Source organism: Protomyctophum parallelum (genome assembly GCF_964188405.1).
Source record: "Protomyctophum parallelum genome assembly, chromosome: 8".
NCBI classification, from domain to species: Eukaryota; Metazoa; Chordata; class Actinopteri; order Myctophiformes; family Myctophidae; genus Protomyctophum; species Protomyctophum parallelum.
In genome coordinates this window covers 51,142,392-51,250,437 of record NC_139703.1, presented here as the reverse complement: position 1 = coordinate 51,250,437, position 108,046 = coordinate 51,142,392, and the positions used below count along the sequence as shown (strand labels likewise).

The window sequence follows — 108,046 nt, the reverse complement described above, 5'->3', positions numbered from 1 at the left end:
TTTACTGTGATGTGTTAGGCCTACAATGCAATTTGTGCAACACACACACACACACACACACACACACACACACACACACACACACACACACACACACACACACACACACACACACACACACACACACACACACACACACACACACACACACACACACACACACACACACACACACACACACACACACACACACAGAGAACAGTATGAGCTGATAATCAATCAAAGGGATGTTTTTACTTGTAAAACTGTGATGATTCTGCTTCTATGCACCTGCATACTAAACTTGTTTTGTGAGCATTCTCCTACTGATGACATGTTTTGAATGAACCAGAATTTCAGTTAACGTTGCTGTGAGGTGATTTCATATTGTAATATCTCCAGTCACGAGTGTTGCTGAAGGGGTTGACGAAAAGCAGAGCTTCAACGTAGTGGTCATAACATAACCCAAATCACTTCTGAGTCATTCCAGACGAGGTAAAATTAGGAAATGTATGATCCAATGTCTAAATAAAGTTCTGGATAATGAATGAAGTTGCTTCAGTTCGTAGTTAAACTGGCAAGATCAGAAAATACAGAAGGCTTTCCGGTCCGGAGACCAATTGTTTTACATTCCTTTGGAGGACGCATTGTGAGGGCACACGCACAAGCACGCACACACAATGCGTAATTACATTGCATCTTACACAACTTTTATTTTAAAATATATTTTTGTCCATGCATACAATGCATCAACAGGATGGTGACAACAACAATATTTTGGCTTCAAGTTATGCTGAGCAGAATATAGGCTATCATAACACACACAGGTCAAATGTTGGCGTAGCCTACTGTTAACTATAAGCCACTATTACAGCAACCAGCTCAGTGGCCTTGTGGTTAGAGTGTCCGCCCTGAGACTGGGAGGTTGGGGTTCAATCCCTGTAAAAATGGGACCCAATGCCTCCCTGCTTGACTCTCAGCATCAAGGGTTGGATTGGGGGTAAGTCCCTGCGTCATGTCCAGGGGGTGTACTTGTACATCAAGCTGCCTCACGCTACAGAAACAGATGATAGGCTCCTGCCCTGTGGGCCTCATGGCTCGGCAAGGCTACTTACTATTATATATAGCATACAAAATCTAGCCCCGATACGTCCCTCAGTCCCTACGCTCATTCTGTAGCTCCGAGATGAGGCCACAAGGCGAAGCCCTCCCATTGCGTTTCAGAAACGGTGCATGGTTTCCACAACCAACGTTGCTTTAATACCCTTTTCTGCACATTGTATCCAAAAAGTGAAGGTCTGATAATGAGCTAAACTAAATTTCATTTAGGGACGGCCAAGAAAATCCAAGTTGCGGCATGAAACAAGCGTTTAAATCGGTTGTTTAGTCAGGCGCTTCCACCAGCTCAGCTTCCATCAGCTCAGCTTCCATCAGCTCAGCTTCCATCATCCAGCTCATTATCACACCTTCACTTTTTCGATACAATGTGCAGAAAAGGGTAAGCAACGTATAGTTGTGGAAACCATGCGACGTTTCTGAAACGCAATGGGAGGACTTAGCCTCGTGACCTCATCTCGGAGCTACAGAATGAGCGTCGGGACTGAGGTAATGTATTGTGGCTAACAAAATCCTGAAATATTAAGGGCTCAAAGAGTCTAACTTCACTACTATGCTACAGTACGTATATCAGAAGGCTTACCTGATGTCCACCATCTGCAGCTCGTTTCTAGATGCGTCTCTCATGTGTCTCCATACCTTTTCAAATGATACATTAATGTAGCTCTGCTAACCTCTTTTATCTCAATGAGTCAACCAATAATAAAACACATTATGCTTCCAACTTTCTAAACTAATTTTATTGTATGGAACATAGCCTCAAATTGCACCTTTTTAAACTAAAATTATATGGAACATAACCTACTGTGAAGCTGTTCACAAAAAAGTTTACCTAAATTCGCTACTACTATTCTATCCCTTTGTTTGCTGTGTTTGTTGTTGTTTTGAATGTTATGCTATCTATGCCGCTGCATTGTCTGTAAGGAAGCCAAACTACGTTTTACTCGTATGTACCTGTACACAAGATGTAACAATAAAGTACAACCTTGAGCCTTAACTAATACTGTTATAAATTATCCCACCTTCATCTTGATCTGTATCTCCAGTCCTGATTCTGTCCCACAGGTGCCTGTAAGCGGTTCATCACCCTTGAAAGATAGGTCCATTGCACATTTAGCCAACTACACCACTTAAACACAATTTTCTTTGTAAATCAGCCTATATTCTGTTCTATATGAGATTAATTAGTCCTGTCAATGGTGTGTGTTATAGTGCATTTAGTATAGTTTATTTGTTCAAAAAACTTTGAACAGGCATAAATCCAGCCCTGAATGAGCTACAGCCATGACATTTCATTACACATTATGTGTCTCCATGATGAAAATGTATTCTTAACTACATACAGTATACAGTAACTGCAGTAGGTCTATCATATTTTTTCGAAACTTTGCAGTATAGTAGACGGTCACAAAACAATCACACCCATGTGAACTGAGCGGTCATTGCAGAGGTTGTTGTTACGCACCGCACAAAAACTACAGGGAAACAAAACTCACAACCATTGGCGAACGGGTGGCGCTACAGCACTTCATGTATAACTGTTGAGCCGTTTGAGCATGGAACTTCATTACACATTATGCATCTCCCAAGCCCCCAGAACCGAGAGGGAGAACTGAAGCGCAAAAAAGATATAGGCCAATTGTAGGTACTGCATGCAGCATATTACAGCTGGGGCCAGCGCCAGACACATGGACGAGCAAAAACAATTTTATCCAAGCAATGGGCTCGACTCACAAGCTTGTGCTGCATGGAATGGAGGTGACACTACTGCACATGCCAGACGACGCAAAATGCATCACATAGGACCCAAATAGGCCCCACCTGCCATCACACTTTTCCAACCCGGAAGAAGGGGTGATAAATGGTAAATGGTAAATGGTGCATTTATATAGCGCCTTTATCCAAGGCGCTTTACAGAGATTGTGCATTACATTCACCCATTCACACACACATTCATACACCGATGGCAGCAGAAACCATGCAAGGCACCAACTAGCACATCGGGAGCAATTAGGGGTTCAGTGTCTTGCTCAAGGACACTTCGACAGTAACTCTGGGGGAGCCCGGGTTCGAACTGGCAACCTTACGGTTACCATCCAGGCACTCTACGCCTGAGCCACCCCTGAGCCACCACCGCCGCCGGGTGAAAAGAGAGTATGCACTGGGTCCATACAAGTGAATGGGATGGGACTTTCAGTGCCATCCCTATTATTCTTTAACTCTATGGCATCTCCTCATGAGGAAGAACTTTGCCTCTTTGACCTATGACCTCTGACCCTTAGATCTTCCACCATTTTTAATTATATGAAAAAACGTTCTCCTGGGAGAATCTCAATGATCAGTAATGAACTGCACAAAACTTTCTGCACTCAAACTTTGGAACAATATCTAAAAACAATTGGAGAGAGTTTTCTATGTGGAAAAACTTAAGCCTGCATGAGCCAATGAATATTGCAGTTTTATGAAAATTCTTCTGCTGCCCTTAACTACATAAATGCAGTATTATATTTAAACTAGAGGGTCTTGCTGAGCTCTGAAATATAACTTACTCCAATTAGCCAAAGGGGGCGCTATAACAATCGTTTGAAAACACAACATTTGAACAGCCATAAGTCCTGAATCCGTACTTCTCCTGGGATTTTGGAAAGATCATGTAGATTGTGTGAAACACAATCTATGTATGAACCATTATTTAAACGTTTGTATGTGAAAGAATTAAGCCTCCATGCATGAGCCAATGAATATTGTAGAGGGCATGGCAAAAACAGATGTCCATGGGCTCCTTAAATCACTCTGAGACCCCTTTTCCACCGGTTCGTTCCCAATGGGAACTGGTTCTGTTCTCTTTGGTTCTAGAGCTCCAAAGTTGGAACATTAATTATGATTTGAGTGTGCAAAACCATACCTATATTAGATTGTTATCAATATGAAACCATTACTTACACGAAGACAATGATTTATTGTATTACAATTACAAAATGTAAAAATTGTAATATGCAAATGAGGCAAATGAAAGCTACTACTGGAACCAAGCGGTGGAAAAGAACTGAACCGGCTCCCATTGGGAACCAACAGGTGGAAAAGAACTGAACCGGCTCCCATTGGGAACCAACCGGTGGAAAAGAACTGAACCGGCTCCCATTGGGAACCAAGCGGTGGAAAAGGACTGAACCGGCTCCCATTGGGAACCAACCGGTGGAAAAGAACTGACCCGGTTCCCATTGGGAACCAACCGGTGGAAAATAACTGAACCGGCTCCCATTGGGAACCAACCGGTGGAAAAGAACTGAACCGGCTCCCATTGGGAACCAACCGGTGGAAAAGGACTGAACCGGCTCCCATTGGGAACCAAGCGGTGGAAAAGGGGCCTGAGGGACTGGCAGTGCTGTGGTTATAGTAGCTCAGTAAGTAGTGTCAGGTCCCGGGTTCTAATCCTCACGCTTAATTTAAATTACTGCATAGAAATCATGACTTTATCAATTAACGCATGGCCACTGTAATGCCATTTTGACATTATTCAAAACGTTGTGATGTTTTTCGTATTGAAACAGGGGCATGGCGCATCATGACAGAAGGCAAAACCTAATGCTTTTCATCAAATTACAGGGCAGCTGTAGCTGAATAAGAAGATGCCTGCATGGGAAGAAGATCACAGGTTTGATTCCCAGCTAAAGCGACTAGCCAGGAATACAGTGATGAAAAGCTATAGCCTGACTAATGCTACAAATAATTGTTGTGTAGATGAAGCAGAGAAACTGAGAAACTTATTCATGACTGAATATCCCCCCTCAGAAGAACTCTGCACTGCTCAGTTATTTCCAATGTTCATTTGTAATTGCATGGTCTCCTTTCTCTCAAGTTCAGCCTATTGTGTTTCTATGGCTTACTGCGCCTATTGCATATCTTGTATTGCTGCTTGCAGCTATATAACTATAAATGCACCAAGTGAAAAAAGTGTGTGTGTGTGTGTGTGTGTGTGTGTGTGTGTGTGTGTGTGTGTGTGTGTGTGTGTGTGTGTGTGTGTGTGTGTGTGTGTGTGTGTGCGTATGTCTGTACGTCTGTAATCCACGTAACCGTTCGCCCGGGGTGCAGTGCCTACATGGTGTTGAGTCGGTCGGACCCACGGTTGTCCAGAACCGCCCCAAAAAGGCCTCTGCCCGGGCTCTGGACAGGGCCCATGCACAGTGTCCATATATATGGAGCTGGCTTGTTCTGACATCATTCTGTCTGCATAGACTGATTAGACTCCATATTTGGGCATGCCTGACAAATAACTCCATTATGCTGTGTAAAGATTAAAATCTGGCCTGTGCTGCTAGATGGGATATGATATGGGGTCAAATAGGTCAATCAAATGGTAATTGAGGCAGCACTGGACGTTTGCTGGCGATTTTGAGACTTGGCCCAAAAGGTGGCGCTATAGATGAAAGGATGACGCCATGGTGCTTCACCAACTTCGACACCTTAAAAGACTTACCAGAACGGCAACGGCCATCTAGTCTACCATTAACCAGCCTACAACCTATATGTCTAAGACAAGAAGTTCGTATTTAAAACATGGCAGTGTTAATTAACTGAAAAGTTGGAGAAACATACCTGCAGCGGTGCAGCGTGAGTCCTGTTGTATTAAAGATGTTGAAAACAAGAGCTCCAACAACCCAACAGGTGAAAGAGACAGCAAGGACTGCCGAGTCGGCCCAGCGCCATATTAAAAACCACAGTCATCTCCGAGCTTGATTCAAACTCCATCTTTCCTGGCATTCTGCCTGTATGCACTGACAGCGCACACTCAAACTTCCAACTCATTCAGAACGTCGTGGTTATGGTCTTTCTTTATTGGACATTGTGTGAACATTTCCACTGACTTCCTGTTGCTGGCTGCTGCTAACGATGTCGAGTCTATGGTCGTGACGTTACATACAGGTAGACTTAGTGCACTGCTGGGCAACTCAAGTGGTACACTTATCCTACTTGTAGTGCATGCACCAGAATATGCAACAGAGGGCGCCAGAGTCCACAAATAAAACTGCAAACGTGGTAAACCAACCAACCATGTGGGTCCCGACTCCCTAGTCTTCACTGATTGCTGTGCAATGTTAGTATCTCAGTCTTCACCATTTATATCATGAGACCTGCTTATTAATGCAGACACATAACCAGTAACGTACCATTTATATCATGAGACCTGCTTATTAATGCAGACACATAACCAGTAACGTACCATTTACATCATGAGACCTGCTTCTTAATGCAGACACATAACCAGTAACGTACCATTTACATCATGAGACCTGCTTCTTAATGCAGACACATAACCAGTAACGTACCATTTATATCATGAGACCTGCTTCTTAATGCAGACACATAACCAGTAACGTACCATTTACATCATGAGACCTGCTTCTTAATGCAGACACATAACCAGTAACGTACCATTTACATCATGAGACCTGCTTCTTAATGCAGACACATACATAACCATGCCGTAACGCCTGGCCTGAGGTCGCGTGCACGCATCCATCCGCCTGGGTCACGTCAGACTGCAGTGCTGGGCGAGGTTGGCTCTTTGATTGGCATGGGCGGTCAGATCAATTATGGAATTAATTCTGTACTGGCCATATATGGAGTGTGTCTTGAGTGCACAGGGTTTGATGAGGTCAGATCAACATATGGAATGTCAGAACAGGTCAGCTCCATATATGGGTTTGAGGTCAGATGTAGAGTTGCTGGCCCGGCCGGCTCCATATATGCAGATCTAGGTGATGATCCAGTCTTCTCCATGTATGGCTATCCAGGATTTGATGTCTTCAGTGTCGTGATCGTCATATATGGAGACGGACGTGGCGTTACGGACTGACGGCCATATATGGTGGTGTGACGTTTCACAAGTCATGAGGGACTGACAGCCATAGTGGCGTGACGGACAGAACTACATACATACTGAAAGGTTTTTCAGGTTTTCATATAGTAATCTGCGACCTACTACGGTGGCAATAAAAATATAGTTTTACAATTTGTTCTAAGTCAAGTGGATGGCAGAGTTCACGCCAACTATAAAATCACTCGTACTGTACTGCACCTTACGGGTGAGGGAAGACACCTCCTCCCTGGCCTGTGTGTGACCTGAATGCGACCCCAATCTGTGTGTCTGTGTGTGTGACCTGAATGCGACCCAATTTACAATTTAGGCATTTAGCAGACGCTCTTAATCCAGAGCGACTTACATTAAGCAAGAACAAAAAAGCATGGGAATACATCACATAAAAACATTTATCAAGAAACATGCGTAAGCTAAGAAAGTAACAGTGGAATATCTATATAATTAAGCTATACATATAAACTATACATCTATACTACTATGCTATACATATGTACTATGACGTGCTATGACTACATACAATGCAATTATAGTGCTGTCTACATAACATGCTATAAGTCTGTATCAGATGCTATCTAAGTCTACAGAAATGCTATCTAAGGGGGTAGGGTAAGTGCTATGGGCCATGATGGAGTCTGAAAAGGTGGGTTTTCAGACTACGGCGGAAGATTGGGAGTGATGCTGCAGTTCTGACTGCAATGGGAAGTGCATTCCACAGTTTTGGAGCCAGAAGGGAGAAGAGTTTGGGACGTGTGGAGCGTTGTCCCGGCGTTTTTTATCAGCATCAGCTGCAGAGGTCAATAGGTCATACTCAGACATAGGGACATACATACAGACGCTTAAGGGAGTGGTTGGCACCGCTCCAAAAAATATACAATGGTGAAAGATATACAGTAGTTATCTTTATCCCATTCTGACCTGAGATCAGATTCATACGAGGTTTCCGCCGGACACACACTGGTCTGATGAACCCATTCTGACCTGAGATCAGATTCTAAAAATGTCAGTCGCTCTTCAATTTTTCAAAAATAGCAGACCTACAAGCTCGTATCGCGCCACTCGGTGGCGCGATATGAGCTTGTAGATCTGCTATTTTTAAATAGCTAAAGCATAACATGATGCCGACACCAAAATGGGTGCCCGGTCAGAATGGGTTATGGTTATAGTGCTCAGTGCAAATGGAATAAATACAATAAACGTATACTTTAAATTCTTATTTATTGGTAATTTGGTATCACTATATGAAAACACATTTGACAAAATGGTTCAGGGCCCACTTGAACATTTTGAAAGTGTTCAGGCCCTCCTCCCACTTAACTGACCACTTAACCGAATCTTAAAAATGTATAAGTTCTTATTTAGGTATATATGTATTGCTAACATAGTTTTTATATATTAATGTTATAGCCTATATTATCATTACAATCTTAATGTTTTGCCAATTATTTGGGGGCCCACTTCACCACTTGCCATGCCCTTGTGGACCACAGGTTTGGAATAACTGTCACTAGATAAAGTGGCAGACTGAAAGAAAGATAGATACATGTATATACGGAGAGAAAAGGAAATCAAGGGATAGGAAAACTGATGTAGTGTATTATTTAAGATACACATGGAAGAATCATAATAAGGCATACATGAAAATCACATCATCACAAACAATTTTAGGATGTTTTATTCAACAAAGATGATTTAAAATGCTGAATATTTGCAATATTTCTAACAGATAGTGAGACCAGGTCTTCTTGTATTTGCATCTCTGCTGGAGGTATAATGACTATGACCAGATAATCCTGTGGTCACATTTATTCAAATTATATATAAAACATAATACACATCAAAAGCAATACCCTGTCTATGGTATTTCTTCTTACATTATTTTCATGTCACATCATGTAAAATACTCAAAGGCTACAAAATGCAACATAATAGTAGCCTATACTAATCAGAAACATTTTAGTCACACCAAGGGTTAGGCCAACACAAGATATTTTTCTTAATGATACATGAACCTTTGATCAGCCCTAGTACATAAGCAGCAGTCTCGCTCACAAACATCTCTTATTGGTTTATTATTTCAAGGTTTTCATCGGCATGGCTGGCATTCAGCAAATTTCCTGTGGAAAGTTCTCCACTCCTTGATGGAATGTAGCCACACATGCTGACTAACACAGGCCTTCCAGTAAAGCCAATAACTCACGCTCAGCTATAGGTAAGAGTTGAAAGAGCACTGCATGTTTTTGTAGCCTTTACCATCATACTGACATAAAACAAGACATAGGCTGTCTGATGGTGGTATATATACTACCGCTGTGTTCATGATATGTGTAGGCTATTTTGTATTTAAGTAGTGATGTGGATATCTGCCTCTCATCTGTCTTCTTGCAGAAGCTGCAGTCTGTCTTCTCCATAGTGAGGGACAGTATGTCCAGTGTCGATGGCCTCACAGTCATCTGTGAAAAACACAAGGTCCTGTGGGGACAAGCAAACACAGCACAAGGAGTCAAGCTTCATGTTTTTCAATAGTGCCATGTAGGCTAGAGCCGCTAGATGCTGAACAGTGGTAGGCTACCATCCGGTACTTTTTATGATGATCTTACCCGGTAACAAACTTTGTTTATGATGTGATACATGCTCTCCATTTTCCGTTTCAGCAGAAGCATTCTTGGACGCTCTTTGCAGTACTGGCTGGGATGGTTTAGCAGCACATAGAGAAAATCACGGAGCTTGGCAGATATGCAGCCATTCTAGAGAGTGACATAATTATCATATTAGAATATATGAGATCATGCAAACTGGTCCTCCTGAAATATAAGATTTTTCATCCAAGGTTTTTCCCCCACTTGGCAGTTGGATATCACGTAGCATGGCTGCCTATAGTATCTTCTTCACTTTGATTGTGTTAAGGCAGGGTAACATTTTTAGGCTATGTGATATTTTGGGGGTTTAAAAAAAAACTCAGCTTCAATTGTGTTCTAGTTCCAATTTTGTCAGCTCATTTCTTTAATCTGTATCCTGACCAGTCTGTGTGAGTTGTCTCTCCTGATTGGTATCCTGACATGAAAATGTTTTTTTTTGTTTAATAAGGAGCTGGAGAGACAGTGATATTCCTGATGTTACTGAACAAACACCATAGCAATGATTACTACAGACAGACAGCCTGTCTCTATTAGGCTACTCTATCACAATAGAGACTTCCATGGACCAGAGCTAGAGACAGACAGACAATAGGCATATTCAAACATAAATCACGTATATTTCTGGCTTTTATATTGTTTTTACTCATTTGAATACATCAAACGAACTTATATGCTGTAACTTACATGCACATCAATGAAGATCGTGGGCAGTGCCACAGCGCAAGTTTTCTGTAAACCAAAGGCAATTAATTAAGGCATCATTAGGCAAATCACCGTTAGTTGTCCAACAACATGCACGTCATAAATTAGTATTATGAAACGTCTTACCGTGCGATGATACGTATGCAGTTTGTCAAGCAACGTCATGATTTCTTTGCTCAAACCGAGCGCCCTTGAATAGCAGGTCGGTGGCGCGCATTCTGACAACAGCACAAAGCTGAGTAAACACAGAGAAACAGCAAGTCCAGCCTTCATTGTGCAGCTTGCTGCCTGCAGGTCACTAAACTACAGCGACTCACTGGACGGTGCAGTGGACCAGTGGACTGACTCGGGAAACGGCAGCTTGGCTGCCGTTTTAAGGACGGTGTTCTGCGTGGGGGGGGGGGGGGGGGGGGGAAGAACGATGACGTTGACAAGAGAAAAACATTTTATTTTTTCAGTGGAATTGGAACAACACGTTATTTTTCACATACAATGTCACAAATTTGGCACTGCTGGTGATACATCTAACAGAACAATAGGGCAGGCATAGGCCTATCCGTTTTTTGTGATAAGACCATTAAATAACTGGACACAAGTTTAATAATAATAATATAAAAGTTTAGGCCTATAGACCTACTTTTACCCGTTGCAAATGCAGCAAATGTAATGGTGCCTATTTTGTATATAGGTGATGTAGGCCTATTTGTATCTGCATTCAGCCTTCTCTACAGAGTCTATGAGACTATTACATGAGAACTTGTCATATCTGTGTATTGGCAAAAACGTATATGTCAAATGCCCATTTCTGCCCTGACGTCATAGTCTATAATGATTAAAACAATAAAACATATGAAAAAGGTGAATGTAGAAAATAAAATCAGCTGCCTTTACTTTACACAAATGTTATAGGCTATTATTACAACATGTCCTATTTTGTTGCACATATGTTGGTGTTGAATAGGACCTACCCATCATTACTGTCAGGCGTCCAAAACCGTTCTATTCTATACGGTAAGACAACTCACCCTTTTTGCACCTGCAGAGTGAGTTGTCCGGACATCTCACCCCGAAAGTGAAGCCAGCTCACCCCCGAAAGTGAAGACAGCTCACCCCCGAAAGTGAAGACATCTCACCGGGGTGAGTTGTCCGGACTTTCGGGGTGAGAGTTGTCTGAGTTGTCTCGGGGTGAGAGTTGAGTGTTTGGCTGTCTGAGCTCTTATTTGAGTGTCTGAGCTGTGTCTGAGCTCTTGTGTGTCTGAGCTCTTATTTGCGCAAAGAGTGTCTGAGCTCTTTTTTATTTTACATAGTTGACTGAATATGTACCCTTTGAGCTCTTTTATATACTTTACTGAATATTTCACAAGAATACTTTACTGAATATTTACTAATAATAATAATAATTTACTAATTATTTTCTGCGAGGGAAATGTTTTGAAGATTTATCAAAATGTTTCAAAAATAGTCGATCTACAAGCTCAAAATGGGCAGTAATGGGATGCATTGTGAGCTAGTATAGATTGGCTATTTTCAAAGTATAAAACGGGATTAAAGTGGTAAAACATGTTCCATATTTTGCTGTGGACTGCCTGGAACTTCCTCAAAGACCCCTTGAGGTCCCCAGACCACACATTGAGCATCTTGAGCAGCGTTGGGAGTGCAGTCTTAATTAGCAACTTTGTACAGCCGTGAGACTCTGCCTTTCAAGCGCAAACATTATCCCCAAACGATCCCCCCACCACAAAATTAAGGCAGCATTTGTAAATCTCAGTGTAGGCATGTTGGGGCTACTGAGCCCTTCTTCAGATTGAGAAAGTTCCTCTTCCTTTTTCTCCTGGGGACAACCACTCGGTCATGTGACTCTGGCGGGTCTCGAAACACAAACACTCGTTCGCCAGTAGCAGGGATGCCTAATGTTGTCGCCGATGACCTGGGAGCAGTAACGTCTGCTTCCACTCCTCCTTCTGTCACGCTGTATTGGCGCTGCTGTGTAGAAGACGTGTTAACAGGTTGCTGTATGTCAGGAGGATCACCGTCCTTTTGCTTCTCCTCAACCAACACTGGAATGACATCTCTCAGTGCCTCGAGGCGAGGACTGTGGAACAGCTTTTCCATCAGATTTGGCCTCTTCTCCCGGAGTCTGGGGGATTGGGAGTACAAGTGAACCTTTGTTATAGTCAAACTGTGTCATTTGATAATTTAACCACATGAACCCTAGTGTCCCCAATCCCAATATACTGGGCATGTCATAATAGGCTAACAATCAGTCAGAAATAGCAGATATAAAAGCTCACAAAACAGTTGTGAGCTTGTAGGTCGGCTATTTTAGGTAGATATGGTGAAAAGGAGGGGACCAACAAAGTATAGTCTAGGGATTTGGTGAGTTGAACTCATGATATTTAAACAGAAAACAAATGTTTTCCAGTGGTATTGTGCCTAATGAATATAGTAGATTGTAGTATAACAGAGTAATTTGCTATGTAATTGAGCTCACCTGTGTCTGTCCTTGTTATCCATGTTATAGCTCAGCATATTCTTAACCACGATGTCTTTCCTTAGTTTGACCAGCATAGTTCTACTTGATCCTCCAGGACACCTGGTGATAAGAAATAATTGATAGTGAGCCTGTTCGTTATAAACAACTTCGGCAAACAATGGCAGCTTTGATTTAAAAGCATGTCTCTTGGATGTTGTGTTTTTGTGTGCCTAGTACTGCCTACCATTGCTGCTGAGGTAAAAACTTAAATATTGTTCACAGTGCCTTGAATATTGTTTAACATTGCTCATCATAGTACTGTATAGCCTGCTTTGGTTTAGCAGTAGCACCCACAAGTAACCCAAGGACAAATATTACTATTACTACTGCAGTTTCCAAATCCAGCAAATGTAAAAACCATTCCAGATGCAGTGTCCATATTACGCTCTGGTCCCTCCCTGGACTATAAATCAAGGTGCATTGTGGAGCGGTATCCTTCACGGTTAGTCAAGTGATGATCAATGTTAAGAGAATATCGAAAACCTTTGAAAAATAAACTATGTAGAAATAGCGGTGCCCATGTGAATTGTAATTTAAATCATTACTAAAAAGTACAAAAAAAGGTTTAAGATGCAGCTGTTCAAATCACTTCATGGCTTCCATAATAAGACACTTTAATCAGTCCAACATAATGTGGAACACCTACTGTAGCAGACACCAAATACCCAAACAGCAGAGATATTACATCTTGGTCCAATTTAACCAGTTTTATTCCGTAGTCCTTTGGCTAGAGCAGACAGAGCTGTCTAGGAGTCCAAGGGGGACTTCGTTCATAGAGCATTATTCACAAAAACAGCCCAACCACCACAGCGTGGGCCAGACAACGGCAGTAAGTTAGTTCCACAGACGGAGCCAATAGATTACGAGGAGATGGAAATAGAATGATGATGTATGGTTTGATATTTGGGTTAATGGGAGGAAGAGGTCCCACCCATGCAGGGCTGTAGTCAGGTGAGAGTTGTTAAACTCATCCAGTGCCACCAGGTGGATACCAGTTTTGGCCCTCGTTGCCGCCGAAGTCCATTAGAAATAAAACTAGAAAAAGTGCCCTTCTGGGCACAGGTCTCCACCAGGATAGGAATGTAGGACATTGCAGCTTGCCTTCATCTGGTGGTTGGATAGGGCAACAAAAGTAAATCAGGATGGAGTCTGAGAAATCTGAAAGACCGGTTTCGTTGAATGGCTCTAGAGAGACTGTGTACCAATTTGCGTGATGTTTGGACAAAATCTGTAGGTGTACTGTGCAAAAACTTGTTTTGCACAAAGCGGCCTCCTGGTGGCGCTATAACAGGCCGTTCTGGAAAGTTTGGGGCAGAGGTTCATCGTTGGCATCCAGGGAGTGTGTGTGCAAAATATGGCATCGACCGGGTTAACGGTGGCCGAGATTAGCTGCTCACGCACACACACACACACACACGGACGGACACACACACACACGGACGGACGGACGGAGTGCAAAACATACTCTCCCCCCATGCCTTCGGCCTGGTGGAGACAATAAAGAATTTGTAATTCTATTGTGCATGTAATGTGAATATCATCACCTGAACACCAGATTAGAGGAATTTTCTAAATCTGGATAAAGTAAAAAAAAAATATTATTTTTTCCTTTTATTCAAAAAGGCGTCCAAAGGCGCCCATGGCAACGAGGGCGTCACGGGATAGGCGTCCAAAGGCGTCATGTGGCACTGAATGATTTTTAACCCATTCTGACCTGAGATCAGATTCATACGAGGTTTCCCCTGGACACACACTGGTCTGATGAACCCATTCTGACCTGAGATCAGATTCTAAAAATGTCAGTCGTTCTTCGATTTTTCAAAAATAGCAGACCTACAAGCTCGTAGCGCGCCACTTGGTGGCGCGCTATGAGCTTGTAGATCTGCTATTTTTAAATAGCTAAAGCATAACATGATGCTAACACCAAAATGGGTTCCCGTTCAGAATGGGCTAAGAGACACCAGCATTTTGGGTTGGGTGAAATGACAGCAAGCTGTAGTGAATATCATAATTTACTATGCGTACACATTTAATCACTCAAAAGGTATTGAACTTTTAATCATGTTCCTATTTGAAATACAAAAATAAAGCTATTCCAAGACTTTTGTTGTTTATTTTTTGCAGTGGAGAAAAAAAAGAAAACTTGAAAAGGCCCACAATGGAAAATGTGGATACTGTCACATTATGACAATGGCTTTTCAGAGAGTTGCTTAGTGTTCATTCAAGTTCAAACGAAATGTATTATGCAGACAAAAACTTGGCTTGAGAGTTTGAAGAGCTAACCACATCTTGTGTGATGATCAGTGGCTTGATATGAATTCCCCCCTTTCTCTTAAAGAGAGACAGGATCTGTCCACAGTATTTTGGACATGGATACATGAACCCATTCATCATTAGTTGAGGTACAAAATGTGAAAGGTAAATCAGTGTGTTTGTGGGTTTAAATACAAAACAAAGAGCAGTCATCCTTTACAGGTAAATGCCAGTACAGCTCTCACTTACTGACAGATTAAATTCCAAACAGCTGTTGTAGACTGCATATGGCTCAACATTTGCTAGCTGTGGGGGTTTGGACTTGTCATGTGGAGACATTTAAAAAAAATCTAAAAAAGAACTTTTTCAGTAACACATGGTTCTGTGTGGTGGTAAGATCTATTGATTTTCCAGTCTGAAAACAATATATTTATGAGTCTTATGACAAGTCTATTCATGGCCATTCTGATGAGACAGCCAAGTATTCTGTTACAATATTCCTCAGAACTGTGAGATGCTGCTTATGCATATATTCCATCATCATGTTACAGAACCTTCGCATTTTAAGCGCTAAATTAAGTTATAATAGGAAAATAGACTGTTGCTCTAATCTTAGTATTTTGCTAAATTGGGTCCCAATTCAAAATACTGTACCATATAGTTACTAAACGGATAAGACCATATTTCAAAGTTTAGATATTTCTCTACCAAGCCCCCTGATATTTTCCGAGGTTATAGCAATGGTAACGCAGGTAATACAGTAGCTGAAACTAGTGAGTGAGTGTTGATCTCATAATGGGGCATTATATGTAAGACACACGCCCCTATTTTCAGATTCTCACCCTGAGGTTTCCTGCTCTGAGGAGCATGAAACAGGAGGCCGTTTGGGGCAGAGGGCATCGATGATGGAGAGGAGCTCAGATTCAGGCAGGGTGGGGAGAAGAAGACGCAGGGCCTCCAGGAGAACATCGGTAGATAGCTGACTCTGCCTCACCAGCTGCGATGCAAAATCTAAGTCCTGGGATCATGAAAAGAAAACAGGACTCCATCTTAACATGACATACTAGGCAACAGTAGACAGAACAGACACATTTAAACGAATACATGAAGACTCGCCCCGTTTCTGTTTTCCTCCCAGAATCTTCCCCAGTGAGGGGTTGGTGGGAGAGGCTGGACAGCAGACGGCTGGACTTTGAATTTCTCTAACTATAAACTTTCATGACAGCAGACAGCCTAAGTACAAATATAATTTATGAAAAGCTACTACAGTGAAGTCTGTTCACAGAAGTTGTTGTAGGATATGTGGGGATTATCTGACGAGGTACCATTTGAGGGGGCAAAACCTTACATATACTAAATAATACTAAATTGTTTATAGGGTCAATAAATGTAATATTAAATAACCTTTCCACAGGAGTATCTTTTTATATTTTTCCAAAAAGAATACAAACAGCCAATAGCATATTACAAAGTTATCCCCCTCACTGGGGAAAATTCCGGGAGGAAAAACGGGCACGCACCGGGGCGAGTCTTCTTGTTACCATTTAAACTATCCATGAATAAACAGACACAGCATCATCATTAACATGAATACCAGTTTCCTTCACTTGCATGAACAGACGCAATGAGGGACATGATGTTACTAGAATCTTATCATTCTATCAAGATGGAGACAATGGTAAAATATAAAACATCCCAATGTGTGCTGTAGCTAGCTGCTAGCCTGTGTAAAACGGCGCATTTGACACATTTTCCAGCACAGACAGTACAAACTCTCGAGACACTTGGAATAGTTATATTTATAACTATAGCTATAAGCTATAATAGCTACATTTTCATTGGTCAAGTTTCTACAACTGAAATGGAGTACTGCATCATGCCTGGCTTTCAACCTCCCAAAATATTCATATCTCTCCATTTTTGTGCTCCCATCACTTGCTTCCTGTTGCTGGTTGCATCCAATTAAAAACACTGGTGATGACCTAGACGATGATATGATGCACCCCTACATCCTTTCCCACGCAGCAGTCCATCCCTTCCCCTACAACACCCTGGCCAATGCTCAAAGCAAACAAGACTCTGCTCCATCTTGGTTCTCAAGCTGTGGAATGACATTGGCATTGTCTGCATTTACTCAGTCTAACTATTAGGAGCAGTGGTCGTTAATAATACAGAGTCCGGGGAGCAGTTTGGGGTTAAGGGTCTTGCTCAGGGACACATCAACATAGCCTGGGCGAACCGGCGACCTTCCAATTCCCAGGCAGCCTTTCAACCCACCCAGCCACGCAGATAGACGCTTACTGTTTGCTTGTCTACAGATGCCAAGTATGTTATTTAGCTCATTCTGACCTGAGATCAGATTCATAACGAGGTTTCCACTGGACACACACTGGTCTGTTAATTAATAAGGTTTGTTTTCTTGGCATTGTATTTACTTTACCACTTAGCTTGTTGTTTGTATAACTGGATAAGAGCGTCTGCTAAATTCCTACATTGAAAATTAAAATGTTCACATGTCCTCCTCAAATAGAATGACAGGATTCAGGATAAAAATCAAGTTGCCCTTTTTTTTTTTTTTTAAGATATTTTTTTGCGGCTTACGCCTTTATTGATTTTTTAAGGGATAGATAGTAGGCTGACAGGAAACGGGAGAGAGATGGGGGGATGACATGCGGTAAAGGCCGTGTCGGGTCCGGGAGTCGAACCCGCGGCACACCGCGACTGGATCACCAGTCCGGTGCCCAGACCGTTACGCTACGGCCTGGGCCTCAAGTTGCCCTTTTAACACATTATTATATGGAAGGAGCAATTGAGATAAAGTCAAACCTGGTCACAGTTTGCATACAGCCTCTTGAGTTCCAGTTGTTCCTGCAGATCCTCCGTGGCTTGACTCCTGGTCGTCAACCCTTGCAACCTGGTAGTAGTGGCAGAGTCAAAAGAATAGAATTGATGATTGATGGAAATGAATCTGCATGAATAAATAAAAGCTTTTGCAATCAGCCTTTGATTATGTACCACTGACGCCACATTAAGCCCACCTATCGGCCAACAGCAAGAAGACCTGGTCACACTTGTACAAAGCCTCCTGGAGGATGGTGGCCATCCGGTAGTCCTGCTGCACCTGGAACACTCTCTCATCCTCCTCCTCCTCCTCTGCTGATGAGCTGTTACCAGACTGCTTGTCTCTGGGCTGAGCTTTCTCCAGGCCATTCAGTTCAGCCCTTTCCTTTTGAAGCTGCTCGTCTGCTTCTTCAAGACCCTGAGTCAAAGTAAAATGAGAAAGTTAATTGACTCAACACTTACGGTATATTTGTCGGTCAGTAAGACTTTTGATGAGCTGTGTGATATGAAAATGTCACACAGCTTATTTTTCATGGTGGCAGGATAACTGCATTTTAGACAGACTCTGGATATTTAGTTAAATCCAAGCAAATAATCCGCAGTCAAAGGAAAAGTTGTATAAATGGATGGCGTGAATTGAAGAGAAAGCACAGAAGAATTTTTTTTGCCAGAAGCCAAGACGGCAAGTTGGTACTATTCCCTCTGTCCTTTCAGAACACATCGGCCTGGAGAGGATGGTAACCTACCACACAGTGGTTCTGTTAACTTCTGTATACTCTGGGCCAGAGGATGGTAACCTACCACACAGTGGTTCTGTATACTCTGGGCCAGAGGATGGTAACCTACCACACAGTGGTTCTGTATACTCTGGGCCAGAGGATGGTAACCTACCACACAGTGGTTCTGTATGCTCTGGGCCAGAGGATGGTAACCTACCACACAGTGGTTCTGTATACTCTGAGCCAGAGGATGGTAACCTACCACACAGTGGTTCTGTTATACTCTGGGCCAGAGGATGGTAACCTACCACACAGTGGTTCTGTATACTCTGGGCCAGAGGATGGTAACCTACCACACAGTGGTTCTGTATACTCTGAGCCAGAGGATGGTATTAACCTACCACACAGTGGTTCTGTATGCTCTGGGCCAGAGGATGGTAACCTACCACACAGTGGTTCTGTATACTCTGGGCCAGAGGATGGTAACCTACCACACAGTGGTTCTGTATACTCTGGGCCAGAGGATGGTAACCTACCACACAGTGGTTCTGTATACTCTGAGCCAGAGGATGGTAACCTACCACACAGTGGTTCTGTATACTCTGGGCCAGAGGATGGTAACCTACCACACAGTGGTTCTGTTATACTCTGGGCCAGAGGATGGTAACCTACCACACAGTGGTTCTGTATACTCTGGGCCAGAGGATGGTAACCTACCACACAGTGGTTCTGTATACTCTGAGCCAGAGGATGGTATTAACCTACCACACAGTGGTTCTGTATACTCTGGGCCAGAGGATGGTAACCTACCACACAGTGGTTCTGTATACTCTGGGCCAGAGGATGGTAACCTACCACACAGTGGTTCTGTATACTCTGGGCCAGAGGATGGTAACCTACCACACAGTGGTTCTGTATACTCTGGGCCAGAGGATGGTATTAACCTACCACACAGTGGTTCTGTATACTCTGGGCCAGAGGATGGTATTAACCTACCACACAGTGGTTCTGTATACTCTGGGCCCAGAGGATGGTATTAACCTACCACACAGTGGTTCTGTATACCCTGGGCCAGAGGATGGTATTAACCTACCACACAGTGGTTCTGTATGCTCTGGGCCAGAGGATGGTAACCTACCACACAGTGGTTCTGTATGCTCTGGGCCAGAGGATGGTAACCTACCACACAGTGGTTCTGTATACTCTGGGCCAGAGGATGGTATTAACCTACCACACAGTGGTTCTGTATACTCTGGGCCAGAGGATGGTAACCTACCACACAGTGGTTCTGTATGCTCTGGGCCAGAGGATGGTAACCTACCACACAGTGGTTCTGTATACTCTGGGCCCAGAGGATGGTAACCTACCACACAGTGGTTCTGTATACTCTGGGCCCAGAGGATGGTAACCTACCACACAGTGGTTCTGTATACTCTGGGCCCAGAGGATGGTAACCTACCACACAGTGGTTCTGTATACTCTGGGCCAGAGGATGGTAACCTACCACACAGTGGTTCTGTATACTCTGGGCCAGAGGATGGTAACCTACCACACAGTGGTTCTGTATGCTCTGGGCCAGAGGATGGTAACCTACCACACAGTGGTTCTGTTTACTCTGGGCCAGAGGATGGTAACCTACCACACAGTGGTTCTGTATGCTCTGGGCCAGAGGATGGTAACCTACCACACAGTGGTTCTGTATGCTCTGGGCCAGAGGATGGTATTAACCTACCACACAGTGGTTCTGTATGCTCTGGGCCAGAGGATGGTATTAACCTACCACACAGTGGTTCTGTATGCTCTGGGCCAGCTCCTGTGTCTCCAGGGTCTTTCCCTCTCGGAGCTGCTGCGTGAGCATGCTGTGCAGGGTGAGCATGGCTTTGGATGTCTCCAACACCTTGGTCCTCCGCTCTGCCTTCTGATAGTAGATGGCTGCCATCTGCATGGCCAGGCCGTCTGCCTGGGAGTGTAGCTGACTCTCTCTGTCCTTCTGCATCTCCTCCAGGACCTGGAACCACAACCACATAGTTCAATTAGTACAATTAGACATAGTACAATTCAAAGTCCCGTCCCTTTTCATTTAGAAAATTACTTCTGGGCCAGATAAAGGGTTACAATTATTATTATATAAGGGATAATATCTGGCTAGGTGGTCAATGTCGATAATTCACCGACTGGGAGTTTAACCAATGTGGTTAATCACCCTGAAGGTGAATTATATCCCGACAATGACCACCTAGGCAGATATTATCCCGCTTATTACATGGCTACCTATCATAAATTAATAAATTGACCCAAAACACAATATATATATATATATATACCGGTAGTTATGTGTGTGTGTGTGTGTGTGTGTACAACTTTATCAAAAGGAGGATGCTTGTCTTTGATATATATCATAACATGAAAAGTTGTGTTTTTGGCTGTTGGTGAAACATTAAGCATTTTGTGTTATTTATTACCTTAATATTTTATCATAATTGTGTGAGCAGAATTAATGGCATAGATTTACTGAATATTCAAAAACGAATAATCCACAAATAACGTGTTAATGAAAACGACAGTTGCTCCTCTAGTTGACAGAACTTCACACAGAGCTATTTGCTCTTGGTTCTGACATATGAGGGTCTAGCAGTAGTGACATGTGCTTAGCTAACAGCAACATACATCTAAGATCTCCCATCATAGACATCATCACTCAGTCACTGCAGTTAAAAAGGATAATTGACTAGAGACAGACTGTGCTGTTCTCCCCATCCTTTCGTCACCTTGTCCATGACACTGCTCTCCATCTCCTTCTCCTTTTCAAGCAGTTGGATCCTGTCCTCCAGTCGCTTGTGGAAGACGAGCAGCTCAGATGGCTCTGCTTTGTGTCTGGCCTCGCTGGATTTCCCCTTGGAGTGCGTCTTCCTCTGCAAAAGCCACAATGTTTTTGAGGTGGTTAAGAAAAAGAGCCCACAGCGTACTCCCATGATGTGATTAACAATTGCAAATGCTGCAGAGGCCATTATGACCTCCGAGGCAACAATGTGCTGTCATCCCTTAGCCTCACAATTGATGTGGACCACATTGTTGGTTACACTGTTGGCCGCTATTCCCCACACTTGTTATTACATCAAAGAAAACATTAGTATTCACATTACTGCCTGCAGCAGTTGAGTTCAAGTGGCGGTCTGTGAATTTATTTCATTGCAATTATTTGCATAAGTGATCGTAAACAATAGCGAGACAACAGAGAGACAGCTAAATAAATGCAGGCATAGCCACTATCTACACTCTACAGGAGCGATAAAACAAAAATACAATGAGAGGGGAAATACTAGGTCAAAATAAGTTTCTGTTGTGGAGAAAACAATTATGTGTACATATACAGTAGATAAATGGATCTAGATTAGAACTTGGGGGTTCCTATTGTTCCACCCGCAACTCCCAGGTGGGAACATGTGCTAGTGCTACAAACAAAGCAATCTGAGAAGCCATCGTCCAAAAATAAAGGAAAAACAGCGCCCTCTTTTCCTTGAATTGACGTGTAGAGTCAACAGTCTGTCTTGAGAGACTACAAACAAAGTGAATAGGATAGCAAACCTGACATAAACCCTGGATAGTATAACATACTTTTCATTATTGAAGAAAACAACAGATTTCTTAAAAAAATAGGTATATTTTGGCATCAAAGCATCAGCATTTTGGCACAAAGCATTAGGCACAGCTCAGGTAGTTAAAACTGGAAAGATGGATCAAGTAAAAAATATGAATTGTATACTTTGGCCCCTCTTATAACCTCTTTCAACACTTACATAAGAATCCATTTTATAGTACTGAAGTGTCACCCAATCGTAATTTGAATTTAAAGGGATATTTCACTTTCAAACATGTTTGGGGTGATTTTAACATATACTCAGGCTTTTGTGATCACCCCAGTATTATGTCAATCATGAACAGAAACTTGCAAAATATGTGTTTATGAGACAGTGATAAAAAGGGGTGACAAAAGTAGCTGTGACACAATATTACAGAGGTTGACTTAATTCATTTGAATACACTCACTCACCAGTTGATCAAGTTTGTCACTAGAGGGCACCGCTATAGTTTCGCACTGTTGTGTTGTGAGCTTGTAGATCTTGTATAAGAGCTTGTATATATTAGGCTTTAAAATGTAATGAAAGTGATGGGCCCAAAAACGAATAGATACAAATAGAATGTAATAATTCACCTGTGTGTGTGTTTTTTCAGTTTTCTCATGCATGTCTTTCCTCCAGGCACAGAGGGCGCTGTGGAGCTTGGCTCTGGAGACTGCGTGAGGCAGTACCAGGCAGCGGTCCATCACAGACAAACACTTCTGGAACTCCAGCTTCATCCTCAGCATGTCATCCTCTGACAGGGTCAGCTGGGAGGAACACAGACACCTGGGATGGATGGACAGACAGACAGACAGACAGACAGACAGACAGACAGACAGACAGACAGACATACAGACAGACAGACAGACAGACAGACAGACAGACAGACAGACAGACAGACAGAGACCGCCTCTCATCATACTGTATATAATTAACAACCATATAAAGAGGACAGACCAGCGTCACATCAGTAGCAGGTTCACTTTAGAAGTGAATTTAAATTTGAGTGTACAAATGGAACCAAATCAATTTGTTTTCTGTGTGTGTGTGAGTGTGTACGAGTGTGCATGTGTATGTGTATCTCTCCTTTGCATTTCGTAAGAACCGTCCAACCAATTGACAAACTCTGCCTGACGGTAATTAAAGTCCACCAATTGTTGCTGTCAACGCAGTCAGCCCCGACTGAATGGTTGCATAACTAACAGGCGAATGTTGACTAGGTTGCTTGTTTAGCTTAGTGATACTTTACAGAAAAAAGATTTAGCCCTATATCTTGCCACCCCTTACCCCTAAACCTATTTGCCATTTTTTACTATTTTAACACATTTTAAAATAGTACAAATAGCTGAACTACAAGTTAACAACGTGTCGATGTAGATTGGCTAGTTGAACTATTTTTAAATGTTTTAAAATAGTAAGAAATGGCAAATAAGTTTAGGGATAAGGGGTGGCAAGATGGAGCCCCTAATGCTATTGAACTGACAATCAGCACAAATGGAATGCCTCTTCTCCAATTGAATTACTTGGCCAGAACCGTTGAATACATAGTATTATGTATCATACAGAATATTTTGATATGTTATACATACCTGAAGAACGCCCGGCCCTTGGCTCTAATCTCCTTCTGCTCCTGTAGCTCTCTCTCCATGGCCTGCTGCAAGGCCTCCCTGGTGCACCTGAGGGTGCGCACGGCTGTCTTGCCCTCCTGGTGCAGCCTCTCTTGGGCCTGGAGGAGAGCACTGGCCCCTTGCCCCTGGCCCTGGCCCTGGCCCGACCCCGACTCTGGCTCCAGCTGGAGGAGGGAGCGAGGCGTTCCAGGGGGGCAGAGGGTTAGCAGAACCTGGGTTGCAGAAGGCTGGATGGATTTGACCTCTGCCATGGCGGTCTGCAGCACACGCATAGTCACCTATATAGAACAGGGTGGAGTATGGACCATAGACTGTAAAAAATATGGACAAAGCGTTCCCCGGGTCTAACATGGACGTAAAATGAAGCCTGTTATTCCTGCACTGTAAGTCGCCATCTTTCTAGATCCGTTTGGGCCCAGCTGGCCATTGGCTGGCTCCGTTTGGGCCCAGCTGGCCATTGGCTGCCCAGACAACGAGGCGGGACTTCCCCCCTTCTTCTCCGTTGGTTTTTATTTTGACTCAAGTGGGAGGAGAAGACTCTTGAGTGGGAGGGGAATCCCGATCATAGACTGTAACGGTAGCCACGCCCCTCAGAACATACGCGACTTTATGGTCATTTTTTTAATTAATGGGACCATAATTTTCCAAAAAGAATATTATGACATTAGAAATGAGACTTTAAACTAGTGACTGGAAGAAGAAAGTATTCATGACCATGTTTATTAAGGTAATACAGTCTAGGTGAAGTTGGGCCCAAATACATGGACTTCTATGGGGCTATGGGTTTTTTTGGGTCCAGTGACAGCGCCACAACAGGCCATATGAACTTTCAGGAGTTTCAGGCTTCACAAAATATCTGTCTGACTGCCCCCCTGGTATGGAGATAGGACATTTGAAAATGTGCTAGTGTGGTAAATAAATAGCATGTTGTCATCATGGGCGTTCACACGTTAGCAACAACAGAATGTTGAAAGTGTGTCACCTTGCGGATGTCTGCCGCTGCCTCTTCGTCCAAGTTGTTGATGAGCTCGGCGAGCTCCAGGCTCTGAGAGGTCAGCAGGTTCTGCCAGCAGTGCAGGTGCTGGGCGATGTCCACCGTCTCCTCCAGGCTCTTAGACAGGCCAGACAGATCCCTCTGCCTCTGCTTGTGACTCTGCAGCTGCCTCGGGGATGGAGGGGATGGACGGGTGATGGAAAAGAGGATCAGTTAAATGCAGAAATGGCCAACACATCACTTTGTGTATTTGAAATGTGGCATATTCACCATGTCAGAGATGAGTTCCCTCCTCTTCTTCACCAGCCCACAGTGCATGGCTCTCCTCTCCTGGTTCAGAGCGTCCTCCAGCCTCTGTCTCACCAGCACCAGGTCCTTCTGGGACTTGTCCTGGAGCTGCTCAATCTGCTCCGCAGGCACACTGCCCCCTCTGGTGGACAAGAGGAGAACAACCTGGTGGGTTAATCATCCATTGTATATTGTTTTGATAAAGATGAAAGATTTCTACTGTTTAGAACATTTCTTTATGACATTGTTCATCATGCAGACATGTTCACATGTCACCATTGTCTTGTAAGCAAAAAGGTATTAGTCCACATTCTGTCAAACATCCTGGATGGATGGATAGATCAATTATCCCATTCTGATTTTTAAGCCTTCGTTGCTCAACATTAAAATAAATGAGAAGAATATTGACTATGTGAAATATTGTCCGTTATATGGGATGAATGTATACTTCATCTATACTTTTTAAGCCTTCGTTGCTCAACATTAAAATAAATGAGAAGAATATTGATTATGTGAAATATGTAGGGGGAGACATTTGATGATTGTGCTTTATTAACAGAGTTACATTGTAAACATCATATAATAACAATTATATATAATAACAATTTCTTTTCAGGAAGGATCTTTTATATGAAAAGTCAAGAAATGGTCTCAAATGGGATAAACTCAATCTGGGGTAAGCTCAATCAAGCCTAAACTCTTACTGAGATATCTGACCTAACTGTAGGTATCCATAACTTAGCATTGATCTTCAAAGCATACATGTCAACCTAGTATAAACGTAAATATTGCCTGTTATTGTGATTTAAAAAAAAGAAAGAAAGAAAACTCTGACCTTTTGAGGTGGTTAAACCAGTTGTCCAGATTAGTGGAGGTGTTGGAGAAGGTGTCCGAAATCAGGCCTTTGAGACTCTGGAGGCTGTGGACCAAAAACTTTCTCTGGGCATGGCGTTCTGCCAGCATGCAACGCTGATTGGCTAGGACCACATCTAGTACCTCTTCCAGTTGATCCTGGGCAAATGAGAGAAAAATCTTAAAAGGTCACCACCTTGCACTAAAAACTGGTGCATTGACCAAAAAATACTGGATATTAAAAGGACATTCCAAATCTGCTCTCTGTCTTGAGAGCTCACTTTGAAATGATCTGGGAAAACTAGTTTTTCCACAGAGTTTATCACAATCCTTACATCACAAATGACAATAGAGCATTAGGATTCAGGTTAAAATCAGTAAGGTGGTGTAATCAACTTGTGGTACTCACTTGGCAGCTGAAGTATTCGTGCTGAAGGCTCTTGGTGGTGCTCTTGTGGTACTCACTTGGCAGCTGAAGTATTCGTGCTGAAGGCTCTTGGTGGTGCCCTTGTGGTACTCACTTGGCAGCTGAAGTATTCATGCTGAAGGCTCTTGGTGGTGCCCTTGTGGTACTCACTTGGCAGCTGAAGTATTCATGCTGAAGACTCTTGGTGGTGCCCTTGTGGTACTCACTTGGCAGCTGAAGTATTCATGCTGAAGGCTCTTGGTGGTGCTCTTGTGGTACTCACTTGGCAGCTGAAGTATTCATGCTGAAGGCTCTTGGTGGTGCCCTTGTGGTACTCACTTGGCAGCTGAAGTATTCGTGCTGAAGGCTCTTGGTGGTGCCCTTGTGGTACTCACTTGGCAGCTGAAGTATTCGTGCTGAAGGCTCTTGGTGGTGCTCTTGTGGTACTCACTTGGCAGCTGAAGTATTCGTGCTGAAGGCTCTTGGTGGTGCCCTTGTGGTACTCACTTGGCAGCTGAAGTATTCATGCTGAAGGCTCTTGGTGGTGCTCTTGTGGTACTCACTTGGCAGCTGAAGTATTCATGCTGAAGGCTCTTGGTGGTGCTCTTGTGGTACTCACTTGGCAGCTGAAGTATTCATGCTGAAGGCTCTTGGTGGTGCCCTTGTGGTACTCACTTGGCAGCTGAAGTATTCATGCTGAAGGCTCTTGGTGGTGCTCTTGTGGTACTCACTTGGCAGCTGAAGTATTCATGCTGAAGGCTCTTGGTGGTGCCCTTGTGGTACTCACTTGGCAGCTGAAGTATTCATGCTGAAGGCTCTTGGTGGTGCCCTTGTGGTACTCACTTGGCAGCTGAAGTATTCATGCTGAAGGCTCTTGGTGGTGCCCTTGTGGTACTCACTTGGCAGCTGAAGTATTCATGCTGAAGGCTCTTGGTGGTGCCCTTGTGGTACTCACTTGGCAGCTGAAGTATTCATGCTGAAGGCTCTTGGTGGTGCTCTTGTGGTACTCACTTGGCAGCTGAAGTATTCATGCTGAAGGCTCTTGGTGGTGCCCTTGTGGTACTCACTTGGCAGCTGAAGTATTCGTGCTGAAGGCTCTTGGTGGTGCTCTTGTGGTACTCACTTGGCAACTGAAGTATTCGTGCTGAAGGCTCTTGGTGGTGCCCTTGTGGTACTCACTTGGCAGCTGAAGTATTCATGCTGAAGGCTCTTGGTGGTGCCCTTGTGGTACTCACTTGGCAGCTGAAGTATTCGTGCTGAAGGCTCTTGGTGGTGCCCTTGTGGTACTCACTTGGCAGCTGAAGTATTCATGCTGAAGGCTCTTGGTGGTGCCCTTGTGGTACTCACTTGGCAGCTGAAGTATTCGTGCTGAAGGCTCTTGGTGGTGCCCTTGTGGTACTCACTTGGCAGCTGAAGTATTCATGCTGAAGGCTCTTGGTGGTGCTCTTGTGGTACTCACTTGGCAGCTGAAGTATTCGTGCTGAAGGCTCTTGGTGGTGCCCTTGTGGTACTCACTTGGCAGCTGAAGTATTCATGCTGAAGGCTCTTGGTGGTGCCCTTGTGGTACTCACTTGGCAGCTGAAGTATTCGTGCTGAAGGCTCTTGGTGGTGCTCTTGTGGTACTCACTTGGCAGCTGAAGTATTCGTGCTGAAGGCTCTTGGTGGTGCCCTTGTGGTACTCACTTGGCAGCTGAAGTATTCATGCTGAAGGCTCTTGGTGGTGCCCTTGTGGTACTCACTTGGCAGCTGAAGTATTCGTGCTGAAGGCTCTTGGTGGTGCTCTTGTGGTACTCACTTGGCAGCTGAAGTATTCATGCTGAAGGCTCTTGGTGGTGCCCTTGTGGTACTCACTTGGCAGCTGAAGTATTCGTGCTGAAGGCTCTTGGTGGTGCCCTTGTGGTACTCACTTGGCAGCTGAAGTATTCGTGCTGAAGGCTCTTGGTGGTGCCCTTGTGGTACTCACTTGGCAGCTGAAGTATTCGTGCTGAAGGCTCTTGGTGGTGCCCTTGTGGTACTCACTTGGCAGCTGAAGTATTCGTGCTGAAGGCTCTTGGTGGTGCTCTTGTCCAACTCGCCCATCCTGGTGGCCTCCTCCAGCTCTTCAGAGAAGATCTTGTGGAGCTCCACCCGGCGCCACTCTACAATCTGCCTCTGGACCTTGGCGGAGGCCTCTTCATGTCGGACCAGCAGGGCCCGCTGGAGCTGGCTCTGGGTCAGTTTGTGTAGCCTCTCCAACAGGACACTGCACTGGAGAAGCTCCTGTTGACATGACACAATCTATTGTTGTTGTTTGAAGATGTGTGAAAGCCTGTGGAATCCAAGTTCACAGAGGTTTGAATGTTCAGGACAATGTTGTAGTTCTTTGCATACTGAACGTTTATAGATTGGTAGGGACAATGTCCGCATGCTGATTATTATCATTATCCCATTCTGACCTGAGATCAGATTCATACGAGGTTTCCGCCGGACACACACTGGTCTGATGAACCCATTCTGACCCGAGATCAGATTCTAAAAATGTCAGTCGCTCTTCGATTTTTCAAAAATAGCAGACCTACAAGCTCGTATCGCGCCACTCGGTGGCGCGATATGAGCTTGTAGATCTGCTATTTTTAAATAGCTAAAGCATAACATGATGCTGACACCAAAATGGGTGCCCGGTCAGAATGGGTTATTATAATGTTGAACTCAATATTATTCCACTTGAAAGAGAACAAATGTGTAAATGTACAATATGGCAGGGAATTAATGTCTATAATTCCATTAGCCATATACTTGACTGTTCACTTGCAGCTATAAGTTATAAAATTGCAAGAATGAAACAAACACTGAAGTGCCGTTCACATCAAGCACGATAACAATAACGATAACTATAAATACTGTATGCATATGTATACTGTATACCGTACTGATGTGGATAACAGATTTCACACCACAACAATAATGACGATAGTCCTAAACGATATCATTTGGATCACTTTCAGAGCAATTTTATGAAGGATAGAAACAATGACAGCCAATTAGAATCCAGAATTCAGAAGAAAGCCCATGGGATCACCAAAATCAGTAGAGGTGCACAGCATTGTTTGGTGCCCAAAGTGGTGGTCCCCACCCAGCTGTGGACATCGCCATCCCTAAAACATTGCTAAAAAGTAATATAGTAGTAGAGAGAGAGAGAGAGGGAACAAGCATTGAACAATGCTAGTCCCTTGTCCATACCTGTTGGTCTGCATGCTGACACAGCAATTCAGCTCTGGCCTTCTCCGCTGCTTCCCTGTGGTGTTCAACCTCCATTTCTTCCCGCGTCTCCAGGTTACACTGGCCGGCCAGAGCGGCCATGCGGGCCCCCCGCTCCTCTTTCAGACGGCCCTCCATGCCCAGCAGTTGGCCATGAAGCACACTGAGTAGCCTGTGTTGGGCCTGGACACTGGTCTTGCCCTGGGAGCGGAGACTTCCCAGCAGGGCAGCCATCACGTCTTTGTAGATCTGAACCCGGGTAGCCTCCAGGTTGGTGGTCGCTCGCAGCAAGCTTGACATCTCCAGACTAACAGGGACAGAGGGAGAAGCAATAGGTGAAAAGGAGGTGTTTTTTTGGTTCACAATAATATCAAATTGGTCAAGTCACGTCACAAAGATACATTACATTTATTTTGTATGTATAGCAGCATTCAAAATAATGTATAATGATGTTTTATAACTAACTTATCATGCTTTATTGAATTACGCCTATTAGTATTAAGCCATTTATATTTTACACAAAATATTCATTCAGAGAGGGATGAAAAACAAGAGAAGTAACCTAAGAAGTATCCTAAGACCCTGAAGCTAACTGCATTGTGCTCATCTACTAAGTATCCTAAGACCCTGAAGCTAACTGCATTGTGCTCATCTACTAAGTATCCTAAGACCCTGAAGCTAACTGCATTGTGCTCATCTACTAAGTATCCTAAGACCCTGAAGCTAACTGCATTGTGCTCATCTACTAAGTATCCTAAGACCCTGAAGCTAACTGCATTGTGCTCATCTAAGTATCCTAAGACCCTGAAGCTAACTGCATTGTGCTCATCTACTAACTAAGACCCTGAAGCTAACTGCATTGTGCTCATCTACTAACTAAGACCCTGAAGCTAACTGCATTGTGCTCATCTACTAACTAAGACCCTGAAGCTAACTGCATTGTGCTCATCTACTAACTAAGACCCTGAAGCTAACTGCATTGTGCTCATCTACTAACTAAGACCCTGAAGCTAACTGCATTGTGCTCATCTACTAAGTATCCTAAGACCCTGAAGCTAACTGCATTGTGCTCATCTACTAAGTATCCTAAGACCCTGAAGCTAACTGCATTGTGCTCATCTACTAACTAAGACCCTGAAGCTAACTGCATTGTGCTCATCTACTAACTAAGACCCTGAAGCTAACTGCATTGTGCTCATCTACTAACTAAGACCCTGAAGCTAACTGCATTGTGCTCATCTACTAAGTATCCTAAGACCCTGAAGCTAACTGCATTGTGCTCATCTACTAACTAAGACCCTGAAGCTAACTGCATTGTGCTCATCTACTAAGACCCTGAAGCTAACTGCATTGTGCTCATCTACTAACTAAGACCCTGAAGCTAACTGCATTGTGCTCATCTACTAACTAAGACCCTGAAGCTAACTGCATTGTGCTCATCTACTAACTAAGACCCTGAAGCTAACTGCATTGTGCTCATCTACTAACTAAGACCCTGAAGCTAACTGCATTGTGCTCATCTACTAACTGACCCTGAAGCTAACTGCATTGTGCTCATCTACTAACTGACCCTGAAGCTAACTGCATTGTGCTCATCTACTAACTGACCCTGAAGCTAACTGCATTGTGCTCATCTACTAACTAAGACCCTGAAGCTAACTGCATTGTGCTCATCTACTAACTGACCCTGAAGCTAACTGCATTGTGCTCATCTACTAACTAAGACCCTGAAGCTAACTGCATTGTGCTCATCTACTAACTGACCCTGAAGCTAACTGCATTGTGCTCATCTACTAACTGACCCTGAAGCTAACTGCATTGTGCTCATCTACTAACTAAGACCCTGAAGCTAACTGCATTGTACTCATCTACTAACTAAGACCCTGAAGCTAACTGCATTGTGCTCATCTACTAACTTCTCCAGAGCCTGAGACATGTTCTGAGGGTCCTCCAGAACCATGATGTCCACCATCTTGTCTTCAAACGCTGCTTGGTCCTTGGCTGTCTCACTCAGGTTGGAGTCTGCATACTCGGGGTCAGAGTCTCCCCTCCTCTTCTGAGGCAAACCAATAAAAGAAAACTGTAAACTGTAAAAGAGTGTATGCCCATGCAGGGCCACACAAACAATAGAATGACTGCATATTGTACTATATACTCATGTGAAATTATGATATTCAAAAGAATACAAAAACAATGAGTGTCAATTATCTAATGTAATCCTGGGTGCTACACTTCCTCTGCCAACCTGGGGGGGGGGGCAGCGGACTGACCTCATGCTTCCTTCTATGCATGGTCCAAGCTGTTTATTTAATTTTCACCTGAGAGGGGAGAGTTTCCCCAGCCGGACGTAGCGCGTGGAAGGAACACGTTATTCCGACCAGTTCCTTTACCCTCCATCAGGCATCCCCGGCTGGCCAGGGGGAGGTAGTTTAGAGACCAGGATTACTGCATGTTTTTGTGACACAGGAAGAACATGCAAACTCCACACAGAAAAGCCCTTTTGCCAACCCCGCCTCGGGTATGAGAGAGAACATGCCCCCAGCGGGAATCGAACCCAGGACCTTCTAGCTGTGAGGTGACAGCACTACCGACTGTGCCACCGTGCCCCCAAAATTTTTGATTGCTTTATAAATGTATTATCAACAAGTATTTTATATGGTAGTAATGTACAAGAATCATTTTTATGACATTTAATGAAAATGTGTCTCTTACCCTTTGCTGTAGAAGGTTCAGTCTAGTTCTGACACATAAAATGTTCATGGCCAAATATCCCAGAGAGAGCAGTGTCAAGGTCACAAAGAACCCGCTCACAAACCCAGCAAAATGGACCCCGTGGTTAGGATAAATCTAGAAGTGAAAGTGATAAACATCATTCAAACTTTACAACAAAAGCTCCTACCTACTGCTGCATATTCTGTGGATCGTTCCATTAACACATTCTGAACGGGCACCCATTTTGGTATTAGCATCATGTCGTGCTTTAGCTATTGAAAAATAGCAGATCTACAAGCTCATATCGCGCCACCGAGTGGCGCGATACGAGCTTGTAGGTCTGCTATTTTTTTTTAAATCGAAGAAAAATCGAAGAATCGAAGAACATTTTTGAAATCTGATCTCAGGTCAGAATGGGTTCATCAGACCAGTGTGTGTCCAGTGGAAACCTCGTGTGAATCTGATCTCAGGTCAGAATGGGTTAAAGGGACTGTGTAAATGTACTGTATATGCTAAGTGCTCACCACTTACCCTGTCAGTAGAATTCACCCTCAAGGTTAGATTAGCCATTAGAGGACCGAACATGCTGACATCATTCTGAGGGGGGCAAGAAAATACATCTCCACAATTAGTCAGGGTCTTATTAGAAGAGATAATTCCAATAATGTTGAACTATGGCAGCTGACAGTACCTGAGACGCATTAGAGAAGGTGAGAAATGCTGGAAGGTCTAATATTTCATTCTTATTGGTCCTGATATGAGCTGTATAATTCACAACATGTTGGGACCCAGCTAAAAAGACAAAAGGCCAACAGATGGTTACTTATTGAAAACCCAACATGGGCACAGTAACTTGTGCAAATAAAACGTACACATAAAAACATCTTCCTACCGGGCAGAAAATCGATGGCAAAGGTCTGGTACCCTGTCTCCACCACCTTGCCTTCAGTCTTCACAGGTACTATGCCAGAGATAGAGTCACGGATGGCCACCTGTGTGAGGTTAGTGCCCCCCACTGGTCCAATGTTGTGAACCCGCAGGAAGAAAGTTAGTTGAGGGGGATCAGTACCAAACTTCACCTGGTCCCATGGAAATTTAAACATAAAAAGCACTTCAGAACAGAATCAGAAACACTTTATGACAAAGTATGATTTTCATGTCTACAATGGACAATTGGATATATTATTTCAACATATATTACATAGAATATAGACAGACTACTGTTTGTCAAGGTTCCCATTTATACAAGAGAATAGAAAGACAATACACATACTAAGGCAGAAATACAAACAATCATACTTGGTGTACCTGTGCACACTTGTAGAATTTGACTCCAAATGCTGATGGGTTTGTTACACTCTGAACCTACAGAACAATTCAAATGTGAGACATTGTAATACATAAAACATTCCTTACAAACAACAAATCTCAGTCTGCACAATTATGTTATCTAATTTAAAAAAGGCATGTAGCGATTCTGTTAAAGGCAGCAAGCCACATCCTTTATCCCTCTCTCTTTGGCAAAAATACTGTTCTACAAGATGTTCACCCAAGAATAGTCAGAGACAGTTGCAGCCCTAGTATTTTCAGTGCATTTGAGAGCACAAGTTATGACAAGTATCTAAACTAAAGGTACCAGGAAACAGAGAAGCATACCTGAGGCAGAGTACGGCCAGGGTTGTACCTGGTGAGAGTGCTTCTCCGTCTTCGGTGTATGATGTCCGATAACACGTACGTAAAGGAGCTGTAAATGGAGTGGCCCCATGGGCCGTCAGGAGCTGTGGACAAGATGGCTCTCTCCTCATTGGAGAACATCATGGGCCCACGCGTTCCCTCTACTCCTGTGAAGTTACATTATATTATTGTTGGAGCAGTCTGAAGTTATATGATGGAGCTAAGTTATGTGATTTGTTGCCATTCTCACCCTCCATCAGGGTGAGAGAATGCATGGCAACAAAATGACAGTAGCATAGCAGCAGCTCTGCAGTTCTTCTGGCAACTTTAACCCATTCTGAACGGGCATCCATTTTGGTGTTGGCATCGTGTCGTGCTTTAGCTATTTTTGAAAAATCGAAGACACTTTTAGAATCTGATCTCAGGTCAGAATGGGTTAATAATGAAACTGTCAGGATGTAATAAGACATTTTTAGAATCTGATCTCAGGTCAGAATGGGTTAACACACCACACACACACACACACACACACACACACACACACACACACACACACACACACACACACACACACACAGTTAAGAGATATTATTCTCATAATCTGCTTAAATTGTCTACTAGCCTATTGATTAGCAAATCATTGCACATTATATTTACCTCACAATTTTACATTTGATTGTCTAACAGACAAGCTGACCAATAATACACTGTGTTGTTGTATTTTAAGAAAAGGTAAACAAACCATCCATCCTCTGGAAACTCAGCTCAGATGATTTCGTGCAAAGGGCAACAGAAAAACCCTGTGAAAATGGACACATATACTGCATTATTTCAGGATATTATGTTGTGTTGATGTAAAGCAGTAGCCTACTACATGAACGCGACAGAGAGGCTGTAGTCATGCACAGCCCATAGGGCAGAACAGGCACAGGGTCAGGGACACTTGTGACTTCTCCCTGGACAAAAAGTAACCCAGTTATTATACCCTAGCAGCATATTATACACAATGTAGGGCTGTAGGCTCTATTTATAGCAGGTCTGACTTGTCTCTCACTCACCTCGCATCTTTCCCAGATAGCGTTTGAGGCAGACGTGTAGCCGGTGGACACATCCTGAGAACTCGGGTGACAACAAGGGAGATGCTCAGCCTTCTGGTCCTTGTCCTCCAAAATAGCGGAACGCCGTACCATCAACTCCGAGTAGGTTACATTGTCACAACGACGGGGACACAAAGAAGGACGAAATAAATGTCCCAACTCCAGATGAAACAAAAAAGAACATACTGTGATCACCTCCTGAAGCATTCGATTGGAGTTAACGAGAGAGCCGCACGCTAACTTAGTGGCTCCATTGTTCCACGCCGATGACTTGTCCTTGATGTGGTGGCATCGTAACACACAAGGGCTTTTTTCTGGTTTTGTTGTTATTATCACATCTAAAAGTATCTGACCTTTGCTGTTAACGGACTGCAACTACATACTAAACCCACTGGTAATGGAAAAAAAACTTTTGCAGACATTTCATTGCTAAACTTTTAGAGGAACGAGCTCCTCCTCCAAAATGTGCGTAACAGGGATTTGGTAGACTGAACTGAACTGAAGTCCCTATCCGCTTTGGAGGTTGCTGGTCCGGTCCGGGCGGATATGGGAACGGTGCGTGCGTATTTGTATTTTAAATCACCGGATACAGTAGGCGAGTATTACACCGGATTTGAGCTCTGGGCAGCAAATAGAAACCAGGCTGCTGGTGACGCGAGTCTTCCATTGGCTACTGCGATCTCCATGGAATCTGTTGTTGGTTACCGTAGAAAGTTACTTTTAGTTTAACTTTGTTCATCGTTTGATATAGGCTAATGGAAATGCATTGACTTCAGTTCATAATGTGCATGAGAAAACCGATACATCGGCAGCAAACGTATCTTCACCTTTGACTGCTTTTTTCAGATATTCCAGTGTTTTCGTAGACTACAATTTGGATGTTTTTTTGGGAGATTCGCAAAACGATAACAATGCAAATAGGCTATGTTGCATTTATTTCCACGCCGCCCCGCTGCTTGACGGAGTTGTTGTTCGATCATGACAAGAGATCATGACAGAGCAGGAGTGGACCACGGAATGCACCACGGATGTATTGGTCAGTTTCACAGAATCTCTGCGTATATTCACAGGACTTCTTACAGTGGCTACTGTATGTGGAGTGCTATCGGGGATCTTGGCTGCTAGTCTTCTGTATGTGTTCTGCCTGAAGCCTATGCTGTTAACCAGACAAGTGAGTTAAAGCCATAGTTACCATACCCATTCACAAATAACTACTGGTATTTGGTATCCACCCCTTTTACTAGCTATTCAGTAGAAGGCTATGGACCAGAGCTACCCTTTTACATATTTGTGTACTATGAAAAGCACACCGTGGTTAAAATAAATATGGATTTGTATTGTTGCAATAGGGTTACAATGCGAGGAGATTGTTCGAACCAGAGGATGGAGAAGTCGACAACAACCAAAGTGACTGTGTCAGCAACAGCAAAAAGGAGGTTCAGAGTGGCACCATTAATGTTAAAGTAAGTAGACTTATTATTCTTTCCAGTGTCACAAGGAATAGTTTGGCCTACATGCAATCAAAGTGGTAATGTAGATGTAGCCTATCTAATGTAGCGTGAAATAACAGTGTATCCAGCCTATTCCATTGTAACAACTATACATTTTTTAACACACACCAGTTGATATAGTACATTAACATGTACATAATTGCACACATTGATCAGGTCTTAGGGGTCTCGACGAAGCCTATAGTTAATGTGTCACAATCTCTATTCTGTTTATTAATTTTCCAGGACAATAAGAAGCAACTGCCCGTGAGCAGTGATGTGGCTGCTTTTGCATCGAGAGCAAGGGTGGTTTACCCCATCAACCAGAAATACAGAGTAAGAAGACTGAAGCCACTATAGATTCATACAACTGAACCCCCCCATAGAAGACTGAACCCACTATAGATTCATACAACTGAACCCCCCCATAGAAGACTGAACCCACTATAGATTCATACAACTGAACCCCCCCATAGAAGACTGAACCCACTATAGATTCATAGTTACAACTGAACCCCCCCATAGATCCACCTAAAGGAACCCACTATAGATCGATATTAGTTAACCCATTCTGACCTGAGATCAGATTCTAAAAATGTCAGTCGTTCTTCGATTTTTCAAAAAATTGCAGACCTACAAGCTCGTATCGCGCCACTCGGTGGCGCGATATGAGCTTGTAGATCTGCTATTTTTCAATAGCTAAAGCATAGCATGATGCTGACCCCAAAATGGGTGCCCGGTCAGAATGGGTTAAACCACTATACCACAGGCGGCGGTGGCTCAGGGGTAGAGTGGCCGGATGGTAACGGTAAGGTTGCCAGTTCAAACCCGGGCTCCCCCAGAGTTAGTGTCGAAGTGTCCTTGAGCAAGACACTGAACCCCTAATTGCTCCTGATGTTGCTGCTGTTCCTGCTTGCTCCTGCTGGTTGGTGCCTGGCATGGTTTCCACCGCCATCGGTGTATGAATGTGTGCATCTCTGTAAAGCGCCTTGGATGAAGGCGCTATATAAATGCACCATTTACCATACAACAGACACTATCCATACTCTCTCTATGTCGTCCTCAGACGAGCCCTCCATCGGCGTCTCCAGTCATCTGGCCAGCTCATTTGTGCTTTCTGCACCAGCATCTTTCTTTAGTGCGTCCACGTAGGTAGGTGTGGGATGTCCTCTCGATCGATGCCCGTGTGTTGGTTCCCACACAGTACAAGCTTTTTGGCCAGGAGTTCTTGGTGTCGGTGGCAGTGGCCAGCTAGTCTCATCCTCCTTACTGCTATCTTCTCTGTTACACTTGGTAATGCCCCGTACAGACGCTTGTTGGTGATGTGCTCGTCCCTGTTGATGTTAAAAGTACCACACGTAACATTCTGGTGTTGCACCCATCCAGGGATTTCTGTAGGGCTTGTGTTAGTGTCCAGCATTCACAGCCATAGATACACCTGAACCCACTAAATATCACGTTTTTTTTTCAGTGCTCACCGCAATCGGTCCATCGCAACACGAAAAACTGCGAACAGTCACAATGCTGTACAGGCGTAAACAGCACTTCTGCATACTCCGCAGTCTGCATACATTACAGTCTATTACTTGGCCACCCGAACTGCACACAAAGTTGTGCACGCACAAAGTGTGCTCTTCTCAATTGTAATAATAGATGGTGTCTTTTCCACCAACGTTTCCAGTCAAAGTTTACAAATGTGATGACCTGCCTTGTCCCTTGTTCTAGCCTCTAGCAGATGGAGCATCTAACCCCTCCATACATGAGCAAGCCAAGCTGCCGTCTATGCCCAATGATGAGTCCTGCTCTTCTTCAACCGGGGAGTCTCTGAGCCAGGAGCAAGACAATGATGACAGCAGTCAGTTTATCTCCTCCTCGCTGCTCCCCAAGAGCCTACAGAACCAGAGCTTCACCAGGGTCTCCCACTACCCACACACGCTGACACAAATTGGGTATTCTTTATTGTTGTTATTATTATTATTTAGTTAATTATCTGAGAGTATATTGTCACTGGGATATTAGATGAACAGTGGCCATTTTGAAAAATGGCTGCCACGCCCACCAGGATGAGAATTTGGGATGGCCCAATATCCAGTTTTGTTCCCAATATAATGATCTATCAACACTTCTTTCATAAAATGAACGATAGGTTTAGCTATGCCGCCTCACAAAGATAAAGAAACCAAACCTATAATAACTAGTTGAGCTGCCAACTAGTTGAGCTGCCAAAATTATTGTATTGAGTGTGTCTGTTTGTTTGTCTGTCTGTGTATACAGTAAATTATGTAATCAATGAAGCAGCTCAATAATTCACACCTTTAGGTTGCCTTATTGCAAACAACAATTAAATTACAGTTAGACACATTGATATTTAAAATCACAGTCTTAAAAAAGATCAGGCTTCAGAATACAGTAAAATCATTCCAAGAAGGATTTAGCATTTTCTTGTCTTGTTTCTCCAGGTTTGAAGGTAGGATCAGCTTGTACTGTTTGGCCCTTCAGGATATTCAACAGCATTGCTCTCAGCTCCAAGAAGAAAAATGTCAGGTGAGACTATGGAATTTACTTTTTACATAATCATAACAGATATCAAGTCAATTAAATTATGTACAATTAATCTAAATTCATAGAGTTTCATGTTTGGGGTCTCTTTTTGTCTTTCTGTTGCAGATATTCCTCCAAATTATGAAGATAATATTTAGTCATCGTTTTCCCAAAGACAAAAAATATGCTGAATTCTCAAGAAATGTTCTTCAAATGCAGGAAAAGGCAAATAGTTTACTTTATTTGATCTATTATTTGAATTTCATGACCTGTCTAGTCATTGGCTTTGCCTTTATTACACACAACAGTATGGTACAAATACATGTACAATGAATACTACACACCTTTTTCATACACTATCTAATGGCTGAAAATGTATTTAAAAAAACATACACACTGCACTCTGTTACACTTGCTCCCACTATGTTTATTGCTACACCATTGTCATGGATGATTTTATTATTTTTATTATGACTTTATTATTGATGCTGATATTCTATTTGTCCTGCACGGTGCACCTGAATAACAGGGTGGATGTGCATATCAGGACAGTTTGGTAGGTAGATGTTTGGGTTGTGTACTAGTTATGATATATCTAAGTACATGATATATCATGTCATGATATACAGTATATAGTCCAATAGGTCGTGTGTATTTATTGCTCTGTTGCGTCATTGATTCAGATTTCAGATTTTATTGAAGGGACAGCCCCTTGAGATGCAGCATCTCATTTTCAAGAGGGACCCATAAACAACAAAAAACATACAGTACACAGATACAAACCGATTCGATGATTGATCAAATAAAAAAATCCCCAAATATTCTCCTCATGGATGGTAAACAGCCTTTTAGCACAGAAATGAACACAACTTAGATACAACCAAGATATAGCATCACAAAACCCAAACATTGTGCTTTCCGTTTAAGCTATTTAATTTCAATGAATTCTCATTGTGTGTTATGATCATTCCAGGAACTGGATGAATTGAAGAAAAAGGTGTCAACAGCCCAGAATAGTAGTGATGGAAATGAGGACCAGGAGGCAGATGCTCCTTGCACCTTGGAGGAGATTGAGAGAGCCCAGAAAGATCTTCTAGAGCAGAGCCTTCAAATGGTACCAAAAACACTGGTATACTGTATATAGGGCAATAATTCTCTGGAATGCTCTGCCCAAAAACATCTTATCGACAATAAATAACAAAACTACTTTCAAAAGAAATGTCAAGCGATACCTTGCCAATTTGTCAAGTATATAACTGATTTGAGTATTTGAGTTTATTAATAGTTTTTATCATGTGAATTTGTTTTTGTATTTTTAATTTAGTTTTTCCTGTTTTAATGTGAATTTTTACTTGTACATCTGTATTGTATTTGTGTTATTTAGGACCCCAGGAAGACTAGAGGCTCTTTCATGTGTCTCTAATGGGGATCCTTTAATAAACATAAACATAAACATAAACATGAGAAACATTTGGATTAAAGAAATCCAAAATTAAACAATGTCTTGGGACTTTCAGGGTTTTTCCATTTCACACAGACCAAAACATTGTTAGAAACATTGTTTCACAGACAAAACATTGCATAACAAAGTTTGATGTATGTATGTGTTTTCACAGACCAAAGGATTCAGCAGGCAGGTGGAGGCCCTGTGCCAACATCTCCTGGACACTAGGACCAGCGTTGTGCCTACAGATGAGGCCCAGGAGATCATTCATTCCCTCACACATACTCTTCTATTGATGGAAAAACACTTGAGTGACACACAAGAAGCAGACTTAAAAGTGAATGTTTTATATGTGGTTAATACCATTCAGATCACAGCGGCATGTGGTGCAGGCCTCGTTTATTGCATTATTTTAGATTCCATTGTACAACTTGTTTCAATTAAGTCTGTTTTTCCCCTCCTCTCAGAGGACCCAGCAGAGATTGCTGTGGTGGGAGCAGTTGATGGGACTGCTTCAATCCCAGCCTGCTTTACTGAAACAGGAGGTGTCTCTGAGGCAGGCCCTGGTAGCCAGGACCTTGGAGCAGCTGACGAGTGACGATCACCTGACCTTTGTCTTCATGGAGAAGACTCTATCAGACCTGCAGGCTGCTCTGACTGGGGCCGTTCAGCAGTGCAATGAGGGTAACAAAGAGAACAGAGCTTGGATGTAAATGTAACGCCTAGAACAGTGGTTCTCAAATGTTTTCAACTTCAAGGACCCCATAACTCTGAAAGTGTACAGTACAACTGGAACCAAATGTAGCCACAACGGTCCATTTGGTTCCATGTGTACAGTCTCAGAGTTACAGACCTGTAAAGGTCCATTTGGAACCTCCTCCAGGAACCCTGAGGGTCCCTGAACCCCACTTTGAGAACCCCCGGACTAGAGCACTCCCACCTTCTGTGGCAGCGTCTCAAGTGAGAGTAGCCTATATAGCCTAGTTCTCAAACTTAAACGAGCTACTTTCTGAAAATAGACCGTTTTCTGGGAACCCTCTTTTGTTCCCTAAAATAAGGTCAAGTTTGCACTGACTGAACACCATGCCTGTACTGACATTTAACCCATTCTGACCTGAGATCAGATTCATACGAGTTTTCCACTGGACACACACTGGTCTGATTGACCCATTCTGACCTGAGATCAGATTCTAAAAAATGTCAGTCGTTCTTCGATCTTTCAAAAAATAGCAGACCTACAAGCTCGTAGCGCGCCACTCGGTGGCGCGATACGAGCTTGTAGATCTGCTATTTTTCAATAGCTAAAGCATAACATGATGCCAAAATGGGTGCCCGGTCAGAATGGGTTAATATTGTAACCAATAATAACCAAAAGTGGCCGTGTAAAACCCAAACCGCACCAATGATTCGCCATGCAACTCCTTCCAACATGCGACTTCTTGCAACCATTATCCCCAATGGCAGTTGTTAGGAGTTGCATTGGTGTGGTTGACCTTATAACTGTTTTGCTGCAAGGAGTTGCAACTGGTGTGGTATGGGCTTAAGAGAGAGGTACCACAGAGTAGAAATAATAACATGGCGCCGTATTGAATTCATATAATATGTAATAGTCACACAAAACAAAACTATGCGTAAGAGCGGCCTCGTGAACGAGGCCATAATCAGTTAATCACAATGCAGTGTTCAGGCTGCTTGTGTGCATGTCCTAGTGTGGTGACAGTCTGCGCACACCAGGCAAGACAAGGCAGGAAGACTGGGAGTGGGGTCATCAAAATTCAAACTACTGTGTAACTTCTTACTGGCTGGCTTTATGTCTGATTACAAATAAGATGCAGAACTTATATTACTTATCATGGGTCCAAAGCAAGTCATTGAATTTCAGTTTAACCTTTGAGTGATGCAAGACTATGAACTAGATCTAGTGTAGCCTGGTTAATAAACCAGACTAATATCGCACGGACCGCGGGATATTAGTCTGGGGAGGCTCAGCTTGGATTTCATTTCCAGGGAAACATTTTCTCTTTGACGCAATTGGTCAGACCTACTGTCAGTCAAAGGTCTCAAGCATTGAAAGTCACTGTACCAAAGCCCGCCCATATTTCATACCGTGTCCCGATTGGCCGCCCACATTCTCTGGTGTAGGAAATGGGCGTACAATTGAGCCTCTCCAGACCGAAATCCGCCGGCAGGCAATTTATTTTTGCCAACGGCTGATTCGGTCTGGTTTATTAACCAGGCTAGATCTAGTGTAGAAGGAAGCCATACTTAATCTGAATACAGCTGGGGGTGTATATGACTCATGCGTCATGCATGAAATAACCCTAACCTGCTCCAGCAATGTTGTTAATCGGTGTATAAAACCTATACCCACTATAAATTTGTCCTAGAGTGCATAAGAAAGGCAAAGGAGTTGGTGAGTGACAAGTGCAGGAAGACAGAGTCAAAGAGGAGGAAGCTTCAGAGGAGCCAAGTGAAGGAAAAGAGTTGTGTCTTGGGTTCAACAACCGATAATAACCCACAACACTTCCTCAAGGTAAATAACCTCTCCCTCTATCTCACAGCATTGAACAGGGTTTATTTAAGCAATAAGCCACGAGAGGTCTCAGGTTACCGGGTATTTTACACTGCCTGGGAGCGTAGGCAGACCCGACTCCCAGCGCTTGATGTATTTACGGGGCTGCCTGGAGCCACACATTCACAGTCATATGAGCCGGGCGGTGCTTAGACGCCCGCACGGCATGTGTTTGTAAAGCAATCAAGCGCTCCCCTTCCCCAGTTCAGCTACAAGGCTGCAGTTTGATACAAAGTGATTGAAGGAGTGGGTTATCGGTGAAATTTACACCGGTCACGTGACGGTAACCAGCCAATCAGAATGAAGTATTTGGACTACCCGTTTTAGAATAGTGTATTTTTGGTCCTTTTCAGGACTGTGACTTTAGCCCCCTGCCACAAATTCAGTTTAGAAACAGGTTGAAAGTGTGTCAATCACATAATCACCACGCCCTGGGTTCGAAAACAGCTGGAGACCTGCGTTGCCCATTCCCTCATTTTTCTGTCTCTACTATTCTATCTAAAGAGTATCCAATAAATGAATTGCAATGGTGCAATTAACATACGACTGAACTGAACCTGTCCTCCAGGTCTACCAAGAGCTGATGTTGAAACATCAGCAGCAGAGCAACGACCTGGAGCTCCAACAGGACGACAGAGTGGCTGAAGCTCTCTGTGACCTATGGAGGGTATGGTGACCTTTTAACCCATTCTGACCTGGGATCAGATTCATACGAGGTTTCCACTGGACACACACTGGTCTGATTAACCCATTCTGACCTAAGATCAGATTCTAAAAATGTCAGTCGTTCTTCGATTTTTTTCAAAAATAGCAGACCTACAAGCTCGTATCGCGCCACTCGGTGGCGCGATATGAGCTTGTAGATCTGCTATTTTTCAATAGGTAAAGCACAACATGATGCTAACACCAAAATGGGTGCCCGGTCAGAATGGGTTAATGGTGTTTGCATTATGTGTGCTTGTCTGTCTAGCATTGGTCTCATGGTATCACTTATGTGTCCCCAGAAGCTCCACTCGTCCTGGTCAAAGAAACTTGGGGAGCTAGGCAAGGAGGTGTTCCTCAACGCTCTCCCAGCCCAGTCCGAGCTGCCTGTGGAGCACTGTGAGAAGCTGTGGTTGGATCTAGAGGAGGAGCTGATTTCACAGCTCCAGCAGTCAGAGTCCACGACCAGCCGGCAACTGGAAGACATGAGGGTTCACCTGGATCAGGATGGACAGGTAGACTGATTGTATTTTCAAAGTCCAGCTATCTCATTTCTAAAAATTTGAATGAAAATAGTTTGCTTTCATGTTATGTAGTTTATATCATATCAAAATGATTTAGGAAAACTCCCATGTATGTATGATGATGATAGGTATGGTGTGAGGAGACAGCTCTGGTGCTGTCTTGCCTTAGACATCTGGGGGAACAACAAATGAAGATCCTCCAAGCCATGGTAGTCAGGCAGAGCTACGCCCTCAACAGGTGAGTTTGGGAGGCCTCTTTTATCACATAGTGCTAGTTCTAACATCTAGGTCTAACTGATACTTGTTAGATTGATGCATTTGTTGATGGCTAGATTCATCTAGTCTGGAATGACTGGGACTGACTGCCTATTTATTTTTGTAATATAATTTGTACACAAGTTGAATGTGTACCAGTAACAGATATACCACATAGTTTACTCTAATCAGATTTTTACATGGAACTTTGCAAGACTATCCGATTGACAGCCCTAACAAACCCAACCCTAAACCTAACCTCACAGGAAGCCACAGGTTTGTTTTAACCTGCCATGGTTAGTTGTAACCTGCCACGCAAGTCGGGAGCCACGGGTTAGTTTTAACCCGCCATGGGTTAGTTTTCACCTGACGCACATGTCGGGAGCCACGGGTGAGTTTGAACCCATTCTGTACGGGAACCCGTTTTGGTGTCGGCATCATGTTATGCTTTAGCTATTGAAAAATAGCAGATCTACAAGCTCATATCGCGCCACCGAGTGGCGCGATACGAGCTTGTAAGTCTGCTATTTTTGAAAAATCGAAGAGCGACTGACATTTCTAGAATCTGATCTCAGGTCAAAATGGGTTAATCAAACCAGTGTGGGGGTTATGGGTTATCCGGCAGCGCAAGTAGGGAGCGACGGTGTTGTGGGACTAATGCCTGTCTAACCAACGTATGCACCCCTGTTTACCTGGCTGTGGAAGTTTTAAATTATTCCAATTATTTGTTGGCTAGATGTGTTAATAATATTGATTTCAACAATTTTGCTTGATGAAGTCTCGTCGCTGATACGTTTACATTGACTGGATATAAGGTATAGAAATTGTGTTGACGTATGAGCAAATTGTACAAATAAGTGTCCCATGCCATGGTGTGTAAAGCCTCTTACATTTGTCAGAATGATTGTACAGTAATAGCCTACTGTAATGTGTTTTCCAGCCAAGTGGGGATACTGATAGAGAAGAAACATGAACACATGGTCGTGGCAGTGCAAAGACACTTCGTGACCAGGCACTTCTGTCTGCAAGTGCTGAAGGAGATGAGGCTTTCCAAGCTGAAGATGCTCTCACGGGCCGATTTCAGAGCCTTGCTGCTAGAGGATCACAGTAAAAGCCAGACTACCAGTTCAAGTCCAAAAGCTCAGAACAAGGTGGGTAAAAATTTGCACATTTACTAAATAACAGGCCTTTCAACTGAACACTCATTTACTTGGTGATTGTGAGTTATGTACTAGACATAACTGACAATCAGACACGAAAAGAGGATGGATGTTAGCTTTCTAATGAAGTCACTGTTATTTTTGATACGTGGTCAAAAGCGTGGTAGACTATACTGTAACGTTTCCTCGTGCCGATAACAGGACAGCAGTGCTAGTCTAGCAGAGAGACACCTGGACCCAGAGAGACAATTGGTGGACCACAGCTTCCAGCAGGAGTTTCTGTCTGAATTGGAAACCGGGGTAGAGCTATTACAGAGTCATGCCCAGTTGCTGTTGGGCCACACCCTCAGCTATGCCATCTGGCAGTTGATGGCCGCTAAGTCACAGACCGCCCCGCAAAAAGACCAAGGCTGGAAGGTAGGAGTCCAGTTTCCATCATGCCATGATAATCCTGCTTGATAATGATCTTCCTCGCCTCCCTTCAAATAAATGAACATACAATGATTGCTTGTATTTTAGAAAACAAGTTACTCTTTTTTTCTCACTGTAGTGTCACCTGACAGAGGTGGCCTCTGAGAGTGTGTATGTGACCAAAGGTTCCCTCTGTGCAATAGTCCAAAGCTACTACTCCAATATACAGGACGCTACCAGAAAACTACAACAGGATCAATCAAATATAAGCAGAGGTGAGAGGATCACTGAGCTCAAATTAAATTATATGCATGCACATCCATATGCGCAAACTTCTGGTATTTAAGCCCTTGCTTAAGACATTGCTCAACACAAGATAAAAGTAGTTTATGGAATAAATATAGCTTAGAAGCATACCCTTTTTATTTTGCATTTGAATGTAAAATGTAACCACTTTAAATATTGAAATATATCCATCTCTAGCTTTTCTTTATCTGTATGTTATTTGTGTTTAGGTCCTTAATGCCTTTGGAAAACTGAACAATGATTAAAGTACCTTTGAGCATCTATAATAGTATTATATCCAATGCTGTATTCAGTGTATTGTGTTATTTTTGCCAACTGTTGGGCAATAGGCATATATATAAAATTTGGAGCAGACAGAATTCCAAACATTCTTTCAAATGGTACTGTATGTTTGTCCTATAATTATGTGTGACATTATCCAGAGAAATGGTACTGTATGTTTGTCCTATATGTGTGACATTATCCAGAGGAGATTGAGAGACAGGAGAGCAACAATCAGCTCAACAAAGCCCTGCTCAGAGAACTGGCTAACTGGGGCAGAAAGCCCACATCCACTGAGTTTCAGCAGAGGTACAACAAAACTCTATTTCCAGAAATTCCTACACATCATCGCTGTCGGAACCTTGTATGTACAAAAAGACAACTTTTTGTCAAAAGGACAAAAAGTTTATACTTTTCATTGGTTCAATATGTCTAAGACCCACACACAGACTTAACCATTTTACGTTCTTTTTTTATTTATTTTTATTGAAAACTAGCAGATTACCAAGCTCACAACGAGCATTATGAGCTTGTAGATCTTCTATTCTTGCTACTTTTGTGTGACACTGTAGTCTGATGAAGTAGTAGGGCATTACTTTACACGGAAAGAAAAACATAATGGAGATAAAATGTTTCCCTCCATCAGCAACGATATGTTAACTGAGCAGACTTTCTTTTCTGAAGGGTTGAAGTCCACAAACGGAGGGTGTTGGAGCAGTATGAGATGGAACAGGAAGTGATGTGTGAGATGTTGAGGCGAAAAAAGGTCACCCAGGATCAAGCCATGGACAAAGTTAAAGAACAGTTAGTGGTAAGGAAGTACTGTGTGTGTGTGTGTGTGTGTGTGTGTGTGTGTGTGTGTGTGTGTGTGTGTGCGTGTGCGTGTGCGTGTGCGTGTGCGTGTGCGTGCGCAGCCCCAAGAGTCCGCTAGCATCATATTATGTAGATTTCATCACCAGCTCACGTCCATGTCCAGAACAGCCCGGCGATTTGGGCATATCAGAGATCTCCATATACACTGTATATGGAAAGCCCATACTGTATATTATACAGTATGGGAGTAAAAGGGACAAATCTCTAGCCTGGGTTCCAGTCTGAAACGCTGTGTTCCGTGAATCTACACAGTGACAAAACACAGTGATTCAGGCTGGAACCCAGGCTAACAAATGTCCATATATGGGCACAAAAGCAGGGACACAGACAGTTGGGTACATCCTGGTACTCTGACAAAATGGTAAATGGTAAATGGTGCATTTATATAGCACCTTTATCCAAGGCGCTTTACAGAGATTGTGCATTACATTCACCGATTCACACACACATTCATACACCGATGGCAGCGGAAACCATGCAAGGCACCAACTAGCACATCGGGAGCAATTAGGGGTTCAGTGTCTTGCTCAAGGACACTTCGACAGTAACTCTGGGGGAGCCCGGGTTCGAACTGGCAACCTTACGGTTACCATCCAGGCACTCTACCCCTGAGCCACCACCGCCACCTGTCCCCGACACTATGACCCAGACTAGACATGTCAGATTGGCAGTGTGGCGTAGGTGGTGTGTGTTGCTAGACACCAGTTTAATTAAATTAGAGATGATTTTGTATTATATTAAAATAAACAGATCAGTTTGATTAACTGTTGCACCCAATTGTAGTACAATAAGAACCGCGCCGTGTCCTCTTGTCTGCTGACCCTCCCTCGCCGCTACACGGATTGCGGCAAGTAGAATCAGGCCTTAACTCTTACCTGTACCTGACCTCTCCTTACTCTTAACCTGTTGCTACTATATGAAATTCACCCCAGGGATCAATACACATTTATCTCATCAATATAACATGAAGTAGATCCATAGTAATGCCCAGATTTTGCCTCTGTGGTGTTGTGTCCATCAGGAAGCAGAAGGACCCTTTATGGCGGAGTTGGCTGCCTTGGCCAGAGTACCTCTCCACTGTCCAGACCCAGAACCCAGCAGTCAGGAGGACAACACCGGTAAAGGAAGCAGCAGTTACTGTATGTGCTGATGCACAGATTTATATACCGTACAGCTGTCCTGAACTTTCCAACCTTTGTTGAACATCCTGTTTGTAACCATTGCCCTGGGAAATGACAAAATGGTCAAACATCTTCCAGCAACAACAGCAAGTTGAAGCCATCTGTATGCTCACCTCAGTTTCTTTTGTGCGATGATTCCACAGGTGATGATGAGAGTCCTAATGTATTGAACCTGCTGGCGCTGAATCCACTCCTGGACCCAGCCCTGAATCCATCACTGACTCCAACGACTGTAACTCCAGCTGTAAAACCAATGCAGAAGAGAAAAAGAGAGCGGGAATCTCAGCTTAAATGAAGTGTTTAAGCTTCTTTTTGTGTGTGTGTGTGTGTGTGTGTGTGTGTGTGCGCGTGCATACAATGTTGTGTGTGTGTGTGCTAAATTCTTTGTGGAATTTTAAGGAACTCCTGATTTTGATGATTGATAGTCGTTGATCCTTGTTTATTAATGATGGTAGAGTGTAAGAAAGCTGTATCTGTAGTTTTTGTGTTTGTATTATGAATGATTCCATCTCTTTTCTATTATACCATGATGCATGTTTCCAGTTCTCATATTTTGTAAAAAATAAATAAATAAATAAAACACTTTTTTACTTAACAATCTTTTTTTTTGCAGATTAAGAAATATTGTTGGTACAATAGAAATGATCTCAATAACAATTCTGACAAATTGTGCAGCATAAATCTCTGTACTGTACGAGGCTTCACCTATACAAACTGGATTATCTCCCAGGATGCATGCATTAGTCACTTTAAGTCAGTGTCTGTTGACACCATATGGATTGCTAGACAGTAACAAATCATAATTCTTCTCCTACGCCCACTTTGTCCTCCATGCCACGGCTCACTCACTGTATTGATTCCCCAGTAGGCCTACATGTCTGATGGATGTGTTCCTCTCTGACCCGTGGGGTGATTTGTTGATGTCCAGTCTGATTGTGCCAGAGTGCTAGTACTCAGGGATGAAAGCCTTGCCTTTCTCTTCCTCTAATGGGGTTTTAAGTATGTCTTTTATGGATGATAATGCAGGGTAATGGTGACGGCTCTGGGCAGAACAGACTGGCGGACAGTTGACGGCGTGCAGGCGCCAAAGTAACAGGCCTTACGGTTTACTGTCAGCACAGTGAAGATTTATATAGGACCCTCAATTTGAAAGCATTCATTCTTAATCCACCCTTTGTCCATATGCAAACTTAATGCCAGTTGTGCTTTTGGACATAGAGCACTCACCAAAAATGTTGTCTCGTAGCAATGTGTAAAATGTAATTTATAAATTAGATAGACCTTCTAGGTGTTGACTTTGCGAGTGTAGTTGAAGATAGACATTGAGGGAAACCGTTTGGATGTAGTTAGCTGTCCCTTAGGAGACTGCAGGGACTTGTGGGAAGAAGATGACCTCGTTTCTAATTCTCTCCTCTGCCTGGGCTGTAGGATAGTAGCTGCTTCAAACAGAGAAGCCCACCAAGAAACACAAGAAGCTAAGATGCTCCGGACTCGATCTATCTGGCGTAACATGGTCTCGATATTAATATAGAACACAGGATTTAATCTTAAGGGACACGCTCGGCTATATTGGAGTCTAACTCCCAAGAAACAGGTAAGTGGGAAAAAAAGCCATCCCGTTTATTTCCACTATACAGCTACTGATTAGAGACGTCCTGCAATAGGCTACAGTTGATAGCAGACACATCACACACGTATCGGATTTTGTTTTATATCAGCGCAGATCAAGGCGCACATAGGACCTAGGTTAGCCCTGTAAACATGACCCTCGTATTCATACGAGGGTCATGACGTAACTTCACCCTGGTCTTTGCAGACGCTACATTTACAAATAATTAAAATATATAAACATTCGCATTTCAAATATAAAGTACTCACAAAGTTTCCCACGGGTGTTAGTTAGTAGCAGCGCGAGCGATTAGAATTTCTGCATCCCGCGTTGTTTAATAAAAAGCATTTTTATCCGAGGTGTTATTTTGCCATTGGCTTTCAACTACGCGCCCCTATCGGTCGGGAGGATGGTGGCACTCGGTGTGTTCGATATAGGTACGCTGACCGCCCTGCCAATACAGACTAATAGGCGAGTGCGCTCTCGGTGTGCAACTGTGGATTTCCCAAACGAACCCCGTTTGAAAAAAGTAGCCGGAGAGCTCGGACAAAAATGCATTTTATTAAAGAACGCGGGACGCAGCAATTCTAATCGCTCGCGCTGCTACTAACTAACACCCGTGGGAAACTTTGTGAGTACTTTATATTTGAAATCTGAATGTTTAAATATACGGAAATCTTGTAAATGCAGCGGCTGCAAAAAACAGGGCAAAGTTACTGCATGACTGTCATGATAATTATCATGGCAGTCATGTTCCAGGGCTAGACCTAGGTAGGCTATAGGCTAATTGCGTCTTGATCTACATTGCACACAGTTTGTAAGGCACTAAAGGCAGCACTATCTTTGATTTCCATCGTTTATGTTCCACAAATTAACGAATGTGGGGATTTTGTCATTATAAATCAATGTATAAATTTAAAGTTCTGTGTTGTGACTCAGTGAGTGACGCAGCTAGGTGCGCATGGAACGCCGTCATCAGATCAGATGGTCAGTTATTTTAAGGTTCCAAAATAAGGTCGCTCTCTGAATACTGACTCAAAAAGGCCCTTTTCTGTCGGAGATGAACATGTCTACTGTACACTCTCACTCCTGATGGCTGCATGGTTTTCATATGTTTTGACTATAGTTTCAGTCTCAAATTTTAATAACTGATAGCCTAAATGCTGTCTAATTGTCACCCACTCAAACTGGTTATTCAAGTAGACCTATATTTGTCTAAATAGGCTATCTAGAATGAGGTCTTGAAATCAAATCAAAAATAAAATGTCACATAATTTATATTTTATGGCATCATTATTCAGCACCTTACAGAACTTTGATGAAGACAAGAGGAGGATAAATATAGGCAGCCTGGCATATCTTCCTTTTATTTATTTTATTTATTGTATTGTTTGTATTGTAGGCCTATTGTATTTTTTTCTGTATAGTTTGGTATTTTGTATTTACGTTTTGTCTTGGTTTTGTTTCATTGGTTGTCTATTTGTAGGCTATAGGCTATATGTCTGATTCATTTATTTACATTTTAATCTCCTTTTTTCTGTGTACATTTTGAAAAAAGGAATAAACATTTGAGTCATAAAATGAATCCTTATGTGTAGTGACAGTCTTTTTTTCAAATTTTGATAGTTATCAACATTAATTCTTAATTTTTACTATATAACAGACTGAATCCTTCCTGACAACAGTTTGTGTTCCCTTCCAGGAGAGCAGCCATGGCCAGCTTTCAACAGGAATATCCCTTAGTACTTCTAGGGATTCTGGAAGAGCTGTCCAACATGCGGCATTGGCTTACTTTCCAGGACCTCTGCCGTATGGTCAGTACCCGCTTTGATCTGGCCCACCTCATAGAGCTAAGAAGCCTGCTGTTTGCTGCAGCCAGCCAAGACCCTTGTTTCCCTGCTACTCTTTTCCGAGACAGGGTTACAAGCAGAGGACTGGGGTTATCACCCATAGGCGTGGCCGCTGATATTGTAACCATGTTCAATCTCATTCAGATGACAGGCGTGGCGCTCGACGAAAGCCAGCCAATGAGAGCCCAGGTAATCCTCCCCGTCAACCAATCCCCAGGTCCCTCTCTGCACGGAGTCAATCAGCAGAGCTTCGTTGGACAGGAAAAGGCACGTGCCCTCTCAGACTCTGACAGCTGGCCTATTGATCAGCATTTGCTCTACCCCAAGTCAAGTTACTCGAGTCGCAAGCGAGGAAGTCTTCCTCCTGATCCGATCTCTCTCGTATCCTCCCCTCCGGCCAGGACAAGGTCAAGGGCTGTGTCTTTTGATTGGCCTCACAACACACCTCTGTTCCCTGGTGGTCAGATCCCCAGCCAGACTATGAAGAACATCTACCTGCCTTTAGAGACGGACAGTGAGTCTAGTGGAGATTCTGCGCAGATGGAAGTTTTCGAACCTGAGCATGAGGGATCTTCTGCTCAGAAGAGAAACATCTTCAAGAAGGACTTCCACAACCAGCCGCCACTCATACCACAGCTGACTGTTAGTAGTGAGTCTCCTAGTCCTGGCATAGGGCAGAATTCCTTTGACAATCACAGCTTTGAGACGCTCCACAACCCTTATGCTTCACCCACACCAGGCCGCCGTTCACCAGAGCACCGGGCCAAACATGAGAGCCTAGATGATCTGCAGGACTCTACATACTTTGGGCCAGGCTCACAACCAGAGTTGTCTCCCCGCCACCTTCAACCCTCTAAGACCCCAAAGTCGATCTGGAACAGCAAGAGTCACAGTCTGGAAGACCGCATATCCCAGGGAACAATGGGGCTAGGAATGGAGTCACCAGGGAACCAGCCCCCAAGGCGATCAACCCCAGCCATCAGCATTTTGGGGGCTTCCATGGGAGGGGATTATGGGGGTAGTGGAGTGTTTAATGTACTTGATGGATTCAGGGCTCAGGGAACCCAAACAGACCCTCCGGACCCCCGGCTTCTCCGGAGCATAGTCCAGGCTGACCGGCTCTCGTTTATGACCTCATTGGACGACCCCGAGTTTGGCGAGGACGACATCAGTGCTATCTTCCGTTTCTTGGACGATATGAGCATGTGCGGCTCTACCGGTGTCCTGCACCACAACGACGGGGCCGCGTCTATCAACCAGGACACTCCTGAGGCTCGGCGCGGCCGCCTCGGACAGCTCCAGCGGCTCTTCCACTCACTGGAGAGCAGCGACGACGGCATTAAGGCCAGTGTCTGCAAGCTGCTGCTCCGGATGAGCCAGATTGAACGGCAGCTGGAGTCACTGACCGATGTCAAGACAGAGATCGGCCGGGTGCTTTCCACCGTACAGCGACTGGACGACAAGATCCAGCAGCCCATCGTGGGAGGTGCCGGAGGTGGAGGAGGACACACAGGGGGCCGCTGGCTGGAGCCTCTCAGTGCTGGTGCTTCTTCCTTTAGCAGCCACCCTGTGACCCCTGGATCAGAGATATCAGACCCTCAACCTCTGTCTGTGTCTGGGCATCTGTACCCAGCAACCAGCACTAGTAGTCTGGAATGGAGCCGATGGAACACTTCTGGGGTTCAAACAGACGGCAGCAAGGGTCAGATTGATTCTAAAGGCATTAAGGAGGGTAAGAGGGATGCATCGCTGCGTCGGGCGGCCAAATCCCAGTCCAAGAAGGAGAAGAGTAGTCTGGATTCACAACATCCAACAACATCCATGTCAACCTCTGCACGAGACTGGCCAGTATCGTTCTCAATAAGTACAGACAGCAAAATGTCTCAAGGGAAAATAGGACAGGTAGGATCCTTCCATTCTGTGAAATAAATGTTATATTTGACTTTAATAAGAGGGCAAAGCAAATGTGTGTGTGTGTGTGTGTGTGTGTGTGTGTGTGTGTGTGTGTGTGTGTGTGTGTGTGTGTGTGTGTGTGTGTACAAGTATACATCCAAAAACATTGGATAGGTATAAGGATAGATGATAGGGTATCAGAGCAATGTACAATCACTGATTCCACTGACCTTGTGTTCATATGGGAGGCTCAAACCACTAAATATGTTAGATGCGTAATTAGTCCGCTGCAGCAGACATTTGTAATTATGTGGTTAGACCGCCTTGCCATATTTTGTTCAAGATAATTGTTGTTTTGACTGGTTTGAACTGCAGAGAAGTAACCCTATTATGCAGTTTTTTAATATCACTGCTGTGAGGGGCTGGTGTATTTGGTTGCAGCTCATGTTATAGCTATTTTATGTTTCTTTAACAAAAGATTTAGGTTGATTATTTATCCCACTACTTTCTAATCTAGATGGACCATTTAAACAGCACAACTAACCTGCTCTCCCAGAAGCCCAAGAGTTTGATGGACCAAGTATTTAACTCAGGCCTGTTTGGGCAGAAGGAGAGCAGTCTGATTGGAGGGATGGCCTCTGGGAAGATCATGGACCCCAGACTGGCAGAGGGAAGGGGGAGACAAGTCTGGACCGTAGATGAGAGAGAGTCACGGATTTCCCCTATGAACCTTCAGGTATTACTTATCTCAAGTTTCCTTTCCATAATACACAAATACATGCATGCACACATACAGTATGTTTCCTATAGTCTTGTTTCAAAAGCCCCTATCGAGTTTATATTAAATATATACATATTAGACACTACTAGGCATATTGTTCATGTCACCAGTCCATAGTAGGTTGGTTTGTTTGATTGCCTTCATTGGGTGACAGATCTGCAGTGTGTGGAGTATAGTGGAGTACTCTACTTCAGAGAAATCTTTGTTGTTTGTGGAGTTAGGTAGAGGTAGTCTACATGTACATTTTATTTATATAACCTTTTTTCTTGTCTGTCACTGAAATGTGGCGAAGGTAAATGTTTTGTGCCCTTATTCACGTTTTGGAAGTTTATGAAGTTGAATTTCTTTACAGACTATTAAGGTGATTCTCAATTCCAGTAGGTTTGTAAGGCAGACGATGTTTTTTAAACTTTGTTGCACACCAATGTCACACATGGAAAATAGTGGATTTACATTTACAAGCTTACAATACATCATAGATTGGTTATTTTCAGCCAAATCAGGCTTTACTCTATATTTCTTCTTTCTAAAAGAGGCATCAAGGTTAGCCTTAGTCTCTCAACATATATCTCAGTGGAGATCTCTCTTGGACAGAAAATGTAGGCAAGAAGTTAATGTCTCTGAATCAATGTTTTTTCTTTGGCAAGCTTTTAAGAACCTTATGTTCAGGGCACGTGGCCACACGCCCATACCTGACCAGACAGTATGTCTATGTCAATTGTCAACGTGTCTCTGACTGCAGACCGTATTTCTTTCCCTTCTCTGCCATCGCTCAATTGATTCTACACTGCCTTATCTAATAAAAAAAGATTGCTGTGTTCTGTCCCTCAGAATCAGGAGTCCCTAAACCCCAACAACATGGAGTTCTGGATGGAAGACATCTATACTCCAGGATATGATGCTCTACTCAGGCGCAAGGAGGCCAGCCAACGTCGGGTCAAGATCTGCAAGCTGGGTGCGCTTATTGCCACCGCAGTGACCATTATCCTCATCATTGTCGTTCCCATCTGCACCATCGGCACATAAAGGTCCTCTCACTCAGAGCTCTGATTGTAGCACAATTGTCTATATGCTTCCTTTTGAAATGTTTACCTTCCACTCGCATCTGCAAGCATATGAGTGCTGTACCCAGGGACACAATTCTAATGCACTTACTGTATACCCAGAGAGATTAGTGCATAAGACTCTAAGACAAATACAATAAGAAACTGTGACCCCCAAATCAAGGACTCAATATCAAGATTAATTGATGATTTGATGCATTTCCTGCCACTCCACATGCAGCACCATCAGGTATGACTCTTTTGCAAAAACATGAAGAATTTGGGCAGTGTTCACATTTCCATGATGTTTGCCTGCAATGCCTAATGCACACAAATCTCATTAACATCACAGGTTTGTTCACTCCTATATTTCTCTTATTTGACCGTAAACCGTACGTTCTTGCAAAATTTCAACTATCCATAAAGTTACTAATATTCAATAACTGTGACATCGCTGTGAAAGCAAAAACAGATTTACTGAGCCAGTACAGAAATGCCCATTCTGATGCTTGTTTATGAAAACGAACACTGGTACAAATACATTGTGAATAATGTACAGTTATGAGCACTGCCTGACTCCATTGCCTTGCCAACACTAACAAGCTTATTGTTGTCCTCTGTGTATACTTGTTTTATAAGAAATGTAAAGCTAGTTTTAAACAAATGCCGAAGTTTGCCAAACAGAAATGTATTTTTCCTGGTTTTAGTTTGAATGTTTCTGTGACTCATTTAAGCTAACGTGCTACACAGCTAAAACTTACATTAATAAAAAATAATATTTTATAGAGAATTTCCTCCCTCAGTGAGATTGGACACACACTATGCTTCCTTAGGTTTACTCCTATAATTGCATTGGCGGTAAGAGTACTTTCCAACCATCACATTTCATGAAATGGATGGTAAAAAGTTCCATTGATGTTTTTGCTCTGAAGCATTGTGGGAAAGATACCTTTTCCAAGAAGCACTCTGAGTGGCTGATGCTGATTCAATGTGTAATCAAGTTATTTCAATGGCCTGCACACATAATGCCATCACATATCCTTTAGACTCACTCAGTATCAACAGACAGTCAGAGAGGTGCTGAATGTAGTTTGGTCAGACGGTGTAACGTTCCATTTTGGCATCCTGTCAAATTATAGTTAAAATGTTTTTTTAGTTCCATATTTTGACCTGTTCTGGCTATACATTATAATTTTACACTATTTATCAGTCAGCAATTTATATTTACAAGACGTTGACTTTGTCAGTGGATTTGTTTTGTTTCTTTATGGTAGAATAGACAAACATGTTATGAACATGCATGAGGTGTACACCGAAGTGCAGGTAGACAGCGGTATAATGCTTGTTTAAACTTTAGTTTATTTAGACCAGCAAACTTCACCCATACTTTATTTATACAAACATCCACAGGATGTCCAGATAAAGAGGGTCTTGTGATGCATTTTCCTAAGTACAGTAGATAGATGTATGTTTGCCAAGTGGTCCCCATGGGGCTGCTTGTGGATCCATTACCGTTATGATGGAAACCCTAACCTTAAAGTCAGCACAATTCACTGGTGCTTGTTTCTGAAACTTACTTACTCGGGCTTACAAAACATTCTTGTGTCCTGGAAATGAATAATGATGCCCCCCATCCCTAGTTTGAGTATTGTAGTAGGCCAGCCGCCTACGTTGTTTTGTGTGATCAGCATAATGGACAAATCTATAAAAGTTTAGAAAGGTGTGGTAGAAAATAACATGCAAGCCTCTCTTGAGCAAAATGCAAATGTTATAGTGAAGGTGACATTTTTAAATATGGGGCTGTTATATCATTGGTCCTTGCTAATGCTCATTATAACATGGCACAATTTTCATGTACAAACTCTGCATCTCATTATAGGCAGTTTAGACAAGAAGCCGTTTTTCTTGCATTCATTTAAAAAAGGTTTGATATCTTGTTTGAAATGATTAAACCTACCTTCCGATGATGTCACTGGTAGCCAGGCAAGTTTCTGAACTGTCCACAGCCCTCTAAGACAGGCAGAAATTGTGGCACTGGCATCTCATAATGAGCATTAGAGAGGCCCAATTATGTAAAGACAGGTTGAAAATGGGTGACATGGTCCTTTAATAGTCTGAAAAAATAGATTTGTCAGGTGTACATGTTCCAATTATTTGGCCTCATTAATAATGAATTAAAAACTAATTGTATCATGGGGCCATCAGAAACATTTAGGTAAAAACAATTATCTTCTGAGAGGAACTGCTCTATTTCACAACAATAATGATTTCCCGGATTACTTTTGGCAGCACATTCAAACTCTTGATGCCAAGGGAGAGAGGGAGGGAGAGAGAGAGAGAGAGAGAGAGAGAGAGAGAGAGAGAGAGAGAGAGAGAGAGAGAGAGAGAGAGAGAGAGATGAGTTGTCAGTCCAAGAGAAGCAAGGCAAGCAATGGTTGGCGTAAAAATAAGTTTCAGACAGTGAAATAATGTGCATATATAGAGTTGAATAATTGATCAAGACAGAGAGCCCATATTGACTGGCCACTATTATCTCAAATCGACTCTAATGGACTTGCAGCACTGAGATGCAGTGTGAATACAAAACACACTAACCAACACTGCATGACTGCACGCACGTACACACGTACACACACACACACACACACACACACACACACACACACACACACACACACACACACACACACACACACACACACACACACACACACACACACACTTGGAGGTGGACCATGACAGTAGGTGGAGCAGATTTATGGCCAGGCCTCCCTTCTCTGATGCATTCAAAATGACAGGCCTTCAAAGAATAAGGACGTTTTCAATGACAGGTTAGCTGGCAGCAGAGTGACATCCGAGGCCTGCTCAACTGTGCATAATGCATAAGCATGAGGAGGAGAAGTAGTCAGACCAGTTCCTGGAATATTCTTCTTAATGCTCCAAATATTTGTGTCTAATAAGATTAGGACTTCACAATATTGGTTGTCAAATATGTTTATAATTGTTACATAAATGGTAAGTTATTTAATTGAAATATACTCCATTTTGCCTTTGAATGTCTGTGTTCCGATGATAAATTCTTACACAGTTGCACTGATTGATGATTGATTGAACATTGTATTAACAGTTTGCAGAATTTGTACATTTACAGGTCAATACAAAAATCTGCTAAGATGATAAAACCTAAAAAAAAACTTGTTTACATAAGGGTCATCCATTTTCAATTCAGCAAAACATTTAAAGACATACAAATATACACTTTATATGCAAAATAAATAAACCACGGTTAGAAAAAAGGGAGAATGTTTACAGTGTAGAAATAAAGAGGGTGGGGGGGCATATCTAGGTGCACTGCACCTAGATATGCCAACTGGAAATGATTAATGATGCTATGGGACATATTCGTTGTGCCAGGCATTCTAAAGGGGACACACACAGCCGTTGTCTAGTTCACATGATGTAAGGTTTTCACCAGGGGGGCAGTCAGACAGATATTTTGTGAAGCCTGAAACTCCTGAAAGTTCATATAATGGCCTGTTGTGGCGCTGTCACTGGACCCAGAAAAACCCATAGCCCCATAGAAGTCCATGTATTTGGGCCCAACTTCACCTAGACTAATAACCTTAAACGTATATTCAGTGATTTCACTCAAAAAACCTTAGGTTTCGTTTTTGGCTGTGGGACCCAGCCTTTTGTCCAATCAGGATAGAGAGTCAAAAACGAAACCTAAGGTTTTTTGACCCCCAGGGGTTAACTGGGGACAGGGAGGAACTCCTTATATGGCCAGCACACTCTATAGTAGGGAGGATTATCACAACAAAACAAAAAAATAAGTGATATTTGAATTAAGTGAAATCACTGAATATACCTTTAATAAACATGGTCATGAATACTTTCTGCTTCCAGTCACTAGTTTAAAGTCTCATTTCTAATGTCATAATATTCTTTTTGGAAAATTATGGTCCCATTTATAAAATAAATGATCATAAAGTCGCGTATGTTCTGAGGGACGTGGCTACCATTACAGTCTATGATCCCCACCCACCCACTCGAGTCAAAATAAAAACCAACGGAGAAGAAGGGGGGAAGTCCCGCCTCGTGTCTGGGCAGCCAATGGCCAGCTGGGCCCAAACGGAGCCAGCCAATGGCCAGCTGGGCCCAAACGGATCTAGAAAGATGGTGACTTACAGTGCAGGAATAACAGGCTTCATTTTACGTCCATGTTAGACCTGGGGAACGCTTTGTCCATATTTTTTTACAGTCTATGGTTTTTACCCATCTTGATCCCAGGTAGTGACAGCAAACTGCACCTCAACCATCACACACACACACACACACACACACACACGCTTCAATAGTTGCTCTGTTGATGTTGATTTATTTTATTAAACTTCCTGTTGAAAAGTGCCAAAAGTGGCCAAAAGTGAAGACAACTCAACCCGAAAGTGAAGACATCTCACCCCTGGTGAGTCGTCTCCACTTTCGGGGTGAGTTGTCCGGACAACTCACCAAAAAGAGTAAAAGGGGTGAGTTGTCTTGTTACAAACTCAACAGGAAGTCGACATTTGTATTAAAAATACAATAAAATGGTTATGTTGGCAAAATCTGCTTTGTTTGCATACAGTTTCACTGTACAATGCACATGAGAAGAATATATCAATTTCTAATCAATTGAGCAATTATTGAAGATATGGGTAAATTAATGTCTGATAATGATGTACCATGCATGCTAAAATCATGCATTATCATGTAGGCCTATACATTATTTATGACCATTTTCCAAAAGCACCCAATATATATATATATATATATATATGTATATAACGGTTGCGTACCCGTCCCGTCATGTAACACACACAGAGGCACTGGGTTGGATGTTGTGGTTCTCTTTACTGAGGCAGCTCTGCAAATGAGTGGTTCAAGACACAGAACATAGTGTGGTTTAGCTCCTCTGCTGATATTGACGTCACAGCAGAGAGCTAGTCAGACTGTGTATAGTAAAAACATCTTGTAATAATTTACATGAAATGCATTCAGATGTCTTTTCACAATGGTTCTTAACAGTATTCTTTTTAACATTTGATCGTATAGTGGTTTTAACATTAATACTTTACAATGAATTCAAATACAATATATTTTTAACTTGTTTTTAACCTACAACATCCTTTCCCTGACGGAGAAGGAGGACGAAGTCAAGCTGCTGCAGACAGACCTGGGGATGCGTGCATTTATCAGATCCAAAACCTTCACGGGGCGGCGCTCTCGGGTGCCGCCTCGTCAACTTTTGGTGACTTGCCTCCAGGCAAGCATTGCCAGTCTGGAAACGCAGCTTGCCTTCGCCAGCCTTCGCCAGCCGGAGAACAGCAGGCTCCATGGGGGTGAAGGGAGAGTGACGCAGTCTGCCTACTTTGCGGTTCCACTTCCAACAACTGTTCAGTCCCGGCAGACTAGCAGTTCTGACAGTGACGACCTTGATGTCTCTCTCAATTCAACAATTCAACATTCCACAGCCTGGCCCCGGCCCACTCCCATCCCAACCTCACCACCTCATCTGATGATCATGGTGCCTCACGGCCCGTGGCAACAGAGCCATTTGCCACACCCTCCGACGGTGATGACCACCTGCTCGGCCTGCCCGGTTACCGCCGGCGAAGTGCTGCCGTCCCACCCTGGAGTTCTCTGTACGACGGGGTGGAGAACGAGCCTGATGGTGTGTCTGAGGACTGGATGAGGATCGCCAAGCTGCAGGCGAGGAACAAGAGGCAGCTGCCTCACCTGAAGTGCAGCTACCCTCTGGAGCCCCGGCCTAGCCTCTGTCCAGATTTCAGTCTCGGACGAGGAGCTTCGGACGGGAGACCCAATGGAGACGGTAACAAGAAGACTCACCCCGGTGCGTGCCCGTCTTTCCTCTCTGAATTTTCCCCAGTGAGGGGGATAACTTTGTAATATGCTATTGGCTGTTTGTATTCTTTTTAGAAAAATATAAAAAGATACTCCTGTGGAAAGGCTATATTATATTACTGTCCAGCCTCTCCCACCCCTCACTGGGGAAAATTCTGGGAGGAAAACAGAAACGGGGCGAGTCTTCTTGTATTCATGGAGACGATGAGGCGGGCGACCCTCATGCCAGGTCAGCTGCAGGACTCCCTGGCCTCTCACCGCCTCTCCTACATGGGACCTCCTGGTGCCTCTCCTACATGGGACCTCCTGGTGCCTCTCCTACATGGGACCTCCTGGTGCCTCTCCTACATGGGACCTCCTGGTGCCTCTCCTACATGGGACCTCCTGGTGCCGGCGCTGCTGCCGGGCGTCATTCTCTGATGCCCGGGAATCTTCCAAGGATCACCGCGGCCACTTCATCACGCCAGGAGAGCCAAGGAGGCTCCAAGAGGCCTGCAGCCAACGAGTCCCAGCTTTCTCCTGAGGCAAAACGGATGGCCATCTTGTAATAATTTACATGAAATGTATTCAGATGTCTTTTTACAATGGTTCTTAACAGTATTCTTTTTAACGTGTGATCGTATAGTGAGTGGGTTTAACTGGGTTTTGACATTAATACTTTATACTTTACAATTAATTCAAATACAATATATTTCCTGTCACATTTATAGGCTACCAGTAGGGGGCGCTAAACAACCACTCACGCAGGAGGATAAACTATACAGACATATTTTAGCAGGAATTTCACTACAATAAACTGAGTATTTCTTCTACCCGTTACACACACACACACACACACACACACACACACACACACACACACACACACACACACACACACACACTGGCTGCATAAGGGGAATGAAGGGAATGGAATGACAGGAAACCCATATTAACATCAAAAAACGTCAAACTGTAACAAAAACAAATCGCATCAATTTAAACTCATATACAAATCAAACATACCCCTTAAATGTTGACAAAGAACGTAAAACATTGGTTCAGAAACAACAAACAAACCTTGGTTAATGACACGCTTCTCTCAAACAATTCATGTCCATTGTCCTTCCGTCTACACGGAGGCTTGACAAACAATGTTGTGAGGCTGTGAGCCATCGCTGGTTCAACCTCTAGGGTTCAACACCAAATAAGGACATGGCACCGGACGTCACATAATTCCAAATTACCTTTCCCAATATAATGAAATAAAACAAAATAATGACAGAAACATATTTCTGGCAGCCATATATATATATATATATATATATATATATATATATATATATATAATTACTATAGACAATTAGTAGACCATAATAATAATAATAATAATAATAATAGACCATAGTTAGCCTGGCACCAGTCCTGAGTCAGACTGAACGTGTCCAAATTGTGCCTTAATGACTTCAAAAGACATACTATTATTAGAATGCACACTAATTTTGATTATAATTATGTAGGCTTAATATACAGAAATAAATTGTTAATATTATGCGGACTCCTGCCGTTACAACCCCTCACCGATGGGGGGCGACAGAGTGCACTCGGCTCTCTTCCGGGAAGACGAACGGGAAAGGCGCTGTTTTTGAACTTTCAGGGCGTTGCAGAAGTTGTTGTAGTAGAAAAGTTTAGTTTCGTAACTTTCGTTGGACAGGACAGTAGGCTAGTAGGCACACACACACACACACACACACACACACACATACACAGTCAGGGCTTTTATAGGCTAACTTTCTAATCTTTGTTTTTAAACTTCTGGCAACGGGAGCAGCAGCAGCTGCATTACATTACATGTTTACAACATTAATTGCAAACGAGAACTGGTGAGTTTCTGTTCTTTTCTCGTTTATTATTATTAACCGAGACATTACTGATGGAAGAAGTAGCCTAACTGCTAACTGCTATTCCAACTATGTGGTGTATGCTAGAGACGTTAAACTTAATACACGAGTCGACGGTGTTGGTCTTTCCCCTTTCGCCTTTTATTCGCTGATAGTTTATAACTTTATTTATGTCTCAAGTGTAACATCAAGCCAACTCACTCATTTCTCTGTGCTAATGCTAACGCTAACGTTAGCTGATCTAGGCTATAGACATGATGGAGTCCTCTGGGGTGAACCTGCACAACCAGTTTCAGAAGCTGCTGGCGCATGTGGACGTCCTGAACGAAGGAATCGAACCACGTAAGTATCACTGTAGGCTGTAGGAATGTGACACCTCAATCAATGTGTGCTCCAGGATAACATCCCGCATTGTTTTGATCTCATGAATTGATTATATTCACGTTCCAAATAAGGGTTTTAAACACACACAAATATTGCTCAGTTTTGATCCAATGTTTACAATTACAAACGTATCAACATTAAAGACTGGAGTAACGTACTGAACAGCCCAATATGACTTACAGTTTAGGTTAGAAATAAATTCTTTAATACTGTTTGTTGACTGAGTCACATAGCCTGGCTCCAGCCCTGAATCGCTGAAATGAAAATTCAGACTTGAGTCATAGAGCATAAAAACATGGCGGTGGGGCTACTGGTCTCACTGATTGGGTCTGAAAGTTGTAGATATGTTTTTGAAAGAAAATGAATGATGCTGCTTATATGGAACTCAATATCTGTCAGTTCCATCATAGTCATAAATAAAGCAATCAGACCACCACTAGCCTTGCTACAGTTGGCTACAGTACAGAGTACACCACCACATCTGTAGTGTGGGAAGTGCAGCCCAAGACCTCTTCCTGGGAGAGTCATTGTGGCGGGGGCTGGAAATGTATTTTCACGTAATCCAAATAATGGAGAACATTTCCATTTGAATCATCAAAGGAGTACTATTGTTCTTCCCTTTGCATTAGATTGGGTAACCCTTTCCTTATGTCCCCTTTCTGGAGGCCAGTTGTATTATTATAATCATAATCATTCTCACTAAATGTTGTAGCAGACACATTATAATTGGAAAGAACAGATCATGTATTAAACTATTCTCCCATGTCTGATCCAGAGTTCATCCAGCTAGCGGTGAACTTCGATGACTGCCGTAAGAAGTGGCTGCAGGCGGATGTTGAACTAGGTTCCTGTAAGGAGGGGCTGGCTAAGGCAGAAACCGAGAGAGGGTCCCTTGAGGTTAAATTAAAGCATGCTCGGAACCAGGTGGACGTTGAAATACGCCGGCGGCAGAAAGCGGAGGCAGAATATGAAAAGCTGGTGGGTATATAATAATAAAGCGAACTATCCATGTCATACAATATCTAAATGGTTTTCTGTCAATTTTCACAATTAACTAAGACTGTCAGGTTGAATTGTTGGATGTTTTGTGATAATTAATAACTAGCCTGATGATTGATCAATATGCATTGAGGCTACAAGTGTGTTTTGAAGTTGAAATGTTAAGTGGGAAGTTGACAATCATCTAATAATTATTGTTCAAACCTTACTTTGACGAAGATAGGCCACTGCTCATAAGCCAACGCATTACTTATTGTTAAAGGAGAATTCCATGCTAGAATGCTTTCTTACCTTTCTTACCTTTCTTTGTAGTCGTTACGTCCCCACCAAAGAGGTCCAGGTGCTTTTTTGTGCAAAAACTCCTTATTGGCTTTTTTCCTTACCATAAGCCCTCAATGAATTGCATTGCATTGAATGGGAATTGAATGGGGCTATGGGGTGTTGTGCTAATTTGCTTATTTCCATCGAAAGAAGTAGTAAAGTGTGCCGCTTGGGATATTATTTACATTATAAAGAGAGGATATATACAAAGAAATTATAATTTTGAGCGATGGAAATAAGCGAATTAGCACAACACCCCATAGCCCCATTCAATTCCCATTCAATTCAATGCAATTCATGTAGGGCTCATGGTAGGGGGAATAGCCAATAAGGAGCTTTTGCACAAAATAACACCTGGACCTCTTTGGTGGGGACGTAACAACTACAAAGAAAGGTAAGAAAGCCTTTTAGTATGGAATTCTCCTTTAACTAATGTTCATTATTAATAATCACTAATAATGTTTCTGTGTGGGTTCGTAATCGTAACATCACCTGCTTCTTTCTGGGTGTAGGATCGTCAGCTGCAGCTGATCAAGGATCTATTGATCTCAGAGAACAACAGCAACAGTGTCCACCTGAGTGAGGAGCAGCGCTCTGCCCTGGCCTTCCTCAGCGCTCACTCCCAGATAGCAAAGGCAAACCTCAACAACAGCCGCAGGTGAGCAGTGCAGAACTAGTCTATATTAACCCATTCTGACCTGAGATCAGATTCATACGAGGTTTCCGCCAGACACACACTGGTCTGATGAACCCATTCTGACCTGAGATCAGATTCTAAAAATGTCAGTCGCTCTTCGATTTTTCAAAAATCTTTCAAAAAATGTAGCAGACCTACAAGCTCGTATCGCGCCACTTGGTGGCGCGATATGAGCTTGTAGATCTGCTATTTTTCAATAGATAAAGCATAACATGATGCTAACACCAAAATGGGTGCCCGGTCAGAATGGGATAAGCACAATGACAGCATTCTGAAGTATGGGCAATAACGGATAGTTTTGCAATTTGTGTGTGTGTGTGTGTGTGTTAGAGTTGTTCCGATAACGATACTGGTATCGGTTACTCAGGCCGATACCACCCTCAAGTACTCGGAACCGGCCCGATACTCTGACCCGAGAACCAAAACATCCAATTGAATTGACACTAGGCTGAACGAATGCAACGGCAAGTCTGACCCAACACTGCAGCAAATTGCCAAAAACAGCCGATCTACAAGCATAAATGACAATGTAGATCGGGGATCCATCTGCATCTATGAGAAAAAGGGGGTAAAATTACTCAACAAAAATGTAGTACTCGTAGCGGTATCTGCGAGTACTAAAAATGAAGTACTTGTACTCGCCTACTCGGTCTGAAAAAAAAATGGAATCGGGACAACTCTAGTGTGTGTGTATTCTACACATAAAAGATTATATCCTGATTATGTGCGTTGTCTAATATTTTCCTTAGGTTAACTCGCATTGATGAATCAGCCTCCTTGCTGTCGGACATTAGCTATGACCAAACGGATGACTCAGTGGTATGGTTGGCCATTTTATATATCGTGTCTTTTTGTTATGCATTCTATAATAATAGTGGTAATCCACTATCCACAAAGTATGGAGAAATATTGATGTTTCTAGACTATTACTGCTGTTCTGTTTTCCGGGGCAGGGCCCTTGGTCCCTTCCCGGTCGCCGGTCGGTGATTCCACTTGTGCTTTCGCCTTAAGTGCTATTCATACTCCAGTTTTAGCTGATAAGGTGACCACTAAAACGGTGGTTAGTAAAAACAGAGAGATGTGTTGGGGTGAGCGTTGAGTCGCTGTTATCACTGCGGCGTGCGCCATGTTGTAGTTTTTGGTGGTCACCTTATCACCTAAAACTGGAGTATGAAGGCCTTTAGGTGCTTGGGGTGTCCGTACTCCTAACCCTGGTCCAGTGCCTTCTTAGAGAGTCTCTCTCACTAACGCCTCTACGTCTACGCAGTGCGCGAACACGGGTAAATTCCACTGCTGTGCGAGTGGTCCAACTTTTTACCGAAAATAAACAAAACTACTCCCCTAATCACCGAAACAAAGCCTGTTTTGTGTTTGTGAAAGTCTATTCTATCTCTGGGAAGTGTCTCGGGGCCCCAGCTTCTCTCTAAAATGCACTATTTCTGTCATAAATAAAATGCATTCAACTGGATCGGCGGAGGCACAACCCGAAAATGTAGTAGAAGAAGTTACTCTGTCCGGTACATTATTACACAAAGTGCATTTTTATCTTCTATCATAATTAAAATTAACTTGTATGTTTTTATTTATCAAAGAAGAAGAGGAAGAAACATCCACACAACCATTTTCTAGAGCTCCATGAGCTCCACTTATTAAAGGCATGTTTTTAATTTATCACCATCTCTCTCTCTCCAGGACTGGGATTCCTCTGTGATGACGTCGGTGAGGTTACGCAAACGGCAGAAAAGAGTGAGTGATGTGACAGATTTAACCACAAAGCCTATTGACCGTAACATGCAGCCTGTAGGTTTGATGGTCATCCATACATGGACAGTGGCTAGCTAACTAGACACCATACTGTGGAATGCACTTCCCATTGCAGTCAGAACTGCAGCATCACTCCCAATCTTCCGCCGTAGTCTGAAAACCCACCTTTTTAGACTCCATCATGGCCCATAGCACTTACCCTACCTACCCCCTTAGATAGCATTTCTGTAGACTTAGATAGCATCTGATACAGACTTATAGCATGTTATGTAGACGGCACTATAATTGCATTGTATATAGTCATAGCACGCCATAGTACATATGTATAGCATAGTAGTATATATATATATAGTTTATATGTATAGTCTCATAATATATATATTCCACTGTTACTTTCTTAGCTTACGCATGTTTTATGATAAATGCTTTTGTGATGTATTCCCATGCTTTTGTTCTTGATTATTGTCGCTCTGGATTAAGAGCGTCTGCTAAATGCCTAAATTGTAAATTGTAAATTGTACACTATATTAGGATGTCAAGTTCAGTTGATAGTAAAGAGATTTTTTTTTAATCCCCAGCGTTCCTCTAGAAAACTCTGCGATGCTCCTCCACAGGCAGTGAAGAAACCCCGTTCCACAGGGCGTGCGCCCGAACGGGTAATAATGACCTCTGGCACTAACTAACATGCTCAATATCTGTGGCATAGAATAAAAAATAAAGATCTATAATAACAAATGACAAGATGATGAAAAGGCCACAACTGCTGTTTGATTGTTGTTGTTTTTTTTAAACTAGTTGAAGTTGAACCATGTTTGTTGACAATAGTATTGAAATGTCTCATTATTCAGATGAATGAGGACTCCGTGGTTGCCAGAACCACCATCACTGTCGTGGCCAACGGTGGGCCTGGTCAGACAATCTCCACCATTGAGACGGTGCCGTACTACTTGCGCAGTAGGAGGACTGGTGAGAACCTTTCTAAGTTCTAACCCATCTTCATTTGAGCCTTGAGAATGTTTGTTTGATCTCACTGAAGCCTAGGTTTTAAGCAGAAATGTTCTATTATTACCCCATTTTTGGGGCGGGAACCCCTTTTGGTGTTTCAAACATTACGTTATAATTTAGCTAATGAAAAATAGCAGATCTACAAGCTCCTAGCGCGCCACCGAGTGGCGCGCTAGGAGCTTGTAGGTCTGCTATTTTCGAAAAATCGTAAAAATCAGCCATACAAGTGAAGTTTGTTGGTTTTGAGGTGTGACATGTGATCTCCCTACAGGTCCAGCTCCAGCATGGGCCGACACCACCACGACTACAGATCAGTCTGAGACCGCCAGCGAGGCTCCCAGTACGCCAAGCACAAAGGCCCCACATCCAGCCAAAGCTCCCAGTAGAGCCAATGTCGGAGGAAAGAAACACCAGTTGATCCCTAAAACGGTATGAGCCCATATTTCACTGATCTGTTATGACTATCAGATAGATGTGAAGTCCAGCATTGCCATTGGAAATGCAGTACTGTATGTGTTACGAAGAAACCAGGTGTCATTCCGACATCATAACCGGGGGTGTCAGAGGTGACGTCACCTCTGACATCTCAACACTATAAATATAGGTGCCTAAGCAAGCAAAGACGGATTTAAACCAGCTCGCCTCAAGAGACCCCATATCCATCCCTTACGACTAAGCTAAGGTTGGCATCTCTCGGCATTATCCCCCAGACCAGATCAGCCCTTGATTTAGGGCTCGGTTACAGTATGTATGGGGGGTGAAATGAAAGGGACACTATGCTGTTAATATGCATTTCAGTTAACTGTTGATAGTTGTTATTGTCTAGAGAGACATCATCATCTATGGTCTCTGTCAAACCAGTTTAACAGAAAATCCCCCTTTCTGTCAAAGTCCATTTTGTTCAAATAAATACAGGGAAGCATTTCACAGGCAAGCAATAGCCACTGGCCAACATCCAAATTTGGTCTCTGGCCAACATCAAACTGATATTTTTGTCTCCACCAGGCCGAAGGCATGGGGAGAGAGTATGTTTTGCACTCCGTCCGTCCGTGTGTCCGTGTGTCCGTGTGTCCGTGTGTCCGTGTGTCCGTCCGTGACAAGCTAATCTCGGCCACCGTTAACCCGGTCGATGCCACATTTTGCACACACACTCCCTGGATGCCAACGATGAACCTCTGCCCCAAGATTTCCAGAACGGCCTGTTATAGCGCCACCAGGAGGCCGCTTTGTGCAAAACAAGTTTTTGCACAGTACACCTACAGATTTTGTCCAAAAATCCCGCAAATCGTTACACAGTATCTCCATAGTCATGTGCTCAAGACGGATGTGTCTGATATTTCATATTCCATCCTAATTGGCTAACATTGGCTTTCACATTTTGCAGGATTGGCCTGTTTTGAACAAAAAACCTCAAATCATGAACGCAGCGTGCAATTTCACGTGAAATCTTTCACGCACTTTCCTACTAGGCTGAGGAATATAGCCCACCCATTTCACATTGCCCTGTTATAGCGCCACCAACAGGTGGATTGTGCATGCGTGCCATCAACACGGATCTGCACCATTTCCCATATTCCATCCTGATTGGCAAAGATTGGAACAAACAAACAAAAAACATGTTTATATTACTCCTAAATATTCCTATCCTCCTGGTGGAGACCTGTGCCCAGAAGGGCACTTTTTCTAGTTTGATTTTGACTTTGCCATGAACGGCAAACAAGGATGATTGAGCAATACATATAACATGTGTTGAATTACATTTTAGTAATTGAATATTCAGTTTAGTGATGTATATTAGTTCATGTTGAAATGTGCAACTTTATAAAAATGAATAAACGGATTAATTAATTTGACTAGATGAGTTGTATTGTAAGCTTATGAGCTGAACTGTACTCCCCTCTTCTTGGTGCTATCTAAACTGTCATGTCACTCACCTCTTGCACCAAGGTGATCAAGTCTGAGTTCTGTGTACCGTGTGGAAGGAGAACCAAGTTCGGTAAGATGTACCTGCGGTGCCAGGATTGCAGGATGGTGACCCATCCAGAGTGCCGTGACCGCTGCCCCTTGCCCTGTAACCCTACTGCCTTTAGCACCCCCGTGAGGAACGCAGAGGTAATGCATTGCTTTTGAGCCGCATGGCATTAATTCCCTTTTCATTGTTTCGTCACTATACTCATCAAAGCCTTTCATCCATGTTTCATCCTGTGTGCAGACGACCCTGGCTGACTTTGCTCCACCCACTGCTCCCATGATCCCCATCTTGGTGCTGCAGTGCATCAGGGAGATTGAGCGTAGAGGAATGCGTGAGGTGAGGATGGCTTCAGGCCTTCATTATCTTTGTACAGTCCTCATTTCCCCTGTCTGTATTGTATCTGTGTTCTATTTGTAGTCATTTATGCACCCGTGCCAAATGTGAAAGGGTCAAATAATAATAATAATAATAATAAAACTTTATTTGTATAGCACCTTTCATGACATGAAATGCAGCTCAAAGTGCTTTACAGAACAATGGAGAATAAAAGAAAAGCAAGGCAACGACAAAAAAAACAAGCAGTAATGCAATACAGTGAGGACATGAATAACAAAAAATAAAAATAAAAGATCAATTAAAAGCAATGTTGTAGAAGTGGGTCTTGAGCTGAGCTTTAAAAATGTCTAGAGAGGCTGCCTGACGAAGGTACAGTGGGAGCTTGTTCCATGCCGACGGCCCGTAGAAGCAAAAGGCTGCTTCCCCGTATTTTTTTGTTGCCATTTTTAAAGTAAAATAATTTTAAAATCAATCCTAAATGACTACTGCTTTTCTTGGATCGTTTCCTTTCCACAGGTCGGCCTGTACCGCCTTTCTGGCACTGATCGCTTGGTCAAAGAGCTGAAGGAGAAGTTCATGAGAGGGAAGACTTTGCCTTCCCTCAACAAAATAGACGACATTAATGTCATCACAGGTGTCCTCAAAGACTTCCTTAGGAACCTTCCAGAGCCCCTGCTCACCAGCCGCCTCAACAAAGCCTTCATGGATGCAGCTGGTTAGTTCCTGAGATTCTTTATTCAACTGAAAGTTACACAATTATTTCTCTTCTGAATGCAACAGTCTTTTTGTGAACATTGCTCTTTGAATCCACCGTTAGCCTCCAGTGGCGCCCTTGCTGTGTAGTCATCGAATATCCAAAATCTCCTCGTGCACGTGCACGCGATCTAAAGCATTTTAGGGCTCAGATTGAGATAAAGGACAATGTTTAGAGCTTAATAAAACATTAATTTGAGTTCTATGCATAATAGTTGAGCGGCAGATCATGGCCATGAGCGAGCCAGCCGTCAATCATTAGTCTTGTTTTGTCCCCAGAAATCCAAGATGAGGGCAACAGTCTAGCCATGTTTTACCAGACGGTCAGTGAGCTGCCCTTCCCAAACCGTGACACCCTGGCCTGTTTGATGATTCATCTGCAGAAGTAAGTCTCTCCCAGAAGCTTTTAATCAGCGATCTCTGAACCTTTTTGAGGGGCGCAACCCCTCCTATATCCAGCTTTGAGGGTCTGTGTAAACACAAACATTGAAGACAAAAGTGTTTAAACACAAACATTGAAGACAGAAGTCTGGACCCAAATTGTGATTGGCCAGAATGCGATGATGAGCGCCCCTCACTCTCGCCCCACTCTCCGTCTCATGCACTTCCATTGACTGTATCAAACATGGCTAAATAACAATATACATAACCAGGATAAGTTGTGTCCTTTTCATAATAACACTAACTTAGTGACCACCTCCCTGTTTGTTTTTCCTAGGGTGTCCCACTATACGGAAAACAAGATGGACGTGACCAACCTAGCCAGGGTGTTTGGCCCCACACTGGTGGGTCATGCTGTCCCTGACCCAGACCCAATGACCATTTTACATGACACCAGCAGACAGCCACGGGTAAGTAGAGATGAATGAACTGGATGTAAGCAGTGTTCCCCCCCCCCCCCCCCCCCCCCCATGTACAAAATGTGAGGACTGAACCAGCCTGTTCCTGCTTTGCCTCAAGATATTCAAATGAACGTTAATAACGTTTATAATCATTTGCCAAATGAGCCCATACTCTTCCCAGCAAAGTATCTGACCAATAACTCCTGTACCCAGGTGATCGAGCGGTTGCTGAGTATCCCAGCAGAGTACTGGAGTCATTTTGCCCATCCAGATAACATGGACAATGGACAAGACGCGCCTGATCTCCAAGGTAAATTATCCAAATGCACGACAGTACATTTCGACCAATGAGAGATCTGTTATTTGGGAAGAACTAGATATACAAGTCCATAAAATATCACACATTTGTTGTAAAATGCAACAAATGGAAAATAGTTCTACAGATCTTATCCTTATATGTTCTGATTCTGAAAAGTAAAAGGGCATGGCTACTTTTGTTCCCTCGTATGTGCACACTGCACATATAACATAAAAACATATTCTGATATCGAATCTAGAATTAGAGTGAGAAACAAGGCCTAGAGATGTTTCAGTGAATGCCTATCGATGGGACTGTTTGACACTGATTTTAATCATAACTATAAACGTGCTTTATAACACAGAACATTACAACAAAATTCAATGCAATCAAAAATGCGATGACAAATGGGAGGGGGGGGGGAACTGATATAAAACGGGGATAACAGAAGAAATAACAGAATCCAATTTTAAGATATATACATTTTCTGCAGTGAGCATGTTGGGACCCGTGACCACTCCAGAGCACAAAGCGTTGGTTAAAACACCGTCTTCCAGCTCGCTCTCCCAACGCATGAAGCAGACCCTCTCCAGCACCACCCTGTAAGTACACTCCACACTCATACATACTCATTCGTATACCGTTTACTGCAATCATCACAGTTTTAGTTTAACGGAGCAATATTATGAATTAAGAGGCATGCAAGTAGTTGACCTGAATAATGTGTCGACAATCACAACATCTCAACGTAATCATTCACAACATCCCCCAACAGTTGCCTGGAGATTTGTGATGCATATTTCTCTGTAAAAAACTGCCTAAAGGAGAAGAAAATATGATGAACTAGAAGCTTGTGTGTCTCACATTTAATGCGTGCGTCCGTGTTGTTGTTTCTCTGTGAATATCATGTGTCCGAGTGAGAGAGAGACACACCCCCACAAACCGTATATACAGCTTTTTTTTTTTTTTTTTTTTTTTCACTTAAGTTTTATTGAAGGAAGACCAGACAATAAAACACAACTGACAAAAAAGAAAAAAAGGCATATTACAAAAAAACAAACATTCAATGAAATCCTATTGCAATATCGCTAGGCTGAGAGAAGAGATTCCACTTTTCCCACTTTTTATAGAATTTATCCTCTTGTAGTCTAAGTATGAATGTTAGTTTTTCCATAGCATACAGTTCCTCAATAATGTCCATCCATTGATCTTTCGTTGGTGGGTCCTGCTGGCACCAGCGTCGTGATTGCTTTTTTACTTGCTGCTATTTGATTAAATATTTATCATGTATTAGAAACTCTTCAGGGATATTTCCCAACAGTAGAAAAGAAACAGACAGAGGTATCTCAAAACACTATACGGCACATTTTGAACCAAGGCAGACAGTGATGTGCCACTGAACTGACCGTGTTCTTTCTCCACATTTTGAACCAAGGCAGACAGTGATGTGCCACTGAACTGACCGTGTTCTTTCTCCCGAGAAGGATTGAGAGAGAGGTAGGGAAAGTACAGGGAGCAGCCCCGCTGTGATTGGCCAATAGTCTTAAGAGCCACCAAGCTAGGTTGAAAACGCAGAGGTGAAGGTAGTGGCGTACCACGAAAGGCCACAAAGGCCCTTCCGCATACTCTGCATACGAGGATGTATGAATAGTATACATTGTGTCTATGACTTGGCCACCTGAACCGGCAGACAAAGTTGTGTGCTCCATCATGGGCACAAGATTGTGGCTGTGGAATAGGTTTTGGGTGACGATACGAATACATCGTCAATCGCGACTATACGAATCCAATCGCCAAATATTTTTATTAGGCGATTTTTCGGGACGATTTAGCCCAATTAACCTGTAAAGTGTGAGCAACATGTGAATCAATTTGGGTCCAGCAAAGTAGTAACAGCGGCCGGGGTGGAAATCCTCCCGTTATGCTCCCGGCCTCCCACAGTCCCCGACTCAGCAGCATCAGGGAACGGCACTTACGGCAGCCGCCAGCCAGAGTAAAGGCTGGGAGCCTGGGAGCGTACATGTTGTTTAAGCTCCGGAGTCCAGACCCATGCAGTTTAATAATATACAGTCACAACAGAATGCACACTGCTGTCTCGTGTCTCATGATAGGCATCATAGGCTACCCATCATGTGTCCAAATCCAAAAGAACAGATATGTAAACTGTCGACACGCCATGAGCGATGCATTGGTGATTTGTATCCGTGAAGCAGATTACGCGTATGGGTTTGAGAGCAGGCCCGGCGCCAGGATGAAATGACTGAGAGGTCAATTGAGATTTTTAAGGGGGCACAAAGGCAAAGAGGTTGATTTAAGGGTGCAAATACCCCCTTTACCCCCCCGTGGCGCCGGGCCTGCTTGAGACTAAGCAATGATTGATGTAAACTGCTAGCCAAGCTTGGCAGTTGATAGCCGGCCGCAGCAGCTTGTGGGCTCCGCTGCTCCGATCCGAGCCTCCGACGGACCGGTGCGGGAAGGCAAAGGGAGCAAGTTACCCTGGCTGCGCAGCTGCGCTGCAGTCTGCAGAAACGGACTGATCTACAAGCTCTCACCGCCTAGCGAACGGAGCTGCAAAAACAGGCAGGACGCGGCGCCTTGAGAGCTTGTAGATCTGGCTTTTTTGCGACCTGCAGTGAGCTGTTCTCACTTTACTTTTATGACACGAATACATTGTCAATCGGCGAATATTGGTCAGACGATAGGCGATTGAAAGAAATTGGCATATCGTCCAACCTTAGTGTGGAATTCTCCCAATTGTAATAATAGATTGGACTGACGATCTGTCTTCACCCCCCGTAGGTTCGGTAGCAGGAGTAAAGCGTCGGCTCCCTCTAGTCGACAGAACGGCTACTTTGCTTCTCCACAACTGAAATGAACGTGAACGGGACAAAGGTACCCATATTGTACCACTGGGTTATCTTACTGCAATAACTGTATTATTCGCACAATCCTGGGAAAACTACTGTGCAATTTTTATTTCTTAACACTAACTTTTTCTTGCTCTGAAAAAAAGAAATCCATATATAATATATATATATATATAGCCTATATTACCTTTGATTAACATAGTAACTGTTTTAAACGATGAAAGTAACTGTTTTAAACGATGAAACCATATAAGTGCCAATGTCTGCTATACCTTTTATGAGCATGCATTTATTAAATGTGTTGATGCACCATCTAACCTGTGGTTCTAACCGCAAGAGGCAGGTGCTTTAGTACGTTTGAAACATGCAGCTGGGTTTAACTGTTTTTAATTCATGTAAAACTGCCACGCATTGTTTTTATATATTATTTTGCACTACATGACTTTTTTTTTAAACAGTGTAATGTAATGTAAAGTGACATTGACTTTGTATTACTGAGGGATTGTATTACAGCCATGTTAAGGGCATTGCCTGAAGATGCACACTGTACCACAAGAGGTCGCCATTGCATCATTTTTGACATGCTATAGCATGTAAAGATGATTTCTTCACTGTGAAGAGACACTCCTTTCTGATGCTCCTTTTTTCTATGATGATCAACAATCATAATAAAAAGGATTACCACTTTTCACTTGCCATCATTGAACTTGTTGAGTAGGAACTTAGGAAGGCGACACATGCTTTTAAATCAATATTATGTAGAAGTAGGAGTGGAGATTATGGTGTAGGGGTGTGTTATGGTAGAAAAGCGGAGTGGAGGTTATGGTGTAGGGGTGTGTTATGGTAGAAAAGCGGAGTGGAGGTTATGGTGTAGGGGTGTGTTATGGTAGAAAAGCAACACCCTGAACAAAACAAAATCTACACTGTAGAAGAGAGCCAGAGGATCCCTCCTAAAATCTCCGGGGGGAACCATCATCATTAATGACCAACTCCTTCAGATTGGAAAAGAGTAGGAGAACACAACAGTCAGGAAGACTGACAGCTATCTGATAATTCTATGAAACTAAAATATACAAAAGCATAACTCCACTAAACACCATTCCAAGCAGGTGTACAACAAGACCCCTGAAAACAATATTACTACATAAACAATATTTTAAGCTAATCTCTCTTCTATTTACATTGGGGACAGCTGCAGCTCCTGACCTCTGAGTGTAGCAGTGTAACTCAGAAAGGCCAATGCTAGGATCAAATTAAGAAGACAAAGTGTAGCAAGAGATAAAACAACTCATGGCAAAGAGCATACAAGCAGTCAGTTTACTCCCATCTCTACATGTAAATAATAATAATAATAAAACTTTATTTGTATAGCACCTTTCATGACATGAAATGCAGCTCAAAGTGCTTTACAGAACAATGGAGAATAAAAGAAAAGCAAGGCAACGACATTAAAAAAACAAGCAGTAATGCAATACAGTGAGGACATGAATAACAAAAAAATAAAAGATAAATGATCAATTAAAAGCAATGTTGTAGAAGTGGGTCTTGAGCATAGACTGTAAAAAATATGGACAAAGCGTTCGCCGGGTCTAAATGAAGCCTGTTATTCCTGCACTGTAAGTCGCCATCTTTCTAGATCCGTTTGGTACCAGCTGGCCATTGGCTGGCTCCGTTTTGGACCAGCTGGCCATTGGCTGCCCAGACAACGAGGCGGGACTTCCCCCATTCTTCTCCGTTGGTTTTTATTTTGACTCGAGTGGGAGGGGAATCCCGATCATAGACTGTAACGGTAGCCACGCCCCTCAGAACATACGCGATGTTTTTTTTTCTTTATGGTCATTTTTTAAATTAATGGGACCATAATTTTCCAAAAAGAATATTATGACATTAGAAATGAGACTTTAAACTAGTGACTGGAAGAAGAAAGTATTCATGACCATGTTTATTAAGGTAATACAGTCTAGGTGAAGTTGGGCCAAAATACATGGGCCTCTATGGAGCTATGGGGCTTTTTGGGTCCAGTCCAGCGCCACAACAGGCCATTATTATGAACTACCGATTTCAAATGAGGCTTCACGAAATATCTGGCTGACTGCCCCCCTGGTCTTGAGCTGAGCTTTAAAAATGTCTACAGAGGCTGCCTGACGAAGGTACAGAGGGAGCTTGTTCCATGCCGTCAGCCCGTAGAAGCAAAAAGCTGCTTCCCCGTATTTTTTAGTTGCCATTTTTTTAGGCAAAGCGAGCAGGCCAGCAGTGGAAGACCTTAGGGGGACGGTTTGGGACATATTTAGGCAGGCAGTCATGTAGGTAGGAAGGTGCGAGACCATTGAGAGCTTTATAGACAAGTAAAATAATTTTAAAATCAATCCTAAAATAACCGGAAACATCTAACATGTCAGGGGTGTCGGTAAACCCAAACGTTTTTTTTTCTTTCTCCCTGGAAATAAAAACATCTGGGTTTCCGAGGCTAGAGTGTCGGTAGCTCAGGAAGAAAAGCGGACGTCTTGGAATGGAAAGGTTCCCAGTTTGAGATCCCTGGCTCCTCCGTGCTACAAGTGTCCTTGAGCAAGGCACTGAACACTATACAGTATACCAGTTTGAGATTCCTGCCTCCTGGCTGCACGTGTCCTCGAGCAAGGCACATTCAATGAATTAGAATATTGTGTAAAAGTTCATTTTTCTTCCGTAATATAATTCAAAAAGTGAACCTTTCATATATTCTCAAGTCATTGTGCATAAAGTGAATTATTTAAAACCTTTTTTTTGTTTTAATCTTGATTATGGCGTACAGCTCATGAAAATAAAATAAATCCTATCAACAAATTAGAATATTTAACGAGAAATGTCGACCATCTGAAAAGTATATTAATGTATGCAGTCAATACTTGGTCTGGGCTACTTTTGAACAAATTATTTCATCAATGGGGCGTGGCATGGAGGTGATCAGCCTGTGAACAAATTATTTCATCAATGGGGCGTGGCATGGAGGTGATCAGCCGGTGAACAAATTATTTCATCAATGGGGCGTGGCATGGAGGTGATCAGCCTGTGGCACTGTTGAGGTGATATGGAAGCCCAGGTTTGTTTAATAACAGCCGTAAATTAATCTCATGTCTCACACCTTCCTTTTGACAATACAACCTAGATTCTCTGTGGGGTTCAGGTCAGGTCAGTTGGCTGGTCAGTTAAGCACATGGTCGGTACACCAATTACTAGTAGTTTTGGCTCTGTGGGCAGGTGATAGGATTTTTAGATTTTCATGAGCTGTAAACCATAATCGTCAAGATTAAAACAAAAAAAGGTTTTAAATACTTAACTTTATGCACAATGACTGGCTGGCCAGGGGGAGGTAGTTTAGAGACCAGGATTACTGCATGTTTTTGTGAGGGTACCTACCCTAGGGGACATGGGGAAAACATGCCCCCTTGGGAAAGCTATTGTTGCTGTCCAGCACAAACCTTATAACTCCATCTTTTTATTGGTAAATGAATGCCCTACCTTTCCATACTACATTGTCATACAAAAGTAGCAAACGTAGCAGATCTACAAGCTCTGAGCTTGTATGTTTAGGACGGTACCCGATGCTATGCTCTACGTGGGCAGTTTACCAAGGATAACATGAATAAAAAATATAGCCTACCAGTGTTTCATCCTGTGTATTGCCAGAGATGGCCAGTCAACTACAAAATACAGTTATTTAAACCCAATGTTTACAGTTCTCTACTCTCTCTTGTCTATTTATTGTATTTTGTTGTGTTGGGACTTGGGATTGCTGCTCAACAGTCAACAGTGCCACTTTATGTCACCCAACAGTATTGCAGCTGTTCGTTCTCCAAACATACAGGCCGACAGACGAGGCATGAGTTATGCCTGTTCAAAGTCCCTGTTATTTCTGCTCAGAGCTACATTTGTTCCTTGTGAGGATACATATGCGTTGTGTAATTTTGAAGTTTTATTTGGCGGTCAAACGGTTCATGAGCTATGCCTGTTCAAAGTTTGCATTTCTTTTTTTTTTATATATTTTTGGGGAGTTTGTGCCTATATTTTATAGTAGGTAGACAGGAAACAGGGAGAGAGATGGGGGGAAGAGACAGCAACAATCGGAGGGATTGGGACTCGAACCCGCGACACTGTACATTTTAACACTTTCAGAGTTTCATTATTACCCCATTACAGTAAGTGCAAATGTGTCATGTACTGTAAGTTGTTATATTCATGTAACCTAATGTTTAACATACTTCATCTTCATTTTCCTTCATGTAAATTAAATGTTTCCCATTGTTATGCAAGATATACTTCAGTGAAAGGATCAGAACATACTACTAGCACTAGTTATCCCATAGACATGGCAGACATGGAGTTGAATGATAATGGAATTTGGCTCATTGTTCCAAACAGTCATTACAGCTATCTCCATAATCTATTGGTTGAGTGGGCAGGCGATGAGGTCCGATATTATGAATTAAAGAAGAGATCATTTATACGTCTTACAGTTATTCCATTAACAGTAGCTGTGGAGAGAGAACCATGAAGCCATCCTGAACTCATTGACATACATTTTATACAGCTTCATTCAGCACAGTGCTTCAGCAACACAAAAGGCCCTTTGAGGTGTGAGCCTGGCTGGTTGGAGGAGAAATGAGAATATGGTCTTCTACGAAATTAGATTATTCTTTGCCTTGCGCGCACACACACACACACACACACACACACACACACACACACACACACACACACACACACACACACACACACACACACACACACACACACACACACACACACACACACACACACACACACACACACACACACAAAGATGCACACCATGCATGGCTCAGAAAAGGCCCTTCAAAGAATGTTTGAATTTCAAATCAACATTAATAGTTCATTAGCCTGAAATAAGGTCTCCTGAGTGTAAATCTGTCCTCTCGCTGGGGGATTAGTGTTTATTTATACGGCGTGGTGGAGTAGCATCCAGTCAGCGGCTGCAGACATCAAACAGCTGGCTGTGCGTAGCTCTGTATTCCACCAAGGCCCCAGTGTGCCTTGATAGATCTCAGCCAAGCTGTGGGACTACAAGGGCCAAATGAGTAACTAGTCCAATTAAGAGCTCTTAAATAAATTACAATGTAAGCTCGTAAACACACAACATCGCTATTTAATTCCTCCCTTTATATGGTGAACTGCAGGCGGTAACGACAACAAAACCAAACCGTTATCAGCATCCCTGGAAGCTGAATACAATGTGCATGCAGTTATTGCTCTTTATTGATTAATGTTAAGTCAATAGGTACTGTAGCTGTAGTCACGTGACTGAATGGTGACTGGAATATTATTTTCTTTAGTTTGTGTTCGATAATGTCAGCGGCTCAAGTCAATATCTGACTCCAACACTAGCCAATTAAACCTATTTAATCAATCAGTGCATTTGTACATTTCTGTCATGTTAACCCTAAGAGTTCTGTGTATACAGGAGAGTAGGTGCTTTATGGTGCAACACAGGTCCACTAGATCTGTGCCCATTGGGCACTGGCCTACTTGGAACGATGCAAGTTGGAAATGGATGCCCCACCCAGTTATTATGTCTGTGTCCCTTTATGCCCTTATATGGAGTTATTTGTCAGGCATGCCCAAATATGGAGTCTATGCAGATGTCAGAACATAATTGTGATGTCAGAACAGGCCAGCTCCATATATGGAGATCTCTAGCAGTGATCAGGTGTGATCAATTGGCTAATTTACCTGTCCAGAGCCCGGGCAGAGGCTTTTGTGCTTGTTCTGGACAACGGTGTATCCCGCCGACTCAAGGCCCGACACTGCACTCCCGTCCCTATGGTGGTGTGAAACCTGTGTGTCAGATTTGAAGTCGGTGGGGTGAACGGTTCTTGAGTTACATGGATTACAGACGTACGTATGCACGATTGCACGTACACAGAGACGTGGTGCAGAAGATATGCTACAGCTACAGTATGACAATTGACCCTTTTCACAGACGTATCATAAGGGTAAATGCAGCTGCATCTTATAACATTATTAATGACTACTTACATTTGATGTATGTGTACCAGTTCGCAAACATTTACAGTAGTGTTAGAGCCAATTTAGTTATTTCTATCTTATTTATTGATTTGCTTGGACACTCGATGCTGCCCCCCGCTGTTTGGGCTATGAAATAGTTGCCACAGGCCCACAGCTCACACGGCAGGATGGAACCTCTTGATAAGATAAGGAAGAGAGAGAGGGTGTGACAGGGGGAAAATGTTTGGACACGCACACGCGTGAGCAAGGACGGCAGCAAACAGTTTTTTGACCACATAATTATAAACAAGTCCACAACACAATAAAGAAGAAATAAGAAGAGAATAGTTTTGTTTACGTTATATTGAACTCTTACATTTACACTGATTTATTTACACACACACACACACACCGAAGCTGATCGTTTTGGAGTTTGTTTTATAAACAACGCTGTGTGCAAACCATAATGGACCCTTGAATGTGCGTCTGAACTACTACACCGTCTCCGAGCCAGGCGACTTGAAAACTAAGGTAGGACAAGTCTCCATAACAAGTAGTATTGACTATTGTCAGTGTTTGCTCCTTGGCTTAAAGCCAAACATAATTACAGCTGCAGCTGTCTTTACCATACTATGCTCTGTAAAAAAGGGTCCATTGGTATTCCAATGTTTTGACACTGTTGCCTTATGAGACAGTTTTATGTGACAGTTCGTCAGATCAATATCCTTTCCAAGAGGTGTCTTAAACCTGTGACATTATAGAGATTAAACTGCTGAAATATGCTCCATTTCAATAGCGGTATAAAAAAAGAAATCGGCATGAAGCCAAACCCATGAACCCATGGGGCGGGCAGGCAGGCATCTGCACTCCATACACCCATCTACAGTCACTCGCAAATAATGATATGGCAATTTAGCCTCTAAGTCCCTCTTTCTTTTTGTTCTCCCTCTCCATCCCTCCTTCCCTCTCTTTCTCTCCCACTACCTCTCCACCCCTCCTTTGAATTGAATCCCCGTCTTCGCCGTCTCCTGTGCATGGTCGATACCTTGTTACCACAGAGAAATCAATTATCTGGGCCAAGCAGCAGGGGAAAGAGGCAATAATGAAAGAAATGCCCCTCCCTCCCAGGCAATAGCCATCGCCATTAAATATGAATTTATCATTGGCGAAGAAGAGAGTTATGAAGCCAGTTGCAGGTCTGCCTGAATCCATGCTCTCTTTTCCCAGTGTGAGCTCCAAGGCGTTAGTAAGTGGAAGCTGATGAGCAAACATTTGTCAAATAGGACATTATATGTGTAGCAATGCTGTGCCCTAAACTAAAATGTAACTGTACAATGCTGGAATAAGGAGGGTGTGTTCTGGAAAGTGCCATATCCATTGTCCTGTCCTGATCATCACACTCAAATATCCCCTTCAGTCCCCGGTAGAATTGGTACTGAATACATGCAGTAGCTACTAAGTTTCACCAAAAAGCTATTCAGTGTCTCTGTGGTGTATATAGTTTTCCACCAGTGGCGTGCACAGACATTTAGAGGGGCAGGTGCTCAAGTGGAAAAAAAAGGGCACCTTGTGCAGCGCATTTTGGGGGCGGGAACCCATTTTGGTGCTTTATAGCTATTGAAAAATAGCAGATCTACAAGCTCAAAGCGCGCCACCGAGTGGCGCGCTACGAGCTTGTAGGTCTGCTATTTTTTTTTTTATCGAAGAACCACTGACATAGAAACAACGCTTTAGATTGTGGGGGCCTAAATAATATAGTAGAAGCGTTTTTATCAAGATTTGATCAATGTATATATATATATATTTATTTTAAAGAGCACATTGCCAAAAGGGCAGGGGGTGCTCCAGCACCCCCTAGTGTCTATCTGTGCACGCCACTGACCTCATACACTAAACCTGAATGATAGCATGATGGCAACTGGCACCGGACTGGAGTGTGGTGGATGGCAGACGCCTTTCAATTAGACATTTGAGCAGCATTTTCTCAGGTGACTGCAGCCTGATGGGGTGGGCGGGCGTTCTCTGCCTGTACTCTGCCTGCCCATTTGGGCCTTTAATTTAATGAGCCATTCCCATGTCTTGTCTGACAGTTGCTACGAGGAGGCCACCAAAATAAATAAATAAAAAATAACATTGCGACCGCCATCACCACAGTTGAGAAAAATAGCAAGTGAGATAGAGGGGAGGAGACACTAGTGAGTGGATAGATAGATAGGGGGAAAATGTGTAATTCGTGCTTGCTCTTAACCCGTTTCCACTGGACACACGCTGGTCTGACGAACCCATTCTGACCTGAGATCAGATTCTAAAAATGTCAGTCGTTCTTCGATTATTTTCAAAAATAGCAGACCTACAAGCTCGTATCGCGCCACTCGGTGGCGCGATATGAGCTTGTAGATCTGCTATTTTTAAATAGCTAAAGCATAACATGATGCTGACACCAAAATGGGTGCCCGGTCAGAATGGGTTAAGGCAGCAATAAATTTCATTTTAATGGGGCACCACAGCAGTAGAAGGCACTCAGCAGTCTGTTGTGTTTGACGCCAAATTGTGCAGAATAAACAGATTTGCTGTGCAGCTGGTCCATACGCACACACATGCACACACATGCACACACACACACACACACACACACACACACACACACACACACACACACACACACACACATCCTCTCTTTCTCTCCACCCCTCAGAACATACCAGACAAGAATTAGAGACATCGTCACAAAAAGATGCAAGTGGTTTGATTCATTTTCTTCCACTCAACTGAGCACTCATCTCCAGCTGTCACACGCTGTGAAGAAAATGTATTTATTTATTATGGAAAGGAGTGAGCAGTGTGGCATTAGTAACAAACAACAAAATGTCACATCTGACTCTTTTCCCAGATGCTCTTCAATCTATCATAACAGTTCACATCACACTCTGTCTGAAGTCTCTGCAATGACTCCTCACGCTTAAAAATAACACATTGTTTCTTGGCATAGAATATGACAATTATTAAGAAAAGAAAACCCACACACATTCAACGTGATACTTATTTTTAAATTAAGGATAACAAAATGTCAAAAGGCATTTTCTTTCTGAAAAACAAACAAATACACGTCAGACTAAATCTAAATATAAGATTGAGAAACTTTTAGTGTTATCCTTAATTGCCGAGACTCTTCTTCGACAAAGATGCATGGCGAAAGCAAACATTCTTTGTTATACATACAATAGTATGGTACAAAACACTGAAGTCCTTAAACCAGAAACCTAACCGCAAGCACGGGAGCAGCGCATGTTCGACCGCATGTCCGACCGGTAACAAGAAGACTCGCCCCGTTTCTGTTTTCCTCCCAGAATGTTCCCCAGTGAGGGGTTGGTGGGAGAGGCTGGACAGCAGACGGCTGGACTTTGAATTTCTCTAACTATAAACTTTCATGACAGCAGACAGCCCAAGTACAAATATAATTTATGAAAAGCTACTACAGTGAAGTCTGTTCACAGAAGTTGTTGTAGGATATGTGGGGATTATCTGACGAGGTACCATTTGAGGGGGCAAAACCTTACATATACTAAATAATACTAAATTGTTTATAGGTTCAATATAGGTCAAATAATATACCCTTACCACAGGAGTATCTTTTTATATTTTTCCAAAAAGAATACAAACAGCCAATAGCATATTACAAAGTTATCCCCCTCACTGGGGAAAATTCCGGGAGGAAAAACGGGCACGCACCGGGGCGAGTAGTCCAGTATTCGTCTGACCACATGTCTGACCGTCGTTTCCACATGTCGGTCCGTCGGTCTGTCTGCTCTGATCTGCGTGTGCATCCCGTTCCCTAACACCTTTTATTACATTGAAGCAGGGATGGCTTCAGCGGACGGCTATAGTTTAGACCCCTTTAACCCATTCTGACCTGAGATCAGATTCATACGAGGTTTCCACTGGACACACACTGGTCTGATTAACCCATTCTGACCTGAGATCAGATTTTTTTTAAATCAGTCGTTCTTCGATTTTAAAAAAATAGCAGACCTACAAGCTCGTATCGCGCCACTCGGTGGCGCGATATGAGCTTGTAGATCTGCTATTTTTCAATAGCTAAAGCATAACATGATGCCAACACCAAAATGGGTGCCCGGTCAGAATGGGCTAAAGCCCCCACCTCCCCACAAGCCCATTGATTGACTTCAATGTAAACCAAACTTCATTAGCCCCCACTCTGAATATCCAGCCGCCCATAGTCCCCCCCCAGTCACAATTTTCTGGAGCCGTCGCTGCATTGAATAGGTCAGAGAGCATATTATGTCCTCCACAATGCAGAGCCTGTCTGTGGTTCAGTCAGTGCCTTGCTCACGGGCACTGTCTGTAGAAGAGATGGTGACGAGCACTGTGGACGCAGTACCAGTCACCCTCCGGTTATCAGTTTAACCATGGACCACAAGATGGAACCCTCCTGTCAGTGCCGGGGATTGCACCACCAACCTCTGAGTCAATGTTTGGCCCTGCCAAACCAACTAAAAAACTAGAGCATATGATGAGGACCCACATCCACAGGACATTGATGGGGACTCCTTTTTCTTTTGGGTCAGTTGGAGTGTTAATATGAGCTCCATCTTCCCCTCCATGCGTGACCGGAGGTGGAGGACATGTATGGCCAGGCCTCCCTTCTCTGATGCATTCAAAATGACAGGCCTTCAAAGAATAAGGACGTTTTCAATGACAGGTTAGCTGGCAGCAGAGTGACATCCGAGGCCTGCTCAACTGTGCATAAGCATGCGCACGCACGCACGCACGGTCGCATGCACGCACACACACACACACACACACACACACACACACACACACACACACACACACACACACACACACACACACACACACACACACACACACACACACACACACACACACACAATTGACTATTTCCACTGCTCCCATGTTTTATTTATGGCTCTTGCTTGTAAGACTGATCTTTCATGCTCAAACACATACGAGCACACACACACACACACACGCACGCACGCACGCACACACACACACACACACACACATACACAAACACACACGCACGCACGCACGCACACACACACACACACACACACACACACACACACACACACACACACACACACACACACACACACACACACACACTAAAATACCTGTATGCAGGTGTGTATTCATGTGTGTGTGCTGCATGAGTGAGTCTGAATATATGTAATTGAATGTGAGTGTGTGCGCACAGGTGCATGGTATGGGATAGTGTCATATATAGTATGAGGGGCTGTGTGCACGAATGTGAGTGTTTGCCTGTATGTGTGCAGTGAAGTACAGAGTGAGTGTGTGCGTGTGTGTGTGTGTGTGTGCGTGTGTGTGTGCGACTGTGCGTTTGTGCGCGCGTGTGTGTGTGTGTGTGCGCGCCGTGCACGCTTCTGGCTGAGAGTTTGAGATTGTTTTTTCTACATGGATGGACACAGCTATAAATATATATCTGTCCCCGCCAAACCATAGGCCTACCCTGCAAAAGCTTCCAGACATAGATGGTTGTAGACCTAGTGTGTGTGTGTGTGTGTGTGTGTGTGTGTGTGTGTGTGTGTGTGCGTGTGCGTGTGTGTGTGAGTGAATGAGAGTAGGATATTGTGTGCCCTGCAACCGCGTGTGCGTGCATGCATGTGGCATAAGGCTTAACCCATTCTGACCGGGCACCCATTTCGGTATTAGCATCATGTTATGCTTTACCTATTGAAAAATAGCAGATCTACAAGCTCATATCGCGCCACCGAGTGGCGCGATACGAGCTTGTAGGTCTGCTATTTTTGAAAAAAATCGAACAACGACTGACATTTTTAGATTCTGATCTCAGGTCAGAATGGGTTTAATCAGACCAGTGTGTGTCCAGTGGAAACCTCGTATGAATCTGATCTCAGGTCAGAATGGCTTAAGTTCTCTTGCTGCACATTTATTTATATTTGATCATCCTTTACACATTGCATACCGTACGGGCAGGGAAAGGGGCCACAGACAGTAGACCATGCAGGAACATTTATTCATGCTTCTCAAATATTCCATGTGACTCTCTTATTGGCCACTAGAATGTACTGTTGCTCCCTGTAATAATCCATCATGTCATATGACACCTCCTATACTGTAGCCTATATCTACAGGAGATGGGTCCTCTGCAGCGGCACACCCTGTTATGTGTATGTGGGTTTACTTCCCTACAATTTACAATTTACAATTTAGGCATTTAGCAGACACTCTTAATCCAGAGCGATTTACAATAAGCAAGAACAAAAGCATGGGAATACATCACAAAAAAGCATTTATCATAAAACATGCGTAAGCTAAGAAAGTAACAGTGGAATATCTATATTATGAGACTATACATATAAACTATATATATATACTACTATGCTATACATATGTACTATGGCGTGCTATGACTATATACAATGCAATTATAGTGCTGTCTAGATAACATGCTATAAGTCTGTATCACCATCCTCCACCTCTGGATCATAATGTGGTTCCCTTGTGGTTGTCGTGAGATGGTAGTGGTACTGTCAGCAGCTGCATCATTTGCACAATTCAAGTCAAACTGGATTGTGGATTGAAATTCGAGTTTAGCTGATAAAGTTCCCTCTTTGACTGTGGAACGTTGCATCTCTGTTGGCAACTATTATTAATATCTTCATCTCTTGGAGTTTACCGGCAGATATATAACATGTGGTGGATCAGAGTTCATACATAAATGTATGTGCAGTAGGAACTATAGTGCATGTACGTTGGAGCCTTATTGTATCTGTAATTCATATGTTCATGGTTTTAATCTTGACTGCACTGCATATGATTCAGGTTGTGACATTATTTTCACATTTCATCATTCACACCATGCAATGCCGTTGTTAATCCTCATGTTCATCAACCAACTACAGGCAGCTCTCTTCTGTTTTCATTATTCCCTGCTATAAAGTTAGTGTAAATTAAAAAGAAAAAAGAAAGAATGAGAAGAAATTATATTGTCTGCATTTTTGTAGGCCTCATTAATCCTGCCAAGGAAAATCATGGTTTCAACAGATTGTATTGGTCCTCCTAACACCCTTCATACATTGGGTTGTCCCGATCAAATCACGTGATCCAAAATCGGGACCGATCACGTCAACATGGTTGGGACTTCCCTAGTATCAATATTATATCCATATCATTAGACTGGATATTTTCTGTAATTTTGCTCGTTATCAGTAAAGCCAGTGGCGTGCACAGACATTTAGAGGGGCAGGTGCTCAAGTGAAAAAAGGGCACCTTTTTGCAGCACATTTTGGGGCGGGAACCCATTTTGGTGCTTTAGCTATTGAAAAATAGCAGATCTACAAGCTCATAGCGCGCCACCGAGTGGCGCGCTACGAGCTTGTAGGTCTGCTATTTCTTTTTTTATCGAAGAACCACTGACATAGTAATAATAATGAATTGCATTTTTATAGCGCTTTTCCAAGTGCTCAAAGCGCTTTACAATGGTTCATTCATTCATACATTGGGAGGTGAAGCGGCGAACAGTCGACGCCAGCGTCCTCACTTCCCACATTCACACACCAATGGTGGCGAGCTCACACCGACCGACTCATTGGAGGCAGTGTAGGGTTCAGTGTCTTGCCCAAGGACACTTCGACATGTGGACAGGAGGAGCCGGGATTCGAACCGCCGACCCAGGGATCATTGGACGACCTGCTCTACCTCCTGAGCCACAGCCGCCACATAGCTTTAGATTGTGGGGGGCCTAAATAATATAGTAGAAGCGTTTTTTTATCAAGATTTGATCAATGTCACCGCATGGTCCACACACTACAAATTAAGAAAAAATAAGAAACCTTTTTTTTTAAAATTATTTTTAAGAGCAAAATTGCCAAAAAGGCAGGGGGTGCTCTAGCACCCCCTAGTGTCTATCTGTGCACGCCACTGAGTAAAGCTATACCTCCTCCATTATGTGCCAATTCAAAACAGGTGGTACACATGGCCTACTTTCCTTAGTGGACGCACTCTGAGCCCCCCCCCCCCCCCCCCCACCACATGTATAAACTGTACTTTTTGGCCAAAAGGGGATTTTGTTTCCACCGGGAAAAAAAATACTTTTAGTTACTCCGCTGCGCCCTCTACTGATATTGCCCAGAGAATTGCCTCATAGAGAATTTTTTTCCTCCGGTGAAAATAAATCCCTTTCTGGCCAAAAAGTACAGTTTATACGTGTGGGGGCTCAGAGTGTGTCCACTAAGGAAAGTAGGCTTTCTAATGACACAACCCGCCTTTGTTTTGGCGAGTATAGCAAAAACATTCTTTTTATTTACGCTAAAGACGAGAGGCTGGTCTGCATTCATGCGAGCGGGCGGAAGTTGAGAGTAACATAGCTCTAAAATGAAATGCATTAGAGGCGAGCTATGGACCAGAGCTAGGGTTATCCTAAAACTCCATCCCAGAACACATCTTCTCCATACTCATTTTGATAGCCTCAATTGGCTCAGGGTAGACAAAAGAGTTTCATTAATAAAACTGTGTATGGTCCACAGGATACAAAGCAAGGACACCCTGACATACCTTCATAACTATTTTTCTAAGGTTAGTAACGTTCACAATAATTTCACAAGACGTATAAGTACCACAGACCTTATACCTGTGAACTTCAGCAGCTGTATGGGGAAAAACAAATGTTTACACTCGGCAGCTGTAAGGTGGAATGAGATGCCCCAAAAACTTAAAGGTATATTCAGTGATTTCACTCAAAAAACCTTAGGTTTCGTTTTTGGCTGTGAGACCCAGCCTTTCGTCCAATCAGGATAGAGAGTCAAAAACGAAACCTAAGGTTTTTTGACCCCCAGGGGTTAACTGGGGACAGGGAGGAACTCCTTATATGGTCAGCACACTCTATAGTAGAGAGGATTATCACAACAAAACAAATAAATAAGTGATATTTGAATTAAGTGAAATCACTGAATATACCTTTAAAACTACCAACTCCATTATCACTTTTAAGTCCTCCCTGAAGATATGGCTAACTAACAGCTGGACCTAACTTAAACTTAAGCTAAACTTCAGTGCATGGCTAAGCAGGATTACACCCTAACCTATCTTCGGTTTCAGGTGCCACAGTCCATATAATTTGTAAATGTCTTTTTCTTTTTGTTTGATCTCTACTATTACTTGAAATTATTGTACATTGAATGCTGTATCCTTTTAAATGGTAAATGGTAAATGGTGCATTTATATAGCGCCTTTATCCAAGGCGCTTTACAGAGATTGTGCATTACATTCACCCATTCACACACACATTCATACACCGATGGCAGCGGAAACCATGCAAGGCACCAACTAGCACATCGGGAGCAATTAGGGGTTCAGTGTCTTGCTCAAGGACACTTCAACAGTAACTCTGGGGGAGCCCGGGTTTGAACTGGCAACCTTACGGTTACCATCCAGGCACTCTACCACTGAGCCACCCCCTGATGTGTGTTATGTACCCATTGTCTCTTGTGTACACATACAGGCACGCGCACACATACGCACTCACATGAAAAAAATGATAATAATAATAATAATAACATAATAATTATTATATAACACATTCCTAAAACACTCAAATGGACACGCTCGCTCATACACATTCATTGTTGTGTTTCATTTTCAAACTACGGGACTGCAATGGAAATAAGCCGTTGGCTTTCTTGCATTTATCCTTTTGACAGTATAACTATGTGCATTTTTCTGTACATGTAAACACTGTCAATAAACATATCAAAATGCTATTATGCCCATGGCTATACAGAGTGAACTTAACAATTATAAATGAATATACCTTTTATATTAATCACCAACATGAATTTATGTTATTTACAGCTAGGTAGAGTAGTGGGGAGAGATGGAAAAGGGACGACCGTACCTGTTACCTTGTGGACAAATTGGGGCTGCGTGCACGTGCGTGCACGTGCATGCACGTGCGTGCGCGTGCTGGGAGAGTATACTGTTTGAATTATTTTGGAACGGCACCCCCATGACATCACGACACATGACTTCATATTTTGAGGAAATTGAAGCGAATTAATTATTTTAAATAATAATAATTATATATATATAGTAATGACTGCAAACGGCAGTGGGATTTACAGATTGGGCCTTTAACTATTTAAAATATAGGCTATCAGTTGACGAGGAGTCACCCAGGGGTCCCTGCTCCATTTCCGTTTTACCTGTACACTAATATCTTAGCTGAAAACAGCTTGTAGATCTGATATTTTTGCCCAATGTTCGCTCCCGAATAGGGACACTGTGATATTGGTTAAGAACTGACAGTTTTCATGCAACTCTGACCTCCACCATGGACCTATTACTAAAACCCCACAGAAACACAGCGTGCACAGACATTTAGAGGGGCAGGTGCTCAAGTGAAAAAAAAGGGCACCTTGTGCAGCGCATTTTGGGGCGGGAACCCATTTTGGTGCTTTAGCTATTGAAAAATAGCAGATCTACAAGCTCATAGCGCGCCACCGAGTGGCGCGCTACGAGCTTGTAGGTCTGCTATTTCTTTTTTATCGAAGAACCACTGACATAGTTTTGATCAATGTCACCATGGGCCACACACTACAAATTAAGAAAAAAAAAAAAAACTTTTTTTTAAGAGCAAAATTGCCAAAAGGGCAGGGGGTGCTCTAGCACCCCCTAGTGTCTATCTGTGCACGCCACTGCAGAAACACTTTCATGCATAAACATCTGGCATCTAAGGCCTCTTTTAGACGGCGACCATCTCCATATAACACGTCAAAGTCCTGTTGCGTTCTCATTTTTTTTTACCCTTTACACGAGAACGCACACGTTATGATATAATGTGCTATTATGCTATACTGTCGCTAGGTGGCGATAACGGGCTGCCAAATAGACAGCTGGTCACCCAAGTACAAGAAGAAGACGCAAGCGGCGCAACACTGCTCTGGGCGCGCCACGGGATGATATATATTTATTAAATAAACGCTGCTGCCGCGGCTGCCGTCTATCACAAGGCTTTTTATTTACATCATGGTTTTACATTCAACATCGCTGATGAGCAGCACTTTGTAGGCGAGGAGGGAGGCTTGTTCAGGAACTCCATTATATCATAATGATATTGCTCTGCATCAATGTAATAAACATATGCGCTGTGAGCCAACGTGAGCCATGATGTCATAAGTTTTGCGGATTCACCGTTTTGCCTGTTTATATGGAGACCATAGGAAACGGCGTTCTCAAAGATTTCCACTCTGGGAGGTGGTTTCACTTCATTGCGTTTTCACCTCCTGAGAACACGGTTCTCGTCTAAATGACAGCAGCAAACGATACTTTATTTTGACGTTTTATATGAACACCATCCTCGTGTAAATAGCACCTAAGTAGTGTGGTAAAAAAGAAAAGAAAGAAAAAACAAAAACAATAAAAACACCTTTCTCATTAACTTCTGTTTCTGAACTGCATCCTTGGATCCGTCTCAATGATTGATCCACGGTGATTTCTCCAGACCAAGCACTTCCCAAAAAGAGCCAAAGCATACATAATAGACACAGAGATTGTTATTGAGCGAACCTTAATTGCCTCATTTGAATTATGAAATTAGATTTTGCTATTCTCTTCCGATATCAAAGGCAAGTTAGGCAACCCAGCATCGCTTGGGAAATGGCACTCAGTGAGCAGAGCGTGGGAGGGCTTTCATGTCAAAGGAATGAGAGCATTCTGCTAGGACTTATTCAGCATATTCTTTGTCGTTGAATATCAATGAAATATAATCATTTGATTTTTCAAATTCCTGTGGAAAATCATTAATATCTTCTGAAAGGTGACAGTTGTTTATTATATTTTTAAATATTGTTATCCTTATATCCTCATTGGTTGCAATTGCGAATAATATCCCAAGTCAGATGCGTGCACACATTCTCCTGGGTGACAGCAGACGGCAGACTGCTGGGCGAGTGCTGGCGTTTTGGCATGGGGGGGGGGGGGGGGGGGTCAGAACATATGGAATTCATTCTGTACTGGCCATATATGGAGCGTGTCTTGAGTGTACAGGGTTTGATGAGGTCAGATCAACATACTGTATGAAATGTCAGAACAGGTCAGCTCCATATATGGAAAATTGGAAATATAAGGGTTTGAGTTCAGATATAGAGTTGCTGGCCAGCTCCATATATCTGTATGTCTTCTCCATGTATGGTTATCCAGGGTTAGCTCCATATCTCTGTATGTCTTCTCCATGTATGGTTATCCAGGGTTAGCCTAGTTGAGGTCAGGCGTGATATGGCCATATATTGACATTCCCATATATGGGGAAGGGCTCCTGGCGATGTTATCTATGTCGCGAGTCGCAACTAAATGGTGCATTTATATATAAATGGTAAATGGTGCATTTATATAGCGCCTTTATCCAAGGCGCTTTACAGAGATTGTGCATTACATTCACCCATTCACACACATTCATACACCGATGGCAGCGGAAACCATGCAAGGCACCAACTAGCACATCGGGAGCAATTAGGGGTTCAGTGTCTTGCTCAAGGACACTTCAACAGTAACTCTGGGGGAGCCCGGGTTCGAACTGGCAACCTTACGGTTTCCATCCAGGCACTCTACCCCTGAGCCACCGCCGCCCCACCGCAACTACATACAGTATATGCCCATATACTGTATGGAGATTCCTGATGATGTCGAGGTCGCATTGCTGGGGAAGATCAGTGCATCGATGCATGCATCCGCATGGGTGACGGCAGACTGCTGTCGCTTTGGCATGGGATCAACTTTGACCAAAAAAATGCACAATGAAAAACGGGTATAGAAAGGGTTAATTGTGATGGCCAGGGTTCATGGCCATAAGGCGTGTTGAGTGTAGAGGGTTTGATGATGTCAGACTGACATATTATGATGGACTAACAACCATATATGGAGATCTAAATGTCTCTATGATGTCACGTGATGTCACAAGGTCAAATCCATATATATGGAGATCTATTAAGTGTCTCCATGAGGTCACGAGATGTCACGTGGCACGATACCATATATGGAGACGTGGGTGACTAACTAATGGACGGACGGACGGGAGATGCACATTTTTATAGTAAAGCACGACCTTCAGTCGCAATAAATGTTGCCCAGCTGGCCAATCATATGGTTCACTGCAGCTCAACAGTCTACTGTATATGGGAGTGGTCAGGTTAGCGTTAGGGTTTCTGTGCAGGGTTTGATTTGCTGGGGGAGATACACAACTAGCTCTCAATGGTCTCGCACCTTCCTACCTACATGACTGCCTGCCTAAATATGTCCCAAACCTTCCTACCTACATGACTGCCTGCCTAAATATGTCCCAAACCTTCCTACCTACATGACTGCCTGCCTAAATATGTCCCAAACCGCCCCCTAAGGTCTTCCACTGCTGGCCTGCTCGCTTTGCCTAAAAAAATGGCAACTAAAAAATACGGGGAAGCAGCTTTTTGCTTCTACGGGCCGTCGGCATGGAACAAGCTCCCACTGTACCTTCGTCAGGCAGCCTCTGTAGACATTTTTAAAGCTCAGCTCAAGACCCACTTCTACAACATTGCCTTTAATTGTTCGCACATCCACTATTGTTTGTGTTCAAGAATCTTTTGTTAAATGTGAATGCAAATAAAGATGTTAAATGTGTGTTTGTCTGTGTCACATTATGTGCATACAGTATTACTTTTGTAGTATGTATATGTATACAAAAGTCTTTCTTCACAGTGTCTTGTTCAAAATGCTCAACGGACATAATTATGTGCCACACTGTAGGCTATTCGCTCATTGTTTGTGATTTGCCTGGCTGGCTTTGCTCTTAATTACCATTGCAACTGACTGACATGTACGTTTCTGAGACGTTATACGGCCGTGCTATCCGTCTCCGCAGCTGTTGCATGCCAATCATTACAAAGGTGCCAATTGATACTTTGAATGACAGACCGCGGTCCCTGTGTCTTAAAATAAAACCATAATTATGTTGAAGTAATGAATCAGTTGTTCTTTTACTGTATGTGGCCGTTTTTAAAGTGGTTGTATTGTATGGAAGTATAAAGTCGCAGAATTATGCTATCTATGTGAGTAGGTCTGGATATATAAAGGTGTGTGCCTATGTAGCTATGGATTTGTCTCACAACCACCATAAATATATGATTAAAATGGTAATTATTCTTTCGATAAATTATTATTCATTTATGTTAAGCATGAGCAGACGATTCATTGCTGGGGAAACAAAGTGAAAATCGTAAAAGTGCCCCTTAATAATCTCTATGAGATACTTTTGTTTTTATGTTTCCAAATATACAATTATATCTGTAATGCATTTAAAACTATTCTCAAATGATGACAAATCCTCTTGGTTTGTTTAGAAAAACATAGACATTCCAGAAGCAAAATGTAATGTAATGACTGAGTGGCATCTATAATGTATAGTTCATAAATATCCCGTTCACAATGCATCTTGTTAAAGATGGAGTGTGCCACCATTTTTTTCCACCCTAAAACATGATCATCAGGTATTATTACTAATATAAGGGGGAAGAACTTTTTCCAAAAAGTGTACAGTATTTGTTAAAATCATGCTTTTATGTGGACACGCCCACCAGTTCATTAGGTATGCCTGGTTTGCCTGGTGGGTGGTGATGGGCGGTGATCCACCATAGAGTTATATATCTATAGAGAAGACACCCGAGTTCTCCTCCCATCCACTTGCATTAAGTTGCTCAAAAGCGCATGAGGCGGATTCACTCCTCCTTCCTGGTAGGAACAGAGTGCATTCTGGGATTGATTGGTTACAAACACATGAACGCGCTGCCGTTGACTATCATTGTGCCGTTTGTGCGCGTTCACGTATGAAACATTCGTTCACGTGTCATGGCCCCAATCACATGAACGTGCGCAATGATAGTCAACGGAGCAGCGCTGGCTCGAGCTGCACTACCAAATCCGGCCACTATGTCCATTTCGCCTCAGGGTTTCCTCTGGGTGCCTTCTCTAGAAATATATACTCTAAGTGATCCACCTGAACTGAAGCCACACCCACAGCTGTAGTTGTATGATAAAGGGGGAGGGGTTAGGGGAGGGGCTGATAGTGTGGTGTCACTATATTACTGTTTACTTCATTGGCCCGTTTGACTGTCAAGGGTTCAGCCTCCAAGAAGAAACCCTAAATACAAAGTTAATACACCATTGCACATAAAAACAACTCCAGGGTGTCTAATGAAGTACTGTCACCTCATAGACACATGAAAAACTGGAAAAATACAAAAATTGTGGCACTCCATCTTTAAAGTGATGCTTTCAGATGGGCCAATGCATTGGGAAATGCTGATGAAAACTATGGTTATCCGCTCCAGATGGAAGACCAGCCTGAGCCGCAGACCCAGCTATCAGTGTGAGATAGTGATGCAGTAGCATGATGATGAGACCATGACAAACCAGATTGGAGCCTGTGTGTGTGTTCCTGTGCAAACAGAGTATGGGGCTGACTGTGTCATGCTGTCCAAGATCCCCTGAGAATCCATTGACCGCCTGCAGATGGTCAAACATTCTGAAACGATGCATGCTTCATAGACAAATCCCATGTTGTGTTTACTGTACATACACATGGGGGAAGACAGCCGCGTGTGCAGCTGTGCTTATTTTATAGTTCACTAGTAAGAGACCACACCTCTACTTCAGTTAACGGTTTATTGAAACATAATGAGATGAACGTGGAATGGAGTGAGGAAGAGGAACCCAAGGATGGGCGAGACTCAGTGGCGTGCACAGACATTTAGAGGGGCAGGTGCTCAAGTGAAAAAAAGGGCACCTTGTGCAGCACATTTTGGTGCAAGAACCCATTTTGGTGCTTTAGCTATTGAAAGATAGCAGATCTACAAGCTCATAGCGCGCCACCGAGTGGCGCACTACGAGCTTGTAGGTCTGCTATTTTTTTTTAATCGAAGAACCACTGACATAGAAACATAGCTTTAGATTGTGGGGGGCCTAAATAACATAGTAGAAGCGTTTTATCAATATTTGATCAATGTCACTGCATGGTCCACAAACTACAAATTAAGGGAAAAAAAAATAAAACAAGCCAAATTGCACCCCCTAGTGTCTATCTGTGCACGCCACTGGCGAGACTCCATCTTTGGTCCCTCCCCCCCTGGATTCCTAGAGAATGGAGGCGGAAGGAGGAGGTTTTAGTTGGGGTGGAGGAGAATGGCGAAGTTGAAGAATAGCGAAAATAGCCGATCTACAAGCACGGTGCTCACAACCCGTGTTTGGTCTCTTGTGAAGCTTGTTTCTTCTTCATTGGGTTTTATGGCGGGTTGCAACCAATCTTAAGGTGTATACCGCCACCTACTATATGAGAGTTCTATCTATAAACGTAGGTCTTTGCTCTATTTACTAAAAGTCCACCCAAGTGCTCCCCTTCCATATTCAGTCCTGACTGTCCAAACAACTAAAACTGCTTTCAAAGTCCAGAAAGAAATGACAAGGCCTGGTTATATCAGAGTGGTGATTGAGGCTCAAACCATTAGAAATAAGTTTGAGGGACATAGACAATATGATATTAAATATTAAAAGCAGTTTTAAAATGCATGTTCTTCGCGCTTTAAGTCTACTATGGGGTTCTGTGTGTGTGGCTGTGCCTTTAACAAGTCCATTGCAGTGCTGGATTGGAGGGCGGAGCCAGAGATGATGAGTGGAAGGGGAGACACCTGGCCATTGTCTCCCCAAACACTGTTTAAGAGACTGGCTGCTCTCACTGCACTTCAGATCGGCTTTTCTCCACAGCAGGAGAGAAACCTTGTAAATGTGTTTCTTTTGGTTATAAGTTTTGGGCAGCATGTTTCCTTAACAATTTAAGTTGGAAACTTTAATTTAATTGCTTGAATTACTTATCTCTTCACAAGTATGAAATAAAATACTTATTTTTGGATTGTCCTCCGGTGTGGTTTCCATTTTTTCCGTTATGGCCCCAGAGCCAGATTTGATCCAACTATCAATCCTGGTGGAGACCTGTGCCCCGAGGGGCACTTCTTCTATAGTTCACTCTGTGCCATTTTGAAAAATAAATATTTGAATTACAAAAAAAAAATAAGCCGATAAAGAAGAATTATTTAGTCAAAGTCTAGACAAAATATTTCAAACTTATAACCAAAGCTAGAACTGAGGTGAAAAGTTCACTTGAAGTTTAGGAAGATGACATGTTAATTAGAATTTTGTTAAATTTCTCAAGAGTATTTTCATCTACAAAATCTCTAAGAACCCTTTGCTTCTTCACTATCGTAGTTCTAAATGTCAAAAAATGCTGACATGTGAATTTGTAATTGGGCCTTATGCGGCCTATATAGCCGTGCCTCATGGTGCCTATGTTACTCCAGCAGAGAATATACTTCTCTATGGGCTTAATGAATAAAATTAGATCTCTCAGTAGAATGAAGGCAGAGCAGACGGGGTCGAAGTTCAACACCAACCTTTCAGCAAGTAATTGGCTGAATCTGTGATCCCTCCCGACCGGATTCATTATCAGACCCTTTCACTTCTCGCTTTTACTGCTCTCTCTTGACAGCTGTGAACTGGTATAGCTGACCCAGATCTACTGTACGACCAGACGTTACCAAGCCTTAACCCATTCTGACCTGAGATCAGATTCATAACGAGGTTTCCGCTGGACACACACTGGTCTGACGAACCCATTCTGACCTGAGATCAGATTCTAAAAATGTCAGTCGTTCTTCGATTTTTTTCAAAAATAGCAGACCTACAAGCTCGTATCGCGCCACTCGGTGGCGCGATATGAGCTTGTAGATCTGCTATTTTTTCAATAGATAAAGCATAACATGATGCTAACACCAAAATGGGTGCCCGTTCAGAATGGGTTAAACAGCCCTATTACGCTCCCCTGCCTTGTATTCTTAGTGTAGTCCATCCCAACGGCCATCCTAAGAAAGCCAAATTAAATATTCATTAGGGTTGGTCTGGGCTCGGACGAATTCCTCTACTTTGCAAGAGGAATCAGCTGTCTTGACAGTAAGGAGCTACTATTTCCCCCATGATGATAGCCCCACCCTTCCCATCTTAACAGAGTGTAAAAATGTAAATGTGTACTATTTTTCCACTTAAACCCTGTATACCTTGTTGTACGTCAAATCTGTCAATCAATTTAGACCACAAGGGTAAAGTCAATTGAAACAGCTGTAAATCTACTTCATAGGCATGAAAATGCAAGCCCTAAAACCATGTGTTTTGGTGGATGAAAGTTCTCAAGAGTGACACTAAATAAGAAAATATCAACCATATCTTTTAGTAGAATAATTATAATATGATTAGTAGAAATAGGACCTCAAACACCCCTTGAACTGAATGGTGTACTACCACTACCACCACTATAGTGCAGTTTTAGAAGCTGTGAACAGGAACATCCTTGGTTCCTCGTCTAGAAAACCAGATTAATCCTGGCTTACACTAGCTGCTTTTCTGTCTCGACTGAAGGAAAAACTAGGCACTGACACAAGGCAAAGCGGTAATCTTACCTCGGTTAGGTTATGGGGACATGTTGGAGATAAGACTTTTGGACCACAGATAAGACTGGAGAAACCCTGCAGCCGCACCATGGGGTGATGAGGGAGAGATTCCTCACAGGTGATAGCAGGGGGAAAAAGGAAGCTTGTGTGGAGCTCTGTGACTGAGGCTCACAGCAAATTAATTACACTGACTCTTACCCCTCTCTTTGACTCCTGCTGCTGACACACTTTTCCCTTTTATTGAGTGCCCCCCCCCCCCCACACACACACATACACAATATTCCTGTGTCAACAGATAGAGGAAGCACTAAGCAGACACATGGAGGTAGAATAATTGACACCGGTGTGAAAGAAAGATGAGCTAAATCTGAATCTTGCTCAGACATACTGCATTCATTTTGAGCAGTTTTCATTCTTCATGTTTTACTATGTGCTACACGACTTTGGATATATTGTACTTCTGTTTTACGTGGTGAAATTAAATCTCCCCAGCCTCTATGAATGTGTATAGAGTATATATATATATACAGTATATATCTCCCACTCTAATCACTACAATGTACCACTTTCCATCACAGAGTGCACCAGGTAGTAGCAGACATCGACGAGCAGACTGCAAACGCGGACAGCTCTTGTCAAGCTCATCGGTAATTGCATGACATGCCATTAAAACCTCCGACAGCCAGAGGGAATTGTACATCCGACCAGTGTCTTTACATGTCATGTCTGCACATACAGGCTATACAACCACACACATACTCTATGAATACATGTCCACATATATACAGTGCATACACAGTACTCAAGTACAGACATACACTGTTCATTTATATATAATTTATTAAGTGTATTGTACATATTTTGTTCACTCAATTCACTCGTTCAGATTATCCACTGCAGATTTCTAGGGCCAGCAGCTATTTTGTTGTATTGGGGATCAATATGTTGTAAATAGCCTTAAACTAAAAAGCCATAACCTAATGTACGTTGACTCACTTCCAACATTTTGTTATTGAGAAAACGAACATTGTAACTATTGTCTTTATTTACAATGTTCTTATTGTATAAGCGGTGTCTGTCGTCCCTTTGATAAGCCTGTTTACTGTATATCAACTGGTCCGTAAGTAACAAAGGTTTATCTTATCATATATTGTGCTCAAACCAGTCCTTATGAAATAATACAGTTAAGTGTAGCGAGTAACCGCCATTGGACGTGACATCTCTGTGTAAGCCCTCTGCGGCGCTATGCAACAGCTTGTCACACATTAGGTCATTATTCTATAACTGGGAATGTTCACACTTTCCTTGTTAAGCCTAGCTCCTTCACACCCACACACACACACATGCACGGCGCACGCACGCACGCACGCACACACGCACACACAAAAGTAGCTGGTGTGCTCTCACTTTGCAGACGGTTTGCGCGTACTTTTAGCAACGCTCAGGTCCCACAGGGCCTTATTAGAGAGAATGGTAGGGGCTTCTCACAACCTCAGCACTCGCTCGCTGCCTCCCCTCATGCAGTGAAGAAAAGAAGAGAGGCTCACATTACTAGGCTCACATCATCCAGACTTCAGACACTTCCCTACTGCAGTGGCTGCGCAGCACTGCGCCGAAAGGTCATTGGCTTATTTGAGATTCTGTTTTGAGAGATGCTAAAGTAGTCATGCGGATTGCATAGTTTGCATTTATGGCGAACGTGTGCATGCATGGTGTATTCTATTTTATTAATGAATTCAGAGTTAAGTCAACACTTTTAACAGGATTTCACACAGTATGCATTTTAACCACAGTCACTATGTATGGCTGTATTTCAAATAGATTGTGTGGATTATCTTTAATTTTGGAGGCTATAGGGATAATGCAGAGTTCTCCATGGGAAACTGTTACATCTTGTGGTGTAAACTTCTCTCTTCTTCACTTTCACTTATCTCTTCAAGAACTCTGGAATTAGCCGGCACCATCGGAACTGCAGATCTTGAGGACTCTTTAGAAAGAAACTCAGAGGTAGCTTTGAGCTTTTCCCTCGTCTAGATAATGGGGTTTAAATGGGATATTCAGTCGCAGGCATTCTGGTTAATTGGACATCAAGCATGGCGTGTGCAAGGGAGATTAGGCTTCTGAGGATACATCAGAATAAAGGAGAATGCTGTATTTGCCCTCTATCAGATACTTTGTTCTAAATCTGTATTATTAGACAGAGAAGGGCTTCTAATTCAATTTCTCATTTTAATTTACTTGGTGAAGATTAACAGCAACTCCAGAGAGAAATGTTGTGGGATTATCCTTGTAGTGTACAGTAGTGTTGTAGTATAGTTAGGTTTCACATATTCTGTACAGGTCAAGGTGATCGGGTCAACAACTCAACCGAGAAAGACCTGAAAGTGAGGAAGGCCTCGAGCCTACACTTGCATGGCCCTGAACGGCATAAGCAGTGTATGGAACTCCAACCTCCCTCATCAAACCAAACTCAGCTTCTTCTATACGGTAGAGTCTGTTCTCCTATACGGCAGTGAACACTGGACCCTGAAGCCAACCCTGCAGAAGTCTCTAGATGGGTGCTACACCATAATGCTGCATGCGTGCAGCACTCAACATCAGTAAGAGCAACACAAATCTGTATGATGGAATGCCAAGGGTGAGCCAGAAAATAGCAGTCAGGAGAATGAGACTAGCAGGACACTGCCAAAGACACCAAGGCCCTCATTTATCAACCGTGCGTACGCCAAAATATGGGCGCACGCCGAAATTACCGACATTTTCGGCATTTAACATTTCCGGCAAAGCTTGAAATTGAACTTGAGTAGGACAAATAGTCACGTCTGGTCGCGAGCTGGCGTACGCTGTTTTTCTGTTTTACACAAGCGGAGCAGCCTTGTCTGAACTGCTGAGAGGCTGTCACAGGCATCAAAACATATATGTATTCACTCCTAAAATGTTTATATAAAAGGTATGTATAATGTATATGGGCTACATGTAAAAAATAAATAAATAAAAATGTTAAGGAATACATGTGTCATATGAAATTAGTAGGAGATAAAATCGCGCAATTAAAAACAATGTTGCAAGAGATGCTTAAGCCATTTAAACAGTGTTTTGCATGAGCGCATATACGTACATGCGAGGATTTGGGCTGTCTGTGCTGAAATATTTCCATGACGGGACGTTGGAGAGTATAGTGCAGCAGCTGCTGCAGCTCAGCTGCGGAGTCCCAACGTGCAGGTATAGCCTACTGTAGCCTAATCTACAGCATGAAGGCCGATGTCTTTCTTACGGTATGTGCAATATAATAAACCCGACGCGTCGCTCGAATGCCAAATGTACCGTGCCAGGCTCCCAGCGCAAGTGGGAACTGCATCGGATATATAGGTAGGCCTATATTACCCAGCCAGCCCATGCACCAGCCACATGAGGCTATGGTTTTGGCTGCACATTCATATAACAGTGACTAACGACTGCGAGGCAATCTAAATAGACTGGCGAACGTCGGAACGTGCATGGTCAGTTGGTCACGGACGGACCACTGTGATAGAGAGAGACAGACAGACAGACAGACAGGACAGGACAGGAGGAGCACCTGTAAAACAGCAGCGTGTGTGTCAGTGTGCCTATTTGTTATTTAATTATGGTTCACAGGTTCAGGTTTTCGTTCACTAATATATCTTGTTGTATATTAAATTAAAAATACTTTAATAATTTAATATACAACTAACAACACACAGTTAAAGTTGCAAATAGCGATATGTGCGTGCGTGCGTGCGGGGGGTGAGGGGGAAGCGAAGCGAGAGGAGAAACAGACAGCTTTATTTAATGTGTCATGTAGGTGCGTGCGTGCATGACAGCAAGGCAAGCGAGGTGAGAGGGAAACAGACAGGGACCCTGCATGAATTAAATAAAGTTGGTCACAGGGTAGGCCTACAACTTTATTTAGTTGTCTGTTTCTCCTCTCGCTTCGCTTCCCTTGCTGCCCGCCTCACCCCCCGCACGCACGCTTTATTTAATTCATGCAGGTGTTCGTTCTTTATTTGTTTAACAACACACCAGTTAGTTGGGCTTGCAAGTTGCGTGTGCGTGCTGTGCGTGTGTATGAGAGAGGGGGAGAGGCGGGCAGCAAGGCACGGGAGAAACCTATTTTTTCATGTAACCATGGTTTCAGGAAACGTATTGCCGTTGTTCATGTCGCAAAAACGAGGGCGAGGCTTGATTTCTTAGGGCGTGCCAGATCAAATTCAGCCGTGACATTTATTAACGTGAGAACAAAATTAAGGAAGGATCAGCTGTTTGCGATCACTTTATAAATGCCGTGGCGACGTGGGTGTACTACGAAACCTGCACTCGAATCTGTGGCAGATTTTACACTCGATTGATAAATGAGGGCCCAAGAGCTGCCAGCCAGCAAACTAGTGCTGATCTTATACCAACCTGCTTGCGCAAGTGCGGTCACAAGGACGTCCTACATTAACATATGTACATGTTGGCTACTCAAGAACGACGCAGGAGCGCAAAGCACCAACGAGCTGGCCGAACGGGATGACTGGAAGCAACGATGGAGGGCTCGCCTGAGGACGACCTAGAGAGAGATACCTGGGGAGGAAGAAGAGAAGACGAAGAAGGAGAAGAAGATTTAAGCAGCAGTGGTTTGGGTCTTCAGTGAAAGTCTTATTTTTCCAAAAAATGTGTGCAGTTGATTATTCTCAAATATAAATATATTTTTATTCTATGTGCCAGGGACAGATCCAGATAAATGTCAGGCTTCCACCTTTTGAAAGGTCAGTGTGCACAAGAAATATGACACTGATTGGCCTAGTAGTATGCAAGATTAGCTGTGGACACATTGACACACACACAGACGGGGCAAATGTGTGATCTTCTGGCAGAGATAATGGCCTGGCGTCAATGCACGCACGCACAAACGCACGCACGCACGGACACACACAGACACCACATCCTCACAGGAAGCTCAAAAGCAATCTTTACTTAAAAACTTTTTTCCCAACCTGAGAATTGTGACCTTACAGTATCTCCCTTAAAGGTTTTATGACATTCATTTTCATTTCTTTTTCTTTTTCTTTTTTCCTTTAGGTTTTATGACCTCAATTACACCCAAAAAACCTGAACTTTGAACATTCAGTGGATTTTCTGTGGTCTGAAGTTTTCTTTGGGGTTTGGAAGGCCTTTGAGCTACAATGAAAACAGGCAACAGGCAACAGGCAACAGCAAATCCCATTGACATATATGGGATTTGCAGTAAGTGATGTCACTTACTGCCGGCAAATCAGAGCACCTGTTTGAGCCAGAAAACCCCAGATCACAGAAAATCTACTGAATGTTAAAAGTTCATGTTTTTTGGGTGCAATTGAGATTAGAAAACCGAAAAAAAAACAAGAACAATTCCAAAACCATTTTTTAATGTCACAATCCCTTTAAGGAGATCCCAAAAATGTCCCCAAAAGGTCAAGTTGTCAGGTATTACTATAGCCTTCCCTTATGAGGATTTTTGGCTTCCATGTGCGTACTTGTGCGAGAAACACACATACATGTCTGCATACGTCCATCCTTCTTTACATACCTGTTTATTTAAACACACATACATGTCTTTGATTGATTGATTGAAATATTTATTAACAGTTTGTAGAATTTACAGTACATTTTAAGCACAAACTCAATACAAAGACTGTCAACTGTGAGTGGACGACCCAATTAAGCATTACACTTGTTTACAACAGGGTCCACATTGTTCAATTCATCAAAACATTTAAAGACATACAAACATTTAGAGACATAAACAAACATTTAGAGACATAATGTCTGCATACGTCCATCCTTCTTTACATACCTGTTTATTTGAAGCAACCGTGTTTTCTGCACCACAAAAGGAGGGTCTGCCCCACAAAGGGAGGGCAGACCCTCTAGCCTGGTTAATAAACCAGACCGAATCAGCCGTTGGCAAAAATAAATTGCCTGCCGGCGGATTTCGGTCTGGAGAGGCCCATTTCCTACACCAGAGAATGTGGGCGGCCAATCGGGACACGGTATGCAATATGGGCGGGCTTTGGTACAGTGACTTTCAATGCTTGAGACCTTTGACTGACAGTAGCTCTGACCAATTGCGTCAAAGAGAAAATGTTTCCCTGGAAATGAAATCCAAGCTGAGCCTCCCCAGACTAATATCCCGCGATCTGTGCGATATTAGTCTGGTTTATTAACCAGGCTACAGACCCTCTGCCTAAAACTATAGGGCGAACTCCCTTAGACCAAACTGCCTCCCCCTGGCCAGCCGGGGCGCCTAATGGAGGGGAAAGGAACTGGTCGGAATTGGAATAACATGTTCCTTCCACTCGCTATACAGTACGTCCGGCCGGGGAAACTCTCCCCTGTCAGGTGAAAAGAAGCAGCTAATTGGTCTCCTCATGCATAGAAGGAAGCATGAGGTCAGTCCGCTGCCCCCCCCCCAGGTTGGCAGAGGAAGTGTAGCGCCCAGGATTACATTAGATAATTGACACTGGGTGAAAAAATGCGTTGCAAAATTGTGGGATAAAAAAAGTAAGGAAAAAAAAAAGAAAGTCCCTCCCTTCATTATTTGTTCTCAAGGTTCTCAATTACACACACACACACACACACACACACACACACACACACACACACACACACACAGCTTCCTTTGCCGAGCCCTTCTAGAGAAGTGTCTAAACTTTCTGCCTGTACGGTGTGTTGGGAGGCAGAGTAATAGGCAGCGGTATAAGCAGAGGCTTGCTGCCTTTGCCAGCCTGTCGGATTTCAAGTTTATTAAGTATATCAAACCAGGGCTGCCCCCCCCCCCTCAGGGAACATTTGCAATCCAAAGCTCTGCTTGGTGTCGCTTCCACCAGCGTCAAGCTGTCACAAACACTCCACTTAATTTGCAAAGCAGTGCACAGAGGGGGAGAAATAAGAAAATGGGAAATGAGTGTCATTTTCCACCGTGTGTGTATACACCATTTGCATCTAAATCAAACTGAGGAATGTTGTACACAATGTTGTGTTTTACAACTTGTTTTGTTGTAGCCTATACAGCATATACTGTGTATACAGTAAATTATGTGCATAATAACCCATTCTGACCGGGCACCCATTTTGGTGTCAGCATCATGTTATGCTTTAGCTATTTAAAAATAGCAGATCTACAAGCTCATATCGCGCCACCGAGTGGCGCGATACGAGCTTGTAGGTCTGCTATTTTTGAAAAATCGAAGAGCGACTGACATTTTTTTAATCTGATCTCAGGTCAGAATGGGTTCATCAGACCAGTGTGTGTCCGGCGGAAACCTCGTATGAATCTGATCTCAGGTCAGAATGGGTATAGACGTGCATGGAGTAAATATACTGTATGTATACTGCTTGCATGTAATGGGCAGTAG

General features: G+C 43.0%; 5 protein-coding genes across 7 annotated transcripts; 3 read left to right on the top strand and 2 right to left on the bottom strand.

Annotated features, from left to right (window-relative positions):
• Positions 1 to 8,206: 8,206 nt before the first annotated feature.
• Positions 8,207 to 10,659, bottom strand: LOC310862613 (cytokine-like protein 1). Its single transcript, XM_083770601.1, has 4 exons — positions 10,441 to 10,659; positions 10,297 to 10,341; positions 9,574 to 9,720; positions 8,207 to 9,445 (listed from the first exon to the last, which is right to left on the bottom strand). Exons 1-4 carry the CDS (start codon positions 10,585 to 10,587, stop codon positions 9,344 to 9,346), a joined length of 441 nt encoding a protein of 146 aa, XP_083626727.1. The 5' UTR covers positions 10,588 to 10,659; the 3' UTR covers positions 8,207 to 9,343.
• Positions 10,660 to 11,571: 912 nt separating this feature from the next.
• On the bottom strand, positions 11,572 to 35,603 carry LOC310862866 (limbin-like). Of its 3 annotated transcripts, none has more exons than XM_083770977.1 (23): positions 35,130 to 35,603; positions 34,814 to 34,871; positions 34,054 to 34,238; positions 33,706 to 33,762; positions 33,290 to 33,476; positions 33,089 to 33,189; positions 32,929 to 32,994; positions 32,398 to 32,532; positions 31,602 to 31,765; positions 29,668 to 29,992; positions 28,468 to 28,707; positions 26,026 to 26,201; positions 25,173 to 25,332; positions 24,891 to 25,067; positions 23,870 to 24,186; positions 22,874 to 23,066; positions 21,429 to 21,572; positions 20,441 to 20,668; positions 18,139 to 18,359; positions 17,927 to 18,014; positions 15,943 to 16,118; positions 12,806 to 12,907; positions 11,572 to 12,451 (listed from the first exon to the last, which is right to left on the bottom strand). In XM_083770977.1, the coding sequence occupies exons 1-23, from the start codon at positions 35,373 to 35,375 to the stop codon at positions 12,079 to 12,081; spliced, it is 4,119 nt and encodes a 1,372-aa protein (XP_083627103.1). In that variant the 5' UTR covers positions 35,376 to 35,603; the 3' UTR covers positions 11,572 to 12,078. The 3 variants fall into 3 exon arrangements, with proteins under 3 accessions (XP_083627103.1, XP_083627104.1, XP_083627105.1); XM_083770978.1 differs by having other exon boundaries at positions 31,602 to 31,741; XM_083770979.1 differs by lacking the exon at positions 35,130 to 35,603 and having other exon boundaries at positions 33,290 to 33,412; positions 34,814 to 34,873.
• A 267-nt stretch (positions 35,604 to 35,870) lies between these two features.
• On the top strand, positions 35,871 to 49,196 carry evc (EvC ciliary complex subunit 1). Its single transcript, XM_083770946.1, has 20 exons — positions 35,871 to 36,339; positions 36,518 to 36,631; positions 36,905 to 36,994; positions 38,384 to 38,607; positions 39,118 to 39,202; positions 39,326 to 39,424; positions 40,173 to 40,313; positions 40,816 to 40,980; positions 41,111 to 41,327; positions 43,031 to 43,176; positions 43,784 to 43,882; positions 44,220 to 44,432; positions 44,570 to 44,679; positions 45,637 to 45,847; positions 46,058 to 46,273; positions 46,407 to 46,542; positions 47,041 to 47,143; positions 47,519 to 47,645; positions 48,729 to 48,827; positions 49,037 to 49,196. The coding sequence occupies exons 1-20, from the start codon at positions 36,160 to 36,162 to the stop codon at positions 49,181 to 49,183; spliced, it is 2,922 nt and encodes a 973-aa protein (XP_083627072.1). The 5' UTR covers positions 35,871 to 36,159; the 3' UTR covers positions 49,184 to 49,196.
• Positions 49,197 to 50,357: 1,161 nt separating this feature from the next.
• On the top strand, positions 50,358 to 56,047 carry LOC310862861 (major intrinsically disordered Notch2-binding receptor 1-like; the record flags this gene model as incomplete). The annotated part of the gene is made up of 4 exons (XM_083770968.1): positions 50,358 to 50,482; positions 52,200 to 54,249; positions 54,758 to 54,976; positions 55,853 to 56,047. The coding sequence occupies exons 2-4, from the start codon at positions 52,210 to 52,212 to the stop codon at positions 56,045 to 56,047; spliced, it is 2,454 nt and encodes an 817-aa protein (XP_083627094.1). The 5' UTR covers positions 50,358 to 50,482; positions 52,200 to 52,209.
• Positions 56,048 to 64,100: 8,053 nt separating this feature from the next.
• On the top strand, positions 64,101 to 76,500 carry LOC310862634 (rac GTPase-activating protein 1-like). Its single transcript, XM_083770627.1, has 16 exons — positions 64,101 to 64,187; positions 65,005 to 65,207; positions 66,062 to 66,207; positions 66,996 to 67,065; positions 67,939 to 67,992; positions 68,589 to 68,666; positions 68,859 to 68,976; positions 69,287 to 69,444; positions 70,963 to 71,127; positions 71,228 to 71,323; positions 71,840 to 72,038; positions 72,356 to 72,461; positions 72,795 to 72,927; positions 73,132 to 73,228; positions 73,710 to 73,818; positions 76,016 to 76,500. Exons 1-16 carry the CDS (start codon positions 64,103 to 64,105, stop codon positions 76,089 to 76,091), a joined length of 1,893 nt encoding a protein of 630 aa, XP_083626753.1. The 5' UTR covers positions 64,101 to 64,102; the 3' UTR covers positions 76,092 to 76,500.
• The last annotated feature ends 31,546 nt before the right edge of the window (positions 76,501 to 108,046 follow it).

Coding starts and splice junctions, on each gene's coding strand:
- evc (XM_083770946.1), top strand. CDS start 36,160: ATGACAGAGCAGGAGTGGACCACGGAATGCACCACGGATGTATTGGTC. Junction 36,995..38,383: donor CCATCAACCAGAAATACAGA/GTAAGAAGACTG, acceptor CCCTTGTTCTAG/CCTCTAGCAGATGGAGCATC. Junction 47,646..48,728: donor AAGTTAAAGAACAGTTAGTG/GTAAGGAAGTAC, acceptor TGTGTCCATCAG/GAAGCAGAAGGACCCTTTAT.
- LOC310862866 (XM_083770977.1), bottom strand. CDS start 35,375: ATGCTTCAGGAGGTGATCACAGTATGTTCTTTTTTGTTTCATCTGGAG. Junction 25,333..26,025: donor TGGTTTAACCACCTCAAAAG/GTCAGAGTTTTC, acceptor CTTGTCCACCAG/AGGGGGCAGTGTGCCTGCGG. Junction 23,067..23,869: donor AAGGGCCGGGCGTTCTTCAG/GTATGTATAACA, acceptor CATCCATCCCAG/GTGTCTGTGTTCCTCCCAGC.
- LOC310862634 (XM_083770627.1), top strand. CDS start 64,103: ATGGAGTCCTCTGGGGTGAACCTGCACAACCAGTTTCAGAAGCTGCTG. Junction 71,128..71,227: donor CCCCCGTGAGGAACGCAGAG/GTAATGCATTGC, acceptor TCCTGTGTGCAG/ACGACCCTGGCTGACTTTGC. Junction 72,039..72,355: donor AGCCTTCATGGATGCAGCTG/GTTAGTTCCTGA, acceptor TTTTGTCCCCAG/AAATCCAAGATGAGGGCAAC.
- LOC310862613 (XM_083770601.1), bottom strand. CDS start 10,587: ATGAAGGCTGGACTTGCTGTTTCTCTGTGTTTACTCAGCTTTGTGCTG. Junction 10,342..10,440: donor TGCATACGTATCATCGCACG/GTAAGACGTTTC, acceptor TTTGGTTTACAG/AAAACTTGCGCTGTGGCACT. Junction 9,721..10,296: donor CGATCTTCATTGATGTGCAT/GTAAGTTACAGC, acceptor GTCACTCTCTAG/AATGGCTGCATATCTGCCAA.